Raw genomic sequence first — 144,179 nt, 5'->3', positions numbered from 1 at the left:
ACATAACAATATAACAATACAGGTCAAAGTATGACTGTTTCAGCAACCTAGTGCTTCACCACCAAATAACCCGACTTAATAGTAGTTACCATAGTGTCTGTCTTTTTCCTTGAAATATTTACAATAAAACTTCATATACTATAGCTTCAAATATTTCCATATCAAGAAGCCCAGAATAAGCTTTCCAATTAATAACTGAAAACTTTATAAGGCTTCAAACCCACATAATGGGGAATCATGATTACCACATATTTTTATATTTGAATCATTACTTACATTAGGGAAACTATTCGGTATTCACACATGCGAGATTGATTTATTTCACTTATGAGTATGAGCTCAAGCTGCACCCATTTATTGATAAATATCTCAATGTGATCCTTCTTTATAGCTCAATAATACTCCATTGTATAGAAATACCACAATTTTTTATCCATTCCTCAGGTGATGGACATTTGGGTTGTTTCCAAGATTTGGCGATTACAAATTGTGCTGCTATAAACATAGGTTCACATATATCACTGTGGTATGATGCTTTCAGTTCTTCTGGGAATATGCCTAGAAGTGGAATAGCTGGAACAAATGGGACTTTCAATCCCAGCTTTTTGAGAAATCTCCAGACTGACCTCCACAAAGGCTGCACCAGTCTACACTCCCACCAACAGTGTAAGAGTTCCTTTTCCCCCACAGCCTCTCCAGCATTTGTTGTTGTTGGTTTTCTTGATACTGGCCATTCTTTCAGGAGTTCTCACTCCTGATACACTCACTGGTATCTCACTCCTTATACACTCACTGGTATCTCAGTGTGGTTTTAATTTGCATTTCTCTAATGACAAATGATGATGAACATTTTTTCACGTATTTATTTGCCATTTGCATTTCTTTATCTGAGAAGTGCGTATTCATCTCAGATGCCCATTTTTGTTTTTTGTTTTCTTTTTTTTTTTTTTTTTTTTTTGTCTTTTTCCTTTTTATCGGTACCAGGGATCGAACTCACGACTGCCTGCTTTCAAGGCAGGCGCTTATGCCGCTGAGCTAAACCCCCAGCCCCCAGATGCCCATTTTTGGATTGGATCTTTGAATTTTGGGGGTCTGAGTGTTTTTAATTCTTTATATGTTTTAGACAAGAGTCCCTTGTCTGAGAGAGAGTTCACTAAAATCTTTTCCTAGTTTGTGGGTTTTCTTTTCACTATGCTGGAGATTTCTTTTGACATGCAGAAAATTTTTAATAAGAAGTGGTCCCAGTTATTGATTCTGGGAAGTATTTCCTGTGCGGTTTATGTCCTGTTCATGAATTTTCTACCTACTCCTATGTCTTCAAGGTTTCTACACAATTTGTCTTCCAATAGATTTAGTGTTTCTCTTTTAATATTCAGATCTTTGACCCATTTAGATTTTAATTTAGTACATGATGATAGACATGGGTCTAGCTTTAGTTTTTGGCAAATGGAGAGCCAGTTTTTCCAGCACCATTTATTAAAGAGACTGTCATTCTTCCAGTGTACCTGCTGGGCTCCTTTATCAAAGATAAGGTGGTTGAGTGTGTTTGTAGCTGTGGTTGTATCTTCTAATCTATTCCATTGATCTTCAGCTCTGTTTTGATTCCAATACCATGTTTATTTTACTACTGTTGCTTTGTAGTATAACTTCAAGTCAGGGATTGTGATGCCTCCTGCTTTGTCTTTGCTGCTTAGAATTGCCTTTGCTCTTCTAGGTCTCTTCTGTTCCAGATGAAATTTAGGAGTGATTTCTCTAGATCTATGAGGTATGTTGATGGTATTTTTATTGGGATTGCATTGAATCTGTATAACAGTTTTGGGAGAATGGCCATTTTCACAATGTTTGTTCTTCCTATCCATGAGCAAGGGATGTCTTTCCATTTTCTGAGATCATCTTCAATTTCTCTTTTTTTTTTCTTTCTTCTTTTTTCAGTGTATTATAATTTTCACTGTATAAGTCTTTCACTTCTTTTGTAAGAGTAATTCCTAAATATTTCATTTTTTTTTTTTTTGCTTGCTAATGTGAATAGTCCAGTTACTCTTATTTCCCTCTCTGTGATTTTGTTATTCGTGTTTAGGAATGCTATTGATTTCTGAGTATTGATTTTGTATCCAGCCACATTACTGAATTTATTTATTTAATCTAAGAGTCTTTCAACGGAGTTTAGGGGGTCTTCAATGTAGAGTATCATGCCATCTGCAAACAATGATAATTTAACTTCTACTTTTCCTGACTTTACCCATTTATTTCTCTCTCTTGCCTAATTGCTCTGGCTAGTACTTCCAATACTATATTAAATAGGAGTGGTGATAAAGGACATCCTTGTCTTGTGCCTGATTTTAAAGTAAAGGCTTTCAATTTTTAGCCATTTAGTATCATACTGGCTGTTGGTTTGTCATAAATGGCCTTTATTATATTGAGGTAAAGACCATCTATTCAAATTTTCTATAAAGTTCTTATCATGAATAAATGTTGGACCTTATCAAAGGCTTTTTCTGCATCTATAGAAATGATCATGTGATTCTTACTTTTGGCTTTATTGATATGGTGGAATACATTTATTGATTTACATATGTTGAACTATCCTTGCATTCCTGGGATGAATCCCACTTGGTCATGGTGTATAATCTCCTTGATGATTTGCTGCATCCTATTTGCCAATATTTTATTGAGGATTTTTGCATCTGTGTTAATTAGGGAGATCAGTCTATAGTTCTCTTTTGTAGTTGGGTCTTTCTCAGGTTTTGGTACTAGAGTAATATTTGCTTCCAGGAATGACTTAGGAAGGATTGCTTCCCTTTCAATTTCTTTAAATAGTTTGAGGAGTGTCAGCGTAAGGTCTTCCTTGTATTTCTTGTAGAATTCTGCAGTGAATCCATCTGTGTCTGGGCTCTTCTTTGTAGGTAAGGACTTAATTACATTTTCAATTTCATTAACAGAGATTGGGTTATTCAACAGTTTTACATCCTCTTGATCTAGCTTTGGTACTTCATATGTTTCTAAGAATCTGTATTTCTTCTGTGTTATCAAACTTTTGAGAGTAGAGGTTTTCAAAATAGGTGTTGATGATCTTCTGTATTTCTATTGGGTCTGTAGTGATTTCCCCTTTTTCATTTCTTATTGCATGAATTTGAGCTTTTTGTTCCTTGTTTTTAATATAGTTGGCTAGTGGCTTATAGATTTTACTTATTCTTTCAAAGAACCAAATTTGATTCGTTGATTCTTTGGATTGTTTTCTTAGACTCTATTGCATTGATTTCTGCTCTGATTTTTATAATTTCCTCTTTTCTTTTGGCTTTGGGCTTGACTTGCTCTTCTTTTTCTAGCTGTTTGAGGTGTAGCATCAAGTTATTTATTTGTATTCGTTCTGTTTTCCTGATGTGGGAACTCAGTGCAACAAATTTTCCTCTGAGGACGGCTTTCATTACATCCCAAAAATTCCAGTAAGTTGTATCTGCATTTTCATTTTCTTTTAGGTATTGTTTAATTTCTTCTTTAATTTCTTCTGTGACCCACTGATTACTCAAGAGTGTGTTATTCAGTTTCCATGTGTTTGTGGGATTTTTGCAGTATCTTTTATTGTTAATTTCTAATTTCAGACCGCTATGATCCGATAACATGCATGGGATGATTTCAACTCTTTTGCATTTGTTTAAATATGTTCTGTGAGCTAATATATGGTCTATTTTAGAGAATGATCCATGTACTGCTGAGAAGAATATGTATTCTGATGTTGTTGGGTGGAACATTATGTATATGTCTATCAAGTCCATTTGTTCGCAGGTGTGATTCAGTTCTGTTATTTCTTTGCTCATTTTCTGTCTGGTTGATCTGTCCCTTGGTGTCAATGGTGTATTAAGGTCTCCTGTTACAATTGTGTTACTGATAATTTGAGTTTTCATTTCTGTTAATAGTTGTCTTATATAACTGGGTGCTCTGGAGTTTGGTGCATATATATTTAAGATAGTTATCTCTTCCTCTTGTACTTTTCCCCTAACGAGTATGTAGTGACCTTCTTTGTCCTGTATGGCCATTGTTGGTTTAAAGTTCACGTTATCTGCAAACAGAATGGCTACTCCTGCCTTTGGGGGGGGGATTCCTGCTGCATGAAGTATTGTTTTCCATCCTTTGACTTTCAGTCTGTGAGTATCCTTCTGGTTTAGATGGGTTTCCTGTAAACAGCATATGGTTGGATTTTGTTTCTTGATCCATTCTGCTAGTCTGTTTCTTTTGATTGGTGCATTGAGACCATTTACATTAATGGTTATTACTGTTAAATGCTGGTTTATTGTTGATATGTTATCTCTCTGCTGTTGCATCTTTATCTTTCTGTTCTGTTTAATTATCTGCTTTGCTTAGTGGTTTTTCATTTGTGTATCTAAACTGTCTTTCAATATTTTTTGCAGGGTTGGTTTGGTGTTCATGGAGTTCTTCAGCTGTTCTTTGTCATGGAAGTATCGTATTTCACCATCAATTTTGAATGATAGTTTTTCAGGATACATCAGTCTCGGTTGGAAATCATTTTGTTTTAGGATCTGGAATACTTCACTCCATGCTCTTCTTGACTTTATTGTTTGTGCTGAGAAGTCTGCTGTGATTCTGATAGTTTTTCCCTTATAAGTGATCTGTCTTTTCTCTCTGACAGCTTTTAATAATGTATTCTTGTGTTGGATTTCTGGGATGGTGATTATTATATGTCTGGGTGTAGTTTTATTTTGGTTATGACTATTTGGAGTTCTATATGCTTCACTGATCCTGATGTCGGTTTCTGATCTCATGCTTGGGAAATTTTCAGCTATTATTTCTCTAAATATCCTCTTGACAACCTTTATGTTGTCTCCTTCTTTTTCATTAATCCCTATCATTCTTATGTTATTTTTCTTTGCATCGTCTTGCAGTTGTTGAATTGTGTCCTGATTCCTTGTTATTTTTAAAAGATCTTTCCTTTCCTGTTCACTAGCTGTAATCCTGTCTTCAAGGTCTGAAATTGTATCTTTACTTTCATTAAGGCGGTTTTTACAACTTTCAATGGAGTTTTTTATTTCCTGTATATCTCTGTGCATCTGCATTATGTATTCTGTTTGCCTCTTATATTGCTCGTCTAGGGATTCTATCTTTTTGTTTAGTTCCTCCAATTTTTTATCTGTGTTTTCTTTAGATATATTCAGAATCTCTTTCATTTCTTTTATCATTTCTTCATTTACCTGGGAGATTATTTCGAGTTTGAATTTCTTTAAAGCTTCCTGGAGTTGCTTGTTAATTTCAGTAGCTATTGTGTCCAATATTTGAGGTGAATGGCATATATTTTCTTCTATATACATTGCTCCTAGGGTTTCTTGAGATGGGCTGGAGATTTGAGGTTGTAATTTGGTCTCTTTTTTTGTCATTTTCCTATATTTCTGTGTTTCAAGTGTTATTTGAAAGCTTCCTCAGGGTCTGTTGGAAATCCCCTTCTATGTTTGCAGCTCCTGAGACTCTGGCACCCCGTTACCCCAAGCTACTGGGCCTGCAGAACCAATGGCCCTCCTCTGCCTGGTCAGAACTCTGCAGTTCCAAATAAGCTGGGCCTCAGGGACACTGTGCGCCCACTTGCCGGTTGGAAGCTCCACAGCTCTCCAAGCACAGCTGGGATGTGGAGGTGGATGTAGACGCCTCACACCCACCTCTCTACTTCACTGCAGCCAGAAGCCTGGAGGGTCCGGAACAGTCTGGGCTTTGGGCAGAGTGCGCTGAGCACTCACCACAGGCCGTGGTGCCTCTGCAACCTGCGATCCTCCCCTGCTTGCTGAGATATCCACAGTCCTCCAGACACGGGGAGGTTGATGCAGGCATCCCAGATCTGCCCAGCCCCTCCTCTGCACACTGATGGCGAGGTGCGGGAGTGCCAAACAGGCTTGGCTCCAAGGATAGCATGCGAAATTTCTTTCATCCAGGTCACCATGTCATTTTGAGTTTGTCATCCAGACTTTCCATGTCACTAATTTTTTTACTATGTTGTAGTTCACATCATTTATACTATCAGTATCGTAATATAACCATCACATTGACTGATGATATATCTGTGGCCAGGATATCATATTTATGCATATCTGAGAGATATGACAGAGCTGCAGTTGACACCATTTTCATAAAGGCTACACAGACTCTGTTGCTGTCCATCTCAGCTCTCATATCTGAGAGAAACTGAAGACTTTTATGACCTTCTGTGATGAGCAGGCCCACCCAGGCCCAGTGGAAGTGAAGCATCAAAACAACATGGCAAAGGCATGGCCTTGCTCCTTCTCTGATGGTGGAGTCACCTTCACCTAGGTGGGAAGCCATGGGTAATTCCACCACCCTGTATTGCAGGACACCATGCTTTTGATGCTGATCTGCATGATGCTGGAGCTCTGCCTGGCTGTGCTCATGGCTGCTCTATGGTGGAAACAGACTCAGTCTGACTTGTGTGGGGTGAGTTTGTGAGTGGAACCACCCTGATCCTTCCTGGTCACCCTCCCTGACCACTCCCTGGTCACCAGGTGTGGCAGGTGGAGCCCTTGCCTTGGGTCTCGAGATGACAGAGAGTGGTGGTTTGGGTGAGGATGGAAGACAGATGGATGAGAGAGGCAGATGATGCAGAGGCATTGACTGGCTGAGCCTCATGGCAGTGGAGAGAGATCAGCCTGAGTGCAGCTACTCCTGTCCTCCTGTTCTTCAACCAGGAGCAGTGGATCTGGGAAGTCTCATGTCCTCCCTGGCATCACTGTGAGTTTGTGCTGATGCTCAGGGCCTTGGGCCCTGGTTGCCCCCACCCAAGCAGGCGCACTCACTCCCATAGCACAGTCTCCTTGATAGTGGTGTCGGGGGAGAAGGGACTTGAGAAGCAAGTAGGCTCACTGGGTGTCTTTGGCTCTGCTGCTCTTCCTTTAATCTTAAAGTTCTTATATTTCTCCAGAAGATACTAAGCAAATGTTAAATCAAAAAAGCATAGAATATTATCCTACTCCCCTATGAACTCATTGCTTCACTTATGGAATTACAAAGCTTTGATTGACCTGAAGGTTTAATCATAGGGTGTAGAATGAATACCAGACCGATGAACAGCAGTTACTGGGTGAATGTGATAGTGCCTGGTTCTTGTCTTGGGAGAGCGAAGGATTCTGTCTCAAGAGAGTGGAAAAAGGCAGGAATTCAGGCACAGGTTCATGGCAGCCTGAGCCAAATCTGAAACCCAATGTATTTTCTTTCTCTTTGAGGTTGTTCTCCCTGAATCAGAGAAAAATAATACCAGCAGGCCCTCCAAAGCACACTCTAACTTTTCAGGTAGGGAGATATTGAGTTTTTAATAATGAAATTGGAAAATATTCAACATAAAGTTAACTTTGGTGGTTTCACAGACAACCTAGCCTTCAAAAAGTAGCAAACTTTCAGTTCCTTTCTCATACCATGAGGATCAAGGGTTCTGTTCAATGTGTGCTTAGGGCTGCAGTCTTGGTGTTCCTCTTGCCCTTCAGAAAAGCAGTGTCATTGAAATATGTTAGCTGCACTGATGGAGGAGCTCAGACCCTCCCAGGAAGCAGCAGAGGGCATTTCAGTGGACCTCAGGGGTGCAAGGATGCAGTTTGCTCTGTCTCCCATTGCTGAGCAGGTGTGGACTCACCTACCCTGGTGCTCTGGTCCCATGGGTGGCTCTGGCTCTCATGCATGCACTGTGTCATTAGTGCGGGGATCCCAGTCCTCACAGCACAGCATCAAGACCTTTCAGAAAAGTAATTAGCTTCATAATAAAGTCTGCAAGTGCTTGCAGATTTTATTTCAGAAGTTAGTTTGATTATTTGGATAATTTTCCTTCAAGACAGAGCAAATCAATATTGTTAACTGAAATGTATATTTGAGATCTCATCCAAATTTGGTCTCAACTGCTCAACCAAAATCAGCACACAAAGACTAATCGGTAATATTTACTCTACCACTAACACTACCATTAAGCTTAGCTACAGTCCCAATACTAACACATTTTCCATTTTGGAGTTAATTTTCCTGTGAACATAGGACTCACTTGAATCGAATATACAGGGAGAGCAGGTGCTGTCACATTTTTTGAGTTTTGTATACCAGAAACATGAACTTCATTTTGATTTTGGAAGACATTGCTCAGTACTAATTGTAACCTGATGAACTAACTTAGTTCTATAAACATTTGTCATTTCATCTGTGACCTAAGTTGTGCTCTTTCTAATAAGAACCCCACTGGAACTTTACTGTGGCACTAAAGATGGATTGCATTAACTTTGGAACTGACAGGCAGTTTAGGAAACCACACCTCTTTATGTGTCCTTGAAGTGTAACACATGGTGCTATATTAGATTTCTGGCCCCATCTTCTCAGGAAAAATCAATCTGATCCACCTCCCAGCTGCCATGAAGTAAGCAGCTTTGTCCTTCTGCCATGATGTATCTGCTTTAGAGCCAGCCAAACATGGACTGAGTTTCCTGAAACTGTGGGCCACAGAAAACTGTCCTCCTTCAATTGTGGGTGCCAGGTACTGGATCCAGTGAGCAAACACAAAGAACTGGGACTCTTTAGTGGAGTCCAGTCAGTGACTGCATGAGTCCATGCTGTTCAGTGTATTTGGAACTGTCTTGAGGAAGGGATTTGCTGGTGTTAACAGCTGTGTGCTAGAGAAGCCCTACAATGCCATAAGCAAAGACTAATGGGTGTTTCTGATGGGAGCTCAGAAGGCCAGATTACTGACAAACTGCAGGGAGTTAAGCCAAGTCTCAGGAGGTTTCAAATGGGAACTTCCTGTGCATGCTACATTCTGGTCAGAAAGAACTTGTCTGCATTTTGCACATGTCCTGAAACCTTCATGTCTTTCTTACTTTCCATCTCTGAGACAAAATGCTTGACACCTGCAGTTTAGAGGAGGGGGGTTTCTTTGGGCTCACAGTTCTAGTCTCTGGTAGACTGGCTGCAAGGCAGAAACAGGAGGGAAGAGGGACATGGCCAAGGGAAAGGTGCTCAGGCCACGGTGGCCAGCAACACCCTTCCCGGCAGCCTCACACCATAAGAGCATATCTACTCCAACTCATCAGTGGACAGGTCCTCTGCAGAGTATGCTTCCTTTTCCCCTCCAACCAACTTCCACATACAGATTTTGAGGGACATTTCAGGTTAAAAGTCACTACACCCACATCTTGTTCCCAGAGTCTCATGTCTATCTCATGAGAATGAACTGAGTTCCTCACTTAGAGTCAAATTGACGTGGCATAGGATTTCCAGGGTTACTGAAGTCCCATAGAATATTCCTATCAAAAAACAAAAACAACCATTCTTACCACCAAGGAGCAGGGCCGCAAATTTAACCTCAGGAAGAGGTGCTGCAGCCAGCAAGAGGCCAAGCTAAATAGAAGGAACACAGCCCATGTGCAGATAGAGCCACAACCAGGGCATGAATTGGAAATGCTGCACTGCAGGGCAAGGCAGGCCCCTTAACCTGTCCCTCCCCACTGTCAGATCAGGCTCCAGTCCCAGGCCCATTAGAACAGGCTGCCCTGGGAGCCTCCATGGCAGTCCCCCTCACCACACCCTAGCAGGATCCAGGTGACAAGGCAGGGAAATGTCATCCAGCCTGGCTGGACCAGCTCAAACATGGGTTCTGCAGCAGTCAGATGTGTGCCCTCTGAAGGCAGCATCTACTTCCTGCCCCTCATCTGATCCTTGCCCTCCCTTGCCAGGAAACTGATAGAATCTATTTATTCCCAGTCAAATGAAAATCAGCATAAATGGAAGCATGAGGACCAGGTCACCAGGAACCCATCCTGTCTCCTTCCTCTGTCCTTCAGAACCATAAATAAGTTTTAAAATTCAAACTGTGATGGGAAAAGAAGAAAGAGGAGAAGAAAAATTATAGTGAGGATATTTGCTTCTATTTATTCCTTTAAAACCATGTTTTGTGCTAATATTGCTTAGATGCAATAGCATGCCTATATCCTGTATTCCAAATAACTACTACAAAGACAACAGCATGCAGTATTTCAAGTATTGTCACGCTCCTACTAACCTGTTTTGAAACTCAGTTTCATTATTTGTCTTTTTTTACTCTATAAAAAAGATTTTAAAATTTAAAACATTTAAAATTTTTATTGAGATATTTTTCTCGTTTTTTTCATTTCTAGTCAAATAAATGTACATTTTTGATATTTTAAAGAATTGTTGGAGTTCAAATATCTCTAGGAAGAGATAAACTGGAGGAGTTTTTCTTGTTCCTCTAGACATGGCAACAAAAGAGTCAGGATTGGTGGGATAGGGAAGCAGGGACTGAATGGGGGAAAAGAGGGCACAGAGCACTGGGTTCTATGGTTTTCTACTTCTCAGCGTTGTTCCAAAGCAGAAACCACTGTACTTAGGGGTGAAGGCCCAAGCCAGGGCCCTGTGCAGATTCTCATTCTCAAGCAGCTGGGGTTCTGGGGGGCACTCGACCCCAGCCACTTCAACTGTAGTGTGTGTGGGGCTCCCCTCTGCAGGATCTTTGGGAGAGAGCAGCAGGCACTGAGTGTGTGCCCCTTGCCGTGCCTGCCCCTGCCACCCCTCCCAGGCCTGCACTCACCACATTGCTCATCTCAGGCTGCAACATCCTTGGTGTGTGTGGATCCCACAGTGGGCTCGTCATCATGGCTCTGTGCAGTGCCCTGAAAATCACCCTGACAGGACCTGCAGTCTTCTTGTGGGAAGAGAACCACCTCCTGCAACACAAGCAGCTTTGCCCTCAGGGAGAGGGGCTTCTCAGGGACCCAGCCCTAAGGAGACACCCAGACCTACCTGCTCCTCTCCCTTCACTGAGAATAGCTGTGTGATATGTTCATCCTCCTCTTGCTGCCCTTCCTCCTCCTCCTGCTCCTTATTCTCCTCCTCCTCCTCCACCTCTTGCTCCTCCTCCTCCATTTCTGCTTCCTCCTCCCCTTCCAGCTAGCTTGTCCTCCTTCTCCTTTTCCTCTCCTTCTTCCTCCTCCTCCACTCCTTCTGTGTCCTCCTCCTTCTCTTCCTTCTGCTCCTCCTCCTTTTGCTCCTCCTCCTCCTTCACTTGTCCTTCCTCCTCCTCCTGTTGTGTGTCCTCTGCCTCACAATGCCTCACTGTTAGGTTTGTCCCCTGTTTGGGGCAGAGGGCATTGTGCTCTGCTGTGCAAAGGAGAACAATAGTCAGAGGTCATTTGCAGGCCTCCCCAAGCCCCACAACTTACAGCCTCTGCTGCAGGAGCCCTGGCCCAGTTGATCAGTGGTGCTGCAATCACCAGAGAGAAGCATGCCTTGACATTCCATCTCCTCCACTGCCTCCTTAATCTCTGCCTTTTCCTGTGACACCTGTACAAAAAAGGAAGCAGAGCACCAGAGTCAGGGCTCTGTGGCCACCTGCCCTGCCTGCCATTCCCAGCCTGGTGGAACAGCCTCCCCTGAGGCTGCGACCATGGCCACATGGTCACCACTGCTCCTAGGAGTTGAAGCCACATCCTCAGCTATGACCTGGGTCAGGAGTGCCACATAGGCCAAACTCTGGCCTAGCTGCCTCTGAACCTTCAGGTGGCTGGGTGGCTGAGCCCACTGTTTCTGCACAGAGGGGGCACTTTTGTTGACAAATGCCATCTGTGGAGGCAGGGTGTGATTCTGTGGGGGGAGCTCTCCACATCACAGGATGCAGGGAGCCTACTTCTGCCACTGGCACCTGTTGCTCCTAGGGATGGGGCATGACCACTGCTTTCAGGGAAGGTCCAGGGAAATGAGGGCATGGGGACTCCAAAGTATTGGGTGTCCAAAGGGACCTCAGGGGAAGAGGCAGGGAAGGAGACCCAGGGAAGGATGAAAGCAGAGCCCAGCTCACCACGGCCTTTGAGCCTCTCGCGTCTTCAGGACTGGTGCTGTTGCTCTGAGGGCTCTCCATTTTTCTTTCCTCCACCTTCCCTTCATTTCATATTGGGAGCAGGCAGGAGGGAGGGAGGCAGAGCAGTGCTACACTCCCCTCCACCCACCTCACCAGGTTCTCTGGGCCACCACCCTCTGGGAGAGAATGAGCAGCCCTCTGCCATCTCATCCTCTTCCACCTATTCTCAGAGTGCTCCTCAGCCCATGCAATACTGACACCTCCATTCACCTTCCCTGGGCAGTGCCACAACTTCAGGCGAGTCTGTCTGCTGCTTCTGCAGCTTGGAAGCTGACAGGACCTCCTGTAGGTAAGGATGGAAAGTGAGACATCAGAGGCAGCCAGATCCTCCCAGACAGGGGCCAGGCCTCAGCACCTCCATCACCTGGGTGGTCTTCAGGTCTTTGTAAAGGCTAACCAGGGCCTTATGGTCTTCCAGGTCTTTCAGATGTACAGTCATTGGTTGTTTAAACGACTACAGATGCTGATGTTGCAGAGCGTCTTTTTCAGAGGCCAGGTGTAGCTCTCTGGCATAGGATGCCCAGCAGCCGGTCTCTCTGCTGCTGCAGCACCTGGGCCTCCTGGCTCTTCAGCACCACCTGCAGGAGACCAAGAAGTGAGGCTTCAGCAGCCTGAGCTCAGTGGGGCTCCTCTGAACCACTGGCCTCCTGCTCCCAGTCTCCAGTCCTACAACCTCTGTTCTTGAATGTGGACCTCACCACATCTATGGAGAATCAGATGGAGCCATGCCACATGTGTAAAGTGATCTCTAGGCTTCAGTTTGCACCAAGGAGCAAACTGAAGCTACCCTGTTTCCTCCTAGCAATAGGATGACTCAGGCTTCTGGCAGGGAAATGACATCAGGACCTGGGAGGACCCATAGGGTTCTGACTCACAGGACACTTTCACGATTGAGGGAGACAGTGGCCCAATGTGTTGCAGGGGGGAAGGAGCCAGAGGGGTTAGTGTGCTGCTCTGCCCGGAAGGTCTTGGTGGTGAGGAGCCTGGCGCGCAGTGAATATGCACCAGCCTCTGGAAGCTGTCCTGCATCTGGGCCAGCTGCTCCTTTATCAGGCAATTCTGAACCCCAAAGGCATCAATCATCTTCTGCTGCTCCTCCACGTTGTGCATGATGTTCTTGTGCTCTTCCGCCTGCACAGAGAACAGCTCTGCCTTGGTGTCAACCTGCAGAAGGCGCTCCTCCTGCTCCCTCATTTTGTTCTGCAGAGCCAGGTTTTTTTCCTTTAGCTGCCCCAAGGCACCCTCCAGCTCCTTCTTCACCTTCTGCACCTCCCACAGGAGCTGCTGATGTTCCAGGCATGGCCCTGCTTGGGGCTGCAGGGCTGGGGCACAGGTGACAAGGAGGTAGTGGAAAGCGTCCAGGTCTCTGGGCCCTGAAAAGCTCTCAGTGCTCAGCCCCCACTCCAGGCTCCTTGCTTGGGCCTTGGCTTCCTCATGACTGATTCCTCACAACCACATCATGGCCAGGTCTGAATCTGTTGGGAGCGGGAGCCAGAGGTCTGGCAGTGAATGGGTGTGGAAAACCACACACTAAAGCTGGACCTCAACCAGTTCCTCATCCTGCAATAACCTCAGCCTTCTAGACAAAGCATCGCGCTGATATTAACCTGGGAATAGCTTCATAACATAAACAATAGAAGTTTTTCATGGGCCCAAGAACATGTTTACCTTTGCTGTGTGCACAAAAAAGTGTCCTGAAGTGACTTGTACTGCTCTTTGTTTTGAAACATTATAAAAACTCTGGAGTCCTTCAATAAATCACCTTTTGCCTCCTGAGCAACTGGTCTCCCTGTGTCTTCAGTCTCTCGCCTGACTCCTTCCCCGAGCTGGCCGTGGCACCTGGCATGAATCCACCATGTTCCTGTATGGATCCTGGGTAGGGGGTTAGCAGGGGCACAATACCCTCTCTGCAAATGGGGACACTGAGGCTCAGAGATTGGACTAAATTGCCAGCTCCTGGCACAGATGCCCTTCCCTTTACCACTGTGCCCTTGAGTCCACCCTGTCTCCTAGGGCAGTGTAAGCCCCACCCATAGCCTGGGTACCCCACTCTCCCCAGATCACCCTTGTCCCCACTCACCCAAGTGTTTCTCCAGTTCACTCAGCTGGACAGGAGGCTTATCAACCCTCCTGTCCCTCTCCTCCTTTACCTCATGCACCTGCCCAAGGCACAGGGGACAGTAGATGGAGGGAAGGACTAGTGACCTCAGACCCTTCTATCACCTAGTATCTGTCCCCGTTTCCCTTCTCTGGCCCCAAGCTGCTGTGCTCTCTTTGAAACTCTCCCACTGAGCTATAACAGGCCCAGCCCTAAATGCAGAATTCTTAGCACCTGACATTGTTCTCATCTGCACTCTGACCCTCTACTGCCAATGCAGCCCCATCCTTAGCTGCCTGGCCAGCCATGACCCAGCTTCATGTGGGTGACATTCTCCACCACTGGATTTCTCAGGTTTTATGCATTTTAAACACTTTCTCTTTTATCCACCAGAAAGCAATCACACTTCTTCTGTTTTTTGAATTCTCTTAACTGTGGAAAGAAGAGCAATGATACTCACAAAAACAATAAACCACTTTGTTCACATTCTCCTATAGAACACTCTTATGCACACCATCTGCTTAATGCTGCCAACAGCCCTACAACACACTGTGATGGTCAGTCAGTCAGTAAACACACAAGTTAATATGGCTGAACAGCAGGAAGAAAGAAATGAAAGAAAAGAGAAAGAGAAACTTGTCACTGTGGTGTAGGCCTGTAACCCCAAATACTAGTGATGTTGCAATAGCAGGATAAGAATGAGGGAAACCTGAGGGCATAAAAGTAGTAAAACACTTCCTCAAATAGAAATAATAAAAAATAAAAAGGGCTGAGCATGGAACCCTGTGCTCCCTGGACTTAAGCCCTAGACATAAGGGGGGAAAACAGACAGTAACAGGCTGGAGTGCAGCTCAGTAATAGACAGCTTTCTGTACTTTTGAAGGCTGTGGGTCTAATCAGCAATACCACACACAGGAGAGTCAAAGGTAAAGGAACAATTAGAAAACATTCTAAGTCTCTCTGTAGAGTCAACTCCTGGGGAAAAAGCTCACACAAATCTGATCTACTCTGGTCACCCAGAGAGACTGTCAACCTTTTGAGGTCCCTGATGAAGGTTTTATGTTGTCAGTGTCTAAGTTAAGGAGCCCAGTGGCCAAAACCTCTATACCCACTCCCATGTTCACATGCCCTTCCAGGGAGAAATCTTCACCAGAGAAACCAGAAGGGGGCTAAAGCTGCTTGAGGGATCCAAGTGGGAAGATTAAGGGCCAGGTGAGGGTTAGTGATGAGAGCGTCCAATGGAAAGGGTCTTAAGTGCACTCTACTCCTGTCTGTGCCCCCACCCTCCTCTGTGTTCAGACAGCGGAAGGGAAAGAGGTCCCCCAATGTAGGGCCCAGGGAGGCAAAGTGTATGAGGGTGGGTAGGAGGCAAGAGCCAAGCCCCAGGTGAGGCCTAAAGGAGTGTCCCCCCGGAGGTGGACGCATTTGGGCTGTGAGGAGAGGATCTGTAACAGGGCTTGAAGGGGGCACTGGAGTGCTGAGGGTCCCTCCACATTTGCTCCCAGAGGGGTACAGACTCTGCCAAGAAGTTGCTAGCTGGGGGCTTGGTCTGAGTCCAGGAACTGAGACCTTGTTCGGTTTACCTTTTTTTTTTTAATTTTATTTAAAAGGGAAAAGAGAAAAAACAAAGCAAAACAAAGTGGTGTAAGGGTACAAGTAATACAGAACTACAAAAAAAAAAAAAAGTAAGAAATCACCAGTTAATAGATTACATATTATCATCTTAGAGATAGTTGCTCAAGTCACAATATCAAAGCATACAAAGTGGACATTCAAACAGTGAGACTGCAAAGAGTTGTGTTCAATGATCCAACCAAAAACATTAATATGGTTAGCTATTTAACACCCCTAAACACACTTGCTGTTGTATCTTTTAGAGCACTTTTTTTCCTTCTCTTTTTTACAACAAAATTTACACATTTTGGGTTTTATTACTCCTTAGTTCCTATTACTTTTTTGGGGGGAGAGAATAAAGTCAAATTGGCCACAGCCAATTTCTGCCTTCGAATTTCTTCCAGAATAGGAAGACAGGGACAGGGAAAGGGGTGGGACCACTTCATGACAGTGGTTTCCATCACATGGAAACTCAAACACACTCTTCTCAGATCCATCAACTATCCACAAAAAGTGTAACCAGGGAGATGCTAAACTCAAACCAGTGGGCGTGGCACCAGACCTCTCCTCCCATCGGCTGAGTAAACTATGACGTCATAAGGGGCCTGGTGAGGCCTCCTCCAGTGGGTGGGGGATGGGTGGAGTGGCATTAAAGCTGCAGACTACTGCTGTTCCAGGCCACCCCAGGGAGCTATGACAGGAGGACCTGGGAGGAAGGGAAACTAAGCTAACAAAAATAAAACAGTGAAAGCACAGAGAAAGATGTGAGGGCATCTACTAAGGAAAATCTCATGACACAGCTCCTTTGAAATCACATAAGGGCCAGGCATGGTGGTGTACACATGTAATCCCAGTACTCCAGAGACTAAGGCAGGAGGATTGCCCTGAGTTTGAGGGCAGCCTGGAATCCATAGTAGGTTCAAGAGCCTGAACTGCCTATCAAGACCCTATTGCAAAAATTAAAATAGTAACACAAAACAGACTTTGAGGCAAACTGTATTTACTCTGAAAAGGGGCCACAGTTGGTTAAAATGTGAACTTCATCATTTAGCATAAATCTGCATTTGTCTGACCTTTGTCACTTGATGGATTTTTCTCACCTGCCAAATCTAGAGTGTGCTAGAACTTGGATCCTAGACTTTCCCTATGATGATCTCTTACCTCTTAGTTATCACCTTCAGTTCTGTGCCATCAAATGCCAGCTACACAGTAACTCCGAAAGTTATGTCTTCAACCAACAGCATATTGCAAAATCAAGCTCAAGAAAGCAATAGTCCCTGTGACATTTCGTTTTGCATAGCTAATATTATCGCCAGCCTTCTAGATCCCAAATTAAGCCTTCAGTGTCACTCCTAGAACATGTGCTCCTCCAGGCTTTAGCATCTCAGGTAAAGGAGATTCCTCCTTTCCAGTTCTTAGCCCCAAAACCATGGAGGCATCTTGGATGGCCACGTCCTCTCTTAGCACATATCCCAGCAGCCAGTCTAGTAACCTTTCTTTATCATGATGTTGAGGATTGAACATGGGGCTTTTGCACTGAGCTGCCAAGTGCCTGGATTCTTTCTTTCTGTGGGTTTGTATCTTGCTTCTTGACATTCTATCTTTGACAGAAAGGTAAAATTTGATTTGTCTCCACCTCTATTGTCTCCACTCTTCTCCACGCTACTGTTATGTGTCCCCTGAGTTATAGTATTTTCCCTCTCTCCCTGATACCCCTGCTTCTGCCTTGGAGCTCTATGTTTGCTCAGATTCATATCCTCCAAAAAGCTGATGCTAAGATGTGAGCAAAAGTACATGTAATTGATTGTGGATACTTTGTGAGAGAAAGTGAGAAGAGAATCAGGAGAGATGGGCATAGCCACCAGACTGTGACGCATGGTCAGATTTCACATGAAGGGGAGAAGGCAGGTTAGGTGACATGATTATAGGCTTTTGTGTGCTAAAATGTTGAGCAAGGCTCAGGGAGGGAAGTTTTTATGGGATTACAAAGAAGGAGCACAGAGTAGAGTCCTTGGCTGTCTTTGATTGGTTCTTACCATATATATCACAGTGATCAGCCATTTCTAGAAGACAGAAGCAACCAGAAATGCAGCAGTCTCCCTTGTCTTTCAGTCACCTGGTGTCCCTAACACAACAAGGCCTGGCATGATCCCTATGAGCCTCCCTCATAGCCTAGACCATTTAGCACCAGGAAGAATGTTCCCTTTTCAGTCAGCCCTGCTGTACGCTGAGGATCCTTGCAGACCCTGAAGTTCCTGAATCTACTGTTTTGCCTGTTCCCCTTCAGTGTGACATTAACATCATGAAGTGGAGCACTGCTGGGAGAACATAAATTCTTGCAGTTTTCTACTAAAAAAATTCACAACAGGGCAGTCAGTATGGAAGTGGTTTGGAAAATTTAACCCTTGGCTCTGTGCTCATAGTAAGGTACAAAGTACCCTGACCTGTAATCTCTAAAGATCCTTCAGCATGCATGGACCAAAGGCTCCTAATCAAGTTCTAGGTACAAATTCACAATCACCATCAGAGATACTAAAATGATTTGCAAATTGCTATACTGGAAGAAGAAATACCCACAGTACAAATAATGCATCCAGAGCAGTGATCAGTACAGGATGTAGACTTATATGGAGTCATTAATATGCTGCCAAAAAAGTAGTTCACAAACTCCAAATCCTGATACAGTAAAAACGAATGCCTTTGTTCCCAGTCTTCCTAGGATCTGAAAAACAGATCAGAAAAAAATATTTTTAAAAACTCACTCTTTTCCTGTCTTTGAATGAACAGAAAAATACATTCATCTCAGCTGAGCTGAATCTGGAAATTTCCAAGGGGAGACTCCCTGCTCTGAAGATGAAGGAGAACACAGGTGGTGCTAGAAAATATGTTTGACCCTCCCAGGCAGGATCACATTTCACATGGAATATCACAGAACGCTTAAAAAGACAGGTATTCCTTCAATCCCCAGGACCAATAAAAAGGAAAAAGAAAAAAAAAAAACAGAACTTGCATGGTCCATGAATGAGAAGAGGATGTGCTGAGCTGTCACAATCACCACTGCAACCATGGGAAGTGTAGAGATAAAGGATTATCTACATCAGCATGGTATACACTATTAGCCCATCACACTAACCCATCTGCAAGAAATGCAGGCAGGACCATATAGAGTGATACATCCTTCTCTCCTGGAGAAGCATAGTGTCCTGTCATGTGGAGCAAAATGTATCAGTAAGGAGCATGCACTTCCCACTTTCTGGTGTCCCCTTGAGAAGGAGATCCCATGCTGTGCTGGAGAAACTGCTTAGGAAAGTTCCTCAATGCACTGCAGAGCACTGATCATTCCTGGAATGAATGCATATGCAGGTAACTTTGAATGAGGTTTGGGGACAGAGCTATGTAATGTCTGCTCTAATTTTACATTCATGAATTTTCCTCAAATTCTAGGAGGCCATGAGTGGACCATGCCAAAAGCTGAGGCTCATACAATTTGTTCTTGAGTTGTTCCAGTAGAAGAAATTCTATGAGCAGAGTAATCAGCAAGCTGTTTATAGCACTACCTGTATGAGAAGGTTATTACTCCATATGGCATGAGTTTTCTCAAAAATTTATCTAGCCTTCTAGTTGTGAGTACAAGGTTACAAACTCTTGGAGTGATATAAATCTTACCTGTTCTAGTTGGAAATGATATAAGGCAGCCAGCCCCTGCTCAAGTGTGTAAAATTTTTCTAACAATCATATTTTGTTCCAAATCTGAAAAAGAAAAAATTTTTAGAGTGGTCCCAAGGTTAAGAAGTCCAATTCCCTTGGATAGAGTGTTACTCTATCCAAATTTATTTACATACATTTAGAATATACATTTTATTAAACTTTCTTTGAAATAAATATATATTCACATGGAGTTTTATTAAACATTAAAAATTCATTTTCTGTAGATTTCTCTAATTTGCTCAATGGCAACATTTTGCCAAATTATAGCCCAACTTCACAGCCATAGTATTGTCATTGATTGAGCCCCTTTTTGTATGATTATTTGCCATCTGTAAATGAGGATTTGTCATCCACTTCAGTAAATGTTTATCCATCTCTTTCACTTATTTTCTCAATGGATTGTTTGCTGTTGAATTTTGATAGTTCTTTCTAAAATATAAATAGTAGTCTTTTTCACATATCTTAGAAGTATTTTGGCTAACTTGTCTATTGTTTTTTCATTCACTTAACCAGATCTTTCATGAAACAAATATTTTCCTAAAAATTTGAAAAATTCTAATTTCTCAAGTTTTTTGTGTTATGGATAATACTTTTGGGATCAAGTCTAAGAAATGTATGCCTAGCCTTACTTAACAAATGTTCTTTTTCCTGTGATTTTTTAAAACATTTTTACTTTTAGATATTATAGGTTCTTCCCTTAACAAGTATCTAGTGACCTTCTCTGTCTCTTTTGGTCTGTCTTGGCTTGAAGTTCACATTGTTTGCTAATAAAATAGGTACTCCTGCTTTTTTCTGGCTTCTTCTCATGTGGAATATTGTTTTCCATACATTGACTTTCATTCTATCAACTTCTTTTTGAGTTAGATGTGTTTCTTGTATGCATGCAGCCTATTACTGGGTTTGTTTCTTGATCCATTCTGCCAGTCTGTTTCTTTTGATTGGTAAATTCAATCCATGAACAATGAACACAAATAAATAACTGGATGATACACCTCAAACATCTAGAAAAAGAAGAGCAAGTCAAGCCCAAAGCCAAAAGAAGGGAGGAAATTATAAAAATCAGAGCAGAAATCAATGCAATAGAGACTAAGAAAACAATCCAAAGAATCAATGAATCAAGGAGTTGGTCCTTTAAAAGAATAAATAAAATTGATCAGCCCCTAGCCAGCTTTATATCAAAAAGGAAGAAAAAGCTCAAATTCATGCAATATGGAATAAAAAGGCAAAATCACCACAGACTTTATAGAATACAGATGACCATCAACACCTATTTCAAAAACCTCTACTCTCCAAGATTCGATAACACAGAAGAAATAGACAGATTCCTAGAAACATATGAAGTATCAAAGCTAGGTCAAGGTCAAGAAGATGTAAAACTGCTGAATAACCCAATTTCTATCAATGAAATTGAAAATATAACTGCAAAGAAGAACCCAGGCCCAAACGGGTTCTCTGCAGAATTCTACAAAAATACAAAGAAGACCTAATGCCGACTCTCCTCGAACTCTTCAATGAAATTGAAAGGGAAGTAATCCTTCCTAAGTCATTCCTGGAAGCAAATATTATTCTAGTACCAAAACCTGAGAAAGACCCAACTAAAAAAGAGAACCATAGACCAATTTCCCTAATGAACACAGATGCAAAAATCCTCAATAAAATATTGGCAAATAGGATGCAGCAAATCATCAAGAGGATTATACACTAATGACCAAGTGGGATTCATCCCAGGCATGCAGGGATGGTTCAACATATGTAAATCAATAAACATAATCCACCATATCAATAAAGCCAAAAGTAAGAATCACATGATCATTTCTATAGATGCAGAAAAAGCTTTTGATAAGGTCCAACATTGATTCATGATAAGAAGTTCACAGAAAATTGGAATAGATGGTCTTTACCTCAATATAATAAAGGTCATCTACAACAAACCAACTGCCAGTATCATACTAAATGGCCAAAAATTAAGGTCTTTACTTTAAAATCAGGCACAAGACAAGGATGTCCCCTGTCACTGCTCCTATTTAATATAGTACTGGAAATACTAGCCAGAGCAATTAGATAAGAGAGAGAAATAAAAGGATAAGAGAAATAAAGATAGGAAAAGAAATTAAATTATCATTGTTTGCAGATTACATGATAATCTACATAGAAGACCCCCAAAACTCCATTGAAAGGCTGCTAGATATAATAATAAATTCAGTAATGTAGCGGGATACAAAATCAATACTCAAAAATCAGTATCATTCCTATATACTAACAACAAAATTACTGACATAGAAATAAGAGAAGCCACATCCTTCACACCAGCAACCAAACAATAGGAATATTTAAGAATTACTCTCACGAAAGAATTCAAAGACCTATACAGGGCAAATTATAATACACTGAAAAAAGAAATTGAAGACAATCTCAGAAAATGGAAAGACATCCCTTGCTCGTGGATAGCAAGAATAAATATTGTGAGAATGGCCATTCTCCCAAAACTGTTATACAGATTCAATGCAATCCCAATAAAAATACCACCAACATACCTCATAGATCTCAAGAAATCATTCCTAAAATTCATCTGGATCGAAAATAGCAAAGACAGCTTTAAGCAGCAAAGGCAAGGCAGGAGGCATCACATTCCCTTAGTTGAAACCAACTGTAGTAAAATCAACATGGTACTGGAATCAAAACAGAGCTGAAGATCAATGGAATAGATTAGAAGATACAGCCACAACTACAAACACACTCAATCACCTTATCTTCAATAAAGGGGCCAAACAGGTTCACTGGAAGAATGACAGTCTCTTAAATAAATGGTATTGGAAAAACTGGCTCTCCATATGCGGAAAACTAAAACTAGATCCATGCCATCACCATGTAATAAATTAAAAATCTAAATGCATCAAAGATCTGAATATTAAAACAGAAACACTGAATCTATTGGAAGAAAAAGTGGGTAAAAACCTTGAGGACCTAGGGATAGGTAGAGAATTCATGAACAGGACTCAAATAACATGGGAAATACTTCCCAGAGTCAATAACTGGGATCATCTCTTATTAAAAAGTTTCTGCATGTCAAAAGAAATCTCCAGCATAGTGAAAAGAAAACCCATAAACTGGGAAAAAATCTTGGTGAACTCTCCCTCAGACAAAGGCCTTCTGTCTAAAACATATAAAGAATTTTTTAAAATCAGACCCCCAAAATTCAAAGATCCAATCCAAAAATGGGCAACTGAGATAAATACACACTTCTCTGATAAAGAAATACAAATGACAAATACATGAAAAAATGTTCATCATCATTACTCATTACAGAAATGCAAATTAAAACCACACTGAGATACCATCTCACTCCTGAAAGAATGGCCAAGATCAAGAAAACCATCAACAACAAATGCTGGAGAGACTGTGGGGAAAAAAGGAACTCTCCTGCACTGTTGGTGGGAGTGTGGACTGGTGCAGCCATTGTGGAGGTCAGTCTGGAGATTTCTCAAAAAGGTGGGGTTGGAAGTCCCATTTGTCCCAGCTATTCCACTTCTAGGCATATTCCCAGAAGAACTGAAAGCATCATACCACAGTGATATATGTGCACCCATGTTTATAGCAGCACAATTTGTAATCGCCAGATCTTGGAAACAACCTAAGTGTCCATCAACTGAGAAATGGATAAAAAAGTTCTGGTATTTTTATACAATGGAGTACTACTCAGCTATAAAGAAGGAACACAATGAGATATTTATAAATAAATGTGCGCAGCTTGAGACCATACTCATATGTGAAATAAATCAAACTCACATGTATGAATACCGAATAGTTTCCCTAGTGTAAGAAATGATATAAATACATAAAAGTATGTGGTAATCATGATTCCCTATTATATGGCTTTGAAGCCTTATAAAGTTTTCACTCATTAATTGGATTGGTTTTATTCTGGGCTGTTTGATATTGTCTGTAATGATATGAGCAGCTATTTTAAAGAAAACAAGACATCATAATAGCTAGTGTTGATTTAATATCATCTTGTTCTGAAATCCCATCAAACTGTTGTTCTTCTGTATCCATTGGTTTTATCATGTTGTATCTTACTGGATTTTATTATATGTGATAATATAAACAAAAATTTTTATAGGCAAAGAAATAATATAGAAACCACTGTTCATTTTCTGTTCACTGGTTCTAAATACCCTGTAATACTTTCATCCTCTTGAATGGTTTCACATTCTCTTGATATATTTGATGCTAAAGTGTATGAAGTTATACTCAAATATTTCAAGGAAAGAGACACTATGGTAACTATTATTAAGTCGGGTTATCTTATGGTGAAACACTATGTTGCTTGAATTGTTCTGTTCTGACCTGTATTGTTATGTTGTTGTGTCCTCTTTTATCTCAATCTCCCCCGCTTTTTAAAAAATTTATTTATTTCTTTAAATTCAGGGAAAATTTTTTTTTAATTAGCAGGGAATATTATAGTAACTTTTTTGATTTCCTATTAATTTGATTTGAAGCCCTATATTGCTCTCACCATCTTGTTTTGACTGATTTTACTCTATTCTCTTTTGTTTGATAACATGAAGTTTGAGGGTATAGGCAACTACTTTGGAGGCAATAAGATTCACTAGGATGCCCATTCTGGTCTGACTATTATCTTCTTTTGAAGTCCTGTAATGTTTACAATGTTTAGGTTTTATTGGTTTTGTTCTGAACTGTTTTGTTCAATATTATTATACTTGATGATATATGGAATTCTTTTTAAGGTAGCAAGAGGCATTATGGTAACCATTGTTGATTACCTTGCATTCTGTTTTTACATCATGTGCTATGTCCATCCTTTGTTTTGACTGACTGCTTTGTTTTGTTACATTTGGTTTTATTCTTTCCAAAAAAAAGTAATAAGAACTATGGGAGTAATAAAACCCAAAATGTGTAAATGTTATTGTAAATAGAGATGAAAAGAAAGTGCTCTAAAGGACACAACTGCAAGTGTGTTTAGGTGTGTAAGATAGATGACCATATTACTAAGTTTTTGTTGGATCACTGAACACAACTGTTTGCAGTCTCACTGTTTGAATGTCCACTTTGTATGCTTTAATTTTGTAGCTTGAACAACTATTTCTAAGATGACAATATGTAATCTATTAACTAGTGATTTCTTACTGTTTACTGTTTTGAAATTCTATGTTACTTGTACCCTTTTACTGTTTTTTTTTCCTTTAAATAAAATTTTAAAAAAGAAAGATGTTACACTGTTTATTTTGTAAACCTAAGTTTTTTGTTTTTAATAGGATAAAACCAAAACATAAAACATAATAGTCAATCAAAATAAAACAATGAACACAGTTCCAGACTTTAAAACTATATAAAAGGAAATCAATTATGGCTACCATAATGCCTCTTGTTGTCTTCAAAATAATTGCTTATACATTCAGGCATAATCAAATCAAACAAAACAGAACAGAATAAAACAAATCAAAATAAAACAACGAAAGCAATACAGGACTTCAAAACAAGATTAGAAAACAACGGTGGCTACCATAACGCCTCTCGTTATCTTCAAAGTAGCTACCTATACCACCAGACATAATACAATCAAACAAAACAGAATAGAATAAAATGAATCAAAACAAAATAATAAAGGCAAAACAGGGCTTTGAAATAAAATAATAGGAAATCAATAATGGCTACCATAATATATTCTGTTGTCTTTGAAATAGTTGCATATTCTATCAAACCTAATAAAATTAAACAAAATCAAACCAAACTAAACAGAACAATAAAAATAATACAGGGTTTAAAAACATGATGATAGATTAACAATGGCCACTGCCTTCCCCTTTTAGACATTTCACAGTGTCTATTGTGCATTTTGGATCCCACTAATTCCTTTAGTTGTTTATACTAGGGAGATAACACAATGTTCACCCATGTGACTCTGAACCATTTCACCCATGAGCATGATCTCAAGTTGTATCCATTTACCTACAAGAGCCTTGAGGTTGTCTTTTTTATAGCTGAGCAGCTTTCCACTGTATAGAAATGTCATATCTTTCTTATATGTCCTGCAGTTGATGAGCAAGCTACCCCTACTTTTTTCTTCTTCCCTTTAACAGAGAGGATTGTTCCCTCCCCTTTAACTGTCAGTCTATGAATTTCCTTTCGCGTTAAATGTGCTTCTTGTGTAAAACATATTGATGGATCCTGTCTCCTGACCCACTCTGCCTATGTTTATTTTTATTGGTGAACGGAGGCCACCTACATTAATGGTTATCGCCATAATGCACTGGCTCATCTCTGTCATGCTATTTTCCTGCCATTGGCTGCCTACTTTTCCCCTCCATTTAACTGTCTGCCCCACTTGGCAATCCCCTTCTGCCACTGTTTCTGAAAATGTGATCTTTTTATTTTATCTCTATCTAGTGTCCTTCAGTACTCTTTGTAGGGGTTGGTTTGATGATCATGAATTCCTTCAGTTGTTCTTTGTCATGGAAGTATCTTGTTTCTCCTTTAATTCTGAAAGACAGCTTTGCAGGGCACAATCTGAGCTATAACCTCAATATTTTTTATTTTTTATGTTGAGACAGGGCCTTGTTAAGCAATTTGTGCCTGGGTAAGGCTCATACTTGAAGTCCTCCCACCTCAAAATCCCAGACATGCTGTGCCACCATGCCTCACTGATTTTCACCACCAATTTTAAATCATTCAGAAAAAAAAAATCTTCGGCATGACAGGTTCAAAAGGAACTCCTCACCCTTACTCCCTCCACATGGACGTGAGAGATAATGTATCTGTGGTGCTGTTTCCTGTAGCAAAACCAGAGGTTCCATATTCATCCCCAGCACAGTTATTGTGAAATTAGGACAGGCCCTTGCAGATGATTTATGTCCAGCTTACACACCAAACAGCACTGAAAACTTAATACAAAGTTGTTCCCTGGGAAGACGTAGCTGGTTTTCAAGTCATAAATTCTCTACCAGATCTTCTATCTACATAAGGTGAATAGAAGAATGTGTCACTCAGTTTAAGAAGCAGAAATAATCAAGTCATGTTTGGGTTTCCTTACTAACAAACCATTTGATTTTTATTCTTTCAAACTGTTGGCTTCCAACTACAGCTAATGCTGAAGGATAGCTCACTTTTCTTTTTTTGTACTGAAAATTGAACTCAGGACTGCATGCTTACCAGGCAGGTCTGTGCTACTGAACTATAGCCTTTTCCTTACCATTTATATTCATTCAAATTGCTGGAGTGTACAGAAAAGTCTGAAAACTATCCCACTATTGGAATAAGCTAGAGTTATACTGTCCATCTATAAGAATCTTTGGATAAATTTCTCAAAATAAAATTGAACTTAGAGGTCTTTCATTTCAAATAACAGCTTTGTAAGATTTTTTGTTCAAAATTGGCCTTGTGTTCTAATGCAATTAATTACATATTTCAATAACAATTGAAAATTTTTATATACAGTACTTCATATAATTGATAGATTCGACAGTAATTACAGGATAGTCAATATTATACTGTTTATTTTAGGTTATATAATATAAGATTACTGATAATAGACATGCAATTGATGTTAATATACGCAAGTTATAGCCAAACCATCCAAATGTTCATACTGTACTTCAGATGCTATCTTCTGTACATATTTCTGCATTTTCCACATATAAAAACCCAATTACTTTACTCCTATCTGCTGTTTCTTTCTCAACTGGCTTTTTCTTTCATTTTGTGTGGAGGTGTTAGACAGGAGACCTAAAATAATGCATAGAGCAGTAAGGGTGCATGTCACTGCTGTGTTGCTAATCCAATGGAATGCTAGTTGCGAAAGCATTTAATATTTTACAGCAAGTACACCATGGGCTATGGACTTGAAATGCACTTTATCATTTCTGTTGGGATGTTCCACTTATTCTTAAGGGTTTCCTTTAAAAGTTTTGTGCACTGGTTTTTATCACAACATCGATACTTGCTTTGCTGCTATTAACAAGGTTTTAATTTCATCTATTTCTAAATAGTAATAAACAATATGTTCATTTTTTAATGATGTGTGATTGAATGAAACCAACTTGGTTGTAATATAGTTCAATTTTTTATATACCTCTTCCTATTTAAAATACTTTAAATATTTTAAACTTTTTCTATCCATATTCATGAACAAGAATGGCCTAAAAATTGTCACTTTCTTTGTGCCAAATATTGTTTTTTATTGAATTTGTGACAAATTCAAACACAAGTGACAGGAAGCAATGAAATTTCCTTTGAGTTCTGTGCTTCCATTCTGGGTTCACTGAGCCAAAACCAAGGTGCCCAGGGGACCACATCCTTTCTGGGGCCTCTAGAACAGACCATTCTACATCCCCAGCTTCTTTTCTCCTGGGCCCCTTCCCTGGAGGTGAGGGATGTGAGGTTGTGTGCACAGCCTTCCTGTGTTGCATGTCCCACGCCAGTAGTCTTCATAGTCCATCCATTCTCTCTCTCTCTCTCTCTCTCTCTCTCTCTCTCTCTCTCTCTCTCTCTCTCTGTCTTTGCCTCTTTCTCTGTGTCTCTGTGTCTCTCTCACCTAGCAGTGTGTCTCTACTTTAAATGATTATCTTATTTCCATTAAGACAGCAAAATAATACCAAACAAAATATTTTATGATGGACGACAGTGACTGAGCATTTATTTTCAGGGACCAACTCCACTGGAAAAAGCCAAAAGCTGATTCTAAAGGACAGCAAAGACACCTGGAGGTGGTGCAAGGAATCATAATCAGAACATGGTTCTTCCCTTCTGTGAAAGATTCCTTGTGACACAAAGAAAGTGGCACAGCCAGATTCAAGTGACAATTTATTTCCAGTTTCATAAATCGGGGACAAATAAATAGCAAGATGCATTCTGATTCTGGAAATTTGGAGGATTAGAATGGCAGGGGGTCAAATCAATTACCCACATCAATGAATAAGATGAAGTGTTCCTCATACTCTATCATAACCCTGGAACAGTCAGACACATTTTATCCCAAGGTTACATGTACTATGTAGAGCAAAACCACAGGGAAATATTAGAGCAAATTGATAGGAAATTTTAGCAATCCAGCTTCTATTAACGTGCCACCTCATCACAGATATGCTCAGGAGTCACTGTGGAGGGCCTGGGGGCTCACTGCTTGGTGGTAAGCTTCCACCTGAGAAGAAATCAGCACAGCAGATTCTTACTGTCACATCACCATGTGAGAAACAGCCACCATGCTTTGGCATTTCCTCTGTGCTGTCACTGGCCTTAGTCTTTCTTCCTCCTGGTGTCTGGATGTCACTTCCCATCCTCACACTAACACTGCTTTAACTAGGGTCCTCACCTATGTCGAGATTTCCAGGGACCAGGAACAAAATGCTCACTCCGGGGCTGGGACAGTTCCTGGTCATTCCCGCATGCTCTGCTCCTTCACACTAAGGGCACTCATATACCTCAGAGAACATACTTGCTTTCCTCTGTTTATTACACCAGAGAAGACAGGACACAGACACAGGACAGAGACGGAGGGAGGAAAACAGCCCTGTGATGCCCTCGTAGATGGCACACGCCACTTTGCACCCAAATACATGGAAATACAAAGTGATGCAGGCATCCAGCACAAGGAGGAGCAACGAGCTGACTAAATACACTTGAGGAGAAGGAAGCACTGTTGTCAAGGAGGACCGAAAGCAGGCAGTGGAAGGGGAAAAAATTGGGGCATCAAAAGCTGTACAGACTTTTGCATCTAGCTCTTGTTACTTTCATCGTGACTGATATTTTCTGCTTTACAGTGATCAGAGAGCTTTTGGCAAATTCCCACCTACTAATTAACTACCAAAACATAATCATAGTTTACTTTCTCACTTATTTTCCCAAAGCCCTCAGTTAGAACAAGGATTAGACGCATGTAAGAGAAAGCCTCTCCCTGTAGGTATTTTGGCTCCACAATCTCCTTTGTCTTCTGGTGTCTCTGACACAAGGCCAGGCACTGCCCTGCACGTCGCCTCACTCAGCACAGACCACTCAATACCAGGACGAACACTCCCTCCCAAGCCTGCCCCTCTGGATGCTCACTGTCCCTGCAGACCACAGAGTCCTGAACCTGCTGCTCAGCCTGCGCCTTCAGAACAGCATTAACATCATTAAGTGAGTGCTTCTGGGAAAATGTTAATTCTTGCAGATGTTTCTACTAAAAAACCTCTCAACAGTGCTGTCAGAGTGGAAGAGGTTTTGAAAACTTAACTCTCAGCTCAGTGCTCCTAGAAAAGTGCAAGGTACCCTGACCTGTACTTTCTGGAGATCCTTCAGCATGCATGAGACATGACTCCTAATAAATTTCACAGTGTGTATTCACAGTGACCATTACAGATGGTTAGCCCATTTGCAAGTTCCTATCACTAGGAGAAGAAATACAGTACAAACAATGCATCCAGAGTAGTGATGAGTACACGACTTAGAGGAACATGAAGTCATTAACATATAGTCAAAAAGCAGTGCACAAACTCCAAACCCTGCTACAATACAACTGAAAGTATTCATTCTCAAGCTTCCTAGGATCTGAAAAGTGGATGAGAGAAAGACTATCAAACAGCTAAAATCTCATGCTCTTGCTATGTCTGAATGGTCAGGAAATTACATCAACCTCAGATGAGCTGTGACTGGAAATTTCCAAAGGCAGATCTCCTGATCTGAAGATGAATGAGGTCCCAGGAGCTATTAGAAGACACAGGTTCCCCCAGGCTCCAGTGCAGGGGTACATTTCACCTGGAATATCTCAGAGATAAGTCAAGCATTCTTTCTTAAGTGTCAGAGTATTTCTAGATTCTTTCCTTGAGTGGTCAGCCAGCGACCATGTCTCTTATCCAGTGATTGGACAACTCTTCTTCCACTAAAGTCCGCAGAGCCTCTATAGTGAGACACTTACCAGGCCCTTGGTTAGTTTCATTCCAGCAACAATGAACAGCACTCCAGAGATGAAAAACTGATCAAAGAGAGAATCCACTCAGAGCCAGCCCTTGCTTCCGTTCCTCACACAATTCCCAAGGTCCCTTCACTCTCCTATCAATATTACCCACCCAACTGGTCAATCTGCACTCAGGACCTGGAGAGGACTGCACAGTTTCCCAGGGAGGGAATGAAGGTATTTGCAGACAGCTGAGGTTGGAGGCAAAGGAACCATTACTGATACAGGGAAAGGCACCCAAAGGTGGCAATAAATTCCAATCGCAGAGGGAAACCTCACCTCACACAAAATAAAAGGAACCACTGTCACCCCAAAACACAGTATTGTCAACCCAGTGAGAATCTGGGCCACCTGGAAGACAAGAACTTCCTCTGAGGAGATGCAGCTTCTAAGAGGAAAGAAATTTCCCAACATCATAACCCATTTATTTTAGCACACCTTCAAAACTCCAAATGGAAGAAGACTCCTATGATAAGTCCACACATCAAAATTTTCCCTAGTCAAAATTCTCTTAATCTAAAACACAACTCTAATTTTTAAAGCATGTGTTATTCTATGCTCTGCTTAGATAAACACAATGAGTTTACTTCTGATTGCCAATAGCTGCATTTCATTCATACATTTACTTAGGTCCTAAGTTTAACTCGGGACAGAATTAGACGAATTGGTGACCTGGAGATCCTGGCTCTCTGGTCACCACAATCCTGTGCCACAGGCCTGTGCTGGCACCTTGGGCCCACTCACCCCCAGGGCAGCAGAGTCTTCTGCAGCTGGCCTGGGTGCAGCATATCCTCAATCCCCAGAGACCAGAAGGTCAATTCCAAGGCCATGTCTGCTCCTGCTGTCCAGTCATTGCTGTAGAGAACAGGAAAGAGACCCTTGCTCAGTGCAGGTCCATTTTCAAAATCCTTGATATTCAGGCTCATCACCTTGACACAGGAGAGTATAGGCTCTGAGATTGGATCACACTTAACTTCTCCCTATTTAATTGTATTTAATTGAGCTGGATTTTATTTTCTTTATGCTCATTTCCATGCCTTCCATGGCATCTGGGCAAATGAAACTTGAATGCATTCACCTCCTCCCATCAATGTTCACACAGCATAGATCCTGAAGCAAAAAGTAGAACTCACAACAGTGGGGGCTCGCCCCCTTAGATTCAAGATAAAAGCACCTTTCTCCCAAGTAGCAAGGTTTTATACTATTTTGCATTTCTCGGTTTTCTCCAGCTCATTTTACCTGGTCACCTCCCCACAGACCAGGCTCCCACATCGTCCAGCATTTCATTAGCAAGGAATTGGGCTCTTTAATTGCAAAGGACTTGGGTGACACATGGTGCTGAGCTGTGCCGTTCACCACTGTGACCATGTGAAGAGCAGAGATAAAGGATTATCTGCATGTACATCATGTGCACTATCAGCCCATCACACAGTGCCACCTGCAGAAACACAGGGCAGGACAGCACCATGTGACCCATGCTTCTCTTGCTGGAGCAGGGTGCGCTGTCTTGGGAGCAAAACTTACAAGCAAAGAGCATGCAGTTCCCACTCTGCGGTGTCCAGTTGAGAAGCGATCACGTGCTGTGCTGCAGGAACTTCTCAGGGAAGGTTCTGGAATGCAGAGTAGTGCAGTGACCATCCCTGGCAGTAGTGCATATGCAGGTGACCCTGAGTGAGGCTGAGGACATTTCTATGAGGCTTTCCTATTTTCACACTCATGACTTTTGCTTGAAATCTAAGAGGACATGTGTCCAGATCATTCTAAGACCTGAGGCTCATACAGTTTCCCCTAATGTCCTGAGAGATCAGGTGAGCAGACTAATAAAGCGACTCCACCCGTACAGACCAGAAGCCACCTTCCCCTCCCCTCCCTCTCACAGCCAGAGGCAGGCACACCAGAGAGCTGGAGGGTGCAAGTGACTGGGGCCACTGACATGCAGAAAAGAATCAGTAACGTGGGGGAACTTTTCATCTTATTTCTCTGTATTACATAACACTAACATCTTCTTTACATAACATCTTCATGACAGTTGTGGGGGGGGTGCGCGCGCGCGCGCGAGCGCATGCAAGTGGTTCAAGAGGCTCCACATCTCTTTGCGACCATCTTGGCAGGTGTACTTTTCCCAGTTTTCCAGCAGAGGGCAGCAAAGCACCCTGGGGACAGGCTCTTGAGTTTCACCTCCTCACAGAGTGCTGTGGACACTGGAGGCCCTGCTAGGCACACAGCTGACCCTGGACAGGGCGCTGTTTCCCTGGCTTCATCAGAGGCCCAGAAACAATCAGTGACACAGAGTCATGCAGATGCCAGGACAGGTCCTGTGACACACAGTGGTTCTGGTTAGAAATTGGAGAAATTGGGCGGTTCTTTTTCCTAAGTATTTCATTATCCGGATTGTTTAAGGCTGTTTGCTGGGAATGGTGGAAGTCTGTGCTCTCTCCCTAGAACCAGCCCTGTGGCCTGCCCTGCTCTGCAGGAAGAAGGCCACAGCTCAGGTTCCCAGGATGAAGCCCAGGTGCCCTGGCCAGCGCTGTTAGAGAAACAGCCAAGCATGGCTGCCTGCACCCACCTATGAGAGGGACTGATGAGAGAGATCAGCTAGGCTGAAAAGCCTGGGAAAGGGGAAGAGAATGAGGAGGGGAAGGCCAGCTGAGGGCATTTCCTCAGGAACAGAGCCCATCTGCAGAAGCCACCAGAGAATTTCACCAAGGCTGGCTTCCTCATTCCAGCACGGGAGAAGAAAGAGCGGGCTGCCCTCAGCCTGGGCTCGTAAAGCGAGGCCCAGTGGGACAGAGGGAAGCTGGGGGCAGCTCTTCCTCACAACCAAAGAGCCTCAGATGATGGTATTCACTCTATGATGAGGGTGCTTGCTTATCTTTTGCTATACGTCCTACAGATGTCCTACACACAGGTATACGACGACACGCGCATGGTGTCACAGTTTCAGTGATGCGGGACTCTATGCGACTATCTTGGCCCCTGGCACCAGGGATGCACCAGGCTGCAGTGAAGGTGCTGGCAGGGACCGGGGCTCACCTGCGGTTTAATTCGGGGCCATCCCACATCCACGCTTACACTGCCATGGATAGCATTGGGTCCCGTGCAACTGCAGGGCTACTGATTCCTCTTTTCTTCTCAGTATTGACACAAGGTCTTTGCAGGTTGTCTGCTGGAGGCTTCGTGCTCTAAAGTCTGGCCACAGGTCAAAGCTCATGGAGCACCCTAACAAGGCCATTACCTCCTCCATTCCAGCCAGGGACAGAAAGACACTGGCGTGTGGGGTCTACCCTCATCTATGCTATAATCACCTAATCACACATGCCCTGTTACTTTTCAAAGCAAGTCACAATTCTTGCCTGTATTCATGGGTAAACAGTCAGAGAAGGGCTTGAACACTCTGAGACAGGGATCGTGAAATTCATCCTTGGGCTATTTCTGCCACAGTTCTGCAAGAAGCACAGGTGGAAATCAGAACTGTCTGTGCTTTCACCTGTAGGTCACGCAGATGAGGTGTCCTAGCTGGTCAGAGAGCTTGTTCTGAAAAGACAGGAGGAGGGAATAAGGACACCTTACGGAGGAGGTGGCTGGAGATTTCCTGATGGACACCTGGGAGGAGAGTGGGGAGGAGCCTTGCAAAAGCTTGGTACACCAGAATAATACCAAGGAATCTCTGGGACGGAAACACTCATGACTTCAGCACCTTCAGGAGCCCCAGAAACACTGGCCATCATCAAGAATCCAACAAATAACTAATGCTGGAGTTTTTGTGGAAAAAGAAACTTCTACACTGTGGGTGGGATCATCCACTAGTACAGTCACTACAGAAATCAGTGGAGACTCCTCAGAAAACTAAAACTGGGAATTCCATTTAGCCCAGCTATTCCCCTTTCATGTGGCTTCCCAAAAGAGTTAAAGACTGATTACAGTGCGACGTGCATACCCATGTTGATAAAAGCACAATTCATTATAACAAAATCCTGGAAGAAGCGTATATGTTCACTAACAGATGAATGTATAAAGAAAATATGATACACACGATGGGGTACTACTCTGCCATAAAGAAGGATAAATGAGCCATTTGTGGGAAAATGGATGCACCTCGAGATTATAAGTGAAATATATCAGACACACAAGCTTAAATATGACCTGGTTACATGAGACACGCAAAATATAAAGAATAAAATATAAGACAGACAATAGGAAGGAGGGAGACAGACCTGGTTCCAATGGAAGGCAACAGGAGACAGAGGGAGGGGGAGGGAAAAGAGGAACAGAGGATGAAAAAGAGTGAGGACTGCGTGTGTGTGTAGGCCGCCTCCCCACATGGAATGAGGTCCTCATGCGCTACAAGTGTGGACTAATGAAAAATAAGATAAAAGTGCCTCCACTCCACAGCGGGGAATCAGTGTAAAGGCCAGGAACTCCTCACCTCCCTGGGGCCATCCCCCAGTAAATAAACAGAGACTGTGGGAGTTGTTGCTTGAGTAATTCAGTGATTCCATTACTAAGTTATTGGCAGTGCCTATGGCTGTGTGCTTATCTCCTAAGTTGGCAGGGGATCTGCAGTCACCCCACTTGGAAAGGCAGCTTGTGTCCCAGGCCTAAGGGCAGGAATGCAGTCAGGTTGGGTCCCTGTCCCCAGAGAGGATTTGTTAGGGAAAGAAGCTGGGCATTTCCTTGATCGCCCTCCCTGGCCCTTCTGCAGGCCTCCAGGGTGGCAGCGAGAAGGCCGTGTGCCGGGCCTTGAGCCCTGCCTTAGACTTGTTCTTATTTTCAGGCCACAAATAGTAAAATCCAGGTTATATGAGAAGCTCAGCATCTTGACTCCTGTATATACGTTTCACCCATCTGACTATGTGAAAGAATCTGCTGCTCAGCCCTGCAAGCTGCACGCATCCTTATGTTAAGTCTCAGTAGCATCAATGTCCCCATCCTTGTGGTTGTACTTCATAGTGTTGAACAGTTCTGTGATGCTACACAACTTAGAGGGATATATTTGATTCATCAATTAAGGAGCTCCAAGCCAGAAATGGCTCAGAGAACCCACTGAGAAATATGGGATTCAGTCACTTAGGTAAAGCAAAGAATATATCCAGTTCCAATCACCCTTGGCTTATCCCACTGGAAAGTCTCCAGGGGTGTAACACTTTGGCTACTCTCAATGGTTGATCTGTGGTCCCATTTGTCTTGGTACTGGCCCTCCCCTCAGCCCCAGTAGATATATTTCAAGACCTCCACTGGCGCCTCCAACTGCAGGTAACACCAAACTCCACGCAGGCTATGCTGTCTCCTCTACTACACATCCATGCAACATTTAACCAATAAAGCAGACAGAGAAAAAGATTAAGAACAAACACTGAGAACAAAATAGAACAAGTAGAGCATGGTCACTCTCCTGCCACAGGGTGGGTGGTACGCATTGCACAGACAGACACAAGGGCGATCTGTACCTGTCAGAACCCCGAGCTCTCACCACACTGCCCAGGACAGCGTGCAAAGCCTCTGAAGCATTCATTTCTGTAATTACCCCTCACCATTTTCAGGCCACTGTAGTCGGGAAGGTGTCTGAAGCATGGAGGATATAGATTGGGTATTTGCAAAATGGCTCAAGTTAAGTTTCAATCTTGTTTCCAAATCAAGCCAGGCTTACATCCCTTAGGAAGTCCAGCTGGTTTTGTCCACTGAGGGCTGCTTCAGGCCTGGTCAGCATTTTAATTGACTTTAATGGCAACTTTCACGTTGCATACACTGGCAGTCTCTCAGCACCTCTCTTGATATTCCTAACCCCGCTTGGTCAGCCCTCTGTGTCATTCTTTCCCTGCTCCCTCCATCCACAGCAAGTGAGTCTAATTTTATCTTAATGTGTTTGGCATGTTCATTTGAGAGTCACTTCATAAGAGCCTTTTCCATACTACTAATGTAATCACTACTTCCAAAAGTCTATGACTCTTTTCTCCTTAGAAAGAATCTGTAACAAGCCAGTTGTGGTGGTCACACACTTCTCATCCCAGCTTACTCAGGAGGCTGAGGCAGGAGAAAGAGAGGGTTTTTTTAATTTAAAAAGAAAAAAAGAAAGGACATAAAAAAACAAAGCAGTAAAAGGGTACAAGTAATACAGTATTTCAAGAAAAAATATACAGTAAGAAATCACCAGTTAATAGGTTACATATTATTTTCCCAGGAACAGTTGTTCAAATTACAAAATTAAAGCGTATAATGTGGGCATTCATACGGTGAAACTGGAGACAGTTCTGTTCAATGATCCAACAAAAGCTCAGTAATATGGTTTTGCATCCTACACACTCGAATGTACATGCGGTTATATCCCTTAGTCCACCTTCCTTTCCTCTCTTTTTTACAATAACAATTAGACTTTTTGGGTTTTATTACTCCCATGGTTCTTATTACTTTTTTTGAAGAGAATAAAACCAAATGTGACTAAGCAAAACAGAGTCAGTTAAGGGTGGGCATAGCACATGGTGCAAAAATAGAATACCAGGTGATCAAAAGTGCCATTGTGCCTCTTGCTATTTTTAAATTGAGTTGTCTATATCATCAGGTATAATAGAATTGATCAAAACAGTACAGAACAAGACCAATAAAACCTACACTGAAGACCTTGCAGGACTTCAAAAGAAGGATAATAGTCAAACCATAATGGGCATCATAGTATATCTTACTGCCTTCAAAGTGATTGCCTATACCCTCAAACTTGATACTATCAAACAAAATAGAATATAGAATAATCAGACAGAACAAGATGGGGAGAGCAATACTGTGGTTCAAATCAGGTTAATAGGAAAACCAAGAAAGTTACTATAATATGTCTCGCTATTTTTAATTTAGTTTTCCCTTAATTAAAAAATGAGAGAAAATAGATCAATTTAAAAAGGGGGGATTGAGATAAGAGAGGACACTGTAACAGAACAATGCAGGGCAGAACCAAACCACTTGAGCATCATAGTGTTTCACCACCAGATAATCTAACATAATAGTAATCACCATAGTGCCTCTCTCCTTGAATTATTTGAGTGTAACTTCGCATGCTATAACATCAAGCATATCTAGACAGTGTGAAGCCATTCAAGAGAATGCAAGAATTACAGGGTATTTAGAACCAGCTAATAGAAAATGAACAACAGTTTCTTTATTATCTCTTTGCCTATAAAGAGTTTTGTTTATACTATAGCACATAGTAAAATATAGTAAGATACAACATTTGAAAACCAGTGGAAACAGATGTACCACAGCTTGATGGGACTTCAAAACAAGATGATATTAAATCAGCACTAGCTTTTATGTTGTGTTGTTTTCTTCAAAATAGCTATTTGTACTATCATAGATACTAAAATCGAACAATCCAGGTTAAAACCATTGCGGTTAATGAGTGAAAACATTATATGGCTTCAAACCAATATGACTGGGAATCATGACTACCACATACTTTTATGAATTCTTATCATTTCTTACACTAGGGAAACTATTTGGTATTTATACATGTGAGTTTGATTTATTTCACTTATGAGTATGGGCTCAAGATCTGTCCATTTATTTATAAATGTCTCAATGTGATCATTCTTTATAGCTGAGTAGTACTCCATTGTATAAAAATACCACAACTTTTTATCCATTCTTCAGTTGATGGACACATAGGTTGTTTCCAAGATCTGGCTATTACAAATTGTGCTGCCCTAAACATGGGTGCACATATATCACTGTGGTATGATGCTTTCAGTTCTTCTAGAAATATGCCTAGAAGTGGTATAGCTGGGTCAAATGGAGCTTCCAGTCCCAGTTTTCTGAGAAATCTCCAGACTGACCTCCACAATGGTTGCACTAGTCTACACTCCCACCAGCAGTTCAGGAGAGTTCCTTTTTCCCCACAGCCTCTCCAGCATTTGTTGTTGTTGGTTTTCTTGATCTTGGCCATTCTTTCAGGAGTGAGATGAAATCTCAGTGTGGTTTTAATTTGCATTTCTCAAATGGCTAATGATGATGAACATTTTTATATACTTATTTTCCATTTGTATTTCTTCATCAGAGAATTGTTTATTCATCGCAGATGCCCACTTTTGTATTGCGTCTTTGAATTTTGTCGGTCTGATTTTTTAAATTCTTCATGTGTTTTAGACAAAAGTCCTTTGTCTGAGCAGCAGTTCACTAGGATTTTTCCCCAGTGTATGGGTTTTCTTTTCACTATGCTGGAGATTTCTTTTGACATGCAGAAACTTTTTAATAAGAGGTGATCCCAGTTATTGATTCTGGGAAGTATTTCCCATGCGGTTTGAGTCCTATTCATGAATTCTCTACCTACTCCTATGTCTTCAAGGTTTTTACCCAATTTGTCTTCCAATAGACTTAGTGTTTCTGTTTTAATATTCAGATCTTTGATCCATTTAGATTTTATTTTAATACATGGTGATTGGCATGAGTCTGGTTTTAGTTTTCTGCATATGGAGAGCCAGTTTTTCCAACACCATTTATTAAAGAGACTGTCGTTCTCCCAGTGAACATGTTTGGCCCCTTTATTGAATATAAGATGGTTGGGTGTGTTTGTAATTGTGGTTGTATCTTCTAATCTATTCCACTGATCTTCAGCTCTGTTTTGGTTCCAGTACCATGTTGATTTTACTACAGTTGCTTTGTAGTATAACTTCAAGTCAGGGATTGTGATACCTCCTGCCTTGCCTTTGCTGCTTAGAACTGTCCTTGCTATTCTAGGTCTCTTCTTGCTCCAGATGAATTTTAGGAATGATTTCTCAAGTTCTGTGAAGTATGTTGGTGGTACTTTTATGGGGATTGCATTGAATTTGTATAACAGTTTTGGGAGAATGGCCATTTTCACAATATTTGTTCTTCCTATCCATGAACAAGGAAAGTATTTCCATTTTCTGAGATCCTCTTCAATTTTTTCAGGGTTTTATAATTTTCACTGAAGAAATATTTTACTTCTTTTGTTAGATTGATTCCTAAGTATTTCATTTTTGGATGTTATTGAGAAGGGTGTGACTTTTCTTATTTCACACTCAATGAGTTTGTTTTTTGTGTATAGGAATGGTATTGATTCTTGAGTGCTGACTTTGTATCCAGCTACCTTACTAAATTTATTTATTATATCTAGAAGTCTTTCAATGGGTTTTTGGGGGTCTTATGTGTTGAGTATCATGTCATCTGATAAATAATGATAATTTGACTTCTTTGCCTATCTTTACTCATTTATTTCTCTCTCTTGTCTAATTGCTCTGGTTAGTTTTCCCAGCACTATATTAAGAAGGATTGGTGATAATGAACATTCTTGTCTTCTTCCTGATTTTAGAGTAAAGGCTTTCAGTTATTGGTCATTTAATATTGATTCTGGCTGTTGGTTTGTCATAGATGTTTTTTATCATATTGAGGTAAAGAACATCTATTCCAATTTTCTGTAAGGTTCTTACCATGAGTAAGTGTTTGACCTTATCAAAAGCTTTTTCTGCATCTATGGAAATGATCATGTGATTCTTAATTTTGGCTCTATTGATATGGTAGATTATAATGATTGATTTGTGCATGTTGAACCATCCCTACATCCCTGGGATGTATCCCACTTGGTTGGAGTGTATAATCTTCTTGATGATATGCTGCATTCTGTTTGCCAATATTTTATTGAGAAGTTTTGCATCTATATTCATTAAGGAGACCAGCCTGTAGTTCAGTTTTTGGTTGAATCTCTGGTATTAGAGTAATACTTGCTTCAAGGAATGAGTTTGGGAGAATTTCTTCCCTTGAAGTTTCATTGAAAACTTTGAGTAGTGTCAGCATTAAGTTTTCTTTGAATTTTGTGCAGAATTTTCTAGTGAATCCATCTGGACCTGGGCTTTTCTTAGTTGGTAAAGTTTTAATCACATTTTCAATTTCATTAATTGAAATTGAGTTATTCAGCAGTTTTGCATCTTCTTGATCCAGCTTTGGTAATTCATATGTTTCTAGGAATCTATCCATTTCTTTTGTGTTATCAAGCCTATGAGAGGAGAGGTTTTCAAAATAGGTATTGATGTTCTTGTGTATTTCCACAGGGTCTGTAGTGACTTCACCCTTTTCATTCCTTATTGTATGAATTTGAGTTTTCTTCTTTCCTTTCTTAAAACAAAGTTGACTAGGGGCTTATCAATTTTATTTATTCTTTCAAAGAACCAATTCTTTGGTTCATTGATTCATTGTATTTTTTTCTTAGTTTCTATTGCATTAATTTCTGCTCTGATTTTTATAATTTCTTCCCTTCTTTTGGCTCTGGGCTTGACTTGCTCTTATTTTTCTGGATGTTTGATGTATAACATCAGTTTGTTTATTTGTGTTCATTCTGTTTTCCTGATCTGGGAATTCACCACATTAAATTTCTCTCTGAGGACTACTTTCATTGCATCCCACAGTTTCCAGTAAGTTGTATTTGTATTTTCATTTGCTTGTAGATGCTGTTTAATTTTTTCTCTAACTTCCATTGTGACTCATTGATTGCTTAGGAGTGCATTATTCAATTTCCATGTGTCTGTGAGTTTTTTGCAGTTTCTTTTCTCATTAATTTCTAGTTTCATGGCACTATGATCTGATAACATGCATGGGATAATTTCAGTTCTTTTCCATTTACTTAACCATGTTCTGTTGGCTGGTATATGGTCTATTTTAGAGAATGTCCCATGTGCTGTTGAGAAGAATGTATATTCTGATGTTTTTGGGTGGAACACTTTTTATAGATCCACTAAGTCCATTTGTTCACAAGTGTGATTCAGTTCTGTATTTCTTTGCTGATTTGCTGTCTAGTTGATCTTTCTCTTTGTGTCAATGGGTGTTAATATCGCCCATCATAATTGTGTTATTGCTTACTTGATTTTTCATTTCTGTGCATATATGTTTTGTATTGCTGGGTGCTACTGAATTTGATGCATAGATATTTAAGATTGTTATCTGTTCCTCTTGAAGTTTTTCCCTAACTACTATGTAGTGACCTTCATCTCTATAGATCACTCTGTTTGAAGCACACATTATGTGCAAACAGAAAAGCTACCCATACTATTTTTGGTGTTCCTGTTGCATGAAAAATTGTTTTCCATCCTTTGACTTTCAGTCTATGAAGTTCCTTTTGGTTTAGATAGGTTTCTTGTAGACAGTATGTGGTTAGATGTTTCTTGATTTTCCTGCTATTCTGTTTCTTTTAATTGGTAAATCATTTATATTAATGGTTATAACTGATATATGTTGTTTTATTTTTGCCATGTTCTCTTTCTGCTGTTGATTCTTAACCTTTCCACTCTGTTTAATATTTTGCCTTGCTTAGTGATTTTTTCTTGTGCCTATCTAGAATGTCTTGCAGTATTCTTTGCAGGGTTGGTTTGGTGGTCATGAAGTTCTTCAGCCCTTCCTTTTTATGGCAGGATCGTATTTCTCCATCAAACTTGAAGAACGTTTTTTCAGGGTACATCAAGCTGAGTTGAAGTCATTTTCCTTTAGGATCTGAAATACTTCACTCCATGCTCTCCTTGACTTCATTGTTTGCATTGAAAAGTCTGCTGTGATCCTGATAGGCTTTCTTTTATAGGTGATCTATCTCTTCTCTCTAACAGGTTTTAATATTCTGTTCTTATGTTGGATTTCTGGGATGTTGATTATTATATGCCTGGGTGTAGTTTTATTTTGGTTATGGTTATTTAATATTCTATTTGCATCATTTATCTGTACTCCAGTTTCTATTCTCATGTTTGGGAAATTTTGAACTATTCTATAAATAGTCTCTTGATATCATTTGTATTGTCACTTTCTTTTTAGTTCACACCTATCAGTCTTATGTTGTTTTTCTTTGCATCATTTTGCAGCTGTTAAATTGTTATTTCCTGATTCCTTGTTATTTTTAAAAGATCTTTCCCTTCCTGTTCACTAGTTGCAATATTATCTTCATGGTCTGAAAGTCTGTCTTCATTTTCACTGAGATGGTTTCTCTGACTTTTGATGGAATTTTTGATTTCTTGTATATCTCTTTGAATCTATTTAATGCATTCTGTTTCTTTCTTATATTGTTCTTTTAAGGTTTCCATCATTTTGCATTGTTTGTCTAATTTTTAAACTTTTTCTTCTTTGGATGTGTTCAGCATTTCTTTTATTATATTTATCTTTTTCTTCTTTTATCTGGGAGGTTATTTCTGATCTGAGTTCTTTTATAGGTTCCCGGAGTTGTTTCTTTACTTCAGCTGCTATCATTTCAGGAGTTTCAAGTGTATGACTTACATTTTCTTCTATTTACATGTCTTTTAGGCTTGCTTGGGGTAGGCTGGAGGTTTGATATTGCATTTTCCTCTTTCATTTTGTCATTTTCCTATACTCTCTTAGGGTAGCTGGAGGCAAGGTATCAGTTGTTTCTTGGGTTGAGAATATCTCTATTTCAGGGATTTTTCCCAGTTGAATGGAGGTTCTTAGACAGACCTTGCCCACAGGGGGCTCCCAGCTACTTGGGGTCACTGTGCAGGGCCTCCCCAGTCTCTGAGCAGCAAGCCATATCTTATCCATGGGATGGAAATTTCTGAGCATACTTTCCACTCATAAGGTGAAACACAGGCACCTCTGGGCTGCTTGAGGGTCACTGGGAAGGGCCCAAACAGGTTGAGAGGGACCTTCTGGTGCATCCTCCAGTGATGTAGCACATTGGGCGGGGCCTTACCAGTCTCAGAGAGACACACCAAAGCTTCCCTGTGGGATAGAAATTGATTTCGGTATTTTCAACTCACAAGATGGAATGCACAGCAGATATAGCATTTTAGTGCATATGATTTTTTTTAATGAAAAAAGGGAAAATTAATATGACAAGGCCATAAAAGAAATAAAGATAATTTGTTCTTTATTTTGGGCTTCTTATAGGTAAGTTCACACAAGAGATTTAGAGTAAGTTGAAAGGTTTTTGCCCTAGTATAAATTACTGTATGATTATGGCAGTGACCTAATGTGGCAAAAGGCCAAAGTGGGAACACTTACCACTTCCTGCTTTTTCCTCATCCTTAATTGCAACTCTGCTTCCTGTTTGCGTGCACAGAGAATTCCAATTCATTCCTCAAACGTCATCAAGATCTACCCCATGTGCCACTTCAGTCACTGGTCATATAACCCTCTGCCTCTCCGTATCTGTTTCAAGGAGACAGCCCAGCCTCCATGGGTTGTGTGTACCTTTCTACATCTTCACCTAAATAAATCTGTTCATTTTGTAGTTTTGATTCTCTATTGTGCCAGAATACTGTAACAGAGGTAAGATTTAAAGAGTGCAAAGACACTAGAACAATCCAAGGATTGTGGCATGGCCAAGAGAGGCATTGATGCAAGAAGTTTCCTGGTAGTTAGGAATGGCTTGTTATATAATCAAGGCAGTATGTCCACTTTCTCATAAAGAGAACAAATTAATATACTTGGAGGATGTTGGCATCAAGAAACTGCTAAGAGATCAGGCTTAAAGCAGGGAGTAGCCAAAGTAAGGCTTGTGACAGAGGACTAGATTTTAAATGATTATTTTATGTATTATTAAAAAGCCTTTCTATACTTAAACATGTGGGTCTGATTTATATCCATTAGGATAATAATCTCAATTCATCAGTTTTCCTACAAATAATTCAAGTTTATCCTTCTTTGAGGCAGATTAGTTCTCCATTCTATACCACATATTCTTTACCCATTCGTCTGTTGATGAGCATATGAGCTGTTTCTAGGATTTAACCATTATACATCATGCCACTGTAAATATGGGTATGTTTTTATCACTGCGGTATAATGCTTTTAACTATTTCAGGAAGCTATCTTGAAGGGAAAAGATGGCATTATTTGTCTTATGTGGAAACCCAAAGGATAATGAGAGTTCATAATGGAGGATAGATATTGGGAAAAACAATGCATATCTGCAAATGGGAAGGAGAAAAAGCGAGGAAGGGTGAAAGGAAAGGAAATGAACAGGAGAAAAAAAGGGAGTAGAAGGAAAAAGATGGAACTGAAGTGTTTGTAAATAGAAAAAAGAGGAGGGATTGAAGGGTGAGCAAGAGAATAGGGAAAAAGAATTTAGATATATCATGTACAGGTACAAATTCCCTATGAACAACGTGACAATTATGTAAGACAAATCGTTATGTATGGCAAGTAAAAATAAAGTTTAAGAATTTACTATTACTAAACAAAGTCTTTTAGGCTTTATCTGATTTTTCATTAAATCATTGAAAGAAAGGTAAGGTCTTTCTATGGACAGTTAAATATAAAGAAGTGTTTTTAAATCATGAATTTAAAGCCAGCTCTAAAATACTCACCTGAAACTCACTACACTAAATCCTAATTACACTCTCCGTTGAGTGTTAAAATAGCACAGATGTTATTTTTAAACCTGTAAGATATCAGTGCTAATTTTCACTTCAGTTTAGTAAGCAGTAACAACCATACTGACACAATCTCATATAAATCATAACAAACCTATGACATTAGTTCTATAAAAGCATCCTGTTTACAAGTGATCCTCATACCAAAGTAAAACTACAGAATCGCATTATCAATTACTAATTACTAATATTACCAATTATTAATACTTGCAAAGAAACCTGTTCTTTATGTTTTCTGCTTCATAGAAAAAATGTAGTATGCTATATAAACTCAATTATGTGATCCATTCAGTTTATTCACTATTTGATGAATAATTTAGGTTTTGTGGTAAATTTTTGTCAGTTTTTGAGTTTTGCAAAAATAGTTAATACGTTTAAAGTTTAATCTTTGTGCTATGATAGTTACTAAATTTATTTGAGTAATTATTTTCTTAAATTACTATATGTGCATTAGTGAAAAAAAAATTATATTCTAACAGTTAAACACGTGGAAGAGTTACAGATGATGATATTTTTTACCTGTATATACTAGGGAGATTTTTTTAAAGAAAAAGAGATGATCATTTCTTTATTATTTTAAAATCATAATTTCATGTTAAAATGTGTATTGGCTGACATATTTTAAATAAAAGTTATCTAAATAAACATACTATACACATACTCAGAAACTAGAATATAGCCTATCACACATGAATTTTACTAAATACAAGATTTGAACAGTGCATTATAATATACAACTACTCTAAATGCATACTCCATTTTGCAATTGGAATTTATTAAACTGTACAAGGCTGCTATCCTCACCATTTCATAGAACTATAGAAATATTGAAATACTGATAATGCTTTTAATTTTTTTAGAATTATATATCTATATCAGTATGATTCATTCCATTTAGTGACTTTAAATGCTAAATTCTTGTACTTGGTTTATTTGTACTTAGAAACATTACTCTCAGGATATATTAAGAAATCAGAGTGATAGGTGATATTTAATTCAAATATTTTTCAGATTTTTTAAGAGATACTGGCAGTTACTTAACGAGTATTAGAGGTTTCAAATAATAATGTTACGGACAAGATAAGTGCAGAGGATCAAACACCAAAAAACATAAGAGTCACACAGTGTACTTGAAGTTGTATCAGCCTAACATTCTCTTTTTTCAGGGAAGCATTAGAAATACTAGCTAAAGTGTTTTGAAGAACAGTAACAATAGGGATGACTTTGTATATCTAAGTTTCATTACCAAATCTTTCCATAAATATATAGAAAGGATCAGAGAACACACCATCTGTAGGACTGCCATCCGTATTTTTCTCCATTCTAAATTTCACATCAGTTCTATAAAATAGTAGGTGTGAGTTTAACACCTATACCTTATGAAATTTTAAAGTAGTAATGGTTATTTCATTTTGGTAATATATTTTATGAGTTCTTAGCATGTGCATAAAATTTTAGTGGTAAAAATTCTATTATGATATTAGTAAAATTTATTTTATTATTAGCCTGAATTATGCCACAGCCTAAAATATTGAGATATAATGTTAAGATTTTTTGTTTTTATAATTATAGGATTAAAAAATTTTAAAAATAACATTTTTGTATGATAAAAATGCTCAGAGAATGTTACTTTACAATTTAATCATCATACAATGTTTGCCCTTTATGACTATCCTTAGGGTGTAAAACATCAAATTATAGAGAATACATTGGGTTGAATTCAGAACAATTAAAAAAAAGTTTACATTCCAAACACTGTGAAATGAAAATGAATTACAGCCAGAAAAATAATCAGTACTATACATCTTTCAGCATCATGTTTCTGTTTTGCACTAAAGCAGCTATACCAAATGTCAGTTTCTCACCAAATGTGAGATTTATTTAGCATTCTTCATTCATCAAAAATTTAAGTCTACAGAATATTATGTGCTTCTATTACAAAAGCTATTTTCTACCTGGGAAATTAGTAGCCCATCATAACTAGAATTAAAATGGGTGTCTGATACTGGGTTTGCACATACTGTCTCCTTTAAAAGTCACTATTTTAAATTTAAGAGGAAAGGTTAACATATCAACTGTTTTTTTAAAAAATGCAGTCATTTGTTTTCTGCATTATTCTGCAAGATTACCAGATTAAAAATATTTTAGGCAACACTTTATTTATGGGATCCATTTTATCAGCCAAGCATTCATGTTTCTATGTTTGTATGATGATAATTATTCATAGATGGGATCATTCTTCACAAATACTGACACTTCACTCATAATCAAGCTCCTCTCCCTAAAAATTAAATTTAAATAGGTGTCTATCTAATAGAAAAATGTTAAATAATTTTACTTGTAGTTTTATAGATTTAAATCTTATCTTAAATCTTCCATTCATTTTGTATTGATTCTTGTTTAAGAGTTGAAATGACTTTCAATTTCATTCTTTACATATGAATAACCAGTTCACCTATAACCTGTTCTTTTCCCATTGTGTGCTCCTAGCATCTTTGCTGAAAATCATTGACTGCAGGTATGTGCATTTATCACTGGGCCTACTTAACTATTCTATTTGTGAATGTGGCTACTATTACCCCAAAACCATACTGTTTTGATTCTAGAGTATTACAATGTATTTTGCAACAGGTGAATGTGTTGCATTCAGCTCTACTTTGTTTGCTTAAGGTGGTTTTGGCTATCCAGGGTTGCTTTATGAGTTTTACACAATTTAGAATTTTGTTCTATTTCTATAAATGATCATTTTTGGATTTTAGCAAGTGTCACAGAGAATCTGTGGATTAATTTGGGTAGTATTCCCATTGGGCAGTAATTACTTGAATATGTCCCTAAAAGTAGAGGTAGTACAAGTAAAAAGAGAAAAATGACATAAAATGTGCTACTTCTGATCTGCAGCGCTGCATATTTTCTGGTATGTGACTGTGTAAGTGAAAAATGTGCCAATTTGCATCTAATTAAAAACTGAACAGCAAAGAAGATGATTTATAGAGTGAGGAGACAACCCACATATTGGGGGGAAATAATTCCACAAAACTAATCATAAAGGAGGGTCAATGAGTAAATAAAAAAAATCACACTGCTGAATTTAAAAAATTATATAATCTTGTGTAAAAAGACACATTTTTAAAAAAAGAAAACATACAAATGACCCTCAAGTATACTTTAAATTATTCAGAATCATCAATCATTAAAGAAATTCAAATTAAAATGCCAAGATCTATCACATCGAACCTATTGAATGGTTATTATTGAAGCAGTAGTAGATAATTACTAGCAAATATGTGAAGAAAAAGGAAATTCTTGCACAGTGTTGATGGGAATACAAAATGGTACAGACATGAACAAATTTTTGAAAGTTCTCATCAAAATAAAACGTGAAACTACTATATGAGTCGCAATTTTACTTCTGTGTAACTATACAAAGAAGTTGACCACAAGTTGTCACAGAATGTATGCATTCATCTGCCCAGCTGAGTTCATAGTAGCTGTGGTATGATAGGTGCTCAATTATGAATGATTGAATAAAAACACATGTTATATTAAATGAAATGAATACTATTCAGTGTTTTTAAATTCAGTCACTTGTAACATCATGAATAAAATCAGAAGACTTTATGATAAGTAAAATGACCTAGGCACAGAAAGACAAATACCTTATTCTTTATATGTGTAAATTCAAAAATTCAAGATTATAGAAATAGAGGTTATAGTGATTAATAGAAGCTGAATAGGAACAGGCAACACTGGTTAACATGTGCATAGTTTCAGACAAATGGAATGAGTTCTGGTGATATACTTCAGAGTTTAGTGGCTATATTTAGTATAGTATCTATTTTAACATTTCTAAAAGAATATATTTCAAAATTTTGTATCACAAAGAAGTTAAAAGTGAATGTGAATGTATTAACTGGCCTGGTTTAATCATTTCACAACCTATACATGTATCTAAATATTATGTGATACCCATCATTACACAAACTATTTTCAATTGAAAGTATTTATAAAGAAAGATCACATTGGTGTTGACTCACAGATAAATCAACATAGGGCTGGATCACAAAGACTACATACATTATATGTTTCTACTTTCTGAAAATTTTATTATTTGAATCAACATGTTCTTGGTAACCTCTAATTTCAAACCTGTCTTTCTGTATATATTCTTTCTTTTTTCTCTTCTCTTGTCCTCTTTCTTTCTCTCACTGTTTCTCTCTGTTTCTCTCTCTCTCTCCTTGTCTCTCTCTCTCTCTCCTTGTCTCTCTCTCTCTCTCTCTCTCTCTCTCTCTCTCTCTCTCTCTCTCTCTCTCCATGGTCTCTCTATACAGTTCTGGCAATGAATTCTAGGCCACCCTAGGCTGTACTCCTAACCCAGATTCCTGAATGCTTACATTACACTCTTGTGTCACCATGCTTAGCTTTAGGTTTTCTTTCTTTGTTCAAAGGCAAGAGCTCTTGAGTAAAAGTCTCATTATGTAATCCAAGCTGAACTCAAACCTGTGATTCTCCTGCCTCACTTTTCCATGTGCTGTGATTATAAAAATGTACCCCCATGTGTTTCTTTCCTTTCTTTGTTTTACTTTGTCCTTTATATTATTTACATGTTACATTTCTCATATAAGAGAAATCACATATTCAAAGATATTTGTCCAACACGAGACACTGCTCTGTGACGAGACGGGCAGCCAGAGCATCACTAGGTTGGTATGTGAGAGAGCTAGCATACAGGGAAACCCCAGGTATGCAATGTTTAAAAAGATGAATACAAAAAGACTTCACAGGCAGAGTAAATAGTTGCTCAGTGCAGAAGGGAAATATCTCCTGTCCCATGCTAAGAGAAAATCCTCCACATATTCTGAGTGCCAAATTTGCTGCCAGACAGACAGAGCCTGAGGAGGAGGAGACCTGAGCTGAGCCAAGCAAATAGGGATACAAATGATGGTGTCCAGTGTTTCCCTGTACAGGAACAAAACATTGGGTCTGGAGCCTTCTTGGGAGCCCCCTCTCCTCTGCCCATGAGATCCAGCAGGAGAAAGATTTGGACATCACTGTTGGAGAGGCATCTGAGGTGACTTTCTCCACCTTGGGAGAGGGAGGAGAAGAATGGAACACCCAAATCTTTTCATGCCTTCTTGATTCAGCAGACACTTTTCTCCAGACATACAGTAAGACCCTCTAATACTTAGATTGGGTCCAATAGAAGGGTGCTTGCAACACACAGAGACCCACACAATGAAATAAAGCAAATGAGGAAAATGTCCTAGTGCCTGACTTGCTGGAGAGCAAACACCAAGGTGGGAAATTGTTAAAGGAATAAGAGAAGTGCAGGAAGCCCAGCTGATGGTGAGCATATTCAACCTAGCAAAGGAAAACAGCAACAGGAAAAAAATTCATACACAAAACAGGAATCTGTGAACACTTCTGTAGGTACAGAGCTCAGGCACAGAAGTATCTGTGAGAGTTAAGTCTGAAGCTTGGTGCAGGGCTGCAGAGGGGTATGGAAGGATGGGCAGGTGCAGCTCATTGTCTGTGTGAAGACCCTGGTTCTCCAGACCCTCTGTTCTGCTCAGAGGCATTCAGAGCACACAGAGCAGCACAGAGACACTGGGTGACCAAACATCCAGGGGCAAGGCTGGGAATTCAAAGTGCTTGGTCTTTGGTCAGATCCTACACAGAGTAGTCACATACTGCATTTTTGTCACACTTTTCCCCAAGATCAGAGCAGACTGAGGGCAGGTGTGGTCCATCTCACCCCTGACAAATCTGAGAGAGGATGGATGTCACCTTGGGGAAGCAGAGAATAGCCTTCAATCAGTCCTGAAAGGCTTCTCATATCTGACAGAGTTTGAGAAAGAGACAAGATAAAAGGTAGCATCTTTTATAATTTTCTTCTTTACCAGATATTATTCATCAACAGACACCAACATGGTTGCATTTCAATTCTCAGCAAGGTGCCCCTGCACCACTCCTGCAATTTCAGAACCGAAGTCCGTGTTTTGAAGAGGAGGGAGCACACTGACTTCCCTATGATCAGAAAAAAACATAAAATCATGAAAGATAACAATTAAAGTACTACTTATTGAAAAATTAAGAGTACCAATCTATTCACCCTAAAAAATCAGAAAAGTATAAATTGTTGCATATACTACTTAGCCAGAAGAGATTATTACTCATATACATGAATCAAAATATCAAAATTTACTCTTAAAATTGTACAAATATGACATTTAAAATTAAAGCAAAGCAAAAACTTGAATTATTCAGTGAATTGATTTTTTTATTTAAAGAAAACAAAACAGTAAAAGGGTACAAGTAATACAGAATTTCAAAAAATAAACAGTAAGAAATCACTAGTTAGTAGATTATATATTTTCATCTTAGAAATAGTTGATCATTACAAAATTAAGCATACAAAGTGGACATTCAAACAGTGAAAATGCAAACAGTTGTGTGCAATGTTCCAACAAAATCTTAGTAATATGGTTATCCATCTTACACACCTAAACGCACTTGCAGTTGTGTCCTTTAGAGCACTTTATTTTCCTCTCTTTTTTACAATAACATTTACACTTTGGGTTTTACCTACTCCCACAGTTCTTATTACTTTTTTGGGGAGGGAATAAAACCAAATGTGACAAAACAAAGCAGTCATTCAAAACAAAGAATGGACATAGTACATGATGTAAAAACAGAATACAAGGTAATCAACAATGGTTAACATAATGCTTCTAGCTACCTTAAAAATGCGTATATCATCAGGTATACTAAAATTGAACAAAATAGTACAGAACAAAACCAATAAAACCTAAACATTGGAGACATTACTGAACTTCAAAAGAAGATAATAGTCAAGCCAAAATGAGCATCATAGTGAATCTTATTGCCTTCCAAGTAGTTGCCTATACCCTCAAACTTGATAATATCAAACAGAACAGAATAGAATAAAATCAGTCAAAACAAGATAAAGCAATACAAATCAAGTTAACAGGAAATCAAAAAAGTTACTATAATATATCCTGCTAATTTTTTAAATTTTTCCCTTAGTTAAAAAAAATAAATTTTAAAAAGGGGAGGAGGTCGAGATAAAAGAGGACATAACAACATAACAGGTCAGAACAGAAAAATTTAAGCAACATAGTGCTTCACCACAAGATAACCCGACTTAATAGTAGTTTCCATAGTGTCTCTTTCCTTGAAATATTTGAGTGTAACTTCGTATACTGTAGCATCAAACATATCAAGACAGTGTGAAACCATTCAAGAGGATGAAAGTATTACAAGGTATTTAGAACAGGCTAACAGAAAATGAACAACGACTTTTATATTATCTCTTTGCCTATAAAAATTTTTGTTTATGCTATCATATATAATAAATCCCAATAAGATATAACATGATAAAAGCAATGGAGACAGAAAAACAACAGTTTTATGGGACTTCAAAACAAGATGATATTAAATCAGCACTAGCTATTATATTGTCTTATTTTCTTCAAAATAGCTGGTCATATCATCATAGACAATAATATCAAACAGCCCAGAATAAAACCATTCCAATTAATGAGTGAAAACTTTATAAGGCTTCAAACCCATATAATGGGGAATCATGATTACCACATGCTTTTATATATTTTTATCATTTCTTAAACTAGGGAAACTATTCGGTATTTATACATGTGAGTTTGATTTATTTCACTTATGAGTATGGGCTCAAATTGCATCCATTTATTTATAAATATCTCAATGTGATCATGCTTTATAGCTGAGTAGTATTCCAATGTATAAAAATACCACAAGATTTTTATTCATTCCTCGGTTGATGGACACTTAGGTTTTTTTCCACCATCTGGCTATTACAAATTGTGCTGCTATAAACATGTGTGCACATATATCACTGTGGTATGATGCTTTCAGTTCTTCTGGGAAATGCCTAGAAGTGGAATAGCTGGAACAAATGAGACTTCTAATCCCAGCTTTTTGAGAAATCTCCAGACTGATCTTCATACATGAAGAATTATCCAGGAGGGAGGATGGTTAGAGAAAGACAGAGAAGCAGAAGGTAAAGAAAAATGATAACTGAAAATGTGATGGTTTATTCCCATTAGTGAAAGATCTATGTCTGTATTCCCTACCAAAACAGTAAAATCTCAAGTGCAACGTGATGACCAAGGAGTTAAAAATGGATCATGGTTTAAACTGAAAGCATTTATACAACCCTGGTTTCAAGTTGGTTGTGTTTGTAAACAGTTACTAGAGAATTTCTCTGCTGGCATAAATAGCACAAGGGCCATATGTGTTCCAATAATTGAAAAGCTTTTTGTCTAGTAATTCCTACTTCATGGCATCTTGCAATCACATGCCTACTGAGGTGATATTGACCCAAAAATTCACCTTTAGGTTTTCATTCAAAATAAACCACAACCTTATATGGTAGGCACATAGTATAATACTGGCTCCTATGTCACCAACTTGCCTGTCTCAGTATAATCCAAAATAACTTATAATAGTGATTTAGTTCATCAAATTCATTAGAAATATGATACTTAAAAGAAATAGTACTTTATCCACCACAACATAATATTTCCTGAAATTTTCAGACATTAACACATTTTCTAGAACATTCTAATATATATTTGTTCATGAATTAATGCAAAATTTATAATAATTATCTCACATTCAAAAAAGCATATTTTTATTCACAACTTGCTTCCTTATCTAAAATAATGCTAAAATGAAACATTTCAGTTTTGCTACTTTGTTTTCTTTTAAAGGCATTTTTGTTGATTATATACAAAAGGTAAGTGTCTACTGAATTCATTGTAAAAAGTCATGTTAGATTTAGGACTGATTGTGCTTTTCTGCACATTTTTCTTTTAAAAAATAAAAATAAACTTAATCATACTAATATAGTAAACCACATTACACAACATCAACTCTACAGATGGTACAGGTGACACAGACAAACCAGAATGGAGGCTCTGCTGAATTTTGACGATGTCTTAATATGTCCATTTATCACTGGGAACACTCAGTTTGCTTTAATGCATAAAGGAACACCACAGAATATGTGACATATTAAGGTGCTGGTCTATAAAATAACCTGCCTGAGTCACAGGATATGATGGTATTTCAGTTTTTGAATTAGGATGACATTGAATACAGAGTATTATAATAATTAGTCAAATCTGCAGCAATGCATCTGTTGTAGTCAAGGGTTGTACACAGAGAACAATTAAGTTCAGGACATGGAGTCTATAATATTTTTATAATGGTCACCAGAAGTTAACACAGGAAAATTCAGGAAATCTATCTGCAACACCAAAGACATAGATTATTTAGTCAAGAGCCTAGACCCCATGGCAATGTCTCACATGAGTCCAGATAAAAACCCAGAGCTCAGGGCAATGCCTCCCACGAGTCCAATTGGAGATCCAGAGCCCACAAGAAGGACTCACGCCAGTCTCTTTTATGGATCTGTATGGGGAAGACCCAATGGTCAGCGGTGGTAGCCAGAAAGTCTATGCCAGCAGGATCTAAGCATACTAATATAGTAAACCACATTACACAACATCGACTCTACAGATGGTGCAGGTGACACAGACAAACCAGAATGGAGGCTCTGCTGAATTTTGACGATGTCTTAATATGTCCATTTATCACTGGGAACACTCAGTTTGCTTTAATGCATAAAGGAACACCACAGAATATGTGACATATTAAGGTGCTGGTCTATAAAATAACCTGCCTTAGTCACAGGATATGATGGTATTTCAGTTTTTGAATTAGGATGACATTGAATACAGAGTATTATAATAATTAGGCAAATCTGCAACAGTGCATCCAAATTATCTTCATAGGCACAAAGGCATTTAAGATTTCCTTTTTAAAAAAAAATTTGGTACCAAGGATCAAATTCATGACTCTGTGCTTGCAAGGCAGGCGCTTATGCACTGAGCTAAATCCCCGACTCTTCATGATTTACTGTGAATTTTATTTTTTCAATATATTTCTTATGAATATGACTTGCATCTATAGTTAAATCAGACTTTTAAGAATAAAAATATTACCTAGTGAAATTGTTACATCTTTATATTGTTACTCATAAATATATGTCCAGAAATAATATACATATTATGTGTCACATAAAAAGTAAAATAATTTAAGCGCATAAGATAGATAACCACATTACTGAATTTTTTTGGATCATTGACCAGAACTGTTTGCAGTCTCACTGTTTGAATGTCCACTTTATATGCTTTAATTTTGTAACTTGAGCAACTATTTCTAAGATGTAATCCTAGAATATGTAATCTATTAACTAGTGATTCCCTACTGTTTATTTTTTTTGAAATTCTGTATTACTTGTACCCTTTTCCTGTTTTGTTTTCTTTTTCTCCTTAAATAAAATTTTTTAAAAAGTGAAATAAATGATGGGCTGGATATTTAGCTCAGCATCATAAGCACCTGCCTGGCAAGCACGATGTCATCAGCTCAATTCCCAGTATCAAAAAAAATTTAAAATAAATGAATTTTAGCAACAATTTCAAAGATTACTAAAAGTATGAATTGCTTATTGTCCCTCCTATGGTGAAAAAATCTTGTAAAATTGTCCTTGGGCTTTTATCCTTGAAATCTGGCCAAGCAAATTTCCCTAGAAACTGCACCCTGAGGATGACTAAATGTTGCTTTATTCTGCATGCACAGTATATGAGGCACCCTGAAACTGTTAGCTGGGAGAAGCCGCACGCTATCTTGTTTCTATGCCATTTCTGCCTTAGATTCTTTTCAGATAAAACTGTCTCATAAAATTTTCATTTGATCAAGAGCTGAACAGAATATAATTTACCTTAGAATTTTAAAAAGCATAAAAATAAATTACATTAAGAAACAAATACAGCAGAGAAATTTTCAGGATTATTGGTGTTAAGGATTTTGTATATAGGGATAATTTGAGCCTGATAAGATTGTAGAGATATAATACTGGAAAAGGTATTTTTTTATCCCAGCAACTTTGTCTCATGGTAAGTATCACTTTTCAAATTGGAAGTTATTAGCTCATATAAACAAATGAAAATTTTGTCATAATAATTGAGATCATTTAAACCTTACTTCTTTGAATAATATTAAGATTTGTGAAACTAGAATATAAAGTTGATGGAATCAATGCCTTCAGCAAATGTACATAATTTGAAAATATAATTTAAAAATAAGTTAGACAGCTAATGATCATGTTGGGAGAAGAATTACTAACAGAGTACATGTCTGAGACTTTTCCTTGACTCCACACACAGTGGCAGAAATTCTCTTTTGGTGGGAAGAAAATGGTTTGTTCCCAGCTACTGTGAAGGAGATGGGGGCGGGCCTCACCCTGTGTCAGGCCTGCATCTTTCTTTCTGTGCTCAACCGCACAGGGGCTTTTACCTCCAGACCTCTCACGGCTCCCTTCCTCCTTGGTCCACACTAAACCAGACCCTGACCTCCTGGGTGTCTCTGTGGACTCAGTTCAGAGGGACGCAGTGATTTCCTGGGACAGCACCGGTTCTCTGTGCAATCACCTGAGTGGAGGAGAGGACAGGTGGACAGTGTGGCTCTCAGTAGGAGGAGGATGTGAGAAACAGTCTGTCTTTAACACCGCCTTCATGCCCACTTCATTATAACTTAAGCTTCAGTTTTAGTATTTTTACGAAGAATAATATGTGGATATAATCTTACTATGTCTCACTTAAATTCACAGTAATGAATTTAATTGATAATATCAAACAGTTTAGATAAGTAAAAGACAGTTAATAACACATAATTTTGATTTTAAACTACTTTATTATAGATACTTTACTAGATTTGCTTTTAAAAAGTTATAATCAGGAAAAATGTTTTCTAAAGCATATCTTTTGCTGTGAAAATGTCTTCGTAGAATCACACTGATAACATGAAATAACTCTCATTTCAGATGTTCCATTCTGTGTTCTGCTCTGATATATTTTATACAGATAAGTAATAGTGTCTGGCATAAGTTATCATATGAATTGAACATGTAAACTAATGAAATCATTCAAAATTGTGTCAGCTTCATCCTTGTTCCCTGGGCCCTAATCTTTTAAAATTTGAGTTTATATCATATCTGTAAAGGGCAATTATATTTTTTCACTTATACTCAGTAAAGTCCTTATTCTGTCTAGAAACAATGAATTATATTATTAAAAACTTTTGTCATTTGCACATTAAAATATTCTTGAAACCAGTCAGGTTAATTATCAGATGTTATTATTCAACAGATAAGCACAGCAGTCACCATGGGCAGATGGAACTCCAGCAAAGTGCCTAACTTTATTCTCATGGGACTGGCGGATTCTGAAGAGACACAACTGGTCCTCTTCCTGCTCTTCCTCCTGATCTACCTGGTCACAGTGCTAGGGAATGCAGGGATGATACTGATCATTCACCTGGATCCCCAGCTTCACATTCCCATGTACTTTTTCCTCACTCACCTGTCATTCCTGGACCTTAGCTACACAAGTGTCATCACCCCTAGAACCTTACAGAACTTACTGACTTCCAACAAGAGCATCACATTCCTGGGCTGCTTCTCTCAGTTGTACTTTTTTATATTCTTCGCTGCTACCGAATGTTTTCTTCTCTCCTCCATGGCCTATGACCGCTATGTTGCTATCTGCAGCCCTTTACGCTATCCAGTCATTATGTCCACAAAATTATGCAGCACCCTACTCACTGGCTCCTATGTTATTGGCTTTGTAGATTCCACTGTTGATGCGGTTTGCATGAGTACACTGAATTTCTGCAACTCTAATGTCATCCATCACTTTTTCTGTGACTCATCCCCAATTTTGGTGCTATCTTGCAGTGACACATATGATGTTGAAATCACCATATTCATCTTTGCTGGTTCCACCCTAATAATGTCCCTTATCACCATATCTGGATCCTATCTGTCCATTCTTTCCACTATCCTGAAAATTAACTCCACTTCTGGAAAGATAAAAGCCTTCTCCACCTGTGCCTCCCATCTCCTGGGAGTCACCATCTTTTACAGCACTATGATCTTTGCTTACTTAAAACCAAAAGAGTCCTACTCCTTGGGAAAGGATCAGGTGGCTTCTGTGTTTTACACAATTGTGATCCCCATGCTGAATCCTCTCATCTATAGTCTCAGAAATAAAGAGGTAAAAAATGCTGTTTTTAGAATTATGCAGAAGAGAAAGGTTTCCAAACAAATAAAATAACAGTGTCACTAGGCTTTTAAACCTGTGCACTTGCATTTTATTTTGTTTGTGTTTTCATTTTGCATGTGTATGTTATGGAAATTCTTGAGTCACTTTGAATAAAGTGAATTTTGGTTTTCTATCTTTTTTTTTTTCCTCTGCAGAAGCCCTATATCTAACAAACATGATGTTGGACATTTTGAGGCATGAGTTCTACCCAGTTTATCCTGGAACTTAGTATCCTGAGTGACATGTTAAATATAAGATCTAAATAACCCATATTTAATGGAAAAATTATTGTGCAAAATGAGAAAATTTTTGTGATTTTTTTAACTATATCAATGTATTTTTCTAGATATTTAAATTTTATAATGAAATATCAGTTCAGTTATTGTATTTCTTTCTTTTATAGTGATTATTAACAGCAAGGTTTGGGGCAACGGCTTTCACTATTTTTTTTTACTTTTCATATGTTTAGTACTGGAATTCAACTCAGGACCTCACACTTGCGACGCAATCCCTGTGCCACTGACCTATATACCCCTGGCATCTTTCCATTTTGACACATACTTATTCACTGAAATAATAAGATTCAATAAGTACATTTGTTTATGATATATAAAACTGGTCATTTTGATAAGAAAATGAGTATGAAACTTTTAGGACAATACAATTAATACCTGCCATTATCACCAGATGAACTGGATTCCTATAATATTTTTATATAATATTCACTATATATATCTGGACAGTTCTCTTTTATGTTTTACAAATCACTTTTGTCAAATTTAATTTACAAGAAACAACTGAAGAATAATGCAGCAGTTCCCAATTTTGGGTTCTGAATAAGGTAATATTTTAAAGTAAAATTAAGTTACAGGAAAGCAACATATGTGAATGTTGAAGATAATTTCTGAGAGATTCTTCTAGCCTGAGGCTTAGCTGCTCTAACATGGCATTTTCCCAACTTAGTGCCAGGCCCAGAAGTTATTCTCTCCAAGAGTAATTTCTATGTTCTCCGTCTACTTCCAGAAATAAATCTCCCTTTTTGCCCATGCGCTGAGCCTTCTCCAATCCCAAGACCCATAACCACCCTCACTCTCCACCCCCAGCCAAGTCTTTCTGTTTCCTGTTTTGTGCATGCAAATGCGCCATTGAATCAGCTGTTGATAGTGATTTTGCCCCCTCCCAAGCCCCGCCCCCAGCCAGACCTGATAAAAGTACTTCCATTTCTTTGCTCTAAGTAAGAGTGCTTGCCTCTTCTGCAGCCCTCGCATCATCACAATAAAGGTCTCTTTTCTTCTTTCTTTGTCTGTCTTATTATGCCAAAATCTTATCAATTTCAAAAGTAATAATCAAAGAAAAGAGATATTTTATCGATTGTTCATTGTTCTGTGCATGCTTTTCTAAATCAGTGATTATGAATATATCTGTATATTTAACACAACTTCTGTCATTCATTCCTTGTGCAATCTTTCTTCGGTGCTTGCTTTATTCACTTTAAAGCTTAATATCTAATAATCTCTGTGTAATTTAACTCTATAAGCTGAATATGTATTTAGTATATGAGCAAGACTAAAACTGTCATAGTTTAGAGCTTTGAGGCCAAAATATTGCATATTTTTGAATATAAAAAGTGTGAGCATAAAAAAATCTATGAGCAATACCAGCTGTGAGGTGTGCTCCTGTGAGTCATGCTAACGCCTCTGCTTTCCATGACATGACAAGGAGCCTCAGCCACCTGCTTCTTTGCCTTTCTCCAGATGATTCAGGTTTGTAGTGTTCCTTAAAAATGAATTAATGATCGTCATGTTGACCTCATTTGTTACACTTTTTAAAGAAAACTGTTGCAAAGGAAAGATCTGACAATGAATTTAGAATATGAGGAAATCCATAAGCTTAGATAAAGCAGAGTAAAAATCCCTTTATTTTAAAAACATTTTATCTCTACATTTAAAATGTCTTTTTGGTATTTTGAAGTTTTATTTGTAATGTGAATTCCATTTTCCAAGTAAGTTATTTTATTTAAACTTTGTAACAATTACTATACTGGCTGTTTTTCTCCAAACATGATTATAAAAATTATTTTATTTTGAAATTTAAGGATTTTTGGAAAAAATATTTCATTATATTGTGTCTAAAGTTCTAAAATTCCGATATAGCAAAGTTTACTAATTTAATACTATTTATTATATCCAAATATTTTATTGTTTTATTTTATTTTTTTAATGGTTCTGGGGATTGAACTCATGACCTCACACTTGCCAGGCAGGCACGTAAGCTACTGAGTTAAATCCCTTGCCCTACTTGAAATGTTTTAAAATGTACCATGTAATTTAAATTTCCAAATCAATGACAAAATTATGCCTTTTCTTACATCACTTTTACTTCAAATCATTATTTCCTCTACTTTCAATGTCTTCCCTTTGTGGAATCTATATTTGTAGATATTCCTGGTTGTATTTCTTTGTGATTGGTGTTAAGAACTTAATAAATATTTCTTCTTTAATGTATTGTTACAGCTTTTTCCCTCATATAAATGTCTTATTAATTTCTTATATTTGTGAGCTCTCTGCACTGTCTAATTTCCACTCTAGCATTTTTATAAGGCATAGTTCCACCTTATACTTGTTTATGTGTATTTTTATGATCTGGCAACTATATTCTATCAGTTTTTGTTGGAAAATCCATCAATAGAATGTAAAACTTCGTAGACAACAGTTAAGCTAAAGAAACTATTTGATTTTAAATAAAACTAGGGGGTTTTCTGTATCATGTAGGGTGCAAGGCCTTTCTATTACATTACTACATCAGCATAATGTAATCTGTTCATCTATGGGAAGCATTCAGATTAAACTAAGTGGCTAATAGGCCATGGGACAGCTGTGCATCCAGGAGCAAGGGCTGGGTATTTAGGGAACTTGGGCCAGTGGTTCAGATCTGCACAGATTATGCAGATACTCTGTTTTCTCATTCCCAATAGCAGAGGAGACTAAAGTATTAGGTTTTCTCCCACTAGATAGAATAATTCCTGTGTGTGTGTGTGTGTGTGTGTGTGTGTGTGTGTGTGTTATAATTACACTATTGCCATTGTTGCTTTACTGTGTTACCTTGTTCTGTCATATGCTCTCTCTGCCACCATGGTTTTAAATGGTTTGCTAACTGTTGAGTACAGGGATGTGCACCACAGCTTTGCTGTCTTAGCAGTTCATCAGGGTTTCAAACTCAGCCACAAGGAATTAAAGAAATCAAGTTTAAAGTAAAAATCCTTTTATTTGCAAGAAAGGAGGAAAGCAGGAGACATCTTCCCTAGGAGATGTCCTTAGGTGACTTAGAAAAGGCTAATGGACCCTTGACTTCAGTTTCCTTTAATCAAAATGATAGAGACCCTCCCTCCCAGGTGCATACTGAAACTTACCACAAACTGATTCCCTCTCTACACTATCACTGATAGATCCCAGACCCTGAATCTCTATCAAGGGGTTACATTGTCCAAGTTCACATTCCTGGGTGGGACATCTTGTCCTTATCTGGGCCTTATCTCTGGAGTGTATAGTTTGGCTAGGAGAAAACTTAGAAGTTGGAATTAATAGTTAACCATTCAGTGCAGTAATATATTGGCCCAAGAGTGAGAAAAAAATTATATATGTAGTCCACTTCTCCTGTTCAAGTCCATGTATTTTTTAATCCATTGCATTTTAATCCATTGCATTTTACTGCAGGTGGGGAGAAACAGCTAATCTGCAAATAGCACCTGCCTACTGCCTCAGTGCTAGGTTTTTCAGCACTCCCTTGTCCTGTTAAATGTTCCCTCCAGGAAAGCTTTAACTCTTTCTAGTCAAGATTAGCCAGAAATTCTAATAAGGCCTTTCTCCTATATAGTATTCTGCCAGATGCACACATTGGCTAACTTATTAACTGAGTATAATTTCCCTATATTTTTCTCATTTTCCATTTACATTCCATTTCTTTCTCATTTGCAATCCCTATTTTCCCATAGCCTCTCAAATATCTCCTTCCACCTTTTTTCTGATACATAAATATTCTCATTAAGTTTATTTTTCCCCTTGCCTGTCCAGCTTGTAACTCTCTCTTTCAGTTTCTGGAGAGTAAAACACTTATTAAATTTTCCAAGCATGTTTTAAACCACAAGTTGATATATAATTTTGATATGAGGATGATATAGGGCCTCCAAATATTCAAAGAATAGTGTAAGTGTCAATCTACTAGATGTCTGATACAAGAGTAAATTCTGGAGGGTAAGAGCAGGAAATGTTTATTGTAGGAAATGAAGCCCATGTGTGATAAAGATGGAAGGGGTCATTAGTGGGTGGCTGAGAACCCCACTTTACCAGGGAAGCTTTCTAGGGAAAAACTAAGAAACGTGTACAAAGTGGGATCAAGCTATGATCAACTAATAATATTACAAGTATAGTTTCCTTGATGATTATCCAATGGGTAAGCAAGTCCTGTGGCAAGTGTACATGAAAAGAACAAGGGCTTTTTCTGGAGAGGGTGGGAAATAGACTCCTAGTTGCCCGCTACCCAAATGAATTATGTCTATTTAGAATTTTAATCTTTAGTTTTTAACCATATGGCAAGTATGGAGGTGTACTCCTTGCATCTCTTGTCTCGAAGTCTGCCCTGCAAGGAATGCATCTCTCTGCCCATGGTTTTCATGTGTTTTCATCTTGTGCACTGGCTTCTTTGGGGCTCAACCTATAATATTTCTGAATGCCTATAATATTTCTATCTAATTTAACTGCCTAAAATAGCTTGTTGTTCAGATACTGACATTGCTGTGGCTATTCTGTCTTTAAAAACTTAAAATCCCTGAGTTCAATCTTGTGGTGAACTTGAGGATTGACTGCATGCTTTTGTGCTGAGACCACAGTCTAAGACACATCAGAGTCACAAATCTAGTTACTTAAAAGATCTCCACATAACACTCTCACCACAGTGTAGGTACCTGCAGAATCGGGCCTCAAGCCAGAGTTGTGAGACTCAGTCCTGGACTGGAGCACACAGGGATCGGGCCATAGACTCCTGTAAGGGCTCAGAGCAGAGGGGAAGGACTACTCCCTGGGGCCCCAGCCAGGAAGAGCACCTTGAAGAGCACAACCCTCCACAGGCTTCAGACTCAGAGGCACCTCCAGAACCCTGCAGTACAGCTGATCTCCAGGCCTGGGCCCTGGCTGCTATTGTCTGTTCCTGCCCTCTCCATGCTACTGTTTCTGCCCACACAGTGAGTGTCTCCCACTGGGCTCACTTGGTAGATCTTACCACGCCCAGACTCTCTAGCCTGGCTTCCTCCTCCAGCACTCAGATGGGCTCACACCCTGAGTCTCACAACACCCAGACACTCCAGCCTGGCTTGTGCCTCCAGTGCCCAGATACCAGTACATTGCCCTCAGCCTCCTGATTCCACTTTATCTGTGTCAAGTTTCTGTTCCCTTGGACCCAACTTTTTGGGTCCTGTAGATGTAGAATGTATGAAGGTCTTGTGACTCATGTGCTACCTACCATGCTAGAGCCACTGCAGATGGTGCTCAGCCAGGACCCTGCCCAAGTGCTATTCCTGTTTTACTGAGGCAGAGAGAGAGAGAGAGAGAGTGCTCCTGAGATGCTGCAGACTCCACGCTGTCCCACTCCAGACAGAAACACTGGGAATCATCACCACTTCCCCTGCCCAGGACACTGAACTCATTTCCATTCTCCTCATGATGTTTCTCTGTCCTTTAGCAAACTCTACAATCACAGAGCCTAGAAAAGTGTGTGTGTGCGTGTGTGTGTGTGTGTGTGTGTGTGTGTGTGTGTGTGTGTGTGGAGATGGATGGTGGGGATCTCCCACCACACACTGATCAATTGTTCACCTAGTGCCTGTGTGGATTCCTCCTGCTACTTTATCTTTCTAGATATCAATTGTTCTCAGTTTCACCTGGTTTCTAGCAGTTGTAGTCAGGGTTCGCAAGGAAAACAAGACAATATAGGGCACATAATTTATAGTATTATTTTATAATGGTTACCCAAAGAGTTAATTATGAATGAAAGAGTCCAGGAAATCTGTTAACACACTAAGACCAAAGGAATCCAGCTGAGGGCCTGGATCCCATGACAGCATTCTGCATGAGCCCAACTGAAGACCTACAGATCCCACATGAGTCCAACTGGAGGCCCAGAGCCCAAGACAATGACTCATGTAAGTCTGTTTCATGGATCTTCACTGGGAAGGCCCAAAGGTCATCAGTGGAGACAAGAAAGAGTGTGCCAGTGGGGTGAAGTATATGCACTGGAGCCAGAAAAGGTTGCTCAAAATAAGGACCAGGGCTCCCCCCGTAAGTACCACAGCTCTCCTCAGAGATGAAGTCCCAAACTCCTCCATTGAAGAAAACAGTAAAGTTCATATCAGGAAAAAAGCTCAAGAAGCTCATTGCACAAAAACAATGACAATAAGAGAACCAAATATCATGGAAAATCAACAGTGCTACTTTTTTCTCTCCAGTTCTCCTTTATTTTAAAATTTTATTTAAAGAAAGACTAAATAAAACAGAAAATAAATATAAATAACACAGACATTCAAAGAAAAAATAAATAGTAAGAAATCACTAGTTGATGTTTACATATTGTCGTTTTACAAATAGTTGTTCAAGATACAAAAATGGAACATGTAAAGTGGGAATGCAAATAGTGAGATTGCAAACAGTTCTGTTCAACTGTCCAACAAAAACTTAGTAACATGGTTGTCAATCCTATACACTTAAACATACATGCAGTTATCCATACCTTCATTTATATTTAGATTAAACAAACTAAAGCAGGTTAAAATCATTCTGAAAAAAGAATAATAGTATTTGCTGGATTTCACATCATGACACTCCATGATCAGCACTGGGTACTGTAGTGTCTTTTTTTAAAATTTAATTTAAAGAAAGACTAAACAAAACAAAAAATGGGTAGAAATAATACATAATTTCAAAGAAAAAATAAACAACATAAGGCACATAATTTATAGTATCATATAAGAAATCACTAGTTGTTGATTACAGATTGCCTTCTTACAAGTAGTTATTCAGGATATTAAACTGGAGCATATAAAGTGGGGATTAAAACAGTGATATTGCAACCAGTTCTGTTCAACTATCCAACAAAAACTTAGAAATATGATTATAATTCTATACACTTAAACATACATGAAGTTATCCATATCTTCAATTATGTTGAGATTGAATAAACCCAAGCAGGCTAATATCACTCCAAGCAAAGAAATATACTATTGCTGGGTTTCACATTATGACACTCCAAGATCAACACTGGGTATTTTAAAGTGTCTCTTTTTCTTCAAAGAATCTGTTCATTTCATCATGTGCCCTAAGATTAGTTCTCATAAACTGTTAATAGTTTCTACACATGCATGAGTCTTAACATGTATTTCTATATTTTCTATATTATAGGGAGAAACAGAACAAAGCAAGTCAGAACAAAACATATTCCTATAAACACATGAAATGAAATAAACATATAAGACCATTGTACAAAGAGTTCTATCATGGTTCCTGTGTTGTCACTTGCTATCTCCAATAGAATTGGCTATATCAGTACCTAACAGTATGAATAAAAACACAACTTTGTATATAGAACTTCAAAAACCAGCAGTTATCAAACAAGAATATGTATCATAGAGTCTTGTCATCTTCAGTGTAGTTTCCTATACTCTCAGACTTGATAATAACAATCATATCAGTTTTAAATAAAATCTTCTCTGCCTCATTTCTGTTATGCTCTTTTTTTGCCATCAGTGATCTGCTTATCTTATTCATTCCGTTTTCTGCTCCATTCATTGAGGCCTCTCTGCCACTGTTCCTGGAATCCTAGTACTTTTCTCTTTCTCTAGAATGCCCTGCAGTATTCTCTGTAGAGTTTGATTTGTGGTTGCAAATTTCCCAAGTTCCTTTTTGTCTTGGAAGCATCTTGTTTCTCCATTAATTTCTAGAGACAGTTTAGCAGAGTATATCAATCTGGGATGGAGGTTATTTTCTTTTGGGGCTTGGAATATTTTGCTCCAGGATCTTCTTGACTTGATGGTTTGTGTTGAGAAGTCTGCCATTATTCTGATGGGCCTTCCTCTATAGGTTGTCTATTTCTTGTATCTAACAGCTTTTAATATTCTGTTCTTATATTGAATTTATGGGATCTTGATTATTATATGCCTGGGTGTAGCTCTGTTTTGGTTGTAGGTGGCTGGAGTTCTGTAAACCTTATATATCAGAATATCATTCCCTTTTCTTATGTTTGTGAAGTTTTCCTTATTTATTTCTGTGAATAACCTTTGTAGTTCCTTTGTTTGTACCCCAGCTTCTTCATTCACATTATTTATTCTCATTCACATTATTTATTCTATAGATCCTTTTGTTGTCTTCTAGCCTTTGTATTGTTACTGCTTGTTTCCTGGTTATTTTTTAAAAGTTTTCCCTTTCATACTCCCACATTGCAAAATTGTCCTCCAGTTTGGATAATCTATCCTTTGTTTCTTTCAAGCTGATTTGCCATCTTTCCATAGAGTTTTTAATCTCCTGGTAATCTCTTTGAATCTGCTTCATGTATTCTATATTTTTTTATTCTTCATCAAATGGTTCTCTCTTTTGTTTGAGTTCCTTCTTCTGTCTGTGTCTGCTTGAGGGGTGCTTAGTATCTCTTTTATTAATATTCTTATATCTTGAATTCCAAGAGAACATGGCAGACAGATAACAGCAGCTACAGAGGCTCTCTGAGATATCCAGCTTAAAATCCAGGAATAGTGTGGAGTGAGGAGTCCTAAGCAAGGAGAGATATACCCTGCCAACCCAGGAATGAACTAAGCTGAGAGAAACCAACTGGGAATGCAATCCCGGTGCTATAACAGGAACAGATAATGCCTCAGCGCAGAAGTTGGAACTCACGCCACTGGAAGCCATGATTTGGGTTTCCTGCCACCGCTGCTGTGTCTGAATCTGGACAGCAGGGAGAGAGACATGCAAAAGCTCTGAGAGCGGGAATCAGCAAACGGAGTTGAGAGGGGGGTGGGCAGGGAGCCCTGCATTGACCTGCGGTGAGTGAGGGAAACAGGGAATCTTCCATGGACTAGGAGGCTCCAACAGAGGACATTCTGGGACTGGGCACACTAGCCAGAACAGGAGGCTGCAGTGACTTCAGTCGAATATTCCCCTCTCAAGCTGGATTGGTGGGGAGTGCCTGGCCTGGGTGATGCTGCAGACTAAGACCCAGTTGGTTAGCCCAAACCAGGTCCCAGCGCCTGGCAGTGCACCCTAACAGTGAAACCTTCAGTACATTGACTGACCTGAAGGGGCGGGCCCAGCAGAGGCTGCCCAGGTCTGTGTCTCCCTAGTACACTGCAGTAGGTGGGAACACCTAGCTGGCAGATTCAAACAAACTGTAACCAACAAAAACAACAACAAAAAAAACTGGGCCTCCTATTTACACTTATGGAAGAAACAAAAAATATGGGAGGAGGGAGCATCAAAAAAGGGTCCTCAGCCCCCAATCCTGAGAACACTGATCCAGGAAATGTAAATACAAAGGAGAATGAGGACAGAAAACATGCACTATCTGCCACAGCACCAATAGAAATAATGTGATACCTCTGGAGGCTCATTAGTGAGTTCAAAAGTGAAGTATTTAATTAAATAAAGCAAGATATAAGTAGAATAGTTAGAGAAATGCTAAGCACTGCCCAAGAAAAAACAGATAGTGGAATGGAAGAACAGAAAAAAAGGGGAGAACTGTTTGATGGAGAAAATAGAGAAAACATAGAATACATGAAGCAGATTCAAAGAGATTACCAGGAAACTAAAAACTCTATTGAAAGCTGGCATAACAGCTTGAAAGAAACTAAGGATAGATTATCTGAACTAAAGGACAAATTTGTAAAGTGGGAGCATGAAATGAAAAACTTCTTAAAAATAACAAAGAAACAAACAGCAATGATACAAAGGCTAGAAGATGGTAAGAGGATCTATAACTTGGAATTAAGAACATAAAAGAAGAGGTAGGGACACAAACAAATGAACTACAAGAGCTATTTGCAGAAATAATCCAGGAGAATTCCCCTAATTTAGCAAAAGGTAAAGATACTTAGATGTATGAGGCATACAGGAGCCCAGCCACGTACAACTCAAACAGAGCTACACCCAGGCATATAATAATCAAAATTCCAGAAATCCAATATAAGAACAGAATATTAAAAGCCATCAGAGACAAGAAACAGATCACTTATAAGGGAACACCCATCAGAATTAAGGCCGACTTCTCAGCACAAACCATCAAATCATGAAGAGTGGGGGGGGAGGAATAATTCAAGCTTTGAAAGACAATAATCTCCAGCCAAGATTGATATATCCTACACAACTATCCCTAGAAATTGATGGAAAAACAAGGTGCTTCCAGGATAAAGAGGAACTAGGGCAATTTGCAACCACCAGTTCAACTCTACAGACAATACTGCAGGATATTCTAAAAAAAGAAAAATACCAAGATTCCAGAAATAGTGTCAGAGAGGCCACAATGAATGAAGCAGAAAGTGAAATGAAGAAGACAAACTGACAACTAATGACAGAAAAAGAACTCACCAGAAAGGAGGCAGAGAATGTTAGATTGTAGGAACAGCTATTTTAGAGAAAACAAGACATCATAATAGCTAGTGCTGATTTAATATCACCTTGTTTTGAAGTCCCATCAAGCTTTTGTTCTTCTGTCTCCATAGGTCTTAACATGTTGTATCTTATTGGATTTTATTATATGTGATAATATAAACAAAAATTTTTATAGACAAGGAGATTATACAGAAACCATTGTTCATTTTCTGATAGTTGATTCTAAATACCTTGTAATAAGGTCATTCCATTGAATGGTTTTACATTGTTTTGATATGTTTGATGCTACAGTATATGAAGTTATACTCAAAGATTTCAAGGAAAGAGACAATATGGTAACTACTTTTTTTATTTAAAGAGAAAAGAAAAAAAGGAAAAAAAGAAAGGGCATAAAAAACAATGCAGTAAAAGGGTACAAATAATACAGTATTTCTAGAAAAAATATATACAGTATGAAATCACCAGTTAACAGACTACACATTATCTTCCCAGAAACAGTTGTCCATATCACTAAATTAAAGCATATAAAGTGAACATTCATACAGTGGAATTGGAAACAGTTCCATTCAAAGATCCAACAAAAGCTCCGTTGTATGGTTTTCCGTCCTACACTCTCGAACATACCTGCAGTTATATCCCTTAGTCCACCTTACTTTCCTCTCTTTTTTACAGTAACAATTATACTTTTGGGGTGTTATTATTCCCATGGTTCTTATTACTTTTTTGAAGAGAATAAAAACAAATGTGACTAAGCAAAACAGAGTCAGTTAGAACAGAAGGGTGGGCATAGCACGTGATGCAAAAATAGAATACCAGATGATCAAAAGTGGCTACCATTGTGCCTCTTGCTATTTTCAAATTGAGTTTTCTATATCATCCATATAATAGAATTGATCAAAACAATACGGAACAAAACCAATAAAATCTACACAGAGGACATTACAGGACTTCAAAGAAAAAAGGATGATAGTCAATCCATATTGGGGATCATAGTATATCTTCTTGCCTTCAAAGTGATTGCCTATACCCTCAAACTTGATACTACCAAACAAAATAGAATATATAATAATCAGACAGAACAAGATGGGGAGAGCAATACTGGGGTTCGAGTCAGGTTAATAGGACAACAAAAAAGTTACTATAATATGTCCCATTACTCTTTAATTTAGTTTTCCCTTAATTAAAAAAATGAGAGAAAATAGATTAATTTAAAAATAGGGGGAAGATTGAGATAAGAGAGGACATTGTAATAGAACAACTCAGGGCAGAACCAAGCAATTCAAGCATCATTGTGTTTCACCACCAGATAATCTAACATAGTAGTAGTTGTCGTAGTGCCTCTTTCTTTAAATTATTTGAGTGTATCTCATGTGCTATAATATCAAGCATATGTAGGCAGTGTGAAGCCTTTCAAGAGAATGCAAGAATTGCAGGGTATTTAGAACCTGCTAATAGAAAACAAACAATGGCTTCTATACTATCTCTTTGCCTATAAAGAATTTTGTTTATACTATAGCATATAGTGAAATATAGTAAGATACAACATGTTAAAACCAGTGGAATCAGATGTACTACAGCTTGATGGGACTTTAAAACAAGACGATATTAAATCAGCACTAGCTTTTATGTTGTGTTGCTTTCTTCAAAATAGCTATTTTGCTATCATAGATACTAAAATCAAACAACCCAGGTTAAAACCATTGCGGTTAATGAGTGAAAACATTATGTGGCTTCAAACCAGTATGATTGGGAATCATGATTACCACATACTTCTATGTATTCTTATCATTTCTTACACTAGGGAAACTATTTGGTATTTATACATGTGAGTTTGATTTATTTCACTTATGAGTATGGGCTCAAGATCTGTCCATTTATTTATAAATGTCTCAATGCGGTCATTCTTTAGAGCTGAGTGGTACTCCATTGTATAAAAATACCACAACTTTTTTATCCATTCTTCAGTTGATGGACACTTAGGTTGTTTCCAAGATCTGGCTATTACAAATTATGCTGCTATAAACATGGGTGCACATATATTACTGTGGTATGATGCTTTCAGTTCTTCTGGGGATATGCCTAGAAGTGGTATAGCCAGGTCATATGGGGCTTCCAGTCCTAGTTTTCTGAGAAATCTCCAGACTGACCTCCACAATGGTTGCACTAGTCTATACTCCCACGAACAGTCCTTTTTCTCCACATCCTCTCCAGCATTTGTTGTTGTTGGTTTTCTTGATCTTGTCCATTCTTTCAGGAGTGAGATGAAATCTCAGTGTGGTTTTGATTTGCATTTCTCTAATGACCAATGATGATGAACATTTTTTCATATATTTATTTGCCATTTGTATTTCTTCATCTGAGAATTGTTTATTCATCTCAGATGCCCATTTTTGGATTGGGTCTTTGAATTTTGGGGGTCTGATTTTTTTTAATTCTTTACATGTTTTAGACAGAAGTCCTTTGTCTGAGGGGCAGTTCACTAAGATTTTTTCCCAGTTTGTGGGTTTTCTTCTCACCACACTGGAGACTTCTTTTGATGTGCAGAAACTTTTTAATAGGAGGTGATCCCAGTTATTGATTCTGGGAAGTATTTCCCATGTGGTTTGAGTCCTGTTCATGAATTCTCTACCTACTCCTATATCTTCAAGGTTTTTACCCAATTTGTCTTCCAATAGATTTAGTGTTTCTGTTTTATTAATATTTATTAATATTTATTAATATTCAGATCTTTGATCCATTTAGATTTTATTTTAGTATATGGTGATAGGCATGGGTCTAGTTTTAGCTTTCGACATATGGAGAGCTGGTTTTTCCAGCACCATTTATTAAAGAGACTGTTGTACTCCCAGTGAACCTGTTTGTCCCCTTTATCGAAGATAAGGTGGTTGAGTGTGTTTGCAGTTGTGGTTGTATCTTCTAATCTATTCCCCTGATCTTCAGCTCTGTTTTGGTTCCAGTACCAATATGGTAACTACTTTTATTTGGGATTATCTTGTGGTGAAACACTATTTTGCTTAAATGGTTATGTTTTGACCTGTGTTGTTTTGTTTTTATGCCCTCTTTTATCTCAATCTCCATTTTATTTACTTTTTATTTTTATCCTTTTAATTAAGGGAAAAATAAATTAAAAATAGCAGGATATATTATAGTAACCCACTTTGATTTTCTATTAACTTTATTTGAGACCCTGTATTGCTCTCACCATCTTCTTTTGACTGATTTTCCCCTATTCTGTTTTGCTTGATAGTACCAAGTTCGAAAGTATAGTCAACAGCTGTGAGATAATAAGATTCATTATAACGCCCATTCTGGTTCACTATTATCTTCTTTTGAAGACCTGTAATGTCTCCAATGTTTTGCTTTTATTGGTTTTGTTCTTTACTGCTTTGTTCAATTTTATTATAACTGGGGATATAGGCAATTCTTTTTAAGATAGCAAGAGACATTATGGTAACCACTGTTGATCACCTTGTATTATGCTTTTACATTATATATTATGTCCATCCTTTTGATTTGATTGACTCTGTTCTGTTATGTCACATTTGGTTTTACTCTCTTCAAAAAAAAGTAATAAGAATTGTGGGAGTAATAAAACCCCAAATGTGTAATTGTCATTGTACAAATAGAGAAAAAGAAAGTGCTCTAAACGATTTAACTGCATGTATATTTAAGTGTATAAGACAGATAACGAAATTACTGAGTTTTGTTAGATCATTGAACAGAACTGTTTGCAGCCCACTTTATAGGCTTTAATTTTGTAACTTGAACAAATATTTCTAAGATGACAATATGTAATCTATTAACTAGTGATTTCCTACTGTGTATTTTTTTCTGAAATTCTGTATATCTTGTACCTTTTTTCTGCTTTTTTTTTCTTTCTCTTCTTAAATAAAATTTTAAAAATATTCTTATCTCTTGCTTTATTTGGCTAAATATTTCACTTTTGAACTCGTCTATGTGGTCCTGAATATATCTCTTTATATCCATTGATATTGCATATATGCTGTTCTCATTCTCCTTTATACTACCCTGTTCTGAGTCAATGTTCTAAGGGTTGGGACCTGGGTACTTTTTGTTGTTGCTTCCTCTTCCCATCTTCTTTGCTTCTTCCAGGAGGCCCCAGTTTCTTTCTTTGTTGGTATTCTTCTGAAGATTGCTGGCTAGATGACCATTCCCACTGCAATGTGCTAGTGTGTTGCAGACAGGGACAATGTATGCTGGCCCCTCCCCTCCAGATCAGTCAAGCTGCTGTGGCCTGTACTGTATTTCTTTATGCCCCTTCCCCTCCATGTCAGTCAAGCTGCTGTGGCCTGCACTGTATTACTTTGTGCCACCTCCCCTCTGGATCAGTCAAACTTCTGATGCTTCACTGGGTTAGTGTGCTTAGTGTGCACCACCACTATAGGGACTTGATTTCGGATAACGTATTGGGTCTCAGCCAGGTCACATGACCCAGGCCTAGCACACTCCACCAATCCCATTCAGGAAGGGAACAATTGACTGAAGACACTGCTGCCCCTTGTACTTGCCAGTCCTGGCCAGTCCCAGAATGTTGTTTGCTGGAGCCCCCCTATTTATGGATTGGCTCCACTCTTGTCACTCACCACAGGTCCATATAGGCACCCTTTTACCTCAGCTCTGCGTTTGATTTGCTGACCCTCGAACTCAATGTAACTGCACCTTTAGTGAGTCGAAGTGGCAGGACCTCAGATGGTTTGGCAATTTGCGGCGGGACTTTGGATGGTCGGCAAGTTGCCTTAATTTCTTCTTGGGATGAGAGAATTCATCTCCCTCTGTTTGGGGCTCTGCACTCTGTATTATGTTGAATTCTAAGCTGACTATCTCAGGGAGCCTCTGAAGCCAGCTGTTATCTATCTGCCATCTTTGCTCCTCCTCCAGTTCTCCTTTTTATCTTGGCAGCAGCCCTCCGATGGGCCATCCACACTCAGCACCACACTGATTCAGTTCAGATGATGCTACAAGTTGATTACTTATCAATCTACCATACTAGCTCACCCAACATGTTATCCAGTGATATTTTTATGGCTCCTCTACCATCTCAAAGACCTGTACAGTTAGTGGTTTGCACAGACACCCCGGAATGCATGATTTCTCTTATGTTAGAAACACAATCTGCAAATAATTTAATGAGAAAATAAGATAGAAATGGTAGGAAACAGGGAGGTCAGTTGATATTGAAGGGAAGGGGATCTCAAGAATAGAAGTGTAGAGAGGCCTAAGAAGGGAAGCGTGATTTAAAATGACCAAGTGTGCATGAATCAATTCCCCAGCATGAATGTCATTATTATGTATCACGTGCGTGTAAGAAGAAAATCAGTTTGAAATATTTTACAATAGCTTTTGTGTGCAGCCTGCTTGTGGTGTGGTGTTTTAAGGCTCCTGTCATATAAAATTTTGCAAAATAAATTTTCCTGCTCATGCTAGTTAATCAATAAAGGAATTCCATTTTCAATAGCAGAAACCTTAGAATGATTAGGGAAGCATTCCTCCCACCAATAGTAATAATGCACACATATATGCAGCATATTAAGTAATGGAAAATATGTTAATATTTTACATGTATTATTTTACTTTACATGTAATTTTATATAACAACTCCAACAAATATTGTATTTTTTTCTTTTCATCACAATTGAGAATACAGCTCAAAATTTGTAATGCAAGTACTTTGTTGAATGCTACATAGATCTTTCCAGGGATGTCTGAATTTCATTCTAAATTGTGGGTCTGCAGAGGTCTTAATTAAAGATTTATATGTAAGCAAAATTGGAGATACTTGCTAGTTCTCGCTTGCATTTTCATTATTGAACTTCCATAAAAACAGTAGAAAGTATTAATAAACATTAATTCAATGATAGAAATACAAGAGGAAAAATACCACACTAAAAGGCTTTAAAGAAAAATTCATGTTGGATTTGGTAACTGAGACCATTGCTATAGACAGACAGGAACAGAATTGGGGTTTGAGGTGTTAATACAATGTGGACATAAAAGGGAAGAAAAAATTAAAGAAGAATAAAGCAAAATAGGAGCAAAAAAACAATACAATAGCTTAAGAGCAGATTGGATAGGTTCAGTTTGAAATGCACTGATGTAAATGTGCCCTTACATTTTAAAAGTGTGCCACATGATTTTGCAGTATTAAGTGTGAAGTTATCTATAAGAGATAGCTTTGAAGCATAATAGGCAATATTTAAAAGATTGTAGAATTTCCATCTCCACATAGAATGTAAAAAGCTACAATGACCCTCCCCTACTCTGTTTTTAAAAATCCTGTTAATCTAGAAAAGCACACATTTTATGAGTCTCCCTCATGTACTGAGTTCACACTCACTGCAAAGCTAAGTTGCAAAGAAAAGACACTTCCAAGTGGACCATGTGGAACCTATGAAATAGCTCACCTTGAGCAACAGGTGAGAGCAAGGAATAACCATGACAAGCATGCAGGAATTTCAGCTACATCTTAAGACATTGTTAACATCTATGCAGTTAAAAAGAGACAAGAATCCTGAACTGAAAGTTTATATTCAATCTCTAAATGTTCTTGGCAGGTTACATGAGCATGACCAGTATAAAAAGTTGATTTACAGGCCTTTCTATTAGATTTATCTAGGGGGCTTCAAATGGATTGAACATGGAGACAACAGTCAGCATGAAATAATGCCAGAATTTTCCTAGGTATGAATAAACTATAAAAATTGTTCAGCAAAATATAGAAATACAGAGCTGGGGATTTAGCTCAGTGGCATAAGCATCTGCCTTGCAAGTGCACAGTCGTGAGTGCAATCCCCGGTCCCTCCCCCAAAAGAGGAAATACACAAAAATGCACATAGATGCACACTCACAAAATGAGATATAAGACTTGTTTTCAGACAGTAACCAAAGAATTTCTATGGAAAGAAAATGGAAAAGATGTGTTAACATTTAGCAGCAGTGTGATTGGAGTTGCCTGGAATCCTCTCTCTTTTGCAGGACCGTAATAACAGCATTTTTCCCTCTTTGTTTCTGAGACTGTAGATGAGAAGATTCAGCATGGGGATCACAATTGAGTAAAATACAGAAGTCAACTGATCCTTTCCAAAGGAATAGGACTCCCTTCGTTTGAAATGAGTAAATATCAGAGTGCTACACAAAGATGGCTTTCAGGTGATGAGAGGCACAGGCAGAAAATTATGTACTTTGCAATGAAAATATCTTGGTAGTATCATATTATTAACCGTGGAATTGGCCCAGTATCATATGATCCAGATATGATGCTAAGATACACTAACAGGGTGGATCCAGCACAAATGAATACCATGATTTCAACCTCATATGTGTCACTACTAACAATGGAGATGTGCCAAGGAAAAGTGATGGATGACATTAGAATTACAGAAATGCAGTCTGCTCATGAAAACTGTGTTAAGCATAATAAAACCAAATAGATAAGAGTCAGCAGGCAGTACATAGCACAGTCCTGTGGACATAATGACTGGGTAGTGTAGAGGGCTACAGATTGCTCCATAGTGATCATAGGCCATGGAGGAGAGAAGATAGCATTCAGTGCCACCAAAGAGAACAAAATGGTACAGCTGAGTGAAGCAGCCCAGGAATGTGGCGCTCTTGCTAAAAGTCAGTAAGTTCTGTAAAGTCTTAGGGGTGATGACACCTGAGTAGCTGAGTGTGAGAAATGACAGGTGAGTGAAAAAAGTACATGGTGGTGTGAAGCTTTGGATCCAAGTGAATGATCAGTATCATCCCTGTATTCCCCAACACTGTGACCAGGTAAATGATGAAGAATAGCAGAAAGAGGATCAACTGTGTCTCTTCAGAATCCACCAGCCCCAGCAGGATGAAGTCAGGCTCATTGCTGAAGTTCCCTATTTTTGTGGTGTTCTGCTGCACTTATCTGTTGGATAATCATATCTGACATTTATCCACAGTGACTTAAAATACTTTAAAATGTTAACTATCAACTTTTTAATGATATGGTTTAGTGTTTTTCTGCCTGTGCCTCTCATCTCCTGAAAGCTGATGAAGAATCCCAATTGTTTAGTTTTTATAATATTCACCATGAGTTCAATTAAGAACATAAGTGTATAATAGATACTGTGAAATAGAAATGAATTGTTTCCAGAGAAAAGGGATCTAGGTAGGGGGGATGGGGAATAGAGAAAGGAAAAAGAAAACAATGATAAAAGATGATAAAATTGAATACAAGGCCAGGCGTGGTGGTGCACTCCTGTAATTGCAGCACTTGGGAGGCTGAGGTAGGCATATTGTGGCAAGTTCGAGACCAGCGTGGGCTACAAAGTGAGCTCAAGTCCAGCCTGAATCACATAGTGAGACACTGTCTCAAAAAGACAAAAAAGAAAAAAATTGAACCAAAATTTGCAAACAGGGATAGTGTAGTTAAAGGGAAAGGAAAGAAGTAGTGAGAAAAGAGGAATCAAGATATATCATCCAGTTGATTGCATTAAAAAGTAAGTGCCTACTGAATTCATTGCAAAAATTTATTAGGTTTAAGCCTGCAACAAAAATTAGATTTAATCTTAATTGTGTCTTTCTCTTCACTTTTCTTTTACAAAACAAAAACAAAATTAAATCCAGGAAAATAACACAGCATGGACTCTACAGATGTAGCAGATGAAACAGACAAATCCGAAAGGAGGTTCTGCTTCACTTGGACAGTCTGTTAAGATGTCCATTTATCATCTAGGAACATTCAGTTTGCTTAGTGAAGGATGAAACACCATAGACTACATAATACATTAAGGTACTGGTTAATAAAATAATCTACCATAGTCATGGGATATTATATTTTAGTTGTTATATTAGAATAATATTGAATACATAGTATTATAATAATTAGGCAAATCCAGAATTATGCATCCAAATTAGTTTCATAGGCATAAAGATATTCAGCTGAAATTATTGTCTAAATGAAATATTAAAGAATATTGAATCATTTCATCATTTACTTTAAATTTTATTTATTCAATTTTTTCCCAATGAGTAAGACTTACTTCTATGACCAAGTCATACCTTTAAGTATAAAATATTTCTGGGTGAAATTTTATATTGCATCCTTCATATTGTAAGTAAAATATTACTAGGATATCTGTAGACATATCTTCTCAAAAACTTTGTAAAAATTTTTGGATTGAACACATCAGTGAAAATATTATTTTCTGCAAATCCATATAACATGCATCACTGTGAAAGGGTAATAAATGAATTTCAGCAACAGTTTTGAGAATAAAAAAGGGTGAATTGGGTATAGGTTTTTGAAGGCTAGACAACTCTTTTATGAATTTGTTTTTCAACTTTTGTCCTTGGAATCAGGCCAAGTAATTGACCCTGGAAATGATACCTTGAGGATGTCCTAATGGTGCATTATTCTGAATCCTCATTATAAAGAGGCACCCTGGAATCATCAGACAGGGAAGAAAGCCACATACTGTACTGGTTATGTACGTAGTCCCGCACTTAGAAAATTTTCACATGAAACTTTTCTGTAAAGTTTCCATTTGATTTACAGGTGAAATGAAAACAGTTTAACTCACAATAAAAAAATGCATGCAATGAAGCATAAAAATAAAATACATCAAGAAAGAGAAGTATATCGTTGACATTTTCAGATGCTTTTTTTAGTGTTTCATTTCAGAAAATAATTTGAGTTTAACAAGATGTTAAAGAGGTAAACCTTGAAAAAAAATTTTATCAGCACCATTTTCTCACTGTAAGTATCACTCTTCACACTTAAGAGGATTGGGACATGTAAACAAAGTGAAAATTTTGTCAGAGAAATTGAGATACACATACCATTTAGACCTGACCTTGAATAATGTTAAGATTTCTAAAACAAGAATATAAAGTTGGTGGGATCAAAGTTTTAGCAAAGGTATGTAATATGAAAATATATTTTTGAAATCAATTTAGTAGTGAATGATCAAGCTAGGAGAAGATAATGCTTACAGAGTGGAAGGTGCATGCTGCCCCTTGTCTCCATGCAAGTAGCAGAAGCTATTTCTAGAAGGAAAGAACAGGGTTCATTCAAATTTCTGAAAATCTTCCTGTGTTGAGTTGCTTGTCCATCCAGATGCTTTCACATCCAGATACCTCCATACTACCTTCTTCCTTGGTCCAAACCAAACCAGATCTGCTTCAACTCTGTGTATTCCTTTCTGAGCATGGTGACTTCCTAGGACACCACTTTTCTGCACAGTCATCTGAGTGGAGGAGAGGACGGGGTGGATGGTGCTGCTCTCAACAGGAGGACGTAAGACACAACCTTTAACATAACCCCCATGTGCACAATTCACTCCATATTAGATTTCAGTTTCAATATTTTTAAGAAGAATAACATGTGGATGTAATCTTAATACGTCTCACTTAAATTTACAGCAGTGAATTTAATTGATAGTTAATGTCAGTTTAGAAAAGTAAAAGTCAATAGCACAACAAAACTTAGTTGAAACTGCTTTATTACATATCATTCATCAGTTTTGCTAATAAAATGGTAATCAAAAACAAAGTTTTCAAAGCCATTTTTACAGTCAAGTATCTTCTTAGATTCATGCTGCTAACATGGAATTGCTCTCGGATGTTGCACTCTGCTCTTCTCTCTCTGATATAATTATACAGATGTGTACTAGTGTCTAACTAAATTATCTTCATATGACTTAAGCATGTTGAGTAATGAAAGCATTTGCAACTTCACCAGTTTTGTATTTCTTACCTAAGCTGTAATCTTTTAAAATATTAGCAATAAATGTGAAATTATATCCATATCTATACAATTTACATTTTTCCACTTGTGCTCAGTAAATACTAAGAAAAACTAATCTATTAAATTTTTGTCCTCATGCCCTAAAATATTATTGTAGTCACTCAGTCTAAATATCAGATATGATTATTTAACAGATAAATGCAATGGACAACATGGGCAAATGGAACTCCAGCAGTGTGTCTGACTTCATCCTCCTGGGGCTGGTGGATTCTGAAGAGATGCAGCTGATCCTCTTCCTGCTCTTCCTCCTCATCTACCTGGTCACGGTGCTGGGGAATGCAGGGATGATAGTGATCATTTGCCTGGATCCCCAGCTTCACACCCCCATGTACTTTTTCCTGACTCACCTGTCATTTCTGGACCTCAGTTACTCAACTGTCATCACTCCTAGAACCTTACAGAACTTACTGACTTCCACCAAGGACATCTCTTTTCTAGAGTGCTTCACTCAGTTGTACTTTTTTATACTCTGTGGTGCAGCTGAATGCATTCTTCTCTCCTCCTCCATGGCCTATGACCGCTATGCAGCAATCTGCAGCCCTCTACACTATCCAGTCATTATGTCCACAACACTGTGCCGCATCCTGCTGGCTGGCTCTTATATTAGTGGCTTTATGGATTCCACTGTTGTGGTGGTTTATATGAGCAGGCTGCATTTCTGTGGCTCTCATGTCATCCATCATTTTTTCTGTGACACATCCCCAATTTTAGTCCTGTCTTGCAGTGACACTTACGCGGTTGAAATTATTATTTTCATTTTTGGTGGATCTACCCTCCTAGTGTCCCTCATCACCATATCTGGATCCTATATGTCCATTCTCTCCACTATCCTGAAAATTAATTCCACTGCTGGAAAGAGAAAAGCCTTCTCTATCTGTGCCTCTCATTTCCTGGGAGTCACCATCTTTTACAGCACTACAATCTTTGCTTACTTAAAACCAAAGGAGTCCTACTCCTTGGGAAAGGATCAGATAGCTTCTGTGTTTTACACAGTTGTGATCCCCATGCTGAATCCTCTCATCTACACTCTCAGAAACAGAGAAGTAATAAGCGCTGTTGTTAGAATTATGCAGAAGAGAGAGGGCTTGAGGCAATTAAACTAAGAGTTGCTATGTATTTACATTTGTGCCTTGCTTTTTTATTTTTTTCTTCTGAGAATTCTTTGATACAAATTCAATAATAATTGATTGAATCCTTTTTGATCACCCTCTCCAGTTGCCTTTTAGCTAGAAAACTTTATCTTGGATATTTTAAGGGACAAGTTCTAATAATTTCATATTATAATTTAGAGTAATAAATTAATATTTAATTCTAAAACATAAAGACTTCTACTTTGAATGAAAAATCTTTGTGCAAAATGAGAAAATTTTCACAATTTTAACCATATAAATGTAATTTTTCTACATAGTCAAATTTTATAAAATGTTATAATGGAAAAGCACTTTGTCACATGTCATGATATTTATACTGGTAATCACTAACAAAGTATGGGTCAGTAGGTTTCAAATCAAGATGATGGTAGTTAGATTCTAAATCTGACGCTTTTCTCATATTCAACTCACACTTAGCCTTGAAACAATATGGTTCAGCATGTCCATCTTCACAGATCTATAATTTTTCATGTCCTCTGATCAGAAGATGGATGCAAAATTTTTAGGATGATACCAAAAATGCTGCCCATTATCACCAGAAAACTTGGATCCCTGTTATATTTTGATATAATGTATGCTGCATATTTCTGAATAGTATTCCATGTTTTACAAATCTTTTATTCAATTTAACTTACAAAGAAACAAAAAGATAAACAATCAGTCAACATTACCTTATTTTGAATTCTGAATAGAGTAATACGTTGTAGTTGAATTAAGTTATAGTAAAGTGATAAATCTTAATGTTGAAGACAATTTGGAGAATAATTATTAAAGCATACAGAGTCATTCGATGTATTGTTGACAACTTTGTACATACTTTTCTAGAACAGTGGTTATGAATACTTCTCTTTGCATATATAACAATTATAATTTCTTTATAAACTTTTTGGCTTTCCTTATATACTTTAAAGTTTAATATCTAATAATCTCTGTGCAATTAAAACCTGTAAGACTAACATATACTTTGTATCTGAACAAATTACGACTCTCATTGTATAGAGCAGTGAGGCTGAAATGCTGTGAACTTTCTGATTTACAAATCTTTGAGCAACACTAACTGCAAGGTGTGCTCCTGTGAGCATGCTAAACCCTTTCATTTCTGTGATATATCAAAGAGCCTGAGGCTCCAGCTTTTTTTTGTACTTGGAATCAAACTTAGGAAGGCTCTTGTGTCACTGAGTATATTCTTGGCCCAAGCCAGCTGTTTCTTTGCCTTTCTCCTGATGTCTTTGGGTTTGTAGTTTTCTGTTGGGAGCCGCAGCCCCGAGCCCGGTCGCCTCACTTGGCGGACGTGAGGCCTGTAGTAAAGAGTAAAGCCTGAGGTAGATTACCCCTCCCATCGAGCACGTTAGTTTCCTGCTTACCGCGTAAGCAACCCGCTCAACAATATAGTCTGCCTGGCAACTGATGATGTTAGCCAATCAGCTTGCCTTGCTTACTTTAACATGATTGGACACTGTATCCGTATATATACTGGTGCCACCCCTGGGGGGGAAGAAGAAGCCCGGAAGTAGAAGCCCAGAAGGAGCCGCGGGGAGCGGACCAAAGGAGGCTTCGGCTGGGAGCGATCCCAGGGCAGGCTGTACGGAGAAGGAAAATAAAAGAAAAGGTTGTCCACTGCCAGACTTTGTCGTGTGTCCTTCCTGCCGGCCAGGAGCGACATCGACAGTTTTCTTTAAAAATAAACTAATGATTATCATGTTTATTAATTTGAAATGCTTTTAAAATAAAACTGTTGGAAAGAAAAGAGTTGCCAACGTGTTTAAGATATGTGACAGGCCTTAAGCGTAGATAAAGTAGAGGGATAAAATTTTCCTTATTTTAAAAATTTCTTACCTGTATATTTATAAGGTCAATTTAATATTTCTTTTTGTTATTTTGAGGTTATTTTATAATATAAAGTTTCATTTTTCAAATAAGCTAATTTATTTAAACTTATACAATAATATATACTGGTACTTGACTCCCAACATGTGATTATATAAATTATTTGTTTTTTTGAAATTTAAGCTATTTTTTGTTAAAATATTCATTAGTGTTGTTTTTCTAAGGTACTACACGTATATTTTGAAAATAAATATATATTTAGGTTTTAATATTGTAAGACAGCTAATTAGTTTATACAAATGCTTTAAAATAGACTATATTTCTCAGATTTCCAAATTGATGACAAATCATGCCATTCATTACATCAACATTACTTCAAATCAATATTTACTCTACATTCAATATCTATCTATCTAGAATCTATATTGGTATATATTCTGGTTGTGTCCTTTTGTGATTAGAGTTTAGATTTTAATAAATATTCATTGTTCAAAATATTGTTAAAGGTTTCTCTCATCACATAAATTTTTTTGTAATTTTGTATATTGATGGACTCTCTGCTCTCCAGTTTCCACACATTAATTATTTTTATAAGCTATAGTTGTATGTTACACTCATTTGTGAATATTTTTATGATTTAGAAAATATACTCTGTCAGGTTTATTGACAAAACGTCATAGAATATATGGCTTTTAGACAACATTTAAACTAAAGAAATTATTTAATTTGAATTAAATAAAAGCTAACTTATTTTCTATGTTATATAGTGTGGAAAACACAATTACATTATTTTATAAACACAATGGAATCTGTTGATCTATCAGAGTCATTAGATTAAGCTGAGCAGCACACTGGCTTTGGGCAGACATGCATCCAGGAGCAAGGGCTGAGTATTTAGGAAACTTGAGGCTGTGGTCAGGATCTGCACTCCACTTAGAGATTCTGCTTCCCTGTCATTCTCCTTCCCCAATGCATAGGAGATGAAGTGTCAGGTGTGCTCACAAAAGGAGGAATAACTGCTGTGTGTGTAATTGTGTTAGAATTGCAGCTCTTGCTTTGGCTGCTGTAAAGTGTCGTTCTCTTCTGTCATATTCTCCCACAGACAGGGTGGTGTCATGATTTCTCAACTGTCATGTGGGGAATGTAAACCACAGCAGTGCTGTCTGCACCTCAGCCACAGCCAGTGAAAAGAACCCAGTTTAAAATAAATAAAACAATTATTTTGAAAAAGAGGAAGTCAGGGGACAGAAAACTACACTGTGAAATGTGGTTAGGGGGTTTCAGAAAGTTTTAACACCTGAAGACCTGTGTCTTCCAGCTTCCTTTAATCAGAATGATATAGACTCTTCCTCCCAGCTCCAGAGGGGAACTTGGCACAGCCTGACTTGTTTTCTTGTCCCTGATGGATCCCAGCCCTAAAACCCTTACCTGGGTTTTAGGATTCCACTGTCTACCTGCACATTCCTAGGTGGGTCTGCTTGCCCTTAGTAGCGTATTACCTCAGGAATTTATAGTTTGGTTTGGAGGAACTTTTAGTACAAAATCATATTAGTGATTAAGTGAGTACTGCAGTAATGCATTTACTGTAGGGGGGAAAATATTCAGACATAAAGCATGAGATGCGCAGTCCTCTCCCCACTTTCAACTCCATGGCATTTTACCGGAGGTGGGGAAGACAGATGCCCCAGCTGTGGTGCCTGCTTTGCCACCTCAAGGCTGTTTGTCAGCCCTCCCTATCTTAACTGTTCCCCTCCAGTGATGCTTTAGCACTCTCTAGTCTAGATTAGCGGGGAAACCTAATGAAGCCTTTCCATGCCTGCAGACCTCTTTTCCTATGTGATATTCTATCAGATACATGCATCTCCTAATTTACTCACTGGGTTCCATCTCCCTATCTTTAAAAAATTTTTCCATTTATATTTACCTTCCTCTTCTTTTTTATTATTCCTTCTTTTCTCATAGTCTTTCAAATATCTACTCCCTCCATTTTCTTATACATAAATATTATTCAAGGCCTTCTATGTAAATGTATTTAGGACCTATTCTCTCTACCTGCCCCACCTTCTTAAGCTCCCGTTCTGTTTCTGGGTAACTAAAGGTCGATACTAACACTCACTCCCAATTTCCAGCCCCTGAAAAAGTGGGAGAAAGTTTTGGTTACAAGAAATGTGTTTATCAAATGCTCCAAAGTACATAAAGGGGTCTGTTATGCCTCAAGTCTGCAATTTTTTGCAGAGGTTTTATGTCTGAGTCACCTCCAACTCCCTTCCTTTCTTTTCCAAATTACACCAGGCAATGAGTTCATGATCCTGGGATCTGCTTAGGAACATTCAACTTTCCACACTTTTTCCTAACTTACACACTAGTTATTTTCCCCAATTGTATTTCTTTATATCCATAAAGCTTATTTTAGTATGTACTTATGGCTGTATATAATATTAATACTGTACATTGAGTCTCATTATAATATTGTAACTTAAACATTTAATATAGCATGATGTATATTAGGTTAGACTCTTCTTGCCTAACACCTCCATATGTATCATATTCCATGGTACCTTAGCCTTCACTAAGTGAAATGAATATTCAGAGATAATAAATGAGCATTTTGATGTGCACAGAACCTCCTTTCTACTTGGCCAGAAATATCACCTGCTTCTTCTCCAAGCCACACGTGTGAAATGTATTTTAATGTATCAGAGTACAATAAATTTTGACTTCATTCTACAAAACTAAAATGATAATAGACTGAAAATAATTAATGAATCTAATATAGTCATCAATTGAATAAAAAATAATAAAGAATAATGAAAAATAATAATGAAAATAATGAAATGAATTAAAATATAATGATAAGGCTTAAACATTCCATTGAGTGTTATCTATCCAGTATAAGGAAGCAAACTTAGGGTTAGTAAAGGTACCAGAGGAAATCAAGGAACATAAATATTGTGAATATTAAATTAAGTAAAGAAAATTCAACTGCGATGTAAAAAGAAAAGTGACTCAAGGTGCTTACGGGTGGAAATTAAATGAAAAAACTTGTTATGGTGAAAGAAACATTTTTTTAGATATTATATTGTTCATAGATTTGTGGAAAGGCAACACTATTTATCTACATTCCTCTCCAAGCCACACATGTGAAATGTATTTTATGTGAGATGTATTTTATTTCAACACCATTGATCATACTTAGATGGGCTAACCCTACACTCACTCTAATCCTAGCCCTAAAACTAACTGTACCTCTATCTGTAACCCTAATCCTAATCCTAATCCTAACATTGAGGTTTCAGCAAAATGAGAGTCCAAGAGTAGATTTCTAAGCAAATATCACTTCAATAGGCATTAGATTGCAAGATAAAGGTCTTTTTCATTCAAGATTTTCTATTACTAAAACACATTCAAGCCATACATAGAGCTGCTTATAATGGCAGAGAAATTCTTGTAACTAATGTTTCACCATATCAAACAAAGCCACACCAATGACTTAAAATTCCCATCATTGTGAAAATCATGGAATTTAATTGCTAGATCATTACATTTTAAATTTTCACTTTTATTTATCCTCTTATTATTTCATCATTCTCTCTTTCACTTTCTGTAATATTGTCACTGTACTTGTTTTTTCTTTTATATTTGGCTGGTAATGAATTGAATGCTTGTTTCATTATTTTATTTTCATCTTTGAATAACAATAGGTATGTAAATTTATGAGGCATATTTTGATAATTTATTTCATGAAAATGAATATTGATCAACTCAATTTACATATTTATCATTTCTTTGCAGTGAATAATTTGCTCTCTCTTTGTGTTTTGATAAATAATAAGTAATGTTGGAAAATTTCTAGTATTTTAATTGGTATATGGTAACATTTTATTTCCCCAATTTACCAAGTAATTTATTTATCTTTCAAAGGTATAGTATAATATCTGCTCTTAATTTTGATGTGCTTCAAGGTACTAAAATTTATTTTCATTTATCAAATGCAGGTTACTTTTTCACTTAGGTATTTCATGGTACTAAAATCTATCTCAATTTGTTGTGTGCATGTCACTTTATTTTTCACTTATATGTTTTGGTTTGACTCTGCATTATTCTTCTATGTTATAAAGGTAAAGCAGGTTATCCATTTTTATGACTAATGAATTTCTGAATTTATTTTTAAACTACGTACTAGATAAGTTTTTTATTTTTGAAATATTAACTTTATATTCTATTCCATTATGGATAGAAAATATGGCATATTTCAATTTAGATTTGTAAACTTATAGAAATGTATGCTATGCTTGTACTAAATGGAATAAATAACTCATATATCTGGAGACAATTCAAAAGGTGATATGTCTGTGTCAATAGTAAAAGTCATAGATATACATTCTGAAAAAGAAAATACAAAAATAAGTGATATAACATGTTACATAATAACATGTACTATAAAGAAACAGGATATGAAGCAACACAATAAATGGAGTTCAGTAATTAAAGCAAGAAGAAGCATTGAGAAACTGTGATCAAGGTAGCATTCAGCATAAATGTGTCAGTTAAGCAAACACTTGAAAGAGGTGTCATCATGTGTGACACGTAGATTTTGAAAAATAACAAGGAGGAATATATAGTATGAACTTCACTTTATGGATATAGTGGAACAGGGACTTTGGATACAAACAATAGCATGTACTTATGGTGGTATGTACTATGAAAAAAATTTAAAAAAAGAAAAGAGGAGGCAGTACAAAAGTGTAGATAAGATCTTTACTTTTGATGTAACTGTTTCTTAGAAATGGGTAATTATTTTGTGATTCTGTCAGAAAAAAAGCATCAGTACATAAGATTCCAAATTGTTTTTAAGAGTTAATTTATAAGCATACATTTGAGATTCTAAATAATGCTTTTTGTTATTGTAGTCTCAACATTTCTCTGGTTGATTGACCAAAAAGGATTCGTACATCTTCATTGGAATAAGCAAAGTTGGCAAGCAGAATCTATATTAAGAATTTCTCTAAACCTAAAGCAACTTCAGGCACACAGCACTGACTACATTATAGGCACAATTTTTTGTAGTAAAGAAATCTAAAATTTTCAGACTATAGTTCCTTCAAATTCACTTTCCAGATCATACTATTTTAAGAGAGTTTTCTGGAAGAAGAAAATAAACCAACTGCATAATATCACTTCATATTCTTGTATGACAAAATTCAAAAATTTTCTGGCACACCATGTTCATTCTTTAGACTATTTTCAAGGACATTAGAGTTCCAAAAGTGTTCAGGGAAGGTTTTTGTCAAAGTTTTCTTGTAGAATATCGGTATGTTGTTATCTGACATTAAGCATAACAAATCTTATTTAGGTAATGAGAAGGAAAATGAGAAACTGGAGTGATGCCTTTTATACGTAAAAATCTGGTATTACTAATAAATTCATCAAGTATTTATGTACAGATAACTTTCAATAAGCTTCAAGGACCTTTTTTATATGTCACTCCCACAAAACCAAATGTTGAATAAAGTCAGTTTCTTATTATCTGTTATTTTCTAGATCAATAAAAAGTAATGTAAATAATGAAAATACTTAACATTCAGTTTAATGAAGTTTCATTACTCAAGGCTCAGTTACTTCTTTTCCTTTAGAAAGTAATTTCAAGTTCACTGTTCTTATGCACCTTCTCTCTGACCATGTAACAGTTTTATCACGAGTTTTGATTAAAATTTAGATCTATCAATACTTTGCTTTCAAGTTGCTGAAGCTAGATAATGTATCTGACTGGTTTTGGACTTGTATCTCTAAAACTGAAGCTGTACCTGGGACGTGTGGTTCACTTAAAAATTATTAAGTGGAGAGAAAATGAATGAATGAGTTATACTTGTCCATATGTGCTTGCTCTGTTTAATATTCTTATGTTTGTACTTCTCTATTTAACTGTTTTCATTCCTGTCTCTGCCTTGGTCTTTGTATGGATACTTTATTTCTCATTTACTAACACATCTCTCTTGTCCTTACCCAATGCACACTTCTTAATTTTTGTGAAACTTCTATGATGTTTCATGTGGGAAAATTATTAGGGATCAGAACAAAACTCCACAAAGTATATCTCTTTGACAGACTAAGAACTTAGAAAGTAAGGAATTGGGGAGGGATTCAGAAGCAATATCTCTGCAACCTTTCTCTGGCAATGTTTCTCCTGACCCACTTTCACCCTCAAAGTTAGCTGTATAAACAACTATTCAACTTCTTCAGGTCATATAATTCATCACCTGGAAATACACCTCTCACTTTGTACCAACATTTCTGTACACTTCTTGTGAAACTTGTCGTCTAATCCTCATTATATAAGGGTCTTGACATATACCTAAGGGAAGGAAATGCTATACATAGAGGTCAAGAAGTGAGATCATTGCAGTTTTTCTATAATCAATCCATTGTCATTCCTCCAGTTCCTTTTTCCTAATGGTTATTTGTTTTCCTAGTGACAATTTTTAATGCATCCTATTGTTAATTGAATGATTAAATAAAATAACTTTCCTCATATCTTTGATTCTTCATTTCAACAGTTCTATTCATCTTGTAAAACATTTTATAAAAATTGCAGTAAAATTGGTGAAATATTACAATGATACTTTTTTCAGTTTTATATATATATATATATATATATATATATACACACATATATTTTTTTTATTACTGTCATCTGACTACAAACCTTACCTATCCCATTCCCAAATTCACTTCCTCAATTCAGCAAATTGATTTTCTAGTTTCCTGTCTTCTCTATAACTCATTTATTTTTAAAGTGTTAATATAAGAGGAGACAGGCTCATTTTGTTAACATCATAGTTTCCTATACCATCCATTTGACATTTTCTTACAGCTAGGTAAAATGGTATTTCTCCTTTTAGTTTTGTTGTATTCTTCTGTACGCATTGCTATACTGAATTTATTAGTTTACCCTTCCATCCAAAGTGCAAGAGGGAACATTTTTCTCTCATCCTTGACAACACTCATTGTTTTTATATTAATATTCACGTATTGAGTCAGCATGTACTATGGTGTTGTGCTTTGATCCGCTCTGTTATTTGGTGTCACTTGATGAAGAATTATGACAGGTTCATTAAATATTGTTAAATTGTCTGTGTTAACTTATTTAACTTTGTTCTTTTTTTAGTTTTTGTTTCATATCTGAGTTTTGTTATTTTAGCTATTACCTGAGTCTCATGATTGTGACTCCCCTCTTTATCCATTTTGAAGATTCCTGCAAGAAGTTTTGCAATGTTTGCTTATTTGATAAGTATTTTTAAGACATCTCTGAAGTTCTTTGCTTCTCCTTCAATTTGATTAGATACTGCTATTGATTATAGTAGAGGAAGTTTCCAATTCTTTTTTCCTTTGGGGCTTAAAATACATCAGTGCAAAGCTGGTTGTGGATCTTCAGCCTTCTCCCAGATCATACGTGACCACCAGCCTTGCCAGTAATTCACCCAGACAGGAGCCATCATCATGACTCTTTGCTTGTCCACAACCATTTTTTATGAACCACATTGTTTTTGGAACCTATACTTAAAATCCAACATTTTTAAGATCTGTGACCTAGGAAGACTCCTGAATCACCTCATATCAGTTCGCTTGAACTGAGAGGGAGACAAACAATTGTAGTTATCAAGCCACAATAGACCAGTGAAGCTATATTCCCCAGCTCTCCTGCCCTTTGAGACCTACAAGGCTCTATGTTACTCACACAGTAAGTACATATGCACAGATTCAAGGTGGGAGAAAAAGGACTCCTGAGAACACAATATATATTCATTGATCACATGTAGCGGGGGTCCCTGTTCCTCCCAGATGCACTGCCTTCAATTGGTCTTGGGTTATCTGGGTTACTGGACAGATTAAGGGACCCTGTGGAAAGGTACATCTCTGCCTTATTGCTGCTAAGGCACTGTAATTCACTTGAGATTACCATCAGTGACCTTCAGGAAAAAGAATGAAAGACAGGGTAAAAAATCCAGTTTCCTGAATGATAGTAAAGCAACTGTCCCTGCAGTAAGCCCTTTTTCCTGAAGCAAAGATTCATCCCAAATGGGTCCAATTTATAGGTTCTATATTTTTTACAAGGACTACACTCAGCCACTACATCAGTTCCCACCAGGAACTTGTAAATTTTTTGTGGGATTGGTGGGGAGCTTGACCCAATTGCTAAATGTCACCTCATGCTATGTGTGTGGAGCAATCCTTATAGGAGACCAGTGGCTCTGAGAGGGCAAGAAATGAGACCCTAGGAAACACAACTATATACTAGGGTCAAGAATGATGTCTAAGGATGATGACAAGGAAAGCTCTAACAAAGAGGGAACAACATCTGACTTTTGAAAACTAAAATTACTAGGAGGTGGCATCTCACAAACTGAGGAAGATACTTCACCAGCCAAATGTGAGAGATAATTTGCCTAAGACAAGAAAGGAGCAATACCCTGATTGGTAAGGGAATAAGATCAGGATAAATCCCATAGCACAATTCCAAGAGTTGAGTTCTGGTTGGGAGAACTTAACTGCATCCATCCACTGGTCAGTCCCAAAGGTCTCTGTTGGATACACACTAATAAGGCCAGCACTCAACTCCCTTCAGGATGGACAAGAAGCTTCCTTACGGGGACTGTCAAACCCTCTGTACCTCCCACCTTTACACCAGGGAGAGCTATGAGGTTATCTAGTATATGCTTTCTCCAGAGTAAAAGGAAACGTAAGTATAGGCAGCTGAAAAGATGATAAGAGCCTTAGAACAAGATAATTTAATACTACTAGGTGGTCACCTGGGCTAAGGGTAGATCATAGAGACACCAAACCTCCACCACCATGTTAACCAGAATAACATGGCTACAGGCCAACATGGAAATCATTAGTAATGAGACTGCATGACCCCTAAACCTCCGGGGGGGGGGTTCAGTCTATTCCAACAGACAGCCTTAGACTGCCTGCTTAGCAGGAAGCAAGGGATCTGTGACAAGTCCAGTCTGACCAATCACTGCTTAGAAATTGATGATCAGGGACACATGAGAGAGAAAATAACAAGAAAGATGCAGGCAATAGACAGTTCATATACCTGTCCCCACACAGAAAGGCTGGCACCCAGAACTGTTTGGGGCATGGTTCTCAGGTTTCAGGGAGTTGAAGACTTTGACATGAAGAGTCTTAGTTGTATTAGCAGTAACCTTAATCATCCTTTGCCATGTGACCATGGTAATACAGGCCTTCCACACCATGACAGAGACTACTGTAGCCTGGAGAACAGCTTCTCCAGCTCTGTGGGTCGGGGGCACCAATCCACAGAAGACTGTACAGTAAGGAGCACAGGTGAAGGGTCCAGGGTGAGGCTCTCCAAGCAGAGCCCCAACAGGGGAAATGAGAGTGGAGCACAGCTCACACTGCAAGGTCCCTCCAGAGCTTCTCAGAAAGGTCCTGGAGGATCCAGCCAAGAATTTCGTGCTCTCCTTCCAACACTGCTGCTTCTAAAACCTGGGTTATTACAACCCAAAGTGAAAAAATTAAAGAAAAAGCACACCACGTGTTTCTGGGTAATGTAAGTCCCTTGCAGAGCCCTGGCCAAGAGGTCATTTTTCCCTTCTACTGTGTGTCTTAGTGCTCCGTTCAGTACCCCACTCCTCTCCTGCTACATTTAGTTCGGCTCTCCGCTGACTACTGTGGAAAATCCTGGCTCACAGAGTTATAGGACCACGGGGAAAAGCAGACATACAACAAAAGGCACAAAGTACATAGAATGGAAAAAGAGAACAACTGTTGTGTAAAACAAAGCACAGAACAGGGATGGGGACTGAAAGATACCATAGTCTGGATGGCAAATAGTTAAAATACAGATATTTATGAGAAAAAATTTCAGGAAAAGTTGAAACACAAAACATTCTAGAGAACATGGGAAACCACAGGTGCAGGGAAGAGTTAGGAGACTGCACAGTGGGAACCAAGGGAGTGAAGGTCAGATGGGAGCAGAGTCTTCCCTCCACTTGGCGCTGAGTGAGGGTTTAACTTGTTCTTCTCTTTAACAATCAACTGCTCAGCAGCTTCTGAAACTGTTCTTAGATGGCAGCACCATCTAAGACACTTGGAGACACCTGGAAGGGAATCAGCACTTCAGAGTGTTTGGTAAGGAAGTAAGGACTAAGTGAGGAGGAAGTGGGCACTGTTACAGGAATTTAAACTGAAACCCTTGTCCCTAGTGCTGGAATAGTAATGGAAATAGTGGTGAATGTCAGTCCAAATATATCCCATATTAAGAATCACATTATTATAATGCTATGGCTGTGAGATCTGTTAGACACAAAATTACAAAAAAAAACCACTATGAAGTCTTAAAGAAAAACAGGATAGTTTTATCTTCTATGACATTAAATTTGTGTGTTGATAGTACATAGAAGAAAATACCCTGTAGGGTAAAATATTTTAATTATGCATCTAAAATCCATTAAGTAAAAACAATTAAATTATTGTCTGGACAATATAATGTAACTATTAACTATCCATCAATTTTTAGAGGCAAAAGAGAGCTTTCATGCTGCTTTACAATCCTTAAAGAAATCATACTTTATAGTATATGAAATTTTGCCCTGGTATCATTTTATTTCATTAAAACAAATTATACAAGCAATGCAGTGAGTAAAAAATAATTGGGCAAAACAAAAAATTTGCAGTTTTGCTTCTTCAGAAAAATTATATTTCTCTTGTGCCATTTGTTCTATATCTACTTTTCCCTGTGGTAATGTAATGCTATGAACTATATTTTGTAATAAACTCAAAACTATGAGTAACTTTTGATTTATGGTCAAGCATTTTATTTTATAAAGAAGATAATTTAATATTAATTTCCACCACCTAAATGTTATCTAAAAGTCTTAGACTCTATTGACCTACCTTGCCAATAGAAAATGATCAATTATATTTCCTAAATTATATAAACTCTTAGCTTTTAACTTAAGATGGGAAAGTGCAGGGTTTTCAGTTTTTAAGTTACATAAGCCATTTATTTGATTATCAATGACCCATATCAAAGTATGATACAATAAATATTTATCAAATTTTTATTTGCAATGAAAAAAATCAAGTGTACTTACAAATATAGATTTAAGAAATGAATAATAAATCAGAATTTTGTATAAATAAATGTAGGATAAGGCATAGTTTTCATAGCCTAACTATGCCTAATATAATATATGCATAAAATATTTAACTAAATTATTATTTCTAATAAAAATTCTTTAAATGTTAATTTTTAGATTACAGGCTACAATTTAATTTAGATACTCAGAGTAATTATATCTAATTTTGCTAAACAAAAAACCTTAAATTTCAAAAAACGTTTATCTAAATACATATTTGGAATAAATAAATCAATATTATAAATGTTATACCAGTTTAAACAAAATGTTTTCTGAAAAATGGAGCCATACATTTTAAAATAACCTAAGACAGTAAAGAGAGTACTAAAACTATAATTTTGAAATATGCACAATGCATTAAAAAAGAAAATGTTAGTTTCTTACTTGACATAAGTTTTTGGACTATCACACATACTAAATTTGTTCTTAACTTTTTGTTTTGCAAAGTTTCATTATTGAAAATGCAAACTTTAAGTTCAAAAATTTATTTTTAAAGAACAATATGAGCATAAGTACTTTAGAAAACAAAAAGAAGCAAGTGCTGAACACTGGCAGTGTGTTATGGAAAGTTACACTTTCCATGTGGTTGGCAGGTGACACTAACACATATGAATGCAGTGGGTTTGAACTTGGCAAATTCACCAACTTTCAAGCTCAAAGCACTATAAAATGGCTGTTAATTTCACTTATATATTAAGAACATGTTAATCTTATAGGTATCAATTACAAAAAGATTATTAAGGATTAAAATTTTAAGTCACTATAGAAAGAAAAAAGATTATACATTGAACAGTAGAAAGTTTTGTATAGATAAAGACTCGCAAACACCTATCTAAAAGAACATGGAAAAAAGGCAAACATTTCTCTTTCCTTTAATAATTTTCTTAATTGTCTCCAATATTAAGACATGTGTCTTTCTGCTAACTTAATTAAACTTGAATATTTTACTTTATCCTGAATCTAAACTTGCAAAATACTGGTTTCTTTCAGTTTGTTATTAATTGCTTGTGTATTTGTAAATTGAATTAATCAAAAGAAATTAGTAAATCAAAAGAAATTAGTAATCAAAAGAAAGTAAAACATGAAGAATATTTCTTTAAAAATATGTCATATGCTATGACAAGAATGCAGATCTCGTGATAATGCGCAGTGATTATTGTTGTTGCTCTAAAAGTTTTCCCTCCATCTTCTGATCAGACAGATAACACTGCAGTTTGTCTGCACCTTATGCACTGCGTAAAAGTGATTCATAAAATTCCAGTGAAGTAATGAGAGTTTTGTAATAAAAGAGGTCAGATTTTAGAATGTTTTATTTAGAAGCAGTCTCTCTGAGCCACATTGCCTTAATTCTCTGCATTATGAGTGGAATACTATCATGAAGTACTGATTACAAAATGTGAAGTAAATCCAAATTGGAGTCCAAATGCAATATCGCATCCCCATTACACTGCTTTGAAGCCTTATAATGTTTGCATTCATTAGTTGGAATGATTTTATCCTAGTTTGTTTGATTTTATTATCTGTGATGGTACGAACAGCTATTTTGAAGAAAATAAGACATTAGAATAGCCAATGCTAATTTAATATCATCTTACTCTGAACAGTCCTACCATTGGTTCTTTCATATTGTATCTTATTGGATTTTATTATGTGTGATAGTATAAACAAATTATCTATGGAAAATGAGATAATATAGTAGCAATTTTTTTTAAAATTTAAAAATAAATAAATAAAATATAAAACCTGAAAGATAGTATCAAAAATAAAAACCTATGTGAACTAGGGGCTGGGGATTTAGCTCAGTGGCATAAGTACCTGCCTTGCAAGCAGGCGATCGTGAGTTCGATACCCGGTACTGATTAAAAAAAAAAAAAAAAAAACCTATGTGAACTACAATGTAAACACAAAGTCTACCACAGATACAATCTTTCAACCCAAGGCAGTCTTCATACATGACAACTGTATATTCTACATGAGGATCAAAAATGGGTACCATTGTGTCTCTTGCTAATTTTAAAAAGAGTTGCCTATATCATCAGGTATAATAGAATTGATCCAAACAGTACAGAACAAGACCAATAAAACCTACACTAGAGACCTTACAGGAATAGCTTTAATTCTTATACAATAATATTCATATGAGCACACACACAGTGTTTACGCCTCCTTGTGGGGTTATCTATAATGGAGGCTGTAACTTATGGTGTATGGGGGGGCAGTATAGACCACCAGGCTTATGTAAAGGCAACAGGGCATGGAATTTATTGTGTCTGAGTGCCAGCAGACAGAAAGCAAAAAGACCTTCTCTAGGAAACAAACAGAAGTGTGTCCCTCTCATAGGCATGGAAAGGACAGAGGGTACGTTATGTGAGAAGATTGAAGCTCCAAAGATAATAAATAAAGACAGCTGAGTGAAGCACCCAGGAATGAGAGGCTCTTGGTGGGAGTCAGTAGGTTCTATAAAGTTTTAAGTGTGATGATACTGGAGTAGCTAAGGTCCAGAAATGACAGGTGAGTGAGGAAAAAGTACATGGGGGTGTGAAGCTGGGGATCCAGGTGAATGATCAGCATCATCTCTGCATTACCTAGCACCGTGACCAGGTAGATCAGGAGGAAGAGCAGGAAGAGGACCAGTTGTGTCTCTTCAGAATCCACTAGTTCCAGAAGAATGAAGTCAGGCTCATTGCTGGAGTTCTATCTACCCATGGTGTATTGTTTTAAACTATTGAGAAATCAAAGTTGACACTTAGCTTAATTGACTGCAAAAGTGTCTTTATTTTCATAAGGGGAATTGTTTATAATTAGTGATTCCAGACATTGCTAAAAGCTATACAGGATATGAGCAAAAGTATTTGTTATGTATAGATCTGGGTATAAATTGACATTTGATTCTTATATATTCAGAAGTTACATCTTTTGTTTAGTATGAATCTAATACCACTATAAACACTTTGCTTCATTGAAATGTTTAATTTACATTAAGATATCACAGCAGAGGCAGAAAAAGGGCACAGAATGTTACTAAAGTGTAATCAGAAAAATTATATGTTGACACTGTGACTCTATCAAGATATTTTGACCTCACAGGACATGCTTACGATACTGTGCTTACGATACTGTGAAATACCTTTCAAAAACTTTAAAAAGAGTGTGTAATTATTTATGCTAAAATCAATTCTTTATTATTTTTATTTTAATTCACATGTTTCTTATTAATTAAAATAATTTCAGTCTTGGGAGTTGACTGAGGCACATTAAGATTATAGAGTGTACAAAGTGTCAAATTCCTGAAGATATCATAACTGAGAGTAAAACACTTCTTTAAGCATTGGGAGTTTTAAACATTGGCTGCTTCTCCACCTTCCTCTGGCCAAGAACAGGAATATCCACCCCTTTCTGCCCTACCCTTAGCAGACTGGGCTGAGAAGTATTGCTCAGAAAGATATGCATTCCTCTGAAAGAATATTCAGTTGTCATACGAGAAGATCAAATTGTGGTTTAATTTGGACAAGAAAGGCAGGGAGTTTGGAGTGACCTCACCATAAAAATCCTTGCACCTCAAAACACAGAACTAGAGCTTTGAAGTCATCAGAACCTCTCTGTCTCCTTCGGATTAGCAATTAAAAACTATTTTCTTTCCAACAAATAAGTTTTCTCTATTTCCTTTTTTTGGGGGGTGGGTAGTGAAGGATTCATGACCTTCAGTTCTGATAATGATGTATTTTTCTTTTTATTTTATGGGAAAAGAGTAAAATAAAATTTCATAAGAAAAGAGTAAGACAATGAAAACAGTTAATGCATTTCACATTGTTATCTTTAAAGTAATTACTCAGAGTACAAGATACTGGCATAAACCTTTCCTAATCAATATTAACACAAACTTTTCCTTTTAATGAACTAAGAGACACTAATAGTACAACCAACTTGCATTTTTCTCCTTTTTCTTTCTTTTTACCCGTCCTATTTCCTTTTTCCTTTTCGGCAATTTCTTCCCATTTTACCATATCTATTGTACATTTTATAATTTATTTATTCTTTCCGTTTCTCATGCTGGGGAGACAATACAATTTTTATACATGTGAGTCTGATTCATTTCATTTATGTGTACTTTTCTAATACCTACTCAAAATCAATTTTTTGCATAAATTAAATTTTTCCAAATGTATATTGTTCATATGCTTTGATATCACTGACTGTATATTACTGTTTTGCAATTCATAACATTATGGTAAGGACTGAATAATATATATATGTATATGTGTGCATATTATTCTAATAAACCTACATTTTATTTTATTCTGTTTAATCACCTCCAATGTTAAGAATGATACTGAGAGAGAAAGGCTGAAAAAAATAAAGACTTCTTCTACTAGTGTTTCTTGAAAATTTGTCAAGCTCGCATTTTTCTTGGCAATAAGAGATGAAAACCATTTCAGTAATTAAAAAATTTTGGAAATACTATTTATATTCCTTATGTAATTTAACTTCATGTCCTTGAGCATTCATTTTTTAGTTCTGAGATTAATTATTTCACGCTAGAAACTTTTTTCAGTTCGTAATGAAATGAAATTTTTCAGAAAGTGTGCTCTGCAGCAAATTAGAGGGGGAAACTGAAAATACCCAGAACAGTTTATGCTTTCCTTCCAAGACTATAATTACAAAGCGCCTCACATAATGCACGTTCAGAATCCTGCAGCCTTTGATCATCCTCAGGGAGCAAGTTCCAAGCAACATTACTAGGCAAGAATTCTAGAACAAAAGTTCAAGGATTGACTGGGTAGCATTTTTTGTTTTTTTTCTCTTAGGAGCTCGATATTTGGAAACTTAATCATCTTTTCTTGTGAAACTCTGAACTATAGTCAGGCTTCATTTATTAAATTTTCAACTTGACACCTAGTTATTCAAACTTGCAGAAAACAATATTTACATTCAAAGGCTGAATGAGGAAGTTTTTGACTAGGATGCGGGAGAAAAAAATTTCCAGAGACATACAGATTTTATGACTGACTGATTTTATGAAAAATGGAACAACAGACTTTTCAGCTGGCATATTTTATACTCACAAATATGACTTGGACACAGAAGTGCCCCATACTCATTAGAAAAAAATATAAAATAACAAAATTCAAAGAAGAAAATAAACCATCTCAGAACACTGTTATATTTACTTACACAATAGTAATTTCTCCCAATTATTTATTTTTATGCACCAAATTTTTGAATATGTACTTATTGATTTGCATAATGATGTTAATATTGTGTATTCAATACATTTCACAACTCAGTACAGTCATTTCATGATTACAGTACAGTCTACCATGACTTGTTAAATTAGCCCAATGCTAAGCAACACTCGATGTAGTATGTACTGGACGATGCCCTCATCCTCCCCATGTGCACAGAATATGTGCAGCTAATAAATACCCATCTAGAGGCATCACAAGAATGGGGCAGAACCTCCATTCTGGTTTGGGAGTGTGATTGTCTTCATCTGAAGTCAACTTTGTGTGGTAGCTTTCACTGTTTTAGTGTACTTCATTTTACTTTTATTTTATGAAAGAAAAATGAATTGAAAAACACAATCAGCCCTAAGACTAACAAGAATTGCAATGAATTCAGTAGACAAAAATTTGCTTTTGTTTTATATGATCAAGTCAGGTGTTATCTTGAAAATAATAAGAAATTAAAATGTTATAGTAAAATTGAAATATATTATTGAGAAATAATAATCCAAAGTGAGGACTCGAAGGATGAATTTGACAATGTACATAGTAAGAATTAGAAAAAAAACATTTTTGTAAATTTTGCATGACCTTATGAACAAATCAATTTTCATGCACTTATAAAAATGACTTTCTTAGAAAACTGTGTTCACATTCCAAAATTTCCAGATCTAATTAACTGGAGTGGATAAAGACACTGTTTTACTAATTATTATAATGTCAGACTTGTGGAAAGAAAGTATTATTCATCAATAATTATTTTATATAGCGATAGGCTATTTTGGAGATTTAAATGCCAATTATCTTACTGTGTAACTCACAGGTAACAACGAGGTAACAGGAAATGTTGCAATTTCATCCAAATAAGGGGGTGAGGGTGAATTTCTATCACCCCAACAAGCATGAGAGTGCAAGCTATGTGAAGAATGTTTTCTTATGCAAGATTTTCTAATCTTGACTCCAAATAGAATCACATATGTTGCTGTTCATGAGAGCAGAGCAATTCTTATAAGTCCTCCATGGCAGCAACCAAAGTCCAATAAAGAATTTAAAATTTCTTTCAATTTAAACATAACATTTAAATTGTACTCATGTCTTTTTTTTTCTGTCTCTTTCTCCACCAACCTTCTCTGTCTTGAATTATTCTTCTGATACTTTATTCATTCATCTTTGACTAATTCAAGAATTGAATGACTATAACTTTTAATTAATAAGTTGATGTTTATGCAAATTTTGAAATACATTTTGATATTTTGATTCATGAATATGAAAAGTAGTGATTGGCTCAAATGTATTAGAATATCCACCAATCTATACTTATATCATTTTTTATGTTGAATGCATTGCTACTTTTTCATTTTTTGCAAACACTTTTTTAAATTATAACTTTTACATGTGCTATTTTATTTCTCCAACTTTAGTAAATTGAATTCATTTTTCTCTGTAACAGTAATATCTAATTTCTCTAACAGTAATATCTCTTTATCTAATTCTTTTTATCAGTTTAATGGAAATCTACCAGGGATGACAAACATCTACTCCTATTAGCATTTGAGAATGTCATGTATTAAAAGTTAGGTTCTGTAAGTGGGAATCAGATAAAAATTAGATCTTTAATCCAATATGCCTGACAGATTAGGGCACAGATACACCCAGAATATGGAAAGAAGGCCTGGGCATCTGTAAACCATAAAGAGAAGCCACAGAAGAAAGCAACCTGCCAACACCTTGGTTTTGGACTTTTGTATCCAAAACTGAGAAAAATACATCTTTACTGCTAAAGCAACTCCATCTATTGCATTTTCTCATTGCAACCATAGCAAACTAATGAAACCAGTATTGTCATATGTGGCTATGTGTATTTATATATGTAAATGAATATGGACTCAGTCAGAAAGGAAGATTCACATGTGTAGAAAATTGCATAGTTAGACTAAGATCTTTATTTTTTAAATTTCAACAAGAATGGAAACACACTGCTTATCTACAAATGATGATTCAGTTTAAAATTTTGCTGAGAGAAATTCACTTTATCCTTATACCAGCACTTTCTAAATAGTCTTTTCATTGCCTCTAGGACATCTTTGTTCCTCAAACTGTAGATGATGGGATTCAGCATGGGAATGATGATGGCATAACATATGGACACTATCATGTCATGCTCCAAGGCATAGTTGGAACTTGGTCGCACATACATAAAGAGGATCGTCCCATGATAAATGGATACTCCCATGAGGTGGGAGCTACAGGTCGAGAACACTTTTTTCCTTCCCTCAGCAGAAGGCATTTTCAGAATGGTCAATAGGATGAGACCATAAGAGATTAGGACAATTAGGATAGTGACTACCTCAATGGAACTCACAAAGAGGAAGAGTAGAAGCTCATTTATATGAGTATCAGAACAGGAGATAGCAAGGAGAGGGGGAATGTCACAAAAGATATGACTAATTTCACTGGATCCACAGAAAGATAGGCTGAAAGTGGCCACTGTATGTATTGTAGAATGTAGGACACCACCAACAAAAGAAGCCATGATGAGCAGCACATAGACCCCGGGTGTCATGCTCACAGAATACAGAAGAGGGTTGTAGATGGCCACATAGCGGTCATAAGCCATTGCCGCCAAGAGAAAGCATTCTGTGGTCCCAAAAGTAACAGTAAGAAACATCTGTGATGCACACTCAAGGACTGAAATGACTTTCGTCTTTGACATAAAATCTCCTAACATTTTTGGAGTGATAACAGTAGAAAAAGAGGCATCCACAAATGACAAAACGCTCAAAAAATAGTACATTGGGTTGTGGAGCCGGGGATCCCCAGTGACCAATACAATTAGCCCAATGTTTGCCATGATGGTAAACAGATAAATTGCCAAAAACAGGAAAAAGAGAATGATCTGCAGTCGAGTATCATCTGTGAAGCCCTTGAGGACAAAACTTGTAACTTCAGTGACATTGTTCATACTGAAAACACATAAAAAAGATTTGAAGACATTAAAAAGATTAACAACCATATTACTATGAAAATACTGAGCATTACTCTATGTCAAGGCAAGATGGAATCTATGCATCCTTTTTTTATGAATATATAATGTCATACAGTGGATTAGGAAACAATGAGAAGATAGTTGGTCCATGTTTGATGCCATCAATGCAGACAGAGTCGAGTTATGTGCTTCCTCACATTCTAAATCTGTGCTGTTTCCAATATCTCTAATATATATCCCTATATTCTTTATCTGGCATCATATAAAAACATGTTAAAACACATAGGCAGAAAGTTAAAAAGTGTCCTTCTGATATCCAAAACCATCATGGCGCAAGTTGTAGGAAAAGATTCTCAAATTCTATATCTCTTGGCAATTTCATAAAAATTATTTGTTATAATATAATGTCCTACAGAATTAGAACATTATTTTATAACATCAATAAAAATGTTGAAGAACAAAAATATTAGTAAAATTTATTTTAAAATTAGAACATGATAAATTAGGTTGATTCTATACAGCAACTGCTTCCTATATTATAGATTTTATAAGAATTTTGTAAACTTTTCTATCTCTAATGAATCCTATTGGGGTGGTCTAAATAGGATTAATGAATACTTCAGGAGCAAGGTGGCCATTAAATTTATATGACACCTTATGTTTAATATTTTTCTTATACATGGAATTCCATTAACTTTTAAATTAAATTGTTTTTCATTTATTTTTTCTTAGCATTTAAATTTGAAGCATTCTTTATGTTTCTGCACTTTCATGTCCAGTGAAATTCAGTAGAATTGTTCTGAAAAAAATGTAAAAAGTTGATCTTTTTAGTTAGTATTACTTTTAATTAATATTATGGAGTCCATGAAATAATAAATCATAATTTATGACTTATTTCCAAGATTTACTATTATAAATTATCCTGCTTCAAACATTGATGCATATATATTGCTGTGGTATGAGCAAAATGAGAAAGGATAGCAAGGAAAAGAGCAAAATTACAAGTCAGTTTTACTGTTAGCATCTCTTAGTTCATTAAAAAGGAAGGTTGTGCTAATATCAATTGGAAAAGTTGTTATTGTTATACCTTTTACCCTGAGCAACTACTTTAAAGATAGTAACGTGGAATGCGTTAGCCATTGCTATTCCCCTATTATTTTGTTATGAAATTTTGTTTAGTCCTTTTTCTATAAAATAAAACAAAAATTAAAATTAGCAAAAAGATTCATAAAATAAAAATTAAAAGCAAAAATGTAAAACTAAAAGAAAGATAAAATAATAAAATCATCTAGCACTATCCTTCCAATCAAATAAATTAGTTTCTCTCATTTGATCATAATACAGAAGTATGTAGCAACTTCACTTTATTTAAGTTATGTAAGTCTATTATTGCATACTCTAACCTACAGGATATTTTGGTCAGTCTTGAGGATGTTTAATTGGCTACAAATTAAATATGTAAATTACTTAGATTGTCAATATATACCTGGCTCCATTTTCAATAGGCTCAACTAATTTCCACCATTAATAGTCAGTTAGTTTAGAGCTAGTGATGAAAGTTGGAAGCAAGACATGTAGCAACTGTCTCCTGGTGTAGGGAGAAGAACTGTCAAAATCAGGATAAAACATTTGCAGAATTATTCAAAATAATAAAGATAAACCATAACAAATGTTTGACTAAAATTCTTTTATTTTTCCTTCCTTCCTTTCTTTCTCTCTTTCCCTTGTCTCTTTTTTGTTTTCTACTTTACTTCCATTATTTATTTATTTTAAAGTATGGTTTTATGAAAAATCATTTTCCATTATTTGGAGCATATAATAAATTCAGCATAATAATAAATTTCAAAAATGCTTTATAATCAATAATGTTTTAAATGAGATTAGCAAGCTTAATAGCTCTTTAACACTAACAAGAAAGAGCACCTCTGACTCCAGTCCATGTGCACCCTACCATCTCTGCTTCCTCCTGTGCAGAGGGCTCTCCTCTCTGTTATTCATGAAGTTTCTTCCCTCAAATGTCACAACTGTCACAGCCACTGATATTTTTATTCCTAAGAATTCAAACCATGGAAATGAAGACTATGTACAGCATTAATGACTACAGATATTTTTAAATACAATTCAAAATCAAACATGAATACATTTGATGAAATATAATTGTAAAGTCTGCACCATGAAATCATCACAAAGCAGAAGTCTCAGGATAGAGAAAATAGGTGTAGTTTTGTATTGCTGAAATAATAGACTAAACTTTGTGGATAAATAGAACAAGTATACGTAAAGATAATAAAGAAAATTTCTTATCATCCACACATATGATTTCACAGTAATTTGAAAAATATAATTATAAAATGATATAAAACTTTGTGCTTAAATTGTTCTGTTCTGACCTGTATAGTTATGTTGTTATGTCCTCTTTTATCTCAATCTCCCCTTTCTCTAGAAATTTATTTATTTTTTATTATTATTTTTAATTAAGGAAAAAATTTTGCAGGATATATTATAATAACTTTTTTGATTTCCTATTAACTTGATTTGAAGCCCTGTATTGCTCTCAACATCTTGTTTTGACTGATTTTACTCTATTCTATTTTGTTTTATAGTATCAAGTTTGAGGGTATAGGCAACTACGTTGAAGGCAATAAGATTCACTATGATGCCCATTTTGGTTTGACTATTATCTTCTTTTGAGGTCCTGTAATGTCTCCAATGTTTAGGTTTAATTTGTTTTGTTCAATTTTATTATAATAGGCAATTATTTTCAAGGTAGCAAGAGGCATTATGGTAACCATTGTTGATGACCTTGCATTTTATTTTTACATCACGTACTATGTCTATCCTTTGTTTTGACTGACTGCTTTGTTTTATCATATTTGGTTTTCTTTTCTTCCAAAAAAGTAATAAGAACTATGGGAGTAATAAAACCCAAAATGTGTAATTATTATTGTAAAAAAGGGAAGAAAAGAAAGTGCTCTAAAGGATACAACTGCAAGTGTGTTTAGATGTGTAAGATGGATGACCATATTACTAAGTTTTTGTTGGATCATTGAACACAGCTGTCTGCAGTCTCACTGTTTGAATGTCCACTTTGTATGCTTTAATCCTGTAACTTGAACAACTATTTCTAAGATGACAATCTATTAACTAGTGATTTCTTACTGTTTATTTTTTGAAATTCTGTATTATTTGTACCCTTTATTGCTTTGGTTTTTTTCTTTAAACAAAATTTTTTAAAAAGGAAAAAATGATATACAACTTTTACACACTACAAAAAATTTAAAATTTCTTAAGATTCTGTAAATACCAAGTGATACTGAGGTGCTGAATCAAAGCTAACATGTTTACTCTGTTGGTAGGATTATTAACAGTTTAGACTCTTTGAAAATCAACTTGTGCCTAGTAAGTTATTTATAAAACTAGGATACAATATATAACCAAATGAATTAATATAGGTGAGTCTAAAACCAAACTGTTGAGTGAGAAATAAAACCAAAGTGGCTGAACAAGATAGTACTGTGTCATAATGATTTTAAAAATCATTGAATTTATATCAGATGTTGTTAATGAGGACATAAACATATATTTAAATGGCAACTTGCATATGAATAAAAAATTGCAATTATACTTAACTCTGGAAAGGAAAATAACTAGATAGGATCAGGAATATGTTTATTATGAAGAGGAAACTCTAAGTAAAAAAATCAAACAAGTAAAAGCTCTACAATTTTTACCTCATAAAATATGAAATTCTATGGAAAAATAAAGGTTGAATCATGTAAAAATTATGTGAATTTGACTCCTACTTGATATGATTCATAAAATATATATTAATACTTATCAGTCCTCTAAGGTTAAAATATTAGTTAATTGTGTTTTATTTGCATATGTATAATTAACAAATACAATTAACACAGTCATACCAAACTTGAGACTTTTACCAAATCATAAATACCATATTTAAATTAAAAAATATTTTACTGGATATATAGGCAGCATTGCATAGTACACCTATTAATTGTTGCAATAAATTACAAAGTTAAGCATTTCATTCAAAGAAACATGACAATTTTCATAAGGGAAACATTTTCTATGCAAATAATTCATATGTCATAAAATTAAACCATTTAAAAGGAATAAATCAATGACTATTATTATATTCACAATGTAAAGCCACTGCTATGATCTAGCTACAAAATGTGTCTGCTACTATCACTTATCCTTTAAACAATTTTTCCCATTCCTAAGCCTCAGCTATTACCAATAGATTTTTTTTGTCTCTATTGATCTATCACTTCATGGTAATTTCTGTATGCCAACACATACAAAATATGATTTGTGCCTATCTAGTATTTATCATATTGTTTTCAAAATTCACTTCTATTTGAAAAGTGCCAATATTCCACTATGCATTCATCCATTCTTTTGGTTATAGATATTTATGCTTAGTCCACCTTTTGACTATCATGAATAGTATTCCAAATACACGTACTCGTTGCATTCTTTCAAAAAATTTTGACTATATATGTAGGAGTAGAACTGTAAGTTCCATGTTTAACTTTTTGAAGAATCACAGAGCTGTTTCCAACATGTAGGGATCAATTTACCCTTTTATATTATGACCACAAATGCATAAATATATAAATATCTCGTATCTTTATCTCCATTTGTGTTTTCTGCATTTTATCTTAATAAGTCTCCTTTGATTTGTATTACTCCAATAATTACTAACATTGAACAACTTTTCATGGCTTCTTTGACTAATTGTATGTTTTTTAAAGAGACTTACTTTCAAACCATTTGTCCAGTTTTTAGTGGATTATTTGACTTTATGCTGTCTTCTTGTATAATTTCTTTATATGTGCTGGATATTCAAAACTTATTGAATACGTTATTTGGAATGTATGATTTCATTCTCTAGGTTATCTTTTACTTCCCTAAGTGATATAAATTTTAGTTCATTGTAATTATGCAATACAATATATAAGACTGAATAATTCGACAGTCATATAATTTGATTTGGCTCATGAAAGTTCAGAGTCAAGCAGCCTTATCTGGTTAGCACCTTCTTATGATGTCATAACTCAGCAGAAGTCATCTCATGGAAAGAGAGCAAATACATATAAGCGCCAGACTCTCTTCTTCTATAAAGTAACTAATTCCATCTTGGGGCACTTCCTTGGCCTTATCTAATACTAATTAGTTCCCTAAGCCATTAACTATAAATATTAACAATATACACTGTACATTCAGAGATATAGTTTTCAACTAATGAGTTTATGAAGGAAATATTCAAGGCATAGTAATAAAAATGTGTTTATTTGTTCAATTGCTTTATTTTTCTTTGATTGCCTATGTTTTTTTTCTTCTTCTTCCATGATATTAAGAATCCACTACTCAATCCAAAGAAGGGAAAGTTTACCAATGTGTTTTCAAGTATTTTTTAGATTTTTTAACAATTTAGTAGTTTACTTTTATAATTGTTTTCAATTAGTTTTGAGGCTTTTGCATACATTGTTGCACAGTAAATATTTCACATTTGTAACAGTAAATACTTGACATTTTTGGCACAATGAAGTACCAGGATAAATGTTCAAACTGCAGGATTATTCATAATATATGTACTGTACCTTTCACTATTTTAAATGCCTGCTGTTAGCTAGTTTCTGCCTTCAACAAGCAACATTCCTACTGACTTCTATGTCAGTGAAATAAAATGAATTATTTTTTTCATGTATTTGTATTTCTCTAAATCCTTAATAACAAAAAATTTACAAACTAGTACTAGTCTTGTGTAACTTCTAAATTATATAACTACCGAGGAAAATTTAGTAGAATCATAAATAATTGATATTGTTAGAATAAAATAAATACCTCTTATCAGCAGACCAGAGTGAATGTCTGAGTTCTTGACTTTTCATTTTTTCAATTAGTCTGGCTTCTTCCCCTGAAGAAACGTATAAATTCCATTTGCAGCATTTCTGGTTACCTCTAGAAACAAAAATTCAACACTTTATTTTATTGCTTTCCACAACTTCTTTATTTTGAATTCTTAGGTGAAACAACAAAAATACTACATTATATTGAATAAATTCCATTCACTTTGGAATATACAAGGGGGACTAAGTGGTTTTATACCACATGTTTAGTGGCTAAAGTGCACAATATAAAATAATATATTAAAACTCAATTTTGAGCTCTCCTGAAATTATGCAAATGGTCTGAAAATTTTTCTTACCTGTAGAACAGCAAATGCAGGTTTAATTATATAATGTATTCATTTGTATTGTTTATATGCGCTTATTCTACTGCTGGTAAACCCACATGGTAATACCCAAAGGGAATGTACTGCAATTATCCTCCAATTCAGAAAGCAAAATGATGATTTACTAAATAACAAATTATTTAGTAAATGACTCTGGAAAAAGTCATTATATGTAGATATTATATAACAAAAATAATTCATAGCCTCAATTTTAAAGAGTAAATATATTTAAATACTTTAATATTAGCTAAGGAACCTTAAGACACAAGATATATTATAAAACACCTTTGATTCTGGATTATAATTTTACTTACTTATAGGCTGTTTTTCTCATTTGTTAATATAATACTTTTAGTATCACAAGAAACAAATAACTATGGAGAAATGTAAAAAATCTCCTATCAGAGATTTTTCTGTTTCTTAAAATAGCAAATGGATTTACAATCCATCTTAATATGGACTAAGGTTTTATTTTGTTCTTATTGTAAAGTGTTGTATGAAAATTGAAGTAGAAATTTTGAACTCTTGGGGCTGGGGCTTTAGCTCAGTGGCATAAGCACCTGCCTTGCAAGTAGGCAGTCGTGAGTTCAATCCCCAGTACCGATAAAAAAAATTTTTTTTGAACTCCTTGGAGAATTATCAGCCAAAAAAGCAAACATAAACATATCCTGTATGTTGAGGGGGAAAAAAAGGAGGTGAAATTTCGTAAGATTTCACAGATTATGTAAGTTTGTGAACTCTGGGCATCAATGAATAGTGTGTATTGCAGATTTAAATGATACACATTTAAACATATGTATGTATATTATGTATATGTGTGTGTGTGTGTACATATGACCCACACGTACACATAGTCCTCGAACTGTAAGAAAACTATAATTTAACCTTATTAGAAATTTAACCTTAGTAGACTGGAAAGGCACAAAATAACTTCTTTCATTGTTTTTCTGATTTTTCCTGAGAGTTAAGTTGAAAATAACTGTGAAAAATTATCAATGTATTGATAAGCATATTAAAATTTAAGTAAAGAAGATATTTGCATAATTTTTTAAATTTATAATTTTTATACCTTTATAGTTATATTTGAGTGCTCCGTATGAAGGAAAGAAATAGGAAATAATATCTGAAACCACAAACACCATGGAGAGAAGCCACAAGTGACCGATATGCAGCCCACGGTAACATGCTTCGGACACACCTAGGAGAGGGTGCAGTGTACACTCGGTGCTGGTGCTGCAATAACATCTGAACCAGGAATGTAATGCAGTGATTACACTTGACACTGATCATTCTTTTAATCAGTTTTGAAGCTGCACATTCGAAGATTGCCAGATTCCAGTATCAACACTGCTACCAAAATGAAAACAAAAGGAAAAACAAAACATAACTTAAAAAATTGGTTAAAATTAAATCATAAGTGCCAAAGGAAAATGTTTTTAATAAATCCTAATAACTCAGAATTCCAGTTTTGCACATCCTGAAAGATAAATCATTCACATCACAAAGATGCCATAGCACACAATATAGAACACAGTAAATAAGAATTTGAAATGCTGTTTGACCCAGTGTTCACATGAATGGCTTCCATTTGCCACAGAAGGAAGCCTGTTTGAAGGCTGAGTTACATAAGACCACGGAATTTTATTAGGATCAGTGGTGCTGCTTCAGGCACAGCACAGACAGGAAGATTCACGGTTACTTGTGCCCATGTCACATGGAACAGTAAACAAAAAGAACCAATGAAAATTAATTCCACTGCAGGAAAGAAAAATCCTTGTCTACTTGTGTTTTTATTTGTGTCTTGTATAGTTATTTGAATAATCATTAATTTATAGTAAATTGTATTTTATTATTTTATTTTCATCTAATTCTGCCATCATGTATTATGTTGCTGTAATTGCTCTGGCTTTGCCGATACAACCATTATCTAATTATCTGCTCTGCAATTTGCCACTTTTGAAGCAATTCTTGAAGTCCTCTTGTCTGAGTGTCTTCAGTTGTTCTATCTTGCTTATCTCTGTGTTCTGTTTAATTCAAGACAATTGCCCCGTGACCATTTTGACTTTGTGGAAGAGTCAAACATCTCACAATGCAAGATTCAGTTAAAGAGGTAGATGAGGACATCCTGTGATGTTTTTACCAGATTGCTTTGAGGCAGGAACATGCTTGGCAACATCATTCACATTTTTATGACACCTCATGATGATATAAGAGGACTTCCAGAACTAATTCGGAAAGATCTAGAGTTGTGCAGCTAGAAACATAGATAAGCAGGAATTACAGTAATATGGTGTCCATAACTCTTACAGGAAGACACCTAGAGTAGAATAACTGGGTTGAATGAAATTTCTGTGATCAGATTTTTGGAGAATCTCCATACTAATTTCTTTTTTTTAAATTTTATTTAAAAGGAAAAAGAAAAAACAAAACAAAGTGGTGTAAGGGTAAAAGTAATATAGAACTACAAAAAAACAGTAAGAAATCACCAGTTAATAGATTACACATTATCATCTTAGAGATAGTTGCTCAAGTCACAGTATCAAAGCACACAAAGTGGACATTCAAACAGTGAGACTGCAAACAGTTGTGTTCAGTGATCCAAGCAAAAACATTAATATGGTCATCTATTTAACACCCCTAAACACATTTGCAGTTGTATCCTTTAGAGCACTTTTTCCCTCTCTTTTTTTACAACAAAATTTACACATTTTGGGTTTTATTACTCCTTAGTTCTTATTACTTTTTTTGGAAGAGAATAAAGTCAAGTATGGCAAAACAAAGCTGTTAGTCAAAACCAAGGATAGACATAGCACATGATGTAAAAACAGAGTACAGGGTTATCAACAGTGGTTACCATAATGTCTCTTGCTTCCTTAAAAAGAATTGTCTATCTCATTAGGTATTATAAAGTTGAACAAAACAGTAGAGAACAAGACCAATAAAACCTAAACATTGTAAACATTACAGGACTTCCAAAGGAGATAATAGTCAAACCAGAATGGGCATCTTAGTGAATCTTATTGCCTTCAGAGTAGTTGCCTATACCCTCAAACTTGATACTATCATACAGAATGGAACAGAGTCTAACTTCCATTGTGGTTGTTTTAGTTTACATTCCTACTAACAGAATAGACGTGTGCCTTTTCCCTGCTTGGAAGAAGCCGTGAATGGATGACAAAAATGTGGTATGTACAACTCTGCCACAAAAAGAGTAAATTGAAGTCATTGTTAGCAAATGGATGTATATGTTAACTGAAATAAATGGTAGAAATGGATGCATATGTTAAGTGAAATAAATCAGACACACAAACTTCAATATCAAATGATTTACTGTGATATATATGGGAAGACTCCTAAAATGAATTATAGAGCAAAATGAAAGATAATAGGAGATGAGAAGATGGATCTTTCCCCAGAGCAAAGAGGCTGAAGAGATGCAGGGAGGGGACAGAGAGAGGAGGGAAAGAGATTTAAAAAAATGACAAGTGACACACAGATATCAACTCACCACGATGGATGTAATCAATATGTAGTGAAATCATGTACTAATAAAATAAAAAAGAAAGTGGCAAGAACATTAGGAGGGGTATTGTTATTGATGGCATTGTGTCATTTACTCTAGTAAATACTTTTATTTTAAAATTTTACCATGTATTTTGATCACGCCTTGTAAAACAGAAAGCATTGCAGAGTGGTGAGGTACACTTTCATGGGAGTTTTGCCAAAATATCAGTTTTATTTTGTTCCCCACTGCTGCCATGTACATCTGTACAGTGAATTGTTTCATAGATCTAAGTAATTCAAACATAGTCTTAGTAAATATTTATTATATTGTTATGTATAACGAATACTTCTTTATAACTTTATTTAATATTGATATGCCAATCTCTAATAATAATTGAAAACCTTATTCAATAGTGGTTATTTTAAAAATATGCAAACACAACAAACAAATTTTTGTTAATTTTATTTATTCATTCACTCTTAACTATTAAATATATCAGTAAATAGTATGAAATACAATTTATAACATAATTAACTCACCAACTTACTCAACGAATAAGTACTGAACAATATTATGAAACAGTCTCTTTCTTATTCCTCAGGACAACAAAGTTCAGTAAGATACCATGATTTCCTAGCAAGAATGATGTCGAGAAGAGGACATGGAAATGAAGTAAAATTTTGTAATCCATTTTTTACAATGCAGTGTGGAATGGTAGAGTAATGGACAATGGTTTTCCATTTTATAGAGAAAGATTTATTACTTATACACATTATCACTCTTGTATGTTTTATATATGGCTCAAGATTGTTTCTCTTCACTCAGTTCTATCCCAGGCACATGAAAACACTGGAGTCAAATGCACAATATAAAGCAGTTAGTATTTGGTGAAATGAATAGGACTGAATCTAGGCTGACTTGTTGGGTACCTGGGTTGTATGATAGTTTATAGAGAACTTTTATCCAGAAAAAATAATATAATAGAAAATAGCTACAATGACCATGGTGATATGGGTTTCAGAAGTTTGGGCTTGATAATCTTGAAGGATATCGAGGAGATATATTTGAGGGACTGAGATGTGATATGCACAAATGTCCTTTGAAAGAAAGAAAGCATCTACTCATACTTTCTTAGCTATCCTGGTTAACTTGAGGAATAATTTTATATTTCACCGTTGTGCTCTACAAAAATGAACGGGACAAGAATTCAAAATTTCTAATAAGTACAAGGTCTAACAAATATATGTATTCTTTTCAATAGAGCTTCCTATGGTATTCACAGGGGAATTTTTTTCCAAGATTCACTATGGATACAAAATCCACAGATGCACCAGTCCCTTATAGAAATAGTATAATGTTTGCATACAATCTATCTGTGTTATCTGACATACTTTAAACCATTATTTATGATTTATTGGAAATTATTTATAATACCTAATACTATGTAAAGCTTATGTAATTTATTATTACCCTACGTTTTTGTGCTATACTTATTAATGTATTATATTTTTATTCTTTTTTCTTTTTCTCTGATATTTTCAATCTGTAGCTGGTTCAATCTATTGACATGGAACCTGTTTACAAAGGGATAACTGTCCTGTTTTTTTCCTACTAGTGCATATTTAAAATAAAATCTATTTTATGAATGAGAAATCTACTTTATTAAATCAGTGATTTACAACAATAATAGAAATAGGCTTCTTACTTTTTCTCTTGTAATACACCTTATTGTACTGTACTTGTATATTCTTGATTACCCTGTGTAATTGAAATGACTCACAAAAATGACAGATACAAGGAGAGAGTATGGTACAAATTCTATGTCTATGGAATCAATTATTTTGTCAAGTGAAAATATTTTACCTGCCTAATGCCAAGAATTGGGTCTTCCAGATTTTAAGATAGTATGTGATTGTGTCACTGAGAAATTTTCTAGTGCCAATCTAAGCACTCCTTTATTAGAAAACTAAACCATAACCATTTGAAAATTAATTTACAGTGATCTCTATACTTTGGCAAATCAATGTCCTGTTGTGGTGATATATGATCAAGACAGTTGGCAATGGGTTTATTCTAGAAGAAACTGTGAGAGGTACAAAACACTGCAATATATTATGCTAAATCATATAAAATAAATTAAATTATTTTATAGAATATTTAAAAATGTTATACTCATTCAATAAGGAAAAATGATCAAATATTTGTACTTTTAAGTAAAGATTTACTGCTAAACTATAACTTCTATCCATTTAACTATTATGATTTGATAGATATAATAGTTTTCAAAAACAAAATTATTTATTAGATATTATAAAGTGCCATTTGATAAAGACAAGGTTTATTCTTTTATCGTTCTGGGAGTAACAATGCTGCTGGTCTGAGTTTTAGTTAATCTTCAAGAGAGCTAAAAAGCACATGGTGTTTTAAATAATGTACAAATGTTATTTGAAATCGGAGATTCTAAATTAGTCTTAAAATAAAACAATATTATCAAATTGTTGCACTTTTCAATGGAAGTTTCTTGAATCTGATTTTTTACAAATTCCTATTTATTCAAATATAGTAGAGTTACATTTGTTATTTTAGCAATTCGTTAATGTTGTCAGATAAAAAGAACCTCTCTATTCGTGTAATATTATCATTCTAAAATAAAATGCTCAAACATCCATGTTTTTAGTAAAAGTGGCATGCAAAATGTGTAAAAGAAGTTAAACCCATTGACTTTAATGGAGAGGAAGCCTGAATCCAAGCATGTAAGAATACTGTAATTGAATTCTCGCTCTCAGACTTTGATGGTGTCTCATCTCTGGTTAGCTTCCATGCCCCCATTCCTGGTTTCCTTATATGTAAATGGTTCAGCCTTGAAGAGTTGCAAAGAAGGCAGATTCTTCTTACCCTGTAAACAATCCTTCTTCAAGCGTGTGAACATACTGGATATCTGTGTGACTGTGCATTTAATAGTTTTGCTTCTACATTCTATATGACCACTTCAGATCATAATCTATAATTACTTAATTTATAAAAATGATGTCAATTTGTCACATAGGAAGTTGAATTTTCAAAGCGATACCTTGGGAACTAAAGGAATGAAATTATACCATAATGACGTGAAAATTATTTTAAAGACATTTGAAACTCAAAAGATGCAAAAAATAAGCATTTTTGGAAGTTTTCTCATCTGAACCAAGGCAAGAATTTCCAAGAACGAGTGCTACAAATCCTCTTGGCAGTGGCTTCACTCAGAAGAGGAGAAGAAAGAAACATTGGTAGAAACTGCCTCCAGGTGAGATTTCCTGATGGAAAAAGACAGAAAATCCTATTTTCCCTAGCATTAAACAAACACCAACACCATCTCCTGTCTCCTATGTGTGTCCATTTTAGAAGTTCAGATTTTTATCCTCTGAAAACTTTCTTTCATGTATTTCCTTTCCTTATGAAATTGGGCATATAAATTTCTACTTCTTGTAGAAGTTTAATCCATCATGATTAGAATCCAGTAACCTGGATTTTTGTGCATAAGAATATATCATAATCTGATATCAACCACTATAATTCAGAGGTTTCCAAATAGTGAATCCAAGAAGATAAAAGAAAACATTTCCATGTAAATGTGAATGTGTGCTCCCATGGATGCATGTCTGTGCATGTATGTTACAAAAGCCAGCAACCCAGGCATCTTTGAACATCAGCTGCTTTCCAAATGTTTTGTCTCCCACACATCCTTAGGTATTTAGCAGTGTACCTTGCTCCAATATCAGTAAATACTCTTTAAATGTTTCTGTCCGAAAATTTATATTGCTTGAGCAAATATTTTCCTCCTAATTATTTGCTTCATAGCTTCTTTTGCTTCTCTGCTTCTCACACTGTATATGAGAAAGTTTAGTATTGGGAGCAGAAGAGTATAAAACACAGAAAGTATTTTGGCTCTGTCCTGTGTGTAGCTAGAGCTGATTCCCAGGTAGGTAAATATCATTGTTCCATAGAAGAGTGTTACTACTGTTAGGTGGGAGGCACAGGTGGAGAAAGCTTTATATCTGCCACTGGTTGACTGCATTTTCAGGAGAGTAATAAGAATTCCCAAATAGGAGCTAATCACTATCAAAAACGTAGTCACAGATGTTGTTGCAGACAAGACAATGAATAAAGCCTCACTGTGATGGGTGTCGGAACAGGAGAGTTGAAAAAGCAAGGGGATATCACAGAAATAATGATTGATGGCATTAGGACCACAGAAAGACAGGCTCAGCAAACTGCTTAGACGGGTGAGTGAGTTAGCACAGCCCAGCAGGTAAGAGGCAGTCACCAGGTAGCTGCAGAAGGATGCAGTCATGAGACCTCGGTAGTGAAGTGGGCGGCAGATGGCCACATAGCGGTCGTATGCCATGGCAGCTAGGAGGAAGCATTCTGTGGTCAGAAACATGTTGACAAAGGAATACTGCAGGAGACATCCCTGGTAGGAGATGACTCTCTGTCCCGCCATGTAGTTTGCCAGCATTTTAGGGATAAAGACAGAAGAACAGCAGAAATCCAAGAAAGCCAACTGGCAAAGGAAAAAGTACTTGGGAGAATGGAGCTGAGTGCTAGTCAAGATTATTGCAATAGTCCAAATGTTGCCCACCACAGTGATGACATAGATCAAGAGAAGCAACATAAAAAGCACAATATTCAGTTCCGGGTCATCAGTCAGACCCAGGAGGACAAATTCAGTGATCACAGTGATATTGCTGTCTGCCATTTATGTGGCTCACCTGTGAAGGATCTGCAGGAAACAAGAAGAAAAATTAACCAGAAAGTCGACAGAGTCACATGTGATCTCATGGCACAGCATTAGATTCATCTATAAACCTTCTCCAGTAGCTAACGATGAGAATCATATATGACAGGAATGGAAACTTTCACACTTCATATAATATTCTGCCAGTGGGCACTACTTATTTAGCACAATGAAACTAATAGAGAATGAGAAAACAGACTGTCTTTTCATACACCATAAATTACTTTGAATAAGTGAACTTACGGTTTTAGGTTTTGTTTGTTTTTTTTAGTAATGTTCAGGTACTTTGTCTTTATTTTTGAAGAAAATGGATTTGCTCAGTATATATGATTTTTTATTTCAATAATTTTAGGGTTGCTTATTTAATTTAGCTAATATTAGTAATATTATCTGGGCTATCTTTCATGTTGTACTTTATTTTTTCTATAGAATCAGTATTATTACAATAGGCTAATGTTTGTTTGAGCCTGAAAATTTGCTCAAGCAGTAGAGACAATAAAATCTTTGCTCTTTCTCTCAGAATTACCAAATTAAATAGTTCACATGAATTAATCTCAGAATATGATAGTTCTTTTATACATTCTTTTTTATAACTTAAAAAATTGAAAATCTAAAACCTTAAATGTAGCTAATTGTTGAAATGCAGAACAAATGCCCGCTAACATGTAAGAAAGCTAGTTAACTTTGGCAGTGGCCTGATTCTATGCAGCTCATTACAGTTACTGGAATGAATTTTAAGCAAGTGTTTTTTCTTCACATTATACACTGAGAGGCTCACATTTTGAAAACCACAGAAGGATTTTATTAAGTTTTTGTCACAACACAGCAACAAAAATCTTACCTGGTGTTGAGAGAAAGTTTTGAGCCTTTTCTCTTCGTTTCCTGTCTGCTGGGTTTATATTTGGCTTTCATCCTTTGGAGGATAGAATCCCTAGTGTTCTGTGAACACTGAATTTCTTTGAAACAGCCAGAGACATGACTGAGCAAATTATGGTCCCAGAATGCTTTCCAAAATGTAGCAGATGACTTATTTAGACTGTTCACAATCTTAGAGAAAAATTATCGTGTCTTATGTGGATCTCTTCAAAGACAAATCTGAACCATTAAAATTAGTATTTCTTACAAGTAAGATTATAATTTGTATTAATTATATGCAAATATTATAAATATGTATACTTTAAAAGTTCTAAATTCTATTTGGTGATGTCCATGTAATTCATACATCCATCATGATTAGTAACACAGAAAATATATACATAGTTCAATATGAGACAACCCAAAGGGAGTAGTAAAAATTTTGAAATAGAATTTCATATGTTCATGTTTGAACACCCACTCGAGTGCATTTTCACATAGCACACTGCATTTTAATATTAAGGGTCATTTATCTATTTAGGATATAAAGACAGATATCAAGTTCAGAAATTTTCTTTATGTATTGGGTGAACACGAAAGCAATGAGGAACATGAGGCATACTGAATATTCAGACAAGTGGAGTATAGGATAGAAATACAAAAAATGAGGAATGGACATTGCATCCCTGATGGCAAGGCCAGACTAGAAGACAGTGAGATCACACTCCCAGCCTCCCCCATTACTCCACAAAGTCTGTTGGGCTGGCTGGAAGAGTGTAAGACCAACGGAAACTACAAGTTCCAGACAATATCCAGGCACAGAGATGCACACACACACACAAACATTTGGAGGATGAAGTAATCACTGAGGCTGGTAATGTGCAAGTCGCTAAAGCAGCAGCAAAGAGATGGCAGTTGGATTCTGGAAAACACTGTTAGCAGACCACTCCCATCCCCCACATCCAGAGGCCAATATTGGCTCTATGCCCAGCACATCTCTGGATGTAAATGGACATTATCACAGAAATGTAAACACCAGTGCACTACATTTGGGAGTGACCCAGATGATTGTTTTCAGTGTCCAATCAGTACATGAGGACATATTCTCTTGGAGAGTATTATGGATTAAAAATTGTGGTCGGGTTACCACCCGCTGAATTAAATCAAACCATTTGATGAAAGTTGCAAGCATAAAAGGAAACTTAAAAACAAAGCAGGTAACATTGTGGTTCTCCTGAAGGAGCTTTTCATGCTGCCTCCCCTGATATGCACTCAATTTTTATCATCAGAGGGACTTGGGACTTTGTTGCTGAGAATGCCTGTGGTTCACTTAGGTCTTTACTTTTTGAGCATCACTTCCTGGCTCCAGAGAGGAAGGTGTGTGTTGTTCAACCTCCAGGAGAAGCTTGTCACATTGGCTTCCTGATGTGCACTTAGCTACTGTCATCATCAGAGGAGCTTAGGATCTAATTGTCACTGAGGATGACTGTGGCACTTTTCAAGGAAACCTTGGTCCTTATTTTGAGCATAACTTCTTGGCTCCAGTGTAGAACCTTCAACCTGCTGGCACAGGTTCTTCAACTCACAGGTATAGACTTTCTAGCATCTACTGATGACCTTTGGACCTTCCCAGCAGAGATCCATAAAACAGACTTTCATGAGTCATTGTCATGGACTGTAGGCCTCCAGTTGGATTTGTGAGTGGCATTGTCATGGGCTGTAGGTCTTCAGCTGTACTCATGCCAGACATTGGTGTGGGATCCAGGCCCTTGGCTGGATTTTCTAAGTCTTTACTGTTGTGTACAGCTTTCCTGCACTTTCTTGTATTTAACTCTGAGTGACCATGATAAAATAATATAAATTTCATATGTAATTATTGTCCTTGCAACCACTGACTACAACAGAGAATGCTACATGGTGTAGATCTTAGTATAGTAGGAGGTTTCACGTGTTGCCACACCATTTTTTGCTGCATTCATTGCCTTAAAAGTGCATTCCATAGCAGTATGAAAATTTATGCTCATAAGAACATTTTAATTAAAATAATATGGATCATTGGAGCTGGCCCGAGCCTCAAGAACCTACTCCAGCCTTGCTGACTGCCTTCCCTCACACAGAGAGCACACTGCAGGTGCCCCACCTGGAGGAGGGAGCTGAGCTGAGCCACAGGAACCTACTCCAGGCTTGCCTGCAAACTTCTTTCAGCCTGGAGAGCACCAGCACTACTGCCATTGCCTGGAGGAGGGAGCAGTCCTGCTGAGGAGATTTGAGGCCTACCTAAGCCATAGGAGTGACATTCTACTAGCCTGGGGAGCTTTGCCATCCAAGGAGATGGATGGTTACACAACATCCAATTCTCAGGAGAGTATGAGATCCGTGCTCTAGGGGATGGGGGCCTGCTGGGCTTGCTGCCATACTAGATTGGGCTTAGCGGGATGTGAGCCTGACTGGACCACAACAGGTGGCCTTCTTTCCATCAGGGGAGCTTTGCTGCCAGAGTGGGGAGCTGTGTAGCTTGAGAAGGCTTTAGGTCTATCTGAGAGAAGCCTGGCAACCTTCTTTTAATCCAGGGGCCTCGCTGTCCAAGGAAGGAGCTACGATACCAGAGGAGTTCCAGGAGCCCCAAACATAGGACACAATTTCCAACACGCCTAAGGGAAGCTTTGGAACAACACTTGAAACACAGAAATATAGGAAAATGACAAAACGAAAGACCAAAATGCAATCTCAGACCTCCAGCCCAACCCAAGAAAGCCTCGGAGCCATGTACATAGAAGAAAATATGTGCCATACACCTGAAATACCTTAAATAATAACTGAAATAAAGAAACAACTCCATATGTAACAACATACAGAAATCAATAAATGTAATCCACCATATCAATAAAGCCAAAAGTAAGAATCACATGATCATTTCTATAGATGCAGAAAAAGCTTTTCATAAGGTCCAACATGCACTTATGACAAAAACCTTCATGAAAATTGGAATAGATGATCTTTATCTATTCCATCTCAATATAGTAAAGGCCATCTATGACAAATCAACAGCCAGTATCATACTAAATGGCCAAAAATTGAAGGCTTTTACTTTAAAATCAGGCACAAGACAAGCGTGTCCCTTATCACTGCTTCTGTTTAATATAGTACTGGAAATTCTAGCCAGAGCAATTAGACAAGAGAGAGAAATAAGAGGGGTAAAGATAGAAAAAGAAGAAGTTAAATTACCATTGTTCTCAGATGACATGATACTCTACATAGAGGACCCCATAAGCTCCATTGAAAGACTTTTATATAAAAAATAAATTAGGAAGTATAGCTGGATACAAAATCAATACTCAAAAATCAATAGCATTCCGCTACACTTACAAGAAAATCACAGAGAGAGAAATAAGACAAGCCACACCCTTCACACTAGCAACCAAGTAAATGAACTATTTAGGAATTATTCTCACAAAAGAAGTGAAAGACCCATACAGGGAAAATTACAATACACTGAAAAAAGAAATTGAAGATGATCTCAGAAAACGGAAATACATCCCTTGCCCATGTATAGGAAGAATAAATATTGTGAAAATGACCATTCTCCCAAAACTGTTATACAGATTCAATGTAATCCCAATAAAAATACCATCAACATACCTCAGAGAGCTCGAGAAATCACTCCCAAAATTCATCTGGAGTGAGAAGAGACCTAGAATAGCAAAGACATTTCTAAGCAGCAAAGGCAAGGCAAGAGGCATCACAATCCCTGACTTGACTTGACAACTACAAACACACTCAACCAAACAGGTTCAATGGAAGAATGACAGTCTCTTTAATACATGGTGTTGGAAAAACTGGCTCTCCATATGCCATATGCCAAAACTAAAACTAGACCCATGCCTACCACCATGTACTAAAATAATATCTAAATTGATCAAAGATCTGAATATTAAAACAGAAGCACTAAATCTATTGGAAAACAAATTGGGTAAAAACCTTGAAGACATAGGAGTAGATAGAGAATTCATGAACAGGACTCAAACCACACAGGAAATACTTCCCAGAGTCAATAACTGAGATCACCTCTTATTAAAAAACTTTCTGCATGTCAAAAGAATTCTCCAGCATAGTGAAAAGAAAACCCACAAACTGGGAAAAAAAACTTAGTAAACTGTTCCCTCAGACAAAAGAATTCTGTCTAAAACATATACAGATTTAAAAAATATCAGACCCCCAGAATTCAAAAACACAATCCAAAAATGGGCATCTGGGAGGAGTACACAATCCTCAGATGAATAAGTGCAAATGGCAAATAAATACATGAAAAAATGTTCATCATCATTAGTCATTAGAGAAATGCAAATTAAAACCATACTGAGATTTCATCTCACTCCTGAAAGAATGGCCAGGATCAAGAAAACCAACAACAAATGCTGGAGAGGCGGGGAAAATGAACAATTAGACAAGAAAGAGAAATAAAAGGCATAAAGATAGGAAAAGAAGAAGTTAAATTATCACTATTTGCAAATGATATGATACCCTACAAAGAAGACCCCCAAAACTGCATTGAAAGACTCCTAAATATAATAAATTCAGCAATGTGGCTGGATAAAAAATCAATACTCAAAAATCAATAGCATTCTTATACACTAACAACAAAATCACAGAGAGAGAAATAAGAGAAAATACACCCTTCACACTAGCAACCAAAAAAAATGAAATATTTAGGAATTATTCTCACAAAAGAAGTGAAAGACCTATACAGGGAAAATTATAATACACTGAAAAATGAAACTGAAGATGATCTCAGCAAATAGAAAGACATCCCTTACTCATGGATAGGAAGAATAAATATTGTGAAAATGGCCATTCTACAAAAACTGTTATATAGATTCTATGCAATCCCAACAAAAATACCATCAACATACCTCATAGAACCCGAGAAATCACTCCTAAAATTCATTTGGAGTGAGAAGATACCCAGAATAACAAAGACAGTTCTAAGCAGCAAAAGCAAGGCAGGAGTCATCACAATCCATGACTTGAAGTTATACTACAAAGCAACAGTAGTAAAAACAACATGTTACTCGATCCAAAACAGAGCCAAAGATCAGTGGAATAGATTAGAAGATACAACCACAACTACAAACACACTCAACCACCTTATCTTTGATAAAGGGGCCAAACAAGTTCACTGGAAGAATGACAGTCTCTTTAATAAATGGTGTTGGAAAAACTGGCTCTCCATATGCCAAAAACTAAAACTAGACCCATGCCTGTTACCATATACTAAAATAAAATCTAAATGGATCAAAGATCTAAATGTTAAAACAGAAACACTAAATCTATTGGAAGACAAATTGGGTAAAAACCTTGAAGACATAGGGGTAGGTAGAGAATTCATGAACAAGACTCAAACCGCACAGGAAATACTTCCCAGAGTCAATAACTGGGATCACATCTTATTAAAAAGTTTCTGCACATCGAAAGAAATCTCTAACACAGTGAAAAGAAAACCCACAAACTGGGAAGAAATCCTAGTGAACTGCCCCTCAGACAAAGGACTTCTGTCTAAAACATATAAAGAATTTTAAAAAATCAGACCCCCAAAATTCAAATACCCCATCAAAAAATGGGCATCTGAGATGAATAAACAATTTTCACATGAAGAAATATAAACAGCAAATAAATATATGAAAAATGTTCATCATCATTAGTCATTAGAGAAATACAAATTAAAACCACACTGTGATTTCATCTCATGCCTGAAAGAATGGCCAAGATCAAGAAAACTATCAACAATAAGTGCTGGAGAGGCTGTGGGGAAAAAGGAACTATTCTTCACTGTTGATGGGAGTGTAGACAAGTGCAACCATTGTGGAGGTCAGTCTGGAGATTTCTCAGAAAGCTGGGACTGGAAGCACCATTTGACCAGCTATTCCACTTCTAGACATATTCCCAGGAGAACTGAAAGCATCATACCACAGTGATATATGTGTACCCATGTTTATAGCAGCACAATTTGTAATAGCCAGATCTTGGAAACAACCTAAATGTCCATCAGCTGAAGAATGGATAAAAAAGTTGTGGTATTTTTATACAGTGGAGTACTACTCAGCTATAAAGAATGACCACATTGAGACATTTATAAATAAATGGGCGCAGCTTGAGACCATACTCATAAGTGAAATGAATCAAACTCACATGTATAAATACCAAATAGTTTCCCTAGTGCAAGAAACGATAAGAATACATAAAAGTACGTGATAATCATGATTCCCAGTCACAGTGGTTTGAAGCCATGTAATGTTTTCACTCATTATTTGGAATGGTTTAAATCTGGGTTGTTTTATTTTATTGTCTGTGTTACTATGAATAACTATTTTAAAGAAAATAAGACAGCGTAATAGCTAGTGCTGATTTAACATCATCCTGTTTTGAAGCCCCATCAAGTTGTTGTTTATCTGTTTCCATTGGTTTTAACATGTTATATCTTATTATATTTTAATGTATGCAATAGCATAAGCAAATTTTTTATAGGAAAAGAGATAATATAGAAACTGATGTTCGGTTTCTGATAGCTGGTTCTAAATACCATGCAATACTTTCATTCTCTTGAACAGTTTCACACTGTCTTGATAAGTTTGATGCTATAGTACACAAAATTAGACTCAAATATTTCAAGGAAAGAGTCACTATGGTAACTACTATTAATGTCAGGCTATCTGGTGGTGAAACACAATGATGCTTAAATTTTTCATTTCTGACTGGTGTTCTATTGATATGTTCTTTTTTATCTCAATCTCCCCCTTTTTTCTTTTTTTTTAAATTAATTTATTTCTTAGTATCTTTTAACTAAGGGAAAACTAAATTAACAATAGTGGGATATATTATAGTAACATTTTGTTTTCCTATTAACCTGATTTGAACCCCTGTATTGTTCTCCACATCTTGTTCTGACTGATTTTATTATATTCTGTTTTGCTTAATAGTATCAAGTTTGAGGGTATAGGCAACCACTTGGAAGACAACCAGATATTCTATGATGCCCATTACGGTTTGACTATTATCTTCTTTGGATATCCTATAAGCTCTCCAATGTGGGTTTTATTGGTCTTCTGTACTGTTTTGTTCAATTTTTTTATACCAGCTGATATAGGCAACTCTTTTTAGGATAACAAGAGGCATAATGGCAACCATTGTTGATCATCTAGTAATCTTTTTTTTTTTCTTTTTTCTTTTTTTGCATTATATACTATATCCATCCTCCTGTTCTGACTCTGTTTTGCTTTGTCACACTGGGTTTTTCTTGGGTGTGTCTTGTTTTTTTGTTGTTGTTGTTTTTTTGTTTTTTGGTTTTTTATCTTTTTTCTTTTCTTTTTCAAAGAAAATGTTATAAGAACTGTGGGAATAATGGAAACAAAAATGTGTGATTGTTAGTGTAAAAAAGAGAGGAAAGAAAGTGATCTAAAGGATATACCTGCAAATATATTTAAATGTGTAGCATAGAAAACCATATTACTGAGTTTTTGTTGGATCATTGAACAGAACTGTCTGCAATCTCACTGTATTAATGTCCACTATGTATGCTTTAATTTTGTAATCTGGACAACTATTTCTGAGATGACAATATGTAACCTATTAACTAGTGAATTCTTACTGTATATTTTTTCTCTTGAAAATCTTTATTACTTGTAGCATTTTACTGTTTTGTTTCATTTAGTTTTGTTTTTCTCTTTAAATTAAAAAAATCAGATCATAATAAAATAGTGGTAAAATAATGAACTTTTCTTGGGTAACAGGCCTTCTCTTAAAGCTTCAGATCTAATCCAGGACATTTATACTAAATCATTTAAATCTCAAATCATGGCATGTAGTAATCATTTTACATACAAATTTAATATTTAAAGCATCCCATTTCAGCAAACCAAATTTTATTCTCTCTATGTAATTAATATTTCTAATTTAAGTAGTCAAGTTAATTATATGTTTAAAGTTGCTTCTAAAACATCATAATATAGATAATACATTTATAATAATTCATTCTTTATCTTTGTCAAAATAACACAAAAATGAAGAATTAATGGGGAATCGGCGTGCAGAGGAGGAGCTGGGCGGATCCGGAGTGCCTGCAGAAGCCCCTTCCTTTGTCTGGAGGAGTGAATATCTCTGCAAGCAGGGAGGGATCCCAGGTTCCTGAGCCACCTCAGCCTGTGGTGAGTGGCCAGCACAGTCTGCCCAAATCTCAGACTGTTCCGGGCCCCCCAGGCTTCTGGGTGCAGTGAAGTGGAGCAGTGGGTTAGAGGCCACTACAGCCGCCTCCCCATTCCGGCTACACCTGGAGGTCTGCGGAGCTCACCGGGTGGGTGGGCCTACACTATCCCCCCCCAGCCCAGCCGCGCCTAGCCATCTGCATGCAGAGGAGGAGTTGGGCAGATCCGGAGTGCCCGCAGAAGGCCCTTCCTTTGTCTGGAGGACTGTGGATATCTCTGCAAGCAGGGAGGGATCACAGACTCCTGAGGCACTGCGGCCTGTGGTGAGTACCCTAACCCAGCTGCGATTCAAGAGCTGTGGATCTACCAAGGGGCAGGTGGGCGCACAGTGTCCCTGAGGCCCAGCTTGTCTGGAACCGCAGAGTTCTGAACAAGCAGAGGAGGGCCATTGGTTCTGCAGGCCCAATGGCCTGGGGTACAGTGGTGCCAGAGTCTCAGTAGCTGCAAACATAGAAGGGGATTTTCAACAGATCCTGAGGAGGCTTTCAAATAACACTTGAAACACAGAAATATAGGAAAATGACAAAACGAAAGACCAAATTACAACCTCAAACCTCCAGCCCATCTCAGGAAACCCTAGGAGGAATGTATTTAGAAGAAAATATATCCCATACTCCTCATATATCAGACACAATAGCTACTGAAGTTGACAAGCAACTCCAGAAAGCTTTAAAGAAATTCAAACTCGAAATAATATCCCAGATAAAAGAAGAAATGATAAAAAAAATGAAAGAGATTCTAAATATATCTAAAGAAAACACAGATAAAAAATTGGAGGAACTAAACAAAAAGATAGAATCCCTAGATGAGCAATATAAGAAACAAACAGAATACATAATGCAGATGCACAGAGATATACAGGAAATAAAAAACTCCACTGAAAGTTGTAAAAACCGCCTTAATGAAAGTGAAGATAGAATTTCAGACCTTGAAGACAGGATTGCAGCTAGTGAACAGGAAAGGAAAGATCTTTTAAAAATAACAAGGAATCAGGAAACAACAATTCAACAACTGCAAGATGATGCAAAGAAGAATAACATAAGAATGATAGGGATTAATGAAAAAGAAGGAGACAACATAAAGGATATCAAGAGGATATTTAGAGAAGCAATGGCTGAAAACTTCCAAAGCATGAGATCAGAAACTGACATCAGGATCAGTGAAGCATATAGAACTCCAAATAGTCATAACCAAAATAAAACTACACCTAGACATCTAATAATCACCATCCCAGAAATCCAACACAAGAATAGATTATTAAAAGCTGTCAGAGAGAAAAGACAGATCACTTATAAAGGAAAACCTATCAGAATCACAGCAGACTTCTCAGCACAAACAATAAAGTCAAGAAGAGCATGGAGTGAAGTATTCCAGATCCTAAAGCAAAATGATTTCCAACCTAGACTGATATATCCTGCAAAACTATCATTTAAAATAGATGGTGAAATATGATACTTCCATGACAAAGAACAGCTGAAGAACTTCATGAACACCAAACCAACCCTGCAAAAAATATTGAAAGACACTTTAGATACACAAAGGAAAAAACCACTAAGCAAAGCAAATAATTAAACAGAACAGAATGATAAAGATGCAACAGCAGAGAGATAAGATTCCTACAATTAACCAACATTTCACAGTAATAACCATTAATGTAAATGGTCTCAATGCACCAATCAAAAGAAACAGACTAGCAGAATGGATCAAGAAACAAAATCCAACCATATGCTGTTTACAGGAAACCCATCTAACCCAGAAGGATACTCACAGACTGAAAGTCAAAGGATGGAAAACAATTCTTCATGCAGCAGGAATCCAAAAAAAGGCAGGAGTAGCCATTCTGTTTGCAGACAACGTGAACTTTAAACCAACAATGACCATAAAGGATAAAGAAGGTCACTACATACTCGTAAGGGGAAAACTCCAAGAGGAAGAAATAACTATCTTAAATATATACGCACCAAACTCCAGAGCACCCAGTTATATAAAACAATTATTAACAGAAATGAAAACTCAAATTATCAGCAACACAATTGTAACAGGAGACCTTAATACGCCATTGACACCAAGGGACAGATCGACCAGACAGAAAATGAGTAAAGAAATAACAGAACTGAATCATACCTGTGAACAAACGGGTTTGATAGACATATACAGAATGTTCCACCCAACAACATCAGAATACACATTCTTCTCAGCAGTACATAGATCATTTTCTAAAATAGACCATATAGTAGCTCACAGAACATATTTAAACAAGTGCAAAAGAGCTGAAATCATCGCTTGCATGTTATCGGATCACAGCGCTCTGAAATTAGAAATTAATGATAAAAGATACTGCAAAAATCCCACAAACACATGGAAACTGAATAACACACTCTTGAGTAATCAGTGGGTCACAGAAGAAATTAAAGAAGAAATCAAACAATACCTAAAAGAAAATGAAAATACAGATACAACTTACCAGAATCTGTGGGATGCAATGAAAGCCGTCCTGAGAGGAAAATTTATTGCACTGAGTTCCCACATCAGGAAAACAGAACGAATACAAATAAATAACTTGATGCTACACCTCAAACAGCTAGAAAAAGAAGAGCAAGTCAAGCCCAAAGCCAAAAGAAGAGAGGAAATTATAAAAATCAGAGTAGAAATCAATGCAATAGAGACTAAGAAAACAATCCAAAGGATCAACAAATCAAAGAGTTGGTTCTTTGAAAGAATAAATAAAATTGATAAGCCCCTAGCCAACCTTATTTTAAAAAGGGAAGAAAAAGCTCAAATTCATGCAATAAGAAATGAAAAAGGAGAAGTCACTACAGAACCAATAGAAATACAGAAGATCATCAACACCTATTTCGAAAACCTCTACTCTCAAAAGTTTGATAACACAGAAGAAATAGACAGATTCTTAGAAGCATATGAAGTGCCAAAGCTAGATCAAGAGGATGTAAAATTGTTGAATAACCCAATCTCGGCTACTGAAATTGAAAATGTAATTAATTCCTTACCCACCAAGAAGAGCCCAGGCCCAGATGGATTCACTGCAGAATTCTACAAGAAATACAAAGAAGACGTAATGCCGACACTCCTCAAACTATTCAATGAAATTGAAAGGGAAGCAATCCTTCCTAAGTCATTCCTGGAAGCAAATATTACTCTAGTACCAAAACCTGAGAAAGACCCAACTATAAAAGAGAACTATAGACAGATCTCCCTAATGAACACAGATGCAAAAATCCTCAATAAAATATTAGCAAATAGGATCCAGCAAATCATCAAGAAGATTATACACCATGACCAAGTGGGATTCACCCCAGGAATGCAAGGATAGTTCAACATACGCAAATCAATAAATGTAATCCACCATATCAATAAAGCCAAAAATAAGAATCACATGATCATTCCTATAGATGCAGAAAAAGCCTTCGATAAGGTCCAACATTTATTCATGATAAAAACTCTACAGAAAATTGGAATTGATGGTCTTTACCTCAATATAATAAAGGCCATTTATGACAAACCAACAGCCAGCATCATACTAAATGGCCAAAAATTGAAAGCCTTTACTTTAAAGTCGGGTACAAGACAAGGATGTCCTTTATCACCACTCCTATTTAATATAGTACTGGAAGTACTAGCCAGAGCAATTAGGCAAGAAAGAGAAATAAAAGGGGTAAAGATAGGAAAAGAAGAAGTTAAGTTGTCATTGTTTGCAGATGACATGATACTCTACATAGAAGACCCCCTAAGCTCCATTGAAAGACTCTTAGATACAATAAATAAATTCAGTAATGTGGCTGGATACAAAATCAATACTCAGAAATCAATAGCATTCCTATACACGAACAACAAAATCACAGAGAGGGAAATAAGAGAAACTGGACTATTCACATTAGCAAGCAAAAAAATGAAATATTTAGGAATTACTCTTACAAAAGAAGTGAAAGACTTATACAGTGAAAACTATAATACACTGAAAAAGGAAATTGAAGATGATCTCAGAAAATGGAAAGACATCCCTTGCTCATGGATAGGAAGAACAAACATTGTGAAGATGGCCATTCTCCCAAAACTCTTATACAGATTCAATGCAATCCCAATAGAAATACCATCAACATACCTTATAGATCTAGAGAAATCACTCCTAAATTTCATCTGGAACCAGAAGAGACCTAGAATCGCAAAAGCAGTTCTAAGCAGCAAAGACAAAGCAGGAGGCATCACATTCCCTGACTTGAAATTATACTACAAAGCAACAGTAGTAACATCAACATGGTATTGGAATCAAAACAGAGCTGAAGATCAATGGAATAGATTAGAAGATACAACCACAACTACAAACACACTCAACCACCTTATCTTTGATAAAGGAGCCAACCAGGTTCATTGGAAGAACGACAGTCTCTTTAATAAATGGTGCTGGAAAAACTGGCTCTCCATTTGCCGAAAACTAAAGCTAGACCCATGTCTATCACCATGTACTAAATTAAAATCTAAATGGGTCAAAGATCTGAATATTAAAATAGAAACGCTAAATCTATTGGAAGACAAATTGGGTAGAAACCTTGGAGACATAGGAGTAGGTAGAGAATTCACGAACAGGACTCAAACTGCACGGGAAATACTTCCCAGAATCAATAACTGGGACCACTTCTTATTAAAAAGTTTCTGCATGTCAAAAGAAATCTCCAGCATAGTGAAAAGAAAACCCACAAACTGGGAAAAGATTTTAGTGAACTCTCTCTCAGACAAGGGACTCTTGTCTAAAACATATAAAGAATTAAAAAAACTCACTCAGACCAAAATTCAAAGGTCCAATCCAAAAATGGGCATCTGAGATGAATACGCAATTCTCAGATGAAGAAATGCAAATGGAAAATAAATACATGAAAAAATGCTCATCATCATTGGTCATTAGAGAAATGCAAATTAAAACCACACTGAGATACCATCTCACTCCTGAAAGAATGGCCAGGATCAAGAAAATGAACAACAACAAATGCTGGAGAGGCTGTGGGGAAAAAGGAACTCTCCTGCACTGTTGGTGGGACTGTAGACTGGTACAGCCTTTGTGGAGGTCTGTCTGGAGGTTTCTCAAAAAGTTGGGATTGGAAATCCCATTTATTCCAGCTATTCCACTTCTAGGCATATTCCCAGAAGAACTGAAAGCATCATACCACAGGGATATATGTGCACCTATGTTTATAGCAGCACAATTTGTAATCGCCAGATCTTAGAAACAACCCAAGTGTCCATCAACTGAGGAATGGATAAAAAAGTTGTGGTATTTCTATACAATGGAGTATTATTCAGCTATAAAGAAGGATCACATTGAGATATTTATCAATAAATGGGCGCAGCTTGAGACCATACTCATAAGTGAAATAAATCAATCTCGCATGTATGAATACCGAATAGTTTCCCTAATGTAAGTAATGATTCAAATATATAAAAATATGTGATAATCATGATTCCCCATTATGTGGCCTTGAAGCCTTATAAAATTTTCACTTATTAATTAGAAAGACTTTATTCTGGGCTTCTTGATATGGAAATATTTGAAGCTATAGTATATGAAGTTTTATCCAAATATTTTAAGGAAAAAGACAGACACTATGGTAACTACTATTCTTTAAAAAATTATTTAGCTATTTCTTATGTTTATTTTAATTAAGGGAAAAATTTTAAAAATTAGGATATATAATAGTAACTCTTTTCGATCTCCTATTGACTTGTTTTGAAGTCCTGTAATACTCCCACGATCTTGTTTTGACTGATTAGACTCTGTTCCATTCTGTGCGATAGTAGCAAGTCTGAGGGTATAGGCAACTAATTTGAAGGCAATAAGATTCACAAAGATGCCCATTCTGGTTTGACTATTGTCTCCTTTGGAAGTCCTGTAATGTTCACAATGCCTAAGTTTTATTGGTCTTGTTCTCTACTGTTTTGTCCAACTTTATAATATCTAATGAGATAGACAATTCCTTTTAAGGAAACAAGAGACAACGTTGATAACCATTGTTGATAACCTTGTACTCTGTTCTACATCATGTGCTATGTCTATCCTTGGTTTTGACTTACAGCTTTGTTTTGCCATATTTGACTTTATTCTCTCCCCCCCCCCAAAAAGGTAACAAGAACTAAGGAGTAATAAAATCCAAAATGTGTAAATTTTGTTGTAAAAAAGAGAGGGAGGAAAAAAAAAAAAGAAGTGCTCTAACGGATATAACAGCAAGTGTGTTTAGGGGTGTTAAATAGCTGACTATATTAATGTTTTTGGATCATTGAACACAGCTGTTTGCAGTCTCTCTGTTTGAATGTCTACTTTGTATTCTTTGATACTGTGATTTGAGCAACTATTTCCAAGATGATAATATGTAATCTATTAACAGGTGATTTCTTACTGTTATGTTTTTTTTTTTTTTGTAGTTCTGTATTATGTGTAACCTTACATTACTTTGTTCTGTTTTGTGTTTTTCTCTTTTTCCTCTTAAATAAAAAAAATAATTAATGGGAAAAAGCAAAAAAAAAAAGTCTGTTGATGATAAAAACTGATCTCATGTAGACCAAAACAAAACAAAACAAAAAAGCAACCTATTATCCAGGCATGGTGGCGAACACCTATAATCCAGCACTTTTGATGCTAAGGCAGAAATATCGCTATGAGTTCCAATTTAACCTGGGCTACAAAGTGAGTTCAAAACCAGTCTGAATTACAGAGCAACACCCTGTTTCAAAAGAAAAGGTAAAAAAAAAGCAAACAAAAGAAAAAATAAAAAAAACAGAAGAAAAGAAAAAAGATCTCAGGGGAAAAACTGCTTGTGGTAAAATGAGTTTGCATTGTAAACTTACAGAAAAAAAATTATCAGAGCAATTGTTTACCTCTTGTTGAAGAAACATCCTCAATGAATATGTCTATAAAATAGATTATGAATAATCAGTGTTTTGCAATACATAATCTTAATAATCTTCAGTGTAATACATAATCAGTGCAATACATAATCTTAATAATCTTCAGTATAACTTAGAATTACACTAGGTGCTGTGTATAGAAGAGACCCATTGAAGTAACTAACTCAACCTAAAGAAAATCAGATTTGATATTTCACTGTGACTCAGTAGTAAAGAAATAATTAAACTATACCTTCTTCCAGAATTCCTGAAAGCCACAAGAACCACCACCACTGCCATTCCCAGCCATTATTAATACTATAAAATTTCTGTGTTAATGAATGATTTTTAAGTACAGAACCTAGATTCACTACCTTTCATAAATGGAGCATATTTAATTTACCTGATCATCTTTCCAAGTATCCATCCAATCATCCTTTGTGTTACATGTGTAAGAAAGATGTTCAAAATACTAGGTATTACATACATTTTGAAAATAGTATGCATATTCTTTGCCTTAAACAGCTTCTAACTGGGTTTGATAACTATTAAATAATCTATGCTTTTTATAAAACATGATAAAGAATATGAATGAGCAAATATTCAAAACATTTTGGAAACAGTAAAAGAGAAAATGTTAACAGTCATTTTCATTTAGCAATGTCTTAAAAGGTAGGCAAACTTTGGAGAAAATTTTTCTGAAAGAAATAATAACACACTTTAAGGCATTTAGGATTAAAAGCTACATTTATGTCTAGGATATGATGACAAATTTCAAATAGTAGATACAGGAGGTGGCTAACGATGCCTTTAGAAGAGAAAGTTAGTGTTTACTTAGGAGGAAATGATTCAGATTTTATTCATCTGAAAATCCACTCTTTTTCAAGAAGCTTTTTAAGTGCGTTTTTCACATCCTTGTTCCTGAAGCTATAGATGATTGGGTTGAACATGGGAAAGACAACAGTGTAAAACACAGCAATGCCTTTATCCAAGGCCAGGGAGTAGCTGGCGGCAGGGCGCAAGTACATGAATAGGAGTGTCCCATAGAATAAGGCCACAGCCAGGAGGTGGGGTGTGCAGGTGGAGAAAGCTTTGCTTCTGCCGCCAGAAGACTTCATGAGCAATACGGTGTGGAGGATACAGGCGTAGGAGATAAATATGACCGCAAAGGTGCTGCTCTGAATGAAACCACACAGGGCAAAGAGTAGAAGCTGGTTGATGTGAGTATCCACACACGACAAAGCCAGAAGTGGGGGAATGTCACAGAAGAAATGATCGACCACGTTAGAGCCACAGTACGAAAGCCTGAAGGCCAGTGAGACGTGCACCAGCGAGGTGGTGCTTCCACTGGCGTAGGCCAGCAGGACCAGGCCGAGGCAGAACCTGGGAGTCATCCGGGCAGAGTACAGCAGAGGCTGGCGGACGGCAGCATAGCGGTCGTAGGCCATGGCAGCCAGGACCAGGCACTCCGCATCCACGCAGCAGGCGAAGGAGAGCATCTGCAGGGCGCAGCCCTGGAAGGAGATGCGCTTCTTGGAGGCCACGAAGTTTGCCAGCATCTGGGGAGCAATTGTTGTAGAGTAGCAGATGTCCAAGAAAGCCAAGTTGCTCAGAAAATAATACATTGGATTTCGGAGGCTGCGATCAGTGTTAATTAGGATTATTAAGCCCAAATTTCCTGACACAGTTAACATGTACACTACAAGAAATACCACAAACAAGGTGATTCTGAGAGGGAGGAAATCTGTGAATCCCACAAGTACAAACTCGGCTGGCGCAGTGTAATTAGGCTCCAACATCTTAGGTTTTATAATTTTCAGTCTGAAATTAGGTGGCATTCGATGCTGTGAATTGAACTGGGTGAGAGATAAAGCAAAGATATCCTTACTCTAAATTTTAAAGTAAATAAAAAGTTAATAAATTCTTTTGTAATTTTTTTATTTTAAAGAAAAAACAGAAAACAAAAACAAAAAAGAAACAACTACAACAAAAATCCTAAAACAATAGTAATACAGGTTTTCAAACGAGATGATAGAAAATTTTTTTATTTAAAGAGAAGAAGAAAAAAAGAAAGGACATTTAAAAATGTAGTAAAAGGGTACAAATAATACAGTATTTCTAGAAAAAATATATACAGTACTAAATCACCAGTTAATAGGCTGCATATTATCTTCCCAGAACAGTTGTCATATCACTAAATGAAAGCATATAAAGTGGACATTCATACAGTGAAATTGGAGACAGTTCCGTTCAATGATCCAACAAAAGCTCAGTTATATGGTTTTCCATCCTACACACTCAAACATACCTGCGGTTATATCCCTTAGTCCACCTTGCTTTCCTCTCTTTTTTACAGTAACAATTAGACTTTTAGGGTTTTATTACTCTCACGGTTCTTATTACTTTTTTGAAGAGAATAAAAACAAATGTGACTAAGCAAAACAGTCAGAACAGAAGGGTGGGCATAGCATGTGATGCAAAAATAGAATACCAGGTGATCAAAAGTGGTTACCATTGTGCCTCTTGCTATTTTTAAATTGAGTTGTCTATATCATCAGGTATAATAGAATTGATCAAAACAATACGGAATAAAACCAATAAAATCTACACTGAGGACCTTACAGGACCTCAAATAAAAGGATGATAGTCAATCCATATTGGGCATCATAGTATATCTTAATTAAATTATAATTTAATTATAATTTTAATTATATTTTATAATTATAATTTTAATTAAATTATATATTTTTGCAATTATTAAAAACAGAGGGATATATTTGAGAACATCTGTAATTTTTGAAATATTAAGTAAATAGATACAATCTTGTTCTTATTTTGATTCATACAAAATTAGTATTAAAATGTCACACTCTCAAAACAAAAGCAGGTTTTGAAAATAAACAATCACATGAAATGTGGAATTGTACTTTATTTCCCAATAGTTTTGTGTGATTTATAAAAATTGCATTGACTATTGATTTTGTTGTAAAAATAAATTTTACAATACATGATTCCTAGAAATGAAACTCTAAAAAGTGTCAGGAAAATCAGCTCTTCTGAGACTTTAAAACTTTTATTGGGATTAATTTAGTTTATCACAATCATATGAATTAGTATTTATTTTCCCATAGATAATTTTTGAGACCAAGTAATTTGTTCACATTCATATATGCCTTTTATTCACCCATGTGACTTTTCTATAAATAATAAATAGAAAATATATGTTTCATGTTATTTTTTAAGAAAATTTTGACAACTGATGGTAAGCTCTGACTGTCATTTCTGCTGGTTTTGCTATTTATTCATTACAACATAATTAAAAGTACTCAGAACTGTGCACTGGATCCTGTGAAAGGATCTGGTATCCATGAAGAAGTTGCCATTTAGTAAGAGACTCTGGAAGTTGGTGGCAATGTGGGGAATAAACATTGGTAGAATCTTGATCACAGTGTTTTTGTTTTAGAACTTTTATCTTAGTCCATGGTGAAATTAAGAATTCCATCCTATCCACAGCTCTGTTTGGATTTATCCTTTCTGTATTCTTAAGGGCAGAATTTAACGGTGTTAGCATTTCAGTGAATTCAATATAGACTCTATATATCAGAATATTTCTGTAAATTCCCCATGAACAAAGTATGTTACACAGACATGATCTAATTTTTTCTTCTTGGAAAGTCCAATGGACACTTAAAAGGTTCACTGCATAAAGCACTTGTTTATCAAATGTAAGATAAAGCAGAATTCTAAATTTTGTTTACAGACTTTGTAAACAAAACAATAGTTCTTTCAATAATCCTGTCAACTCTTTAGCTAAAGGTTTAAACTTCTGAATTTTAAAGTACCAAAAAGGAAACCTGATTTATGAGATTCTGAAATTGCCTCAAAGAGACTATTCAATCATATCTCTATAAACATTAGTATTTTAATTTTAGGAGCAATCTACATTTACACTTTAGATTCATCACATTGTCTGTTTATGTGCTTTAGAGTGTGTGGAGCCGGTAAAAAGGAGGCCATGAAAGAGGGAAGAAGGCCAAGATATTAATTAAATATCTAGAGATATAGACTTTTTTCCTGTGATATACTCTCAAGAATTTCACATTTACATTATTTTTTAATTTGTAAATTGTACCTATTTTATTTATTAAATTACACCTACTCTGTTATGCAATTCTGTGAAAGAGAAGTTCATCTGTGTACATTTAAGAGCTCTCAAATTCTTCAGTAAAACTTTGTTTTGGGATTTTTATTAAAATTAGTTGAAAATAATAATACTGTGGCATAAAAGATATGCTTCAATCATTTGTAGAAAAATAGAAGCACTTGAGAGTATTTCATTCAGTGAGATAAATCAGATACACATGCTTAACAATCATGTGGATTTTCTTATATGAAAATCTGAAAGTGATGAAAACTATAGGTAATTGATAAAGATAGAGACTGACCAAGAAGATATCTTCCAAGCACCTGGCACTCATAATTTCCTTGTATGTCATAGTTATGTTTTGAAATGGACATCTCTTAATACAACATAATACCTGAAATATATATAAAGATACATTTAACTGGCCCAGGTTCATAACAGTAGGATTCCAGTTCTTAATTCTTAGTCAGAATACCACAGTGCTTCTGATCATGAGGTGTTTTCTGGTGTTGTAGGAACTGCAAAGAGATTACCTAACTGTATGGTGTTAATACTGATGAGGGGCTGATGAATGATCCAATCCAGTCCTAGTTTTCAAATGTGACAGATGAATCAGAGTCACATGGTCATCCAACAAGTGACACATGACTTTAATGAGTAACACTTAAGACCAAGGTCTACTGCTATTCTTAAGTCACCATGATAACTTCAATGCCATTTAAAACACTTTGCATTTCATTTTTGAATAAGAGACTGAAACTTCAGTGTAACTTTCATTCTCTTGCTGGATTCAGCTCTTATTAGTCTCAGCAGAGGTCAGAGGCATCTCCTAAATTTAGCTGATCACCCCCACTCAGAGGTCAGAGGCATCTCCTAAATTTAGCTGATCACCCCCACTCTCATTAACAAGCCATTTCTTAAAGGTGTCTGTACTGAATTTTTCCTTTTCTGAAGGAGATATCCATGCTACAAATTATTTAAAGCCACTGACATTTATTTCATTGTCTTTTACGAATGATACCCAGTTGTGCTGATTAAGCACATAGAATTTGAAGTTAGGAAAACTTGAGATTAAATTCAAATATGAATTCTAAACTTCTAGAAGTCTTTGAACTTTTCTGTACCTAAATTGGGCTTCTGTGATTAATTCATGTAATAAAATACTGTAAGATTAAAATGAAGAAACTAACAAATTTCTTGCAGCAAACTTATAGAACATATTATGTTGTACATGCATATAAATATATTAATTCTTGTTATTTAATAAAAATCAATATCAATGACAATTTTAGTATTAAATATTTTAATTTTTGAATTTGATATGCTTGTATTTCTAGGTGATATTTACCAGCATAAACATAACTTAAGCATATTATGAGTAAATGTGTGCTAAATGCTCTTATAATTTACAATTTAACTTCTTAAAATTAGTAAGATGGTTGGTTTCCCCAAAGTTCTATGATAGGTAAGGAAATTTCCTTCTCATGGTAATAATGTGAGCAATGTATTGGTTTATAATTTTTTTATAACTGCCACAGATAAGGTAAGAGTAGTGGACCTGCACACTATTAAGTTTCATCTGCTTTCCAAATCCAAATACTTGCACAAATTGAGAAAAACTGCAGCAAGTCTACCTAAATTAAATCCATTATGTCCATATCATTTACAGAAAGCACTCTATTTATACCTTAGAAAATAAATCACTTACTTTCTCACAATCTAGAATCTTGAATTGTAGGACTTACAACACACCAGATGACATACATTTCCAGGTTTTAGAAATAAGTCTTATAAAGGAAGAGTATTTATCTTTTTGTCTTTGACCCTGGGGACATTATCCCAAGATAGTCGCCAACTGCAGTAGAACAGGTAATTATTCTCTTTCTAGTCCTATAGCTTAGTAATTTATTTTAAATAAATAAATATGAAGAATAGTTTTTTAAAAAGCGAGTAGACAGCTAAAGCATTGCAAGTCTCTATTGCAGGAAGAATCTTTTTTTTTAGAAATGACACCATAGGATGAACTTTATTTTAAAGCTAATCAAATTTTCACAATCGGTTACAACAGATACACATCTTCCATTTCACACCTTCACATGACAATATACTGTGCAGTGAGAGATAATTTTAAAGTTTTGTTCTGCATGCTGCTAACACATTTGACTAGCTTTTGTTTTACTCAATGAATTAATATGAAAGCAAAATTATTCTATTGGACAGAATTATTTTTTGAAAGCCCTTATGAAATCAGACTTAAGTCTTGTTTACAAACAGCCACACCCACACACATGCTGAAATGGAGCGCAAAATGCAAGAAAACTACCTTGGTAATAAGAAATGCTTAAAGATTTTAATCACAGCCCTCTTGAACAAGCAGTAGTTCGTTTCTTCAAAAGACCAAAATCAATTTCATCCTCAGTGATACAAAGGGTAACACTGCACAGAAGCTTAGTATGAATTCACAATTCCACAGGAATCTGAAAGTTACCAAGGCAATTTTCCCTTTTAGGACCATAAAGACTACAGACTTAAGCTTTACTCTCTTTCCATATAATACACAAAATGTCTAGACATCCTTCAAAAAGAAAATATAAATAGTCTCAGTATGTTATGTAGAATCACATACTATGGCAAAAATATTTCATTAATTGAAGGAATAAGCCAATTTAACACCACCTAATCCAAGTCCATATTAACAGAACTCCTCATTGGGGTAACATTCATCATTCTGATGTGGCAGTTCAGCACCGAAATTATTTTTGCCTTCTAAATCTTCTTCCTTTTTATCAATATTTGGGCCATTTGGAGTTCTTTCCAGTTTAGGTGATCCGATTTTTGGTTTGGGTGTGCTACCACAGGTTCACAAACATTGTTCAATTCCTTGATTTTTGTTTTTATTTCATGTGCACGTACAACTGGATCCTGATCAAGATTCCATGTAGCCTGAGCATTCACGACATTATTCATCCACTTCATCACTTCATTAACAGATTTCTCAACTTTTTTCATTTCAGATTCATCAATATGGTTGTACTTCTCATCCTTGTGTCTAAAGTCAGCTGTTATCTTGGTGTAGTGCTACAGCCTCTCTCCCAGTTCCTCTAACACTCTCGGTCATTCCTCAGCTTCCTGAAATTGGACTTTAACTGTAGCGCCAATTTTCATTAGCTCTTCCAACTTGTCAGCCTATGCTTGTTTAGACTGATCCTCACCTTCCTCGTACAACCAGTCTTCAGTCTCTGTGAGGAGTCTCAAAAAGTTCTGATGGTCCTGCTCACAGAAGAAGTCCACACAGCTTGTCCCTAAACTCATATACATATTCTTCCACTGTGTTTTTAGCATCGTTTCTTTCTTTTTCCAATTTATCCTGCATTATCATCTTCCCCTCTGTCTCAATGTACATGTTAAGGTCTTTGCCTAACTGCCGGACCAAGTTGGCTTCAATAGATAGCTCAACACTCACCACCTTTATTTTGCGTTTTTTAGCTTCTGGAGGTTGGTCAACTTTCTTTTCACCTGCTTTGTCAGCATCTGGGTTTTTGTTTTCTTCTGAGGTAAGTTCAGGTGAAGGGGAGACTGTGAGGTTTGCTGACCATCAGTTTGTACCTGGGGCTGTGTTCCAGCTTCACTGTTGTCTTGCTGGATATTTTTTTCAGTGTCTGGGTTTTCAGATGGTCTCTGATTGGGACACTCCATGTCTGCTTCAATAGAAGACACTTCATTGTCTTTGGTTAGAATTTTCTCCACCATAGAGGCCGTAGAGATGGTGAAAATGCCGTGGGTGTTCACTCAAACTTTGACTTTGACTTTATTTCTCACCATTTTTCTGTGCAGAAACATTTTGAACTACAAACCGACCTATTTTTGCTTCTGGATATGGAATTCCTTGAGGATCAGAATAGAAAGCTTCTAGCTCAAAAGGTCCTCTTCTCAAGAAGGTGAGAACTTTGGAGAAAGGGGCAGCATGGTTTCGACTAAATACTGCTTGAACCAACCCCTTCAGTATCTTCTGAATCATGGTTCCATATCAAAGATACTGGAAAAAGAATGAGTCTGTGACAGAGAATTCTCGAACTTTAAATGCTGGAGAAAGGATTGCACACTGTAATGCGCATCCTCTAGCGACTGCTTCATCTGCACTGAGTGTTGTGCTAACATCTTTTCCAAAGAATTTGGCAATTTTTTCTTTCACGGCTGGAATTCGTGTAGTGCCCCCAACTATCTCAACAGCACTCACATTTTCTACTTTGAGCTGAGTTTGCTCCATCAGTGAATAAAGAGGAACTTCTATTTTTTGTAGGAGATCTGCACAGAGTTCTTCAAGTGACCTGTTCATCTTTCCTGAAGCATCTTTGTCATTTATAAAGCATTCAATATTCAGTGGTATGTCTGTGCTGTTAGAACTCATCAGCTCTTTCAATTTTTCACATTCCCGATACAGACGAAGGAGAGCCCAAATTCTGGATTTTGCATCCAACTTGTACTTAGTATTAAATTCGGCACAAAAATGTTCCACTAATTTTTCATTAAAGTTTTTTCCTCCTAAGAATGGCTCAAGAGCTGTTCCCAGTACCTTCAGTTTGCTCTTGTTAAAAGCACAGGCAGACACCTGAAGAGCTGAGTGTCCCATATCAACAAAGACGACTATCCGAGGTTTCTCCTCCGGGCTTGGGAGATCCTGCTTATAAATTCCACAATTCAAAGCAACAGCTGTCATATCATTCATAAGTCTTAAACAGTTCAGGCCAACAATTTGTGCAGCATCTAGTACAGATCGTCTCTCAGCATCTGTGAAGAAAGAAGCAAATGAAATAACACAATCTGTTACTGGTTTCTTGAGGTTGTATTCAGCAGTTTCCTTTAACTTAGTCAACAACATGACTGCTATCTGCTCCACACTAAACAGATGTTCTTCGTCCATGTACATCACCTTTATTCCAACTCCGCTCTTTTTCATTGGAACCAAATCATAACTTAAATTTTCCTTCTCCTTTTGAATGAAGGGGTCATTGAATGTTCGACCATGAAATCTCTTAAAGTTAGACACCGTATTGTTTGCATGAGTGATTTGCTGATTTTTGGCTGCAACTCCATTGTTCTGTTTTTTGATCCAAATGATATGACTGATCGGTGCCTCCACCGGCCCCTCCACGTGCCACTTCCGCTTCCTTCTTCCGGAGCCTTCTGGATTCTACCCAATGGGTGGCTGGTTCCCCGGGAGACGGCGGTGGTTGCCATGGTGACAAGACAGTCGCCAGGGCGCCATTGGCTCCAGCAGGCAGGGCTGAGCCTCCTCCACCCCTGCCCATCCTTTAATGTCCTAATCACGTAGGCAATAAAGTATAACGCAGAAACTCCTAATATTCATAATTTGCTACTGGATGGTGGTATCCGACCCTTAGCCTCTTAAGTGGGGCTATGCACAGGAACAACCCCACACACACACACTTCTCAGTGATTTCAAGACTCCCTGGAGCGAGGCGGAACCGTAAGAAGAATCTTATACAACAATAGAATCAAACCCGTGATTCTGCCAATCAATGGGAAAAGTACAATTTTTCCTAGACGCTCTTGGTTTCTATAAGTTGGAGAAGACACCTTAGCACTCTGTTGTTGGGAACCAGGCTGCGTAAGGGTAACATTACTGATTACAGTGTTCCCTGGCTGTGTTGGGAAAGCCCATATTCACAGCCTCTGAAGTCAAGATAATACTGCATCTGAGGACTTTTGGCTCTCAGTCTGATTCCAGGGCGGCAATAACAGCCAACCTTAAGGATAAAATAGTTGTCTTAATTAGCAATATTTACTGGTTGGAATGCCTTTATTCTGCTTCTCAAAGCCTTGTTCATTTTCCAAGCTTTTGTCTCAAATGTGCCCTCCACTTCCCCACATGCCCACAATATGTTAAGAACTCAATAAATACTGATATTCCAGAGAAGTCTTTGTCTCAGTTCCGAGAGAACTCTGACCTTCCTGGAACCCCACAAACTATAATACTCTGTCTATTGTCTTTTATCCTACCCTGTATGCTTCCCCATAAGACTGGGGTCTTTGCCAGCTCCCTACATTGTGTTTGTTTCTCAGTTACCTGAGACACTAGAAAGGACAGTCTTGAATGTCAAACTAATTCTCAAGCAACTAGAATTTTGTCACTTCACAGTTGTGAAGCCTTGAGCTGCTAACTTTACATATTTTTTTTATTTAAGAGGAAAAAGAGAAAAACACAAAACAAAACAAAGCGGTGTAAGGGTACACGTAATACAGAACTACAAAAAAAAAAAAACATAACAGTAAGAAAGCACCTCTTAGTAGATTACATATTATCATCTTGAAAATAGTTGCTCAAATCACAGTATCGAAGAATACAAGGTGGACATTCAAACAGGGAGACTGCAAACAGCTGTGTTCAATGATCCAAAAACATTGATATAGTCAGCTATTCAACACCCCTAAACACACTTGCTGTTATATCTGTTAGAGCTCTTTTTATTTTTTTTATTTTTTCCCTCTCTTTTTTACAACAAAATTTACACATTTTGGATTTTATTACTCCTTAGTGCTTATTACTTTTTTTGGGGGGGGTGAGAAAATACAGTCAAATATGGCAAAACAAAGCTGTCAGTCAAAACCAAGGATAGACATACCACATGGTGTAGAACAGAGTACAAGGTTATCAACAATGGTTATCAACGTTGTCTCTTGTTTCCTTAAAAAGAATTGTCTATCTCATTAGATATTATAAAGTTGGACAAAACAGTAGAGAATAAGACCAATAAAACTTAGGCATTGTAAACATTACAGGACTTCCCAAGAAGACAATAGTCAAACCAGAATGGGTATCTTAGTGAATCTTATTGCCTTCAAAGTAGTTGCCTATGTCTTCAAACTTGATACTATCATATATGGAACAGAGTCTAATCAGTCAAAACAAGATCGTGGGACTACTACAGGACTTCAAAACAAGTTAATAGGAAATCAAAAAGAGTTACTATTTATATATCCTAATTTTTTAAATTTTTTCTTTAATTAAGACAAACATAAGAAATGAAGATTAAATAATTTTTTAAAAGAAAAAGGGGGAGATTGAGATAAATCAGGACATAACAATATAACAATAGAGGTCAAAGCATGACTGTTTCAGCAACCTAGTACTTCACCACCATATAACCCGACAATAGTAGTTACCATAGTGTCTGTCTTTTTCCTTGAAATATTTGGATAAAACTTCATATACTCTAGCTTCAAATATTTCCATATCAAGAAGCCCAGAGTAAAGCCTTTCTAATTAATGAGTGAAAACTTTATAAGGCTTCAAGGCCACCTAATGGGGAATCATGATTACCACATATTTTTATATATTTGAATCATTACTTACATTAGGGAAACTATTCGGTATTCACAGATGCAAGATTGATTTATTTCACTTATGAGTATGGTCTCAAGCTGCGCCCATTTATTGATAAATATCTCAATGTGATCCTTCTTTATAGCTGAATAATACTCCATTGTATAGAAATACCACAACTTTTTTATCCATTCCTCAGTTGATGGACACTTGGGTTGTTTCCAAGATCTGGCGATTACAAATTGTGCTGCTATAAACATAGGTGCACATATATCACTGTGGTATGATGCTTTCAGTTCTTCTGGGAATATGCCTAGAAGTGGAATAGCTGGAATAAATGGGATTTCCAGTCCCAACTTTTTGAGAAATCTCCAGACAGATCTCCACAAAGGCTGTACCAGTCTACACTCCCACCAGCAGTTATATAAAACAATTATTAACAGAGATGAAAACTCAAATTATCAGTAACACAATTGTAACAGGAGACCTTAATACAC

The 144,179-nt window shown here is 36.7% G+C and overlaps 5 protein-coding genes and 2 pseudogenes across 5 annotated transcripts; 2 read left to right on the top strand and 5 right to left on the bottom strand.

Moving 5' to 3' along the window:
- The first annotated feature begins 56,932 nt into the window (after positions 1-56,932).
- LOC100724564 (olfactory receptor 8H1-like) lies at positions 56,933-57,880 on the top strand. The gene has a single exon (XM_003467895.1). It carries the CDS (start codon positions 56,933-56,935, stop codon positions 57,878-57,880), a length of 948 nt encoding a protein of 315 aa, XP_003467943.1.
- Positions 57,881-75,450: 17,570 nt separating this feature from the next.
- On the bottom strand, positions 75,451-96,149 carry LOC106027261 (olfactory receptor 8H1-like; annotated as a pseudogene).
- LOC100726744 (olfactory receptor 8H1-like) lies at positions 79,453-80,403 on the top strand. Its single transcript, XM_003467834.2, has one exon. It carries the CDS (start codon positions 79,453-79,455, stop codon positions 80,401-80,403), a length of 951 nt encoding a protein of 316 aa, XP_003467882.2.
- A 4,500-nt stretch (positions 96,150-100,649) lies between the features above and the next one.
- LOC100727026 (olfactory receptor 5T7-like) lies at positions 100,650-101,654 on the bottom strand. The gene has a single exon (XM_003467835.3). It carries the CDS (start codon positions 101,625-101,627, stop codon positions 100,650-100,652), a length of 978 nt encoding a protein of 325 aa, XP_003467883.3. The 5' UTR covers positions 101,628-101,654.
- Positions 101,655-115,208: 13,554 nt separating this feature from the next.
- Positions 115,209-116,153, bottom strand: LOC100727303 (olfactory receptor 5J3-like). Its single transcript, XM_003467836.2, has one exon. The coding sequence runs from the start codon at positions 116,151-116,153 to the stop codon at positions 115,209-115,211; it is 945 nt and encodes a 314-aa protein (XP_003467884.2).
- Positions 116,154-133,053: 16,900 nt separating this feature from the next.
- Positions 133,054-133,992, bottom strand: LOC100724840 (olfactory receptor 5AS1). The gene has a single exon (XM_003467896.2). The coding sequence runs from the start codon at positions 133,990-133,992 to the stop codon at positions 133,054-133,056; it is 939 nt and encodes a 312-aa protein (XP_003467944.2).
- Positions 133,993-138,470: 4,478 nt separating this feature from the next.
- On the bottom strand, positions 138,471-141,575 carry LOC100727577 (heat shock protein 105 kDa-like; annotated as a pseudogene).
- Between the last annotated feature and the right edge of the window lie 2,604 nt (positions 141,576-144,179).

This window comes from Cavia porcellus, unplaced genomic scaffold (genome assembly GCF_034190915.1).
Source record: "Cavia porcellus strain 051 isolate PalLab524CR breed Dunkin Hartley unplaced genomic scaffold, mCavPor4.1 scaffold_17, whole genome shotgun sequence".
NCBI classification, from domain to species: domain Eukaryota; kingdom Metazoa; phylum Chordata; class Mammalia; order Rodentia; family Caviidae; genus Cavia; species Cavia porcellus.
The sequence above is the reverse complement of the archived record's forward strand: the minus strand, read 5'-3'. Positions and strand labels throughout refer to the sequence as shown.

Excerpts from the sequence above, each read along its gene's own strand:
- LOC100724840 (XM_003467896.2), bottom strand. The coding sequence starts at position 133,992 with ATGTTGGAGCCTAATTACACTGCGCCAGCCGAGTTTGTACTTGTGGGA.
- LOC100724564 (XM_003467895.1), top strand. The coding sequence starts at position 56,933 with ATGGGCAGATGGAACTCCAGCAAAGTGCCTAACTTTATTCTCATGGGA.
- LOC100726744 (XM_003467834.2), top strand. The coding sequence starts at position 79,453 with ATGGGCAAATGGAACTCCAGCAGTGTGTCTGACTTCATCCTCCTGGGG.
- LOC100727026 (XM_003467835.3), bottom strand. The coding sequence starts at position 101,627 with ATGAACAATGTCACTGAAGTTACAAGTTTTGTCCTCAAGGGCTTCACA.
- LOC100727303 (XM_003467836.2), bottom strand. The coding sequence starts at position 116,153 with ATGGCAGACAGCAATATCACTGTGATCACTGAATTTGTCCTCCTGGGT.